This window comes from Vombatus ursinus, unplaced genomic scaffold (assembly GCF_900497805.2).
Source record: "Vombatus ursinus unplaced genomic scaffold, bare-nosed wombat genome assembly UNPS02014799.1, whole genome shotgun sequence".
NCBI lineage: Eukaryota > Metazoa > Chordata > Mammalia > Diprotodontia > Vombatidae > Vombatus > Vombatus ursinus.
Genome location: NW_020954577.1, coordinates 44,250,028 through 44,394,206, shown reverse-complemented (window position 1 = coordinate 44,394,206; position 144,179 = coordinate 44,250,028). Strand labels below are relative to the sequence as shown.

The 144,179-nt window shown below is 44.8% G+C and overlaps 2 protein-coding genes across 2 annotated transcripts in view; one reads left to right on the top strand and one right to left on the bottom strand.

The window, feature by feature from the left end:
* Positions 1-37,599, top strand: part of OSBPL10 (oxysterol binding protein like 10) — a 256,026-nt gene extending 218,427 nt beyond the window's left edge. The window contains exons 9-14 of the mRNA XM_027871943.1: positions 2,634-2,757; positions 12,879-13,347; positions 26,743-26,929; positions 33,369-33,551; positions 34,781-34,934; positions 37,539-37,599. Coding sequence (XP_027727744.1) covers positions 2,634-2,757; positions 12,879-13,347; positions 26,743-26,929; positions 33,369-33,551; positions 34,781-34,934; positions 37,539-37,583 — 1,162 coding nt within the window. The 3' untranslated portion in view covers positions 37,584-37,599. The remainder of the gene's footprint in view (positions 1-2,633; positions 2,758-12,878; positions 13,348-26,742; positions 26,930-33,368; positions 33,552-34,780; positions 34,935-37,538) is intronic.
* Positions 37,600-44,390: 6,791 nt separating this feature from the next.
* STT3B (STT3B, catalytic subunit of the oligosaccharyltransferase complex) lies at positions 44,391-138,862 on the bottom strand. The gene is made up of 16 exons (XM_027872256.1): positions 138,606-138,862; positions 100,532-100,640; positions 97,907-98,194; positions 86,474-86,539; positions 82,945-83,044; positions 67,431-67,529; positions 65,005-65,151; positions 59,055-59,103; positions 56,685-56,839; positions 54,589-54,800; positions 53,391-53,578; positions 53,041-53,212; positions 52,303-52,476; positions 50,911-51,024; positions 48,790-49,002; positions 44,391-45,886 (listed from the first exon to the last, which is right to left on the bottom strand). The coding sequence occupies exons 1-16, from the start codon at positions 138,860-138,862 to the stop codon at positions 45,806-45,808; spliced, it is 2,424 nt and encodes an 807-aa protein (XP_027728057.1). The 3' UTR covers positions 44,391-45,805.
* Positions 138,863-144,179: the final 5,317 nt, after the last annotated feature.

The following is a 144,179-nucleotide window of genomic DNA, read 5'->3' as shown; positions in this document are numbered from 1 at the left end:
TCTTATGCCGTGGCTTATCTCTTGTCTTGACTTCTCTTTTGCACCTAGTACATTCTCCCGGGATTTCTTCAAATCTAGCACATTCTAGATTGTATCAGAGTCATTTGTGTTTATATCTTATTCTCCTGCATCAGAGGTGTCAGACGCTTGGTGGTGGGCTAACTCCTTTCCCCCCCCCCCACCCCCAATACTTTCAAGCTGGGCAGAACCAGATTAAGGCGTAATTGGGAAATATTGAAATACAAAATAAATAAAAATATAATTTGTTGTTGTCATTTATTCATGTCTGACTCTTCATGACCCCATCTGGGGTTTTCTTGGCAGAGAGACTGGAGTGGTTGGCCATTTCCTTCTGCGGCTCATTTTACAGATGAGGAAACTGAGGCAAACAAGGTGGAATGACTTGGCCAGGGTTACACTAGTAAGTGTCTCAGGCCAGATTTGAACTCGGGTCTTCCTGACTCCAGACCCAACCGCTATCCACTGCACCACCTCACTGTCCACCAAAATATAATAGAACATAATGTTAGTATGTGGTTTTTTTAAGACAATATGAGGCCTGCAGGGATCCTTATGCATGATTTAGTGGCCTTGTTTCTATTTGAGTTCAACACTACGGCCCTACATGACTGTAAGCTTTTGAGGGCAAGTCCTATGACATGTTTCCCTTTGGATCCCCATCAGTGTAGTGTGCAGGTGATAGGTGGTAAGTATTTGTTGAGCTGACTAAAGAGTCACCTCCACGGACTGGTTGTAGATCATTGGAAATGATTAAAATTATTTCTTTGCTAAAATTATCTTGGGTCAGTACAGAGTGCTGAGTCTGAAGTCAGGAAGACCTGAGTTCAAATCCAGCCTCAGACACTTCCTAGCTGTGTGACCCTCACCAAGTCACTTAACCCTGTCTGCCTCGGTTTCCTCATCTGTAAAATAAGCTGGAGAAGGAAATGGCAAACCACTCCAGTCTCTCTTCCAAGAAAACCCCAAATGGGGTCGTGAAGAGTTGAACACAATTGAACAACAACAAAAACACTTACTTTGCTAAGAGGCAGGAATAGATCAATCAATACACATTTATTAAGCACCTACTAAGTGCCAGACATTGTGTGAGGATACAAAGAAAAAGTGAAATAAACCCTGCCCTCAGAGAGCTTACATTCTAGTGGGGGAGACAAGCACATTTATGTGTGTGTGTGTGTGTGTGTGTGTATTATGTGTATGAAGATGCATACACAGTTGATACAAAGCACATGGATTTGGAAGGGGCCTTGGAGTACACAAGTGACCCTGTAGGGATTTGAACCTGGGTCCTCTGACATGAAGTCCAGGGCTGTTTTCCACTGCTTGCAGTACCAGGGTCCATGCATGTGGTACGACTTGAGCTTCTGAACCCACAACACGGCGCAGTGTTGTCCTGGCTGTAGGCCCAACTCCTGGTGGTCTTCAGCTAGAGACTTCCTTGTCATGGCATTCTTGGCTTCATGTTTGCTCTGCCCATTGGTCTGCAAACTCAGTTTTCCCATCTTTTGAGCCACGACAACGAAGTGGGAGGCTTGCAACACAGAGAGTCCAGGAAAGCTGGGCTTGCTCGCTGGAATTCGCCCTGCCGTGACTGAAACACTTGGGTGTGATTTTTTCTCCTCTCCAATGTTGAAGCTCCTCCCTTAACCAAGAGAGCATCTCTGGGTTGATGAACTGTGAAGCAATGACCTTTTCCCATCACCGCCATGTTGCTGTAGACGGGTGTGCCTAGAGATGCTCCAGTCATTGGGAGGTCTCTTCGCCCCAGAGTGAGGGGTTGTGTCTGGTGCCTGTCCAGGACATCCAGCCGTACCCTGTGAATGCTTTGAAAGTGGCCCCTCATTTGAAGGGATCTTATCACTCACATGTGCTCTCTCTCAATGTTGTCCTGCTTACTGAATACCTGGTACTCAAGGTCATCCGAGGGGCTGGGATATTCCCTCCAGTGGCACAGAATCTCATTTAATTCACCCTGGGCAGCTCGGGGTGTCCTCCAGTAAGATTGTCACAAGGAGGTCCCCCATCATGTTAGGGGTGGGCTAAGAGTGGGACCTTGAGTGTCGAGTGAATACTCCTTAATGCCTAATTTTTTTTAAGTTTTAGGTCACATATATAACAGAATGTTCAAGATCATGAAAACTGACCATAAGTAGGTTTTTTTGTTTTCTCGGAGGAATAGATGAGGTGTTAATGGAGACAGCAAAGGGGAATTTAGACAGTGATGCTCTCATTATGTTTTTTTTTTTTAACATGTCATATACAGAGGACCATATGTCTAGAGGTGGAAGGGCCTTTAGTGGCCGCCTGCTCTAACCCCTCCTTTTTACAGAAGAGGAAGTTGAGTCCCACAGAGGGAAAGTGACTTTCCAAGGCCACCGGGATGGCAAAGCTGGGCCCCTCTGATTCCTGTCATCTTTGTGCTACGCTGTACTGACAGAAGAGCTTCATGCCCCAGGGGGACCCAGCTCTAGGCTCAGCCGGTGAGGAATGTGGTGTGTATCCCCACGTGGAACACCCTGCCCCTCTACCCACCATCTTGGTTCAGCCTTCTTGTCCTGGTGGTAGAATTTGTTGGTGTTTCTGTTCCAGGGAACAACTTTGCAAGAAATTAGGATAAATGAGGAGGAAACTGATAGTGATGAAAATGGGGAGGATATGCCAGGACAGCCGGAGGACCACCACAATGTCGTCATCCACCTGATCTCACAGCTCCGCTTTGGAATGGACCTCACCAAGGTACGTCGCCATCCCCAGTCTCCCGGAGCGGGCTTCCTTTCCGTGTGGGCCAGTCTGGGGGTGGAGGGTAGGTTTGGAGAGGGAGGCTGAAGAGGACCGGGCTTCACCCCTGAAAGGCTGAGTCCCCAAACAGAGGAGGTGCTCAGCGGGAGGCCGGAGTGTTCACTTCCAGGTGTAACTTCTCAGTTGCAAAGTTGGGAGGTGAGACTTGCCCATTCTCAGAAGCTCAGCCGAAGCATCGGGCCGATCATCTCCTCTCTTGGGGGTTCAGTTTTCTCATCAGTCCAATGGACGGGTAGGACAGGGCGATCGCTACGGCCCCTCCTTGCTCTGAACGCGAGGGATTCACGGCAGCACGCTGGCTCCTCCTGAGTCCTGTGTTCCAGCCCCGCAGGTCCCTAGTTCTCTGTGTCTCGGCTTCTGTTTCTCCTGCATGGAATGGCTTTCCCTCTCTAGAGCGCTCATCCTTCCAGTCCCATCTGGAGCATGACGCCGGCCCTCGGGCATCCCTCGTGCGCTGCCCGTCTCCTCCAGCCCTCTGTGGCTCACGCTCTCCCTCTCCTCCGTGCAGCATTTGACCTGTGTTACCTTGCATTGTTGATTGCTTTTTTCATTTGTCTGCTTTCTCCCGACTAGATTGTAAGTGCCTTAAGGGCAGGCACCATCCACACTCTATGTGTCTTTGGTATCCCCAGAGCGCAGCTCAGTGCCCTGTAATCATAAGTGCTCATGAGTCGACCTACAGCTCAAAGCCATCCTGGGCTTCCTGAGACTTGGAAGAGAAAGGGGGATGACCAGGCTTCAGCAGTCTAGTGGTAGCACGGTGTGGTGGAGGGGGGAAGGGCAGGGGAAGGGAAGGAGGATTGATGAAGTGCCTACTGTGGGCCAGGCACTGGGCTAAGTGCTTTTACAAATACTGTCTCCTTTCATCCTCACAGCAACCCCCGTGAGGTAGGTGCTGTCATCATTCCCATTTTACAGATGAGGAAACTGAGGAAGCATGTGGTGGTGATAGCTAACATTTATATAGCACTTGCTATGTGCCGGGCACTGTGCTTACTTTGCAATCATTATTTGATCCTCACAACAGCCCTGCAAAGGTTAGGTGCTGTTATAATTTGTTTTATAGTTGAGGAAACTGAGAACACACATGATGATGATAGCTAATGTTTATATAGCACCTACTATGTGTCAGGCACTGTGCTTACTGCTTTGCAGTTATTGTCTTATTCGATCCTCACAGCAACCCTTCGAGGTAGATGCCATTATTATTCCCATTTTACAGTTGAGGAAAACTGTATAAGATGCATAAGATCTTATTTTATCGGTGGAGATTAACATTCAGAGCTTCGAAGGGTTTGGGAGAAGAGAGATCTGCCATGGTCTGGCTCCCAGCCTTGAACCAGCACTGCCCCTTGGTCGGGGGGCCAAGCATTGAGAGGTCAGTCTGCACCGGACTCGAGCCCTGGTCACATTCCTATACATTGTAGACGTGTATATGTATGCCTGTGTATATGCCCCTTTGTCTGTCTTCTCTGAGTTTAAAGGGAAAAGGACAGAGGTCCTCCCTCCCACGGGTGTGTGGGACTGAATTCTCTAATTAGCGAAGGCTCAGGTGCTCAGTACCTGGCCGAGACGCCCCTGGAGAGTCGCATCTTGGTCAGAATCTCTGGTCTCTCGTGAGGGATGTTGTCGAGGATGAGTTTTAGGGACCTGTTGATTTATCAATCTGCTGCGTGAGTAGTGGCTCACATAGTGCGGTGTTATTTCCCGAAGCAAATACATTAAATCTATAGATTTTGGGGGGGGAGGCTGTTTTTTCCCCTTAATTTTTTGTTTTTCCCCTTTCCTTCTTGGGCCAGTCAATCTCTCGGCAGTTTGGTGGGGAGGCCCAGGGAGGAGGGATGCTAAGTAGGCTTCTCTCTGTGAAGCAGACCCCCTAGGCCTTGCCTTGCCCCCAGCCCAGGGCGTGGATGTGACTGGCAAGCTGGAGGAATGGTTTTCTCTGTGCCTACAATGAAGTATGCCTGGGATGAAGGTTGCCAGGCCTTCCATGCCCAGGGGGAGTCTATAAAGACCAGGGATGATGTGTCATTTTTAAAGCACCTACTGTGTGCTAAGTTGGGTCTGGGAGGGGGCAACCTAGGGAGATGCAAACTCACAGGTAAAGGCGGTCTTGGCCCTCAGGAAGCTTCTATCCAAACACAGGGAGACAACGGCTCTTGAGAGTTGTAGATGGACTGGAAATGGTTTGGAGATTTACAGAGTTGGTGACGGGAGCTGACTGAGAATCGATCAGCGTGCCCTTTCCAGGAATGGTGATGCCAGCTTAATTATGTTTAATTGGTTTAATTAATTAATGCACTGGAAAGAGGCAGGCAGGCGGGGCTCAGGGGGCGTGTGTGAGGGGAGTCCAGGTAGTGAAGGGAAGTGTGGTTACCTCCCAAGCCTAGATGTGATGGGCAACCGAGGCAGCCACCCGTGAAGACAGAGAGGCCCCAGGATGACCTGGGCATGAACAGGTGAAGTCTTCAGAGTTTGGCTAAACGCCTGCTGCGTGGATGCTGAACATGGTCCAAGCCCTTCATTTGGCGCACAAGGAAACCGAGGCCCGGGGTTGCCTAAGGCAAGGAGTGTCAGAGACAGAATTTGAACCTAGGACCTTCGACTCTTCTGGGTCTGGGGATGGCGTATTTTCCAGGAGACCCCATTGCCTCTGACCTGTTTGGTGTCTGAAGGTGGAACACAGACCAGTGAACGAGCTGCAGACACAGACCTTTCCGCCCTGTATGAGGAACTTTCTCCCAGTCACCGGGTCCCAGAAGGGACCTGGCTGCCTCCGAAGCTGGTGGCGGCCCTGCACGGGGTGAGCCCCCGGGGGGTGGGGGGGAGGCTGAACCAGAGAACCACCGTGGTCCCCTCCATCACAGCACGGGAGGGTGCTGGAAGGAGCTGGGGGTGCCGAGCCCGGAGAGGACTGGAGGAGGACATGAAATTGGTCTGGAGTGTTTGAAAGGCCTCCCCGTGAAGGAGGGATTAGCCTGGTCCCAGAGGACGAGGGACGAGTCGATGGGAGGAGGTGGCAGAGCGGCCCCTGAAAGCCTATGGAAAGAGTAACTTACCGAGTCAGAGCCCCAGGAAAGTGGATCGGACCCCCTTGTGTGGGGGGTCCCTCACTGGAGGCCTTCGAGCATGAGCTGGGGGAGCAGCTGCTCGGACCAGGCAAGGTGGCCCCCAGGTGCTTGTGACTCTGCAGTGGGAAGCCCCCTCCCCTCACTGCTATTCAGTAAACATTTATTAAGTGCCTGCTGTGTGCCAGGTACTGTGCCAAGTGCTTTGTCAATTGGGTAAGTTTGGATTTCCCAAACGGAGACAGCTGCATGGTACCCGTTTCATCAAAGGAGTGACACTGTGACATTCGGGCAGAGGAGGGATTTGTAGTATGGTGGCAAGAGTGCTAGATTTGGAGTCGGGAAGACCTCAGTTTGAACCCTGCCTCAGACACTTAAAAGATGTGTGACCCTGGACAAGTCACTTAACTGCCCTCAGCCTTAGCTTCTTCATCTTTAAAATAATAGTAACAATAATAAATCATGATGATGATAGCTAATGTTTGTATAGCACCTACTATGTGCCAGACACTCTGCTAAGTGCTTTACAAATATTATTTTATTTGATCCTCACAACCACCCGGGAAAGTTGATGTTGTTATTATTCCCACTGTACAGTTGAGGAAACTGAGGCACACGAGTTAAGGGACTTGTCCAGGGTCACACAGCTCAGTATCTGAGGCCAGATTTGACCTCCAGTCTTCCAGACTCCAGGACCAAAGCTCCATCCGTCACACCCTCTAGCCACCTTCTTACATGAAGCATCATAATGGTACCTGCCTCACAGGGCCGTGGTGACCATCAACTGAGATAATACAGAAAGTGTCTTGTGAACCTCAGAGCATTATGTTTAAAGCATTTGTTAAACACCTACTATGTACCAGGTGCTGTGCTAAGTCTTTACAAATACAATATCATTTGATCTTCATAACTTCGTATGAACGTTGGTCCTCATCCCCTCCAGAGCGATCGCTGCAGCTGCCTCCTGGCTCTCCCCCATCCCCTGTAATGTCTCTGGCCGGGCAGCCATCCCTCTCATGGCGCTGATCTTTGCCTACTGAGCCAGCGACCGTCCTGTTGATCGACGGGATTTAGGGTCGGTCTCTGGCAAAGGCCCCTCTCGTCTCCTCTGGAAAGGTTGAGGTTGGTTCTGTTAATTCTTTTAATGGGAGAAAAGGCCAGTGTTATTGATAGCCCAATAAAACTGATCTAGTGGTGTTGACCTGTGCTGACACCGTCCGTCTCAACAGCTGCCTTATTACTCATGCGCCAGGTCTCAGGCAGACAGTCCTATTGGTGCCTGCCCCTGCCCCAGGCCCCCCGCCCACTGGCCCTGGCGTTCCGGGCCCTGATGCCCAGGAAGCAGAGGATGAAGTGACTTAATACTTACAAAGCACTGGTAAAAGGAGTGATAATAAAGCCCAAGAAAACCTCAGAAGGGACCAGGAAGAGCCGTTTTGCAAAAATGAAATGGAAGAAAGGAAAGGAGAAAAGAAGAAAAAAAGAAAAAGGAAGAAAAAGCAAGAGAAAAAGGAAGAAAGAAAGAATGGGAAGGTAGGAAGGAAGAAAGAAAGAAAAAGGAAAGAGAGGAGGAAAGAAAGAAAAAAGGAAAAAAAGAAAGGAAGGAAGAAGAGGAGGAAGGAAGAAAAAGGAAGGGCCGAGTTAGCTCCTCTTGCCGTGGGATTTTACTTGCCTGAGGGACTTAGAGGCAGACACCCCCAGGATGTCTTCTGGGACCTGAAGGGCCCTCCGCGGAAGAAGGCTGAGACGTGTTCCGCCCGAGCTCTCTGTGATGGAGCTAGGAGAAGCGGGAGGACGCCGATCTTGGGTAATTGACGCTAGCTAACATTTCTAGCGGCTCTCAGAGTTGGGAAGCACCCATTCAAATGCAAACTCTCTGAAGCAGGTGCTGTAGTCATGATCCCATTTTACAGATGGAGGAGCTGAATACCAGGTAAGAGGAGGGGGTGGGCTGCCATCCCCACTCTTCCTCCCCCCAGATCCAGAGCTTGCTCTGTCACGTCCCACTTCCCCTCTGGCGAGTCCTCGGGGATCAGTCAGCTGGACGTTTTGTATCTGAATCCGGGGCACCTGGCCTAGCACCTGGGGCAGAGTAGATTTTAATAAGCATTCCTTGATTAGTAGATGAAAAGGGCCACTTGGCACTTTCTGTTGGCGACTTCCCCGCTCTCCCTGTCATCTGATCTCAAAGCACTTTGTCTTCTCATAAGCATTCATCCTATCCTCATTCGACAGGGTCAGGGTTAGGCTTAGCACAGAGCGCTGGGCCTGAAGTCAGGAAGGCCAGAGTTCAAATGCAGCCTCAGACATTTACTAGCTATGTGACCCTGGACAAGTCACTTTACCTCTATCTGCGTCAGTTTTGTCAACCATAAAATGGGGATAATAACAGCACTTACCTCCCAGAGTTGTGAGAATCCAATGAGATAAGATATACAGAGCGCTTCACAAACAAAGCACTGTAACCACTAGCAGTTATTATCATCATTATTGATCTGTGTTCTCATTCTCTGTACACATGTTAAATAGATTCGTCTCTCTTTTAGCACTTTGTAAATAGTTGTTATTTAACTTTTTGAAGGCATCAAGGCATTGGGGGGAGAGGTCTGGGCTGGAGATCTCTGAGGGTCCCCTTGGATTCTTTGAGCCTCTAAATAAATCAATGTGTGCCAAAGAATCGAGGTCAGACTGTTTCCCTGAAACAGAGAAAGTACCAGATTCTGTGAAGCCTGTCATAGTCAGGAGCATCAGTGAACTCCCCGAGATACTCACTATGGCAGGTCACAGGCTGCAAAGTCGTCGTAACGACGGTGATGATGAGAGCGACCATTCACATAGCACCAAGCACCGAGCGGGTCAGCGCGAGGTTGGCAAACCTAGTGATGACAAACGTTTGGCAGGTGGTGGGGACGCGGATGGGAAGAGTAGGCCCGGGGATGGTGACTGAGAGATCCATGATGGGCCATGGTGACAGGTGGCGAAAAGGCCAAAGCGAAGTGCGCAAGGGGGCCTCAGGTGCTCCCCCTGGCCTGATAAAGGCCCTGGGGCCAGTGCCGGCCGGTGCAGCCTCTTCAGTGAGTCACTGGCCACCCTCCAAGTTTTATAAATTATTGGCTACAAGAAAATTTGAAGCCGAAGGGACCTTTAGATTACCTAATCCAATCCCCTTACTTCAGAGATGAAAAAATTAATAAGTAGCCGGGCTGAGATTTGAACTAACATCCTCTGACTTCAAATCTAGTATTCTTTCACCTTTCCCCCACATGCTGAAAAATGAAGGAAAATCTGGGGCCAACCACTGATTAATAAGGATTTGTTAGAGATTTGTTACAATATGAAAGGGAGGTGATACTCTTTTATCTGAGCAATCATCTATAAAGCCTGGGATTTGACCTTATTTCCATCTCTGCACGATTATGGTATGTCTTCTAATTTTTTTTTTGGCTAGGCAGTGGGGTTAAGTGACTTGCCCAAGGTCACACAGCTAGTAAATATCAAGTGTCTGAGGCCAGATTTGAACTCAGGTCCTCCTGACTCCAGGGCTGGTGCTCTATCCACTGCACCACCTAGCTGCCCCTCTTATGTCTTCTAATTTTTAAAGAAAAAACCTTTTTTGTCATTCCAAGATAGGACTTAAGGAAATACAACAACAATAATAATTAGCATTTATATAGTGCCTGATGTGTGCCAAGCACTATACTAAATGCTTTAAAAAATATTATCTCATTTTATTCTCACCACAACCTTGGGAGATACGAGCTATTGTTATCCCCCATTTTCTGGTTGAGAAAACTGAGGCAAATAGAGATTTAAGTGACTTGCCCAAGGGTCACTGTGTTGGTAAGTATCTAAGTTAGTAAGTTACTAAGTGTCTGAGGCTGGATTTGAACTCAGATCTTCCTGTCTCCAGGCCCAGACTTCTCTCTCCTGTGCAACCCAGCTGCCCATAATGGAATTTGGTCATGAATACTAAGAAACATTGTGATTTTTACTAATTTCATGTGCCCCTAGAATAGTCATTTAGGGGTAAAGTAGTGCTATTTTGTTGGGGGCAGCTAGGTGGTACAGTGGAGAAAGTGCCTGGCCTGGAATCAGGAAGACCTGAATTCAAATTTGACTTCAGACACTTACTAGCTATGTGACCCTGGGCAAATCACCTAACCCTGTTTGCCTCAATTTCCTTATCTGGTAAAATGAGCTGGAGAAGGAAAGGGCAAACCACTCCAGTGTCTTTGCCAAGACCCAAATGGGGCCATGAAGGGTCAAATACAACTGAAAAACAACTAAACAACAAAGTACTGTTTTGTGACTGGGATTTTTCTTAAAATTTATTGGGGAGAGTTGATTGGTCTCTTCTACACATGTAGTTTCCCACCATTAAGTAGCAAATGCTCTTCTAAACGATGTTTTTGTGGTGAATGAGCAGTTACCCTAGGAAAGAAAGGATGATCCATGTACCTTATTCATTCATTCATTCATTCATTCATTTATTCATTCATTCATTTGGGGGAGGCAGTCAGGGTTAAGTGACTTGCCCAGGGTCATACAGCTAGTAAGTGTCAAGTGTCTGAGGCTTGATTTGAACTCAGGTCCTCCTGACTCTAGAGTCGGTGTGTCACCTAGCTGCCCCAAAATTTGCTTATTTTAAAGGGGTGTGTTGATGGACCCCTTTTTTTGTAGCTGGCTGAGGCCTTGGACGGGCTAGAGGAAGAGGTGGCAGGATACTGCCCCAGGCGGGTCCAAGGCCTCTCAGGTTGGACCTTCCCTCCTGAGGGGGCAGCTAACTGCCTTCAGAGTCACGTCAGCTTGTGTGGGTGGTGCACCAGAAGCGGCTTTCCAGGTTTCCCTTTTTCTACACGAAAGATCCTGTCTCTGCCCTGTGTTGGTGATGCTTCATTGTGGTTTTTTTTTTCCATTTTCAAGGTGGTTCTAGAGCAGTGATTGATGGCGAAACCAGGTGTTTGTTACCTGTGAGACCCGTGCCGTAGGATCTTTGAGCCTGTGTCTCCTAGCTTAGTAATGACCTTGAAATGTAGCCCCCAGAAGCCAGCGCCGTGTTCCAGATGTGGTCTGACCAGAGCCAAGACCACTGGCCCAGTGCCTCCTTAGTCCTGGCATTATCCCCTTCCCCGAGCAAAGAGACAAAGCTTGGAGCAAATAGAGGGGAAAAGGGTCTGACCCTCGCCGCGGCTGGTCTTGGGGATTTATTAGGCCCAGGCTCCCGGCCTGAGCTGGACTCTGTGACACATGAGTCTCTACAGTGCTGAGTCCAGGGACTGCTGTCCTCCCCCTCCTTCCCAGAGGAAGCCACAGCCCATTAGATGAGGGACCTCAAGACTCCAGAAATACGGCATTAGCAAAAGGAGAACAAAGACACCGCTGAGTTTGCTGATGGCCAGAATTTCTCCTTTAACTCTTGACGGTCCTGAGTCAGACTCCAGACTCAGAAGAATGCCAGTATAGATGAAGTCGGGTCAACGAGCATTTATTGAGCGCTGACTGTGTGTCATACGCTATGTTTAGTGGCGGGGAGAGAGAGAGTGCAGTTTGTGCCTTATGGAATAAATGTCATTCCTTACACTTTGGCGGATTGCCAGGAGTGCTGAGACGGATCAGCAGGCAGCTGCTGGGGGGATAGAAGCACCCTAAGATGGGAGAGAATTTTTTAAAGCAAGGTTGAGCTTGCCATGAGCGTTGCAACTACAAAGGAACCTTAATGGTATGAGAAGAGAGGCATCCGGTCCTTAAATGAGGAATCACAGTTCCTGCCCTGAAACACTGCGATTTCTCCATTATGACAAACGTTTAAGGTCGTGGTGATCAAACAGAGTATGACGTCCCTGACAAGCTAGGATCAGTGCCCGTTCATTCCTATGTTGTTTTCGTTCTTTGGGACCAGGTGGATGGGGTGGGGACCATGACATCATCTGACCTGATAAAGCAGATAAAATCCCAGCCTAGGGGGCTGGGAATGGGAACTCCCACAGGCAGGGACCATGCCATCGATAACCCTGGTGTTGAGCGCTTCTGAGATGTCACACATATATTGGCTGAATGGAATCGAGGGGCGTCCCTGCCCCCTGCACTACAGCACCTCTCCCCAGGGATGCTGTGACAGCTGGGGCTCCCCAGGTGTGAGCTCACGCTTCATTCTCTGGAGCCTCCTGAAGAAGATCAGGGTTTCTGGTGTTGGTGACACTTTGCGATCCATCAACTTGTAACTGATATTAGGAAAGAGGCAACAACTTGCTCCCTTTTGCTGGTTTTCCCCCCGTCTTCACGTCTATAAATAATAGAGGCTTGGGTCGGGGCAGGGGGCAAGAGAAGCTTGTGTGTTCAGAGAAATGACATTTGGGGGGAGAGAAGATTGTCTGGACAAGGGAAGGAAAGAAATAGAGGGAGAGACCGTGTGTGTGGAGTCGTAGAAAAAGCCCAGGAAGAGGTCAGAGGATCTGGGTTCAAATTCTGCCCCTGACCTTAGACAAGTAGCTTTCCTCCTCTGTAAGGTGGGGAGGTTGGGCTTACTGAGCTCTGAGGTTCCTTTTGGAGATAGGTCCATGATCTTGTAACTCAACAGGTTCTAGGTTTCCTTCCATTTCTCATTGCAGAGTTCTGTGATCTGCCCAGTGTTGGGCAAGATCTTGGAGCCTCAGTTTCCTCCTATGTCAGATGGGGAGGCTGGACTTTCCTTGGGAGTCACAGCACCCCTCTGCCTCAGTTTCCTCGTCTATAAGATGGGGAGGCTGGACTTTCCTTGGGAGTCACAGCACCCCTCTGCCTCAGTTTCCTCGTCTATAAGATGAGGAGGCTGGACTTTCCTTGGTAGTCACAGCACCCCTCTGCTTCAGTTTCCTCATCTGCAAAGTGGGGATAACGGTATGGGCAGTGCCATCGCTGAGTTGCTTCGAGGTTCAAGGGGGTCACATCTGTAGGTGCTTTGAGAGCCTGGCCAGGCTGCCTGTGCTAATTCCCTGTCTGCTTCTGACACAGGTTGCGCTCCCCACCTTCATCTTGGAGAAAAGGTCCCTCCTGGAGATGTTTGCCAACTTCATGGCCCACCCAGACATGCTGCTGTCCATCGGCTCCGGGGCCACCCCGGCCGACAGAGCCATCTCCTTCGTGGAGTACTACCTGACGTCTTTCCGCGAGGGCCGCAAGGGCGCGGTGGCCAAGAAGCCGTACAACCCCATCCTGGGCGAGACGTTTCACTGCTCCTGGGACATCCCCAAGGACCGCGTCAAGCCTTTGCCAAGAAAGCGGAAGGCCAAGGCCCAGGAGGCCAGTGAGCCCCGGTCGGGACGGTACAAACTGACCTTTGTGGCCGAGCAGGTGTCCCACCACCCACCGGTGTCGTGCTTTTACTGCGAGTGCAAGGAGAAGGGAATGTTTGTGAACACCTACGTGTGGACCAAGAGCAAATTCATGGGAATGTCCATAGGGGTGTCCTTGGTGGGGGAAGGTAAGAAACAGGGCTGGGGGAGGGGTGTGTAGAACCCAAGTGCAAAGGGTTTCATAGCCCACTGAAATCAGGGCCAAAAATGTGCATTTTTCCCCTTTCCTTTCCTTTTTAAAAAGGCTTTGTCTTTGAAATATACCTTATGGTAAGGAGAATGCAGGGTCAAGGAAAAGTGTCAGACTCAGTGTCAGGAGCATCCCCAATTGTCCATACTTTCTGGGTGATGATGAGCAAGACACTAAGACCATAGGATCGTCGTCAGTCTATGACTGAGGAAAAGGCAGCTGAGGAAACAGACGCCCAGAGAGTTAAGTGACTTGCCCAGGGTCGTATGGAGAGTAAATGTGAGAGGAAGATTTGAAACAGGTTCCTAAGTTGAAAGCAGGAAGGGGACCTTGGAGATTCTCTACTCTCACCCCCTCTTTTTACATATAAGGAAACTGAGGCCCAAGGAGATTGTCACTTGCCCAAAGTTACTGCCAGATCCCATGGCCTTTCCTCAGTCCTCATCCTTTGAGCCATCAGTAGGTCTTGGGGACCCCTGGTCCTCCTCCAGTCCTCCCCGCATCTGACTGCTCCTTCTGAACTGCCTCGGGGGGGATCCTCCTCCAGGGCCCTCCAGCCCCTGACCACAGGGCGCTGTCCAGCCCCCTTTCTCTACTTCTTCTCTCTGTGGATTCACGTATCATCTCTGCGCTCATGATTCGCAGGTGTGTTTATCCAGCCTCGACCTCTCTGCTGACCATCTCCAACTTTCAGAAATCTCCCCACTCCAAAACAGAACTTGTCCCCTTCCCCCCCCCCCAACCCTCCTTCCTTCCCTGCTGCTGGAGAGGGCCCTCTCCTCCGCCCTGTCTCCCAGGCTGGCAGCCTTGCTGACTTCCTCGGCTCTTCCTTCTCATACCCCAGACCCCAGGTGTTGCCAAGGCATGTTGATTTTTACCAGAGAGGTTAGGTAACTTCCCCAGGGTCACCCGGGTGGTGTTAGAGCTGGGATTTGAACCAGGGGCCTTGGGCTCGAGCCTGGGCCATCTTCCCTGCGACATGCTGCTCCTGTATACTAATCACCAACACCCTGGTTCTGTTCACCAGAGTTGGCTTTATGGAATTGAAGTCCAGACCAAATTCTCTCCCATTTCCAGCGTCTCTCCCACCAGTGTCCTCACACGCTCAATGTGGGACTGAACATCTTCCCATCATTCTCCTGTTTGTAACTGAAAGAGGAGGACAGAACAGTCCGGTATACCCCAGGTCAAAAATGCGGGCTGTGAGCGTTTGTCAGTGCTTGCTATGAGCCCGGCACAGTGCTAGGCACTGAGGATTCCTAGACACAGGTATAAAACGGCTTTCATTCTAGGGGGAGCAGATGAGCAAATGCAGGGCACATCCGGAATACGGGCATGGTGAATCAGCAAAGGCCAAATCAAAGTCAGACTCTGAGGGTTTCTGTGTTTCGAGAATCGAGATCACTATGTTGGCTCTTCTCTGGTCCTGCGGCGCATCTCTTCTGTGGCTCTGGAAGCAGGGATGTTTGCTCTTTCTAGAAATGGATTTGGCCACAGATAACAGACATTCCCTGACAAGGGCATGGACCCTGGATTGGTAAAGACCTCCAACGAGGCTCATTTCATGGTCGTGGAAAGCTGGAGTAAATCTTGCGTGCTGGGGATTATTGGCAGATAGAATGCAGGTGTGGAGTCAGGAGTGAATGAATGAAATCGTGATTGATAAGCATTTATGAAGCGCTTACTGTATGCCCAGCACATAGGGAGATCTGGGTCCGGTTTTGCCTGTGATGTCTAATGACCCCGTGGCAAGTCTAGAATTAGATTTAGAGACTGGAAGGGAACCCAAGGTCGTCTGGCCCAACCTCTTCCTTTTATCTCTGGGGAAACTGAGTCCCAGGGAGCTTAAGTCATTTGCCCAAGGTCACACACGACATACAGAAATGACCGAGTTGGGACTTAATCCAGGTACTCCAACTCTCATTCCGTTGTCCACTGCGCTGCCCCTCCCTGCCTCCTGCATTTATCCATGAAAATGTAGATAGATTTCACGCTGCTTTGGTGGAAGGCATTCCCATGCCAGAAGTTTCTAGCGCTGACATCACAGATGCTCTGTGTCTGTGTGCTTATTGATCTGGAGAAGGCTATCACAGTTATGGTTCGATGAGGTTTCAGGGGTGGGATTCCCGACCTGGTGGGAGGTCATCCCTGGGGTACACAGAACCCCGGAGAAGTCGTAGTGGAGCAATAATGTCCTGGTCCTTTTTCCTTTTCCTTGAAGCATTTAGGTTAAAAAACAAACAAACAAACAAACAAACAAACAATCCAGTCAGACAGGATAACGGCCCTCTTGGGAGGTCTGCTTGTGGTGTGGCTGACCCTGGACCCTCCAGGGCTCTGCAAACAGAGTGCAAGCTCAGAAGGCCTTCGAGGAAGACCTTGGTGATGGACTGACTGTATTTCCATTGTCTCAGGCCTAGCCTGGCTAAGTTTGGAGGCTCCTCCCCCAGTCGACCCCAGGGTGATATTTTTTTTATACACAGTCACTCATAAGGATTGTGTACTAATTTTTCTGCTGCAGGTTGACTGCCTGTCCCATTGCACCCATCTCTGAGATGCTCTGAAAAGGTCAGAGAACAGAATAAGTTGGTTTTCATCCCTCTGATCCCCAAAGCTTTGTGCTCCGGAGGACGACGGCCAGCTCATTCCACCCCCCTCCTGGATCTCCACAGTAAAGCTGAGCTATTCCTCAGAGTTAGGTTTCTCCAAATGTGGATAGCAAAGGCACCCAGCTCCTTCATGAGCATTCAAGGGAGCAATGCAAAACAAGTATAGGACAGCCTTTATTTCGTCCCATAGATCCAGTCCTTGGTGGTCCAAGGTAGACGTGTCAGATACATGGCTGGTGGGCCACATTGTGGCCTGCAACACTCCTGAGTGTACCCAAACCAGATTTAAATGTAATTGGGAAATAGTTAACGAAACAAATAAAAATTCAGTAGAACATAGGAATCCACATATTAACATTATCTAAGTCAGTATACGGCCTGCATGGATTCTTATGAGCACTTTAGTGGACCCCCTTTTCTAGCAGACCTTTGATCAGGGAAAGTTGGTCCCTCCCAGGCCCTACCTGTTGGGACTTCCAGTCTCTTTGTGGAGAATCCCAGTGATCCCAGACATAGATTTTATTTCAGGTATTCTGACAGTGGTGAACATTTGCTAGCAGCATGATTTTTCATCCCATCTTTTTAAGCAGATGAAAAAGGATTCACAGAGGCCCCGAGCCATTACAAAACCCATATAGAGTAATAACTGCGCCATTAACCTCCCAGACACTCTGTAAAGGCTTGGACTCCTGGGGAACGAAGCCCACTTTTTAGAGGGGCTAACTGGTAACAATCCTTTCCATCAGACCTTCGTGGTTTGAATAACCAATGTGATAGTGGAGTGAGGATGGCTGGTCTGTATTGCTTGTCCACTGTCCCTTTTTTCTCTCCAAGGTTAACAATCACCACCACAATAACAATAATAATAATAATAATAATAATAATAATCGTTGGTGTTTCCATAGTTCTTGAAGGTTTCCAATGCACTTTACCAATATTATCTCATTTGGTCTTCACAACAGCCCTGAGAGGGAGGCGCTGTTATTATCACCCCCATTTTACAAATGGGTAAATGGAGCTGGTAAATCTTAAAGCCAAGATTTTAACCCAAGGCTCCACGCTTCAGGTCTTGAACTCACTCATTCTTTTGTACCATACTGAGCTCAAAATGCATTATTCACAAGTACAAGGAGCTCTCCTGATCTGCCCTGATGTTGCATTTCATAACTCAGACCAGCAAATTAAACAGGTTTCATCTCTGTTCTTGGGTTCAGAGTAATCCTTGCTGATTAAGTCTTAACAGCGTGAGGGAGGTTCTTCTCCCATTGTGTTGGTGATATCTTGGCTCTGGTCCAAGACAGTCAGCAGATCCTGGCCTTTGCCTGCTCTGGGATGTGCTGGTGAGGCCCTGCCTCTCCATCCTAGCTGAGGGAGGGAAGAGAATAAGCATTTATTAAGCACCTGCTATGGGCCAGGCACTGTGCTAAGCGCTTCGCAAGTATCAGCTCATTGAAGTTGCTCAGGAGAATGCTTAGAACCGACAGCATCCCGGGCCGTCCCTTCTGCTCCCCGTGTCCAGGGGATCCTTGACCTGAAAGGTGGCCGATACCAGGTTCCTGCTCGTCGAGGGGGTTCCGTTCTCTTTGCTCCTGGTGACCTCGTGCACAGATGTTATTTCATTGCCTCTCCCAGGACTGGCCTGGGTAGGTGGACATCCATGATCTCACCCCGTATTTGATGATCTCATCCTTGGCAGGAGAAGACGGAGCAACGTATAAAATGGTCATTCTCAGTTCTGAGATATAAAAATATGTCACTTCATGGAAGCATCCGTGGTAGAAGGAGATGGCAGTTCCTTCTCGGGGTTCCAGAGTCGCTTGTATATTTGCTTACGTGATTGAGGCTGCTGTGAGCAGACCCTGCTGCGTGGTCCTCGGATGGACTGGCCAGCCCCGGCCGGGCCCCCTTTCTGGGATGTCGTCCCTCCCCGTCCCTGCCTCATCGGGTCTCTAGCTTCCTTCTGCTCGCGTGCCGTCTGTCCCGCTCTCTTATTCTGACCGGTTGCACCCCGAGGGCAGGGACCCTCCAGTTTTGTCTTTGAATCCCCAGTGCAGCAGAAGGTATTTGACACACGGTGAACACTAAATAGATGGGGTTTCATGCCGTCCTTCTCCTCGGAGCCGCACTTCCAGATCTCCAAGCTGGTCATCCCATGATCATGCAGGGCTACGTGTTTGTTTGGTCTCCCCCCAAGAGTCGACTGTAAGCTCGTTGAGGGTGGGGGCTGTTTTTCATTTTGTCTCTGTATCTATAGTGCCTTGGTAGTGCTTAATAAATGCTTGTGGGATTGGATTGGGCCAGGTAAAAGAGATCTGGCAGGAGCCCCAGGACAGAATGCTCTCCCCAACGACAGGCTGACTCATAAAAGTCTCATGTTATTTATTCATGACTGACTTCAAAGATAAACCAGTTGTGACCACCCCTTCAAGGCCTTTTCTAAACAAATAGTGTGTGTTTCCTGTATACAGATCAGGTGAGTTTTCAGGATTCGGATTCGTGTGGTTTTAAAGGCTGTATAAGTTGCATTTGTGCTTTTAAAATGTCTTTATGATAATGTTTCGAAGGTTTACACGTTGGTGGATTTGGCTTTTGGCACGTATGAATTCTCTGTTTCAGTTCAGTTCAAAAAATACGTGCTGCTTGCTGTGATGCTGAGCACTGGGGGAGATGTAAACTTTATTTAGATCAGAAGTTCTCTGTTTTTGTGGCAGGCAGTCTGGTGAAGTCTGTAGGCCGTTTCTAAGAAGAAAGTTCTTAAATGCGGATTGATTATAAAGGAAACCAATGTTGGTGAAAATAAAGATGTAGTTTTTTTCTCCATTCAAGGTCACAGTTCCCCTGAAATCTGTCCACAGACTGCAGAGGGCAGTTGGACATGTCGCTGGAGAGGCTTCTTGGACTTGTGCTGGGGACACTGGGCTTGGAGTCAGTAAAAATGGGAGTTCCATCCTGTGTGTATAACCACAGCAGAATCATTTCACCTCTGTGCCTCAGTTTCCTTACCTGTAAGGATTCCATGATATGATGTGTATGTACATATATACATGAGTATAGATAGTGCTTTACAAATCTTAAAGTACTCCATATATTGTCAGCTGTCTCGAGTTCAGAAGGTCAGGGATGAAGTAAAATTTGGGAATGAATTACATGGAGGTCAAGCCTCTGAGGTAGGTAAGATTGCTAAGGGGAAGACTAGAGTGATCCTAGAGAAGAGACTAGCACATAGTAGGTGCTTAATAAGTGCCTATTGATTAAGGTTGTATGAGTAAGTGATTAGCTAAAGGGTCCTGGAGGAGAGTGAGAGGTGGTGGTCAGAGAAATTGGAGGAGAACCAGGCGAGGGAAAGAGAGAATCTTCAGCCTTGTGTCAAAGCATCTTCAGATCATATCAGCTATTTGGGCTCTATGTCCTGCGCCTGGCTCAGGTGAAGCCCAAAGTCCGCTAGCATCCCCAGGGCCTTCTCATTTGATTTGCTTTCTGCCCGTATGTACCGTTTGTACAGTTGATTTTTTGGACCCAAGTGCAGACTTTACATTTGTCACAGCCGGCTTTGGAGCCGGCCGGGTCGTTAGCATTCTTCTGGTCCAGTCCCTTTGTTTTACTGATGGAGCAGTGGGGATGCAGAGGAAGTGAACTCACCCAATATCGGGCTGCTAGGGAAACAGCAGAGCTTGAATTCCAGCCTGAATTTCCTGGCTTCAAATCTGCTGTTATCTCTTATTAGCTTTTGCTGAAAAGCTTTGGCCTAGACCTTTGGGGATCCTGGTTCTGTCACCCACTTCTACCATCTGCTAGTGATGATGGTGACGACAGCCGACCATCATAGAGCTCTTTGCAGTGCACTTTACGCAGATAATTTTATTTGATTGTCACGATAACCTCGTGTGAAGTAGGTGATCCCAGAGATGAAGTAATTTGTCCTGGGTCAAAAGGGAACTTAGAGTTCCTTCAGTCCACCCCCTCATTCTTACAGAAGAGAAACTGAGGCCCAGAGAGGTTGTGACTTGCTCAAAGCCCTACAACTAGTGTCAAAGATGAGGGTTTCTAACCTTTTTTTTTTTGAGTTATGGACCCCTCTGGCAGTGTCTGGTGAAGCCCATGGACCCAATCATAATCGTGTTTTTAAATACATAAAACAAAGTAGGATTACAAAAGGAAACCAATTACAACAAAATGCAGTTTTTAAAACTTTTTTTTTAATTTAAGTTCACAGGTTCCAGGTCTGAGGCAAGATTTGAACTTAGCTCTTTCTGACTCCCAAGTCCCAGGTCTGCCTATTACACCAGGCTGCCTCTCTGAACAGCTTAACTACAGATATGTCCTGCCCCTGGGCACCTGCTGCCTCCCCCGCTCTGGTGCCTCTGACACCGAACAACGTGGCGGGTGGAGGGATGTGGGAGCAGGGCTGAATTTCTTTTTTGGTCTCCCTTCTGAAGCTAATCCTTGTTGGCTTCTTCACATATAGGCCTGGGTTGAACAAAGCAATAGGACATTCATTCTGTCCTGTTCCATTTTGGATTAAAATGCTGTTAGAAATTTCATTAGATTTGCCTTCACGCAGGACTGGCTTTGCCTACATGCCCTGAGCTTTGGAAGTGTGGGAGAGAGGGTAGTCAGGGGCTTTTATTGTCAGAAAATGCCTCAAGGCAAGACAGGAGGAGCTTGGAATGGCCAAAATTGAGAGAGACTTTGGGATGCCGGTTGGTGGGTTTGTGTTTGCATATGGCACTTTTAGGCTTGTCTGGGAAGCTGGATTATGAGCCACATTAATGTAATTAATTGTGATGAGTGGGGTTCTCTCTTCTTTTTTGAGATAAAATTACCTCGTATTCTAGATAAGGCAGAAGTTTAGGCAATTTCTCCCCACTTTAGGTTAGAGAATTAGGAATGCCAATGTAGCTGATTACTCCCATGTTTGAGGGGAGGGGGTTTTCCTGAAGGTTGCAGCAGCTCTCAGAAATGAAGCCTTTGGATATATTCTAGAAGGTAATGTTTTGTTGAATTTTTGGATCGGTCAGTTGGAAGGATTGCTAGCAAAGACAGACTTGGCATTCTGGGTTGGTCTGGCATTTTTACTGCCAAGGGCTACTCAATGTATCATCTTCCCTGGCTCTTTACATGTGAATATACTCAATCAGTAAATATTTATTAAGCACCTACTATGTGCCAGGCACTGTGATGAGAGCTGGTGGTACAACAGAAGGCAGAAGACAGTCTCTTATCCTCTGGGAGTGAGAAGTACCAGGAACAATAAAGCGTGACTCCCTCTATTAACGGGATTCTCCCAGTGCTTGAGAAAAATAGCGTAATTGGAGCTGTCCAAAACTGGGATGGCCTGCCTTGAGAGGTGCTGGACTTGGGCAGAAAATCATCATCGTATGGTTGGGAACCCTCTTGGTTTGGGTTAGATTAGATGAGACTCCTTCTACCTCCCAAATCCTGGGACCGGCTTGCGTGGTTCTGAGCACAAGGCACCCGTTGCTTCTCAAGAGCCGAGCACAGCTGTGAATTCATTTAAATGCTGTTCACCCTGTTCGACGTTCTGTGGTCCCTCGTTGAGCTTGCAGCCGACCAAGCATCCGAGTCTTTTTTCAGGGGCGATATTGCTGGGTCAGGTCTCTTCCGTCCTAAAGTGCAATTGATTTCTTGAATCTTCATCCAGTTCTTTACATTTCTTCAGGATACATTAAGGGATTGGTGGTTTTTATCATTGCTGCCTGCCATGAGAATGGTGTCCATCACAGTTCACTCACATCTCATCCTGTGGGATTCTCATCCATAATTCATCCAACAGTGGTGGCCTTCACACAGTGGGAGCTGGGAGGCACAGCAGATAGAACCTTGGGTCTGGAGTCGCTTAGCTGTGTGACCCTGGACAAGTCCCTTAACCTGTTTGCCTCACTTTCTTCATCTGTAAAATGGGAAAAATAAAAACACCTATCTCCTAGGGTTGTTGTGAGGATAAAATAAGATATATGTAAAGTGCTTTGCAAACCTTAAAGCGCTATATGAATGTTATTATTGTTAGTAATTATTTTCCTAGGACTTTCTGATTATTGTTGAATTGGGACCCTGAAGCGTTTGCGGGAATTTAATGGCGAATGCTACCACTTGTGGTATGTGCTCGCAGCCCTCAATAGATGATAAAACTCAGTTCTTCAGCGTGTTCAGCTCTGCCGACATCAGAGTCCACTCTCATGGACATAGTGATGGGTCGCCCTTTCCCCCAATGCGCCTATCACTAAGGGAGCTCCTTGTCACGTGACCTGGCCATCACCATACTGTTCTTCCATGGTCTCCGGGAAGTCCCCCCCGCAGACCTACGGCTCATGCCCTGCCTTCTGAATCTCTCCAACCTGAATTCCCATCAGTGAGGGAGTAAATGGCTCATCCTCTTAAATGATCCTGATCCTGTGTCTGGGGAACAGGAGGAATGGAATTCACCCCATGAAAAGGAAAAGGCCCCTTCAGTATCACCATCCCCTGGTCCATTCACCACTCATTTCCTAGGCATCTAACGTAGGTCAGGCGCTGGTGCTAGGACATTAGGACAAAAAAATCAAACAATTACTCTGGGGTTATGATCCATGTACCCCAGTACATGCATGTGCATGCAAAAATGCACACGCATGCACACACGTACATACATGCACGCATACACACATGCATGAAAGGCAATCTCAAGGGGGAGAGCACCGACACCAGGAAAAGCCCAGAGTGGAATGAGTCTTTTGGCAGCATAGATTTAGAGCCCAAAAGGACCAGAGAGGGCATCTCGTCCAGCTCCCTTGTTTTACAGAGGAGGAAACTGAGGTTTAGACAGGTGAATAGCTTGCCCAAGATAGCACAGCCAGGACTTGAACTCAGGTCTTCGGATGTCATGGAGGCGTGCCGCCCTCCAAGAAGAAGGTTCCTTTATCAGAGGAACTGAGCCGGAGGAAAGGATTAAACTCATTTTGTTTGGTCCCAGAGGGCTGGATTGGGAGCGAGGGGTTGCCAGTCTCAGAGAGGTGGGTTTGTCAGGGGAGAGGCAGGAGGATCTCCCCGGCACAAGCTGCAGAGCCACGAGGCTGGCTGGCCCGCCAACGAAGGGATTCTCGTTTGGGTGTGACTTGGGTAAGGGGACCTCTGAAGTACCATCTGCGCTGAGGTTCGGCATCTGAATTCCCTGATCCAGGATGGGTCACAGGAACCAGAACAGCTCTCCTTTAGGTCCTGTTTTAATTAAGGTTTTTGCTCACTGCCACCTGACGAGGGAATGACTGGTTACTGGATTCAGTATTTTCTCCGACTTAATGAGTTTGAATCTTTGAATGGCTGGCAATTTTGCTGACTGTGAAAGCAATTCGTGAAATGCCAAGGGCAGGCTCCCGGGACAATAGATGGGCATGATTGACTAATTGGTCTTCTTTCAGCTTCCTCAGAATGGGTGCCAGTTAAGACAGAGTGTTAATTTGCCGTTCTTTTGATGAATGTGATTTGAAATACGTTTTCTATATATGTTCCAGATGAGGACAGATTAAAAAAAAAACATAATGAAAAGGGGGTACGTAAGCACTAAGACTATTGCTGGGTGATTTAATGGTCAAATTCCTTTTGTAAAATCCTAGGGATTTTTTATCCCTTTTAATTTACAAAGGGCCCCAAAGGGATGCATCCTTCTCTTAAGTCACACTGACTCGGAGGGCAGGTCAAGTGTGGACATGCCAAAAGAAGCTCATTTCATAGCGGGGATGGAATTAAAAGGTCAAGAAGAGACTTTGACAGGTCATCGACAGTTGTCCTCCCTGCCCTGTTTCTCCTTTGTTACGGAAACACCAGAGTTTGGTGGGGATGACTTTTAAGTCATCTTAGGCAAAGAGGAATTGATCCTGCTTTAAAGACCTGTAGACGAGGATGTATCCGAGTAAAGACTCGCTGATTGATTGGTTGGTTGGTTGAAGTCTTTTCAGTGTCCAAGTTTTGCGGAACAAATCCTTTTATTAAGGGGATGTTTGGATTCAGTCAAAGGGGTGCGCTTGAGGACCCAGAGGGCCACCTGTGGCCTCGAGGCCGCTCGTTCCCCATCCCTGCTACCATTGAGGAATTCCTGGTGTGTGGTCTGAATCCCTCATTGTAATTTTATGGTCTCTTCTTATGGCCTTGAAGGAGTTGGAAGACGCTATGTCTTCTGCATAACTGTCTTTCTGGTCTTTAAATGGTAGCGCGTGAAATGATCCCTCCAGTTGCCAAACGCACCCAACGAACAATGTTTTGGAAGAAGAAAAGGTAAGGAGAGGAAAATGCAAATGAAACAAAACAGTAAAAACAATGACAACAACAACAAAAAATCCCCAAACGCCCAAATCCTTGGCACCTATAAAAAGAAAACAAAAACATCATCCTCTGCATCCCAGGCAAATTGGGTTGCTAGGACTGCTAGCTGTTCCCTAATCTTGTCTTGCCTTCACTCGCCTCAATGTATTTGCACAGGTTGCTTGGTTGCCAAGAATGGATGGATGGATGGATGGAAAGGACATTTATTGATTGATTTATTCCATGCACCTTGCTTGGAATATAAATATAAATATAATAAATAAACAGCCCCTGCCCTCAAGGAGCTTACATCTGAATCGGGAAGATGACACACATAAAAGGGAGGTTTGTGTGATATACCCCTTCCAGAAATGGTGGTAGGGTTGAAATGATTACCTTTCCAGAGGGAGAGGTGGGAAGATGGCCTGAGCAAAGGAGCCTGGTCTGGTCTCAGAGCCTGGGTTCAGTGACTTGGCAGGGTCTCCGAGGATCTGGTGCCGGGGCTGCCTTCCCTTCCCTTCCCATCTCAGCCTTCCAGAATCCACCTCTTACTCCAGGTGCCATCTTGGATACTTCACCCTTCATAAAGTCTTCCTGGAATCCTGCCCAGCTAAAAGCATTTTCTCCCCTTTAGTCACCTTCTGGCCCTGTCGTGTTCTACATGTTGTTTTTTTGCTTTCTTATTTTCCCATCATTCTCTGTTCTCCTCTCACCTCCTTCGTCCCTAGCCTATGGTAAGCACCTAGAGGGCAGGGTCTTCGGTCTTTCTATCTTTGTATCTCCAGTGATAATTAGCACATGTATCTGGTTGGTGCTTAATATTTGTCTGACTCAAGGGTGGGGAACCTCCTAGGTCCTTGGGTGAGGCCTTTTGACTGAGTCCCAGTTTTACAGAACAAATCTTTTTATTAAGGGGATTTGTTTTATGAAGTTTGGATTCAGTCAAAGGGCCGCACTTGAGGACCTAAAGGGCCACATGTAGCCTTGGGGCTGCAGGTTCCCCACCCCTGCTGCTTTCTCCTTGTGGTTTACCTTGACCTATCTGGGCCTCAGTTTCCTCATCTGTAAAATTGCAAACTGACTGCTTGAACTAGATGGTTTCTTCTAATTAAAGCCTCTTCCAGCTCCAAGACTATGATCTGGTAATGAATCACGTTGTTTAACGAAAGCCATTGGTGTTGGAGCCATGGGTGGGCTGGTTGGACAAACGTGAAATACATGGGTTAGGGCTACTTTTGCAGCCGATTGTGACCTCTGCTGACGTCAGATGTTCTTTCTGTCTCCTTCCTTGGGACATTTTTTCTTGACTTGGTGGAATCTGCTGGAGCTCTGCAGGCTTAGCTTTCGAAACCCCAGAGTGAACAGAGAGAACTCTGTACCATGATAAGGTCTAAAGAGGGGCAGCTAGGTGGCACAGTGGATAGAGCTCCAGCCTTGGAGTCAGGAGGACCTGAGTTCAAATCTGGCCTCAGACACATGCTACTCACTAGCGGTGTGACCCTGGGCAAGTTACTTAACCCCGATTGCCCAAAAAAAAAAAAAAAAAAGGAAAGAAAAGAAAGAAAAAGAAAAAGAAAAAGAAAGATAAGGCCTAAAGGGTTGGTTGTAGTGGGCAGAAAGCCCAGCGATGGGCTTTCCAACCTGTCTTCTTAAAACAAGCCTAGCTGAGTTCTGAGGGGCTCACCACCAAGCTGGCCACAGGGCTGGCCCTTTATCAGACATAGCAACTCTGAAAGACCACTTAGTATTTTTTATAGTTAGGTAGTGTAATGTGTGGAGTAGTAGACCTTGAGTTAGGAAGACCTGAGTTTGAATCCACCCTCAAACTGTTACTGGGTGACCCTGGGCAAGTCATTTAATCACTTTCAGCCTCAGTTTTCTCAACTGCAAAATGAGGTAAAAATAGCATCTACTTCATAGGTTGTTATGAGAAAATATAAAATGTTTTGTGAGCCTTAAAGCACTATATAAATGCTAGCTATATATTATTGTTATTATTAACATTATTATTATTACTACTACTATGTCATAAATGGGTTGCAATCTGCATGGATCAAGAGAATACCCACATGATGTAATTATAGCTCCCTGAAATAGCGAAAGAGTATTTCCTCAGATTCTCCATCCTTGAACAATTTTATTCTTTTTTTTGTTTTGTTTTGTTTTGTTTTTGGTGAGGCACTCAGGGTTAAGTGACTTGCCCAAGGTCACACAGCTCGTAAGTGTCAAGAGTTTGGTCTGAGGTCAGATTTGAACTCAGGTCCTCCTGACTTCAGGGCCGGTGCTATATCCACTGCGCCACCTAGCTGCCGCAGAATAATTTTATTCTTTAGAGAGCACTGACCATCCATGTGAATGGATGGGTCATAACAGTTCTGGGTCTTTTGGGGAGGCCACTTCTAACTCTTCTCAATGTTTTCACCCATGAGGCGTTCTGCGGCTTTTGGACTATGGGGAAGACTACGTATTCACGCTGCCTAGCGCATATGCCCGCTCGATTCTGACCATCCCATGGGTGGAGCTTGGCGGGAAAGTCACCATGGATTGCGCCAAGACTGGTTACACTGCGCTAGTCACCTTCCACACCAAGCCTTTCTACGGAGGCAAAATCCACAGGTAGGAGAACTAGAAGGGCCAGGCTCCAGCTCATTTCCCCAAGGCCCAGACATTGTTTTATCCTGTGTCCCCTCCCTCCCTGCCCATCCTTTCTTCCTCTGCTCCATTCAAGCTGGGATCCCAGTTGGCCTAGGAAAGAATTGCTTCTCATCCGTTTGCCAAATGCTGCTGAGTCCCTCAGAATGGAAATTGAGATCAGATTGTTTGCGGTAAGTATTCTGATGCGTGATCTCCTATTTAACTGGAGAAGATGAATCATCTTGTTAGCAGGGATTTCTGCCAGCCCCTTCATGAAAGGCCGTCTTTTTTTTTTCACCTTTCTCATATCCAAGTCTCTTTAGTTAACTGTGAGTCTTTTGGGATACCCTTTTCACATATTCATCAGCTGGCAAGAATCGAGGACACTGGCACTGATAGAAGTTATCCTGTTCTGTGGATTGTTGTGGAGGAGACTCCAGTCTTCTGAGGCCATCTTGTCCAGTGCTTTCATTTTAAAGATGAGGAAGTGGAGACCCAGTGCTCCTGGGGGAATGCTAGGATCAGAGACCAGACCTCAAGTTTCCTCACTTGTAAAACAAAAGGGACCAAATGATCGTTCTGGGTGGTTGTTTTTTTTCCCCCCAGTTTCTACATCCTATGACTCTAATATATATTCTCGATGGGAAGTTACCTGATTGTTAACTGCTTCCTGTCATACGTTTGGGCCTTTGGGCGAGGAGAGACCCTCTGCTCATGCAAATCAGCGCCTTGTGTTAGTGCACAGTCTTGGAGAAGGGCCTGGAACACTGTCCAGGGTGACACAGCAATAGATGTCTTGGGGGAGGTGGCGGCACTCGAACCCAGGGCTTCCTGAGGCCAGTCTTCCAGTCCCCGTCCACACTGCTGCCAGCACCTTTCCAGCCACGTTGGCCGGTCCATCCCTGTGGGAGAATTCAATGTTTTCTTTCAAACTGGAAATCAAATAAACTCTTTGGTGCTTTTTATGAGTTTATTCTATGGAAATGACATGAAAGTAAAGTTTTTTTTTCTTTGTCCATAATTTGTCTTATCTGAGACAATCCACCCAAGAAGTTAATTCTTTTGGATGAGAAAGCTTGGCGATTGGTGGTTACCAATTTTGAGGCCAGGCCCTTGTTTCATTCTGAGCAGTTCTCAGTTGATGGGGGCCACTAGATGGCGCCGTGGTGCAGAGAGCGTCAGGCTGGGTGTCCCAAAGACTCATCTTCGTCTTCATGAGTTCAGATCCAGCCTCAGACATTTACTAGTCATGTGACACCCTGGCTGTGTCACTTCACCCTGTTTGCCTCAGTTTCCTCTTCTGTAAAATGAACTGGAGAAGGAAATGGCAAACCGCCCCAGTGTCTTTGCCAAGAAAACTCCAAATGGGTTTCTAGAGAGTTGGGTGTGACTGAAATGATTGAACGAAACTCAGCTGGTGAAGGGAGGAAGGAAATAGGAAAGGGAGTAAGCATTTATTAAGTGCTTACTGTGTGCCAGGCACTGTGCTAAGCACTTTACAAGTATCTCATTCAATCTTCAGAACAAATCTGTGAGGTAGGCGCTGCCGTTATTATCCCCATTTTACATTTGAGGAAACTGAGGCAGGCAGAGGTCACACAGTTCGTAAATGTTGGAAGCTAGATTCGAACTCAGCTCTTCCTGACTCCAGGCCCAGCGCCCTATCCACTGAGCCGCCCAGCTTCCCAGAGTCCTTTCCATCGTAATTTGTGTGTGTGTGTGGTGGATTTAATAACCCCCTTTTCTTTTACTTAAATTAATGGCACGCGATTTGAGCTCGTGCCTTCTGGTGGGGGAGGGGGGACTTGGAGGCTCAGGAGTCATGCTGGGATCAGAGGATGGTCGAGCAGGAGGGAGCCTCAGAGACCTTACCTGGGGTCCGCAGACTCCCGAGGGCTCTGGGAACTTGGACGGGAAAAAAGGACATCTTCGTCTTTGGTTTCCTTTGTGGTGCTTTGCACTTTAAATGCACTTTTTGCATTTGAAAACCTCCTTCAGGGGCAGCTAGGTGGCACAGCGGATAGAGTTCTGGCCTTGGCATCAGGAGGACCTGAGTTCAAATCCAGCCTCAGATGCTTGACACTGACTAGCTGTGTGACCCTGGACAAGTCACTTAACCCTGCATGCCTATTAAAAAAAAAAAGAGACAGAGAGACACACAGAGAGAGATTGTCAGACCCCACAGGCTGTAGCAGACCTCTGCATGCATGCATACATACATACATACGTAGATGCCTGCTCCAACCTGTGGAAGTCTGATAAGGATTAGCTGTTTAACACTCCCAGGCAGCTGCATTCTATTCCAGTCTATGCAGGGTTCTCCACCAGCCTGAAGGCTCACCTGCTGAGATGCTGCAGGTGTGGGGGCTGTGTGTGTGCACACAGGCTTTCCGGGTCAGGTCATGGAGTCACTGAAATTAGAGCCCAGGTTCCCCTGTTTTCTGAGATGCCGCAGGGGCTGGCTGAAAGTGCATTGGAGCTAACACCAGAAGAGACCTGGGTTTGAATCCTGCCTTAAAGGCCTTTGGCTTTTAACACTTGGAAGCTCAGTGACCAAATAAGCCAGTGAAGTGCTTGGAGCCTCAATTTCCGCATCTGTCAAATAGGGCTAATGGTTCCCATAGTGCAATATCGTGGGGATGGAAGGAGAGGTTTTCTGGCAATGATGTCCTGCATTACATACCCATTAAATTGAATTGAATTGAATTAACCCCAAGGTCACTAGCATCTATCTGAATTATAAAAGATCAAGAACTGGTCAGGGGTTTTGAGACTCTGACCCTCTTATATGACAGATGAGGAAACTGAGTCCCAAACAGGTGAAGCGATTGACCAGACCAATTCTAGACCATCATTTGGTGAGAACTGATGGTCCTAATGAGGACCCTGAGGGACAGAGGGGCTCTTGCCATGATCTGGCCAAGCCTGTGGTTGGTTTTTCTCGTGGTCAGCTCTATGTCAAGGGAAAAGTGGGGCTATTTTTTTGGCAGGGATGGTGCAGCAAAGTTTAATGATAAAACATTGGTCTTTTCTAATGCAACCAATAAACATTGAAACTCCTACTGTGTGCCAGGCACTGTGCTAAATGCTAAGGAAGCAATAAAAAGAAAGACAGCTCCTGCCCTCCAGGAGCTTACAGTCTCATGACAGGAGAGAAGGCAGGAGAGGAGGGGGACCAGGGCCCCTGGCGTGGGGTCTTCTTGTTCCATGGAGCTGAAGCCAGGCGGGGCAGCCGGGGCAAGGTGGAGGGAGTCTCTGCCCTCTGTAAAGGAAGGCATTGGGAGGCTTTGGGTCCTTTTCTGAAGAACTTTTGGGGACAGAAGACAGTTGCAGGACACGTCCTCCCTAGCTTTGCCCCCGACTGGCCAAGTCCCATTTGCTCTTCAGATAGGGGAAATACACTTTCAATGGGTGGAGATGCGGTTTCGTAGGGGCTTTGGGTCGGTGCGTTTGCTCGTGAAGGTCGGAGACCTGAAGCCGCTCAGGGGAGCCAGGGATAGAGCGTTGAACTTGGAGTCAGGAAGGCCTGATAACTGTTTCGGATCCTCGTTCGCTGCGTGTCCTTGGGCAAGTCACATAACCTTTCTCAACCCCATTTTCCTCATCTGTAAAATGGGAATAATAATGGAACCCACATTTCAGGGTTGTTGTGAGGATCAAATTAGATAATACAGAGAGCACTTTGAGGTCTGTAAAGTACTGTGTAAATGCTGGCCATTGTTATTATCAATGTCATCCTCTTTGGGGCGCTTTCCTCCTGGTTTGGGAAAATTGCTCCCTTGTAAAATTATATGGAGCAGTTCTTTTTTTTTCTTTACGTGTTCCCGTTCAGCATAGACGAGAATAAAGCACTTAGCACAGTGTCTGGTACTTAGTAAGCTCTATATAAATGTTAGCTATTATTTTTATTATTATAATTATTATTACTTTCATTGTTATTATATCATTAGATTGTGAGCTCCTTGAAGGCAGGGACAGTCTTTTGCCTCTTTTTGTATCCTCAGAGCTTAGCAGAGTGCCTGGTACATAGTAGGTGCTTGATAAGTATTGATTGATTTGGAATCAAATGACATCGTGCTCGCATCCCTGTTCTGCTAAATCTGTAACCTTGGTCAATCCTTTACCTGTTTGGGACTCAGTTTCCTCAAAGAAGGAGGTCAGACTAGATGGCCTGGAAGCCCCTGACCAGTTCTCAATTTGTGTGACTCTTTTATAATTTACACGGACACGAGTGACCCTGTGGTTATTTCAGTTAAATTCAACTCCATCTAATGAGCACATATTTTGTGGCTAATGTGTGTCAGGGACAAGGCTAGGGGTGCTAGCTGGAGATGCAGTGACCAAACGGACCCATTCTAGCCCTCAGAGAAATTATGTTCTCCTGGAGGAAACGGCAGGTCTACAAATTAAGTAAGTTCATAATAGATACAAAACAAATACAAAGGAATTATTTCAGGGTGAATGGCAGCCCTAGGAACTAGTCACAGCTTGCGGGTCTTCATCGGCAAGTGTTTATTACGTTCCAGGCACTGGGCGTACAACGACAAATGTGAAATCATGCAAGCCTCCAGTGAGTGTACAGTGTGTTAAGGGAATGCAGCAAGACCTCTTGGGTGTAAACAATCACGTTTGCCAGGTGGCTACAGTATTTGTGATGGAAACCACTCTAGAAAAGAGAAATAGCTGTTTTTTTTTAGTTGTTGTTGCTGCTGAAGATTTCACGGGGAGCCGGGAGGGCTGGGGGCTTTCGTGTGTGACCCTTTCTAATGACCAGGAGGCTGGAAGTTAGGTGAAGAGCAGTATCTTTCCCTCTGTTTTAGGACCATGAGTGTAAAAAAATAAGTAAGTAAAAGACACAGAGAAATCTGCTACTGGGAGGGGGAGGAACCAAAGCTACTGTCTTTCTTTGCTCCCGTTATAAAAAGCTTCCTAGAAGCAAATCTATTTATATACGTGCATTTCCGCTTCTGCCCTTTGGATCGGAAAGGTATTTATTCGCTTTGTGTGGAGTTAAAGTGAACACGACTGTGCGGAGCCAGAAGCCAGTTAAGGCTCACATTGTGTTCCCGGAGAACTTGGTGGGGAGGGGGGACCTGTGTCCCTGCTTGGGGGTCAGCCCACCTCTGGGGCAATGGAGGGGGTCCTGGAGCTCAGTGAGAGTGCCAGGCATGAGTCACACAGCTCTTGATGGAATCTCAGGCAGCTGGTGGAAAGAGCCCGCCTCCCTCTTGCACGGGGCCACTTTGGAATGCCCTGGGTCCCCAGGGGATCTGAGAAGCATGAAAGGACCTTTGGGAATGGGTTTGTTTTAAATCTAGAGTTTCCTGCAGATGATGGGAGAGAGGCAGAAGAAGCGAAAGGTCAGAGAGGTCCCTAAGAGTCTTTAAAGACAGGTTTCATGTTCACATCCAGAGCGGCGGCTGAGACAGAAGAGGCATTGATCTGTGGCTGTGTGTTGAGGCCAAGGCGTGTGGACTGCATCTTTTCCCTCATTTTTCAATATGATCTTGGTCAGGAGCATAGAATCATAACTCTCGGGCTGGAAGGGAGACCATCTAACCCATCCCCCTCATTTTATTTTATTTTTTATTTTATCTTATTTTTTGGTGAGGCTGTTGGGGTTAAGTGACTTGTCTAGAGTCGCACAGCTAGTGAATGTTATGTGTCTGAGGCTGGATTTGAACTCAGGTCCTCCTGACTCCAGGGCTGGTGGTCTATCCACTGTGCCACCTAGCTGCCCTTATTTCCCTCATTTTAGAGAGGGAAATAGGCAGAGAAGTCATAGGATCAGAGACTTAGAACTGGTAGGGACCTTCGAGGCCGTGTAAGCCAACCCACTCCCTTTACTGAAAGGGAAACTGAGGCCCAGAGAGGTCATACGAACAGAGCCAGAAGGAACCTTAGGCCAAGAGAGATAAAAGGATTTGCTCCAGGTCACACTGATAACAAATAATCAATAGAGCCCATGTTTGACCCAAACTGTGAATTATTACTTTTTAATGAAAGGATCAGACTTCTCTTTCACCTTCTTTTTTGTTATTAAAATATAGCAGGTTCTTAGCTTGGAAAATGACATCAGGTTTTCAGTCGGTCTGGGTTCTCATCAAAGTAGGCAGTCCTTCCAGTGGTACAGATTACAACCTCTCCATATCTGCCCATTGGGTCCTACTGTAATCCTCATGGGGATCTCCACCCAAGATGGCGGAGCCTTGCTCCCAGTCTCCCGACATTGCATAAATACTGGTGGGGCGATCCTTGGGTCATCTATTCATGGGAGCTGCACGGCTGAGGGGGATGATTTGCAAGTGATAGAATCTGGAAAAAAATCCAGCATGGTTAGGTCCTGTGGTCTTTCTTCCTCGTGGCCCTTCCCATGGAGGGGGATGGAGGTGCATTGACTTTGGTGTCTGATCGAACGTAGAGTCACGGCGGAAGTGAAACACAAGCCCACCAACACCGTTGTGTGCAAGGCCCAGGGTGAATGGAACGGCATCTTAGAGTTTACGTACAGCAACGGAGAAACCAAATTGGTCAACACAGCCTCTTTGCCCGTCTACCCAAAGAAGGTCCGACCCCTTGAGAAACAAGGCTCCATGGAGTCCAGGTGGGTGAGAGGAGCAGACGCGCGCATGTGCCCGTGTGTGTGTGACTTGTGGGGCAGCTGGGGAGGCCTCCTCTGGGGTCGCTAGGGCCCCGGCCGGGCCGTCGAGGAGCCTGGGGAAGGGAGAAGGCCGTTCCATTCGCCTTGTTGTGCCTCATTGCTCACTCTATAACAACAGCAGCGACAATGATGATCAGTAATTAATCATCATGCATTTCTGTAGCGCGTGAACATTTGCAAAACATTCTCCGTTTATGAGTTCTTTTCATCCTTGCGATAATCCCGGACGGCTTCCTTTTGTTCTCCTCCTTTTATAGAGGAGTTCGCTGAGGCTCAGAGCAGTCGGATGACTTGCTTTGGGGGCAGGCGCACAGCTAGAATATGCCAGGGTCCGGATTTGAACTCGGATCTCCCTGGCCCCGAGGCCGGCTCCCTCTCCATACTGCGCATCACTCTCATACAATCCTTCACCTAGGCGTAGAAAGGACCCCAGACACCGCTGTGTCTGCACCCCGGCCATTTGCAGATGGGGTGACTGAGGCCCGGGTAACAGCGACGGTCAGTGCAGACCCGCGGAGCCTGCCTCTGACCCATGCTGGCCGGGTGACCCTGGGCGGGCCACCTCAGCTCTCAGTCGTTAAAGCGTGGAGAAGGTGGCGGGACATTCCCGTCCTCGTCTCACTCCCCGTTAAGGTGGAGAGCGTTTCTGTAAAACTTCACCGTTGGGATGGTCCGATCCTCACCCCCCACCGTGAAGTGGGTGGGAGGGGCTGTCCGAGGCCCCTGCCCCCCGGGTCACTTAGGATTCCAGGCAGGATGAGGCATCGTTCACACGGGAAGGGGCCTTCGGGATCACCGAGTCTGAGGCAGCCGGACTCGTCCGGCAGGGACTGGGCATCTGCCGTGGGCCGGGCGCCGTCCGAGCGGATGCCCGCCCCGGCGGCCGCCGGGACACCGGGCGGGTCTGTGGTCGGGCGCAGACGCCGCCCGGGCCGCGGCTGGTGCTCGGTACGCTGCGTGCGCGGGTCCGGTGGGTACAGGGCTGCGTGGCAGCCAGGACCCGAGGGGGCTGCCCTCCGAGGACCTCCGGGCCGCCTCCGTGACACTGGTCACTGAGTCTTAAGCCAAAGACCGACGGTCCCTGCCCTCAGGGCTCAAGGTGTGGTTTCGGGTTGGGGGGGACAGAGGTTGGCGGGTGGCCGGCCCGGCCTGACCACCCCGTGCGCCTGCAGGAACCTGTGGCGCCAAGTGACCGACGCCATCAAGCTGGGCGACATGAGCTCGGCCACGGAATTCAAGCAGCACCTGGAGGACCGGCAGCGCAAGGACGAGCAGCAGCGAGCTGCCGGCAGCCGGGAGTGGCAGCCAAAGTATTTTATCAAGCAGGTAACGCGGGGGAGGCGGCTCTGCTCGTTTCACGGAGCGGGAAACTGAGGCTCCCGCGGCTTGGCCACAGAGGGAGTGTGAAACCTGGAGGAGGGAAGGGGCAGGCCGGGGGGGGCCTTAGGATCCTCGAATTAGGCTCAGAGGGGATCTCGTCTGACCAGGAGCAGAGGCCCTTGGAGGTGAGGGACCCGCCCAAGCTCCCCTAGCTAGGCGGTGGCCAGAGTCAGGATTTGAACCCAGGACCTGTGACTCCAAATCCTTTTCTCTGCCATAGCACGATGAATTGGGGGTGGGGGAGGGTGTGTTCAGGTTTTTGGTAGGACTGTCAAGGGGAGGAGGGATTTTAGGAGGGCCTCCTTATTGGGTGAAGGGGCATTCTTGTTGGGTGTGGGGCCAAGGACACCCCATCTAGAGCTTGAAGGGCCGCCCGAGGCCATGTCGTCCACCCCCTCATTTTACACAGGGGTGGGGGGGGGTGAGGCCCAGCAGGCTGTGAGCATCAGAGGCAGGATTGGGCTTCAGAGGGTCTGTGGTGTCAGACTGGGTCAGAGGCCTGGTTTAGAGGCGGGGCCAGGACTTAGTGTCAGCATTGAGAGGAGAGCAGAGGAGACGCCCTGACCAGGTTCGAAATAGGACGGCAGCTTGACTTCATGTCAGTGTCACTGGATCCCAACGCCAGAGACCTGGGTTCCAATCCCAGCTCTGCTCCGCTTTCGAATGCCAGGCGGCCCTGGCCGATGATAGGAGATAATACCGCCTCTGGAGCTGTTGCACAGAAAACCTCCAGGTGCCCTGTCAAGTGAGACAGTGGTACGGGAAAGTCGGAGGACCTGGGCTCAAATCCGACCTCTCACATTTCCTGCCTTTGTGACCTTGGAGAAGTCCCTTCACCTGGGCCTCAGTTTCCTCACTTGCCAGATGAAGGAGTTGGACCCTTCTGGTTCTGTGGCCCTAGTGGTAGGATCTGGATCTAGCCGTCCCCCCCTGTGGAGCAGAATCTTAGCTGGGTCCCCAGGGTCCCCTCTGTTCCTCTCAGGCAACAGGCAGGCGGCCCTTGTCCTACCACAGGGACATGGGGTCATCCACACTGCCAGGAGTAGCACTCAGTGCCCTCAGCCCTCTTGCAGGGGAAGTGGCCCGGAGATCCAGTGCATGAATCTCAGGGTTTCCTCTTACACTCAGTCCATCAGCTATCAAGCATTTATTGAGCACCGGCTGTGTGCCAGGCACTCGGGAGTCAGTCACCAAAAAATGAAACCAACTTGTTCTCAGTCGAGACAGTAGAGTAGGCTGCATTGAGGAGTAGTGAGCTCCCCGTCCCTGGAAGTGTTCAAGCAGAGGCTTGTCAGGGACCTGATTGAAGGAATCCCTGTTCAGGTGTGGGTTGAACTGGATTCAGATTCTGTGACTCTTTGAAGGCAGCTGTGAAGGGATTCCCCAAAGCCTGGCATTCATGAGCAGCTTTGAGGGCTCACTGAGGCATGGGCTGAGCGTGTCTCCTCTGGAACCCAGAATCTGGGGGTGTTGGAGCACAGGGAGCTTGGAGGATATGTTTTGTGCATCACAGGGAGAAGCGCTTCCAGTGATCACAGGCTTCAGACCCATCCCCTTGCAAGGGAGGGACCTGAGACCCAGATGAGCTTGTAGGGACGCCTGTCCGTGAGGCCCCGCCCGCCCCAGCTGCTGGTGCCTCTGGCATGGGGCTTGTATGCATTCTCTGTCTACTTATAAAATGTAAGGTCCCTGAAGGCAGGGCTGTTTCATTTTCATCTCAGTCTCCTCAGGGCCTGGCACACAGTAGGTACTTAATAACTGCTTGTATCCTGGTTGACAATCAAATATGGCAGGGTCAAGAGTAGAAATCAGAAGACTCCTGAAGATGTATTTATAAAGCTCAGACAAAAAACAGAACAGTCCCTGCCTCAGAGAGGCTTACACTCTAACGGAAGTGATTGGGTTTCTCTATCCAGTCCTTAAAATGAAGGTAACCATTTGATTGACAGACATTTTACTAAAAACCCCATTAGTTGTTTACATGTGCTGCTAACCGTAGTGTTGTGGAAATAAAACTGTATTTGGAGTTAGGAGACCTGGGTTTGAGTTCTGGCTCTGCAACTTACTGCTTATGTGACCTTGGAAAAGTCAGTTCATTTCTTTGGGCCTCAGTTTCCTGATCTGTAAAATGGTTGTGGGGCTGGACTAGATATCTTCTAAGGTCCTCTATCTATGTTTTTTTGTTTTGTTTTGTTTTGGGCAATTGGGGTTAAGTGACTTGCCCAAGGTCACACAGCTAGTACGTGTCAAGTGTTTGGTCTGAGGCCAGATTTGAACTCAGGTCCTCCTGACTCCTCTCCACCGCGCCACCTAGCTGCCCCGAGGTCCTCCATCTATGACAGAAGCTCGCTGACCACTTGTCCTGGGATGGATTGGCCATTGAGATGCCTCCTCCCAGCTCTCCATTCCTCTGGTTTTGATCCTGTGACGTTAGTTCCTAGGTAGTCACTAGGACTGTCCCGTTTCACTTGTTCCCTGCCTCTCCCTTGCCTCCTCTAAGACCTCCTTTGGCCCGCATCTCTGTGTAACGTCTCCCTTGTTCTCTTCTAGGGTGAAGGTTGGATGTATGTGGAACCTCTGTTGAAAGTCCAGTGATGAGGATCAAATGCAGTGTTCTTCCAAAATAGACCTATCTTTTTATAGGCATTAAAAGGTGCCATATACGAGGTTCAGGTGGTTTTGGCTGAACTCTGTTGGGATATCCCAAGGGGGGAACCGTTTTTCTTTTGTTTCGTCTTGTTAGAATCTTTTTTTTTTTTAAGGAGAGAAAAGTCATACGCTGTAATGCCCCTCCAAACTAATACGCTGTTGGATGCCCAGGGGCTGTTAATGGGATATATGCGTGTATATTTAGAGTGAGAGTGTGTGTGTGTGTGTGTGTGTGTGTGTGTGTGATATCTGTGTGCATGGTTCATACTCACGTATGTACCATATGCAGATGTAGACTGGGTATTCTTATTACATGTGTAAATATGACATGTATGTACCACCAATAATTTGCTTGATAGTTAGGAGTACATTTTTATGAATGAAGGTCAAAGTTTTCTATTTTTCACTTTGCCTAAAACTTTTTGCACTTAAAACAGGAATTCCTTACTGGCAATCAACTCCATGTCAAAATGGCGGTGACTTGACTCTGTCTATCTGACCATGTTGCGTGCGTTTGGTCCATAGAGCTTCTCATCCTTTTGGGGGGGTGTCGGGGGTGGGTGGGAATTGGGGGGGGGGGCCATGGGCTCTGTGGTTTCTCTTGTATGTCCTAATTGCTTACATCCTGCCATGCCATGTTGAGTAAGCAACTCCATCCCCTGACCCTTACCCATCTTGGTCATTGAGTTCCTGGGATGGCCTTCCAAAGACGGGTTTCCATGTGGCATGGTCAGCTGTCAGCCCAGTGGATAGAGGGCCCTTGAGTAAGAAAGCTCTGTTTGTTAGGGCGGGATGGGGGGAGGGAGGGATGGAGGGATGTGCCTAGCCTTCCAGGCTGAGGGTCCGGTGGGGGTCTCCAGCCTGCTTTCTTTGCCGATGACTCACACTCTATACTGCTTATTTGAAGGCTGGTTTTCTGCCTGCCTCTCTTTTTTTTTTTGGCCATTTTTCACCTTTCTTAGACGCTGCTGTTTTCACAGTGGAAACTCAATCATTTGGAAACATCTATTTTTGTTTTTAAAAAAGGGCTTCAGAAGATGCACCCACCAGTGGTCATGGTTTTTTAAAGGATTTGGGAGTTTTTTTGGGGGGGGGTTAAGGGAGGAGGGGGAAAGAAGGGTGCTCGTGGGTGTTTTTTTAATGCACATTTCTAGTTTAAGCTGAACTCTGCAAGGAAACCGCTGAACACAAATAAAGGCAACCTGGAAACACATCAACATTATTCAGCTTTCATTGTATTTTAGTCCTTTCTCCCACGAGGCCGCTTTAAGTACAGAAAGACAGAAATGTAAAGTAAATAAAAACAGGGAGTATAGAACCAATTGCTGTTTGAGGCTTTATTTTTTACTGGACTTCTCTGATATTTATGAGTAGCGTGAACGCCTGCCTCCCCACAGGACTAACTTTGGGCCTTTTCATTTGCTCCCCTAATGCCAATTTGTCCTAATTTGTAGATATTGAAAAAATATATTTGGATTGAGAACTTTTATCTATCCTTGTTTAAGTATTTATTTTATTTTTAGTCCTTTGAAAAAACCAGTGGAGTCACCTGGGCACACACAGCCTTGTACTGAGGGACTGCTGCTTAACCTTCATTGGTTATATCTTCAAATGGGTGTTCCTCCCTTTCATACCACGCACTCCTGGGTACCACGTGGCACCAGGTCTGGGCTCAGGAAAGCATGAATTCAAATTTTGCCTCAGACTTAGTAGCCGGGCAAGGCACTTAACTTCCTTCTGACTCAGTTTCCTCAATTGTGAAATGGGCATCATGATAGCACCTTCCAGGGTTGTGGGTTTCAAGTGAGATAGTAATTATAAAGCATTTGGCATAGCGCCTGGTATACTGTGAGTGCTTAATAAATGCTGATTCTCTCCCTCTTTCCCTCTCCTTCCCTTGGTGCTTTTGTGTAGGCAGTTTTATCATGACGGTTCATTGGGTTGGCTGGGAAAATGGTATCCTTTTCCTTGCTCCTTGAAAAATGGTCTTATTTATATCACTGTAGGGTTTTTTTCCTAAAATGCTTTGTGGTACACTAGGAATCTGCAATCTCCTCATAAACAAAAAACATGTTCCGACAACAATGTACTTTTTGATTGACTTGTTCCGATAAATTAATAAGGCCAGGGTTGTGCGGAAGCCAGATCCTACAGGTTCCCCAGAGCCGCTTGTTAGATTTTTAGGGTATTTACACCCCAGCAATCTGGTGCATCTGTTAACACTTGGTCTATTGTTTTGTTTTCTGTTTAGGCTTAAGAAAGTGGTGGAGAAAATGTTAATAATGCAGATTAAAACCAAAAAGTGCACTGGATGTACTTTTCTTGGAGAGCTGCTTGTTAAACATTTACCGGCCTACCCCAACAGTAAGCCCTCTCCAAGTGGATAGCTTGTCCCAGTTTGATGTAACATTTGTTGTTTGCGCAGGTACCTGGAGACACAGACAGGAATGAGAGTCCCTGCCTTTGAGGAGCTTACATTCATCATGCTAGGAGTTTGCTTCCCAAAATCTTTGTTGTGGACTCAGATCTCCTTTGGTGCTGATTTGTGCAATATTCCCTCTCACCTCCTGAAAAGCCACGTCTCCCCTCTCAGTGCCTGGAACACTCTCCCTCTTCATCTGCTCCCTCTTAGGGCTTTGGGCACCACCAAGACAGATGAACGTTTCTCGTTATGTGTGTTTTATTCCCTTATCTGTATATCTGTCCTTGGTCCCTGAAGACTGTAGGATCTCTGAGGGCAGAGACGGTCTCATCTTTATTTTTATCTTCAATGTTAACAGTAGGTTGAGTGATGGGGGCAGCTAGGTGGAACACTGGGTATAGTTCTGACCTTGGAGTCAGTAACACCCGAGTTCAAATCCAGCCTCAGACGCTTGACACTTACTAGCTGTGTGACCCTGAGTGAGTCACTTAACCCTAACTGCCTCACCAAAAAGCAAAAAAAAAAAAAAAAAAAATAGGTTGAGTGAATTGAATGTTGTCATGAATACAGGGCTGGGCCTGGGTTCAAATCTTTCTTTAGGCTTTTACTTGCTAGGTGACCCTGCACCTCAGCTTCCTCATCTATAAAATGGGATGATAATTCATCTCACCCAGTCTCGTTTTGAAGCTCAGATGAGACTGTAAGATGATGTCTGATGTGCCAACCCCAGAGCACTTTGTAAATGTGAGCTGTTGTGGTTACTTAATAGGGGGTTAGGGAGACCCTGGCCAACTGGCTTTTCACTCCTCTGAGCGGTGAAAACACTGCCAAGCGGCCAAGGGCTCAGACCTTGGACGTCTTCCTGTGCCGAGGCCCCCTTGGTCCCGTGCTGTGGAGGGGCAGCGCGTCCTCCTTGAGTGTCTTCACCCACGGGGACGCCACTGGCCACGGGTATGCCTCCTGCAGGAAGGAGGGTGGGTGGCAGACAAGCTGACTTTGTAATACGCAGGATGTCTCATTCCAAATCTGTCCTACTTTTGTTTCGAGCCTCGAGGTGTTTCCATTCCTATTGCTTTCCTGGGGATATAGAGATGGTTGAATGCAGATGATGTTTGGGCTTACTGTGTGCTTGGAGGGGAAGGGGGCTAGATGGACTGACTCCCCAGGAACCCTCAGAAGCTGCACTGGTAAGGGGGCTGTGTGTCATCATCATTTTCACGCCTTTGGGCCCAAGTAGAATTTCCAGGTTTGCTGTCTGCACTCAGGAATCAGTGGTTCCCAGGATAAAGCACTGGAGACTCTTATGGGAGAAGCACCATGTTTGCTTCACCATCAAAGGGAAGCCAGGATACTTGCTGAAGTCAGCGGCCTCCGTTCCCCATTAGTTTTTGCTTCACATTTGGGGGAATTAGAAGTGACACAGCACAGCGGGACTCTGGTAATGACAAGAGCATCTCAGAGTGGGCACAAGGCCTTAGACTTCCTCCCGTGGAGTCAGTCAGTGGCCATTAACAACATGGATGGATTCGGGCATCAGTCAGTCCTGGGCTCCAGCCTTCCTGCCTCTCATGCTCCCCAAGGAAGACCTCTCAGTCACACCATACTGTGACTGACGCTCTGTGAAGGTCAGAGACTTCCCAAGATTGTGTGAGATTTGTCCCTCGTCCTTGCGTCTCTGAACATGGCACTTTCTTGGTCTCACATGTGGCAGAATGACTTGAAGGGTTGCTAGGACCTGGGGTCTAACCTAGGCTGATGACTCTCCTCAGGTCCCAGAAAACCATGCATCTGACAACCAGGGCGCTGTCACCCTGATCAGGTTCTGAATACTTCCTAATTGGCATCCACTGATACTTTTTTTTTTTGGTGGGGCACTCAGGGTTAAGTGACTTGCCCAGGGTCACACAGCTATTAAGTGTCAAGTGTTTGGTCTGAGGTCGGATTTGAACTCAGGTCCTCCTGACTCCGAGGCCAGAGCTCTACCCACTGTGCCCCCTAGCTGCCCCTCACTGATATTCTTAAAGCACACAACTGACCCCATCACTCATCACTCCCCCCAATGAGGACTTCCACTGGCGCTCACCACTGGGATTGGATGCAGAAGTATCTGGCAATGCAAGCCTTCACGTGCTGGTCCCAACCTGCCTTTCCGGCCTGACTCTCCTTCACACACTTGGAGCTGTCTTCACAGGTCAGTCTGGCTCTGTGGCCGTGCCTCGGCCATCTGCCGTTTTTGGAATTCGCTCCCTCCCCTCTGCCTCGTGGCATCCTCATGTTCCTTCAAGGTTCTGCCAAGGCACCCCCTCCTGTAACACAGAAGGACTTACCCGGGCCTCCCCTCCACTGCTGCCCTGGGTTTATTTGGTATAAATCCTATGTACATTGGCGTGCTTGTCACCCCCCGGTAGCATGTCAGCTCCGTGAGGGCAGGGGAGCCATTTCCTTGTCTTTAGTACAATGCCTGGTGAACGCCAGCTGATTGTGTGGTTCCTATAACTACAAAGCTAAGTTGTGTCTCTGTCTGCACAATGCCTTTTTCCTTTCATGAACACGGAAGCCCCTCCTTGTCATGTTGTGAAAGGACCTGTTATCATCTGCTTGGCACAAAGAAGGTAGCATGGATCTCTCTTGAACGTAGGTGAAATTGGTACTTACCAGTGGAGGATGGATGGGGGGGTGGGGGGGATCTTGACTTAGTCGTGACATGATAATGTGGAGATGAGAAAGCTTAGGCTGGGGCCTGAGTAGGTGGGTCTGGGTCTTCTGGGATAAGGGCAGGTCCTGAATGACACTGGCTGGCGTTTTCCCCCCGTCTTTCCCCTCATATCCATGTTTTTTGAAATAGGAGGCAAGTAAACATCTGCACAAGTATTCTTGCACTTTGCACAATCAAATGAAGGGAATGTTCTCTCATCCCTCCTCCATTGAATAAACACTGCTCGATTAACAACCTTAAACAGACTGTGATGGCACAGACATCCTGATTGTCTCTCATGTGCTTGGATGTTCCTGGGAGAATTTTAGAACTGGCATTGATTGCAATATGCATTCACAGAGATCAGAGTTGACATTTCTACCTCTTCATCTCTTAACTGACATCTCGGTTTCCCTCATTTCCTCTGGTCCTTAGTGGGAGAAGCTGGAAGCCTTGGGGCCATGGCTGAAGGAAGCATTTGACCTGGATATGGTTTCTCGCTCACGTTTTCAGTTGAAGGCAGGCTCAGCACCGCTCACTGCAGGCCGGCTTGCGCCATTCTCTTCATTTGAACTCATTATTGGCAGTAGTGTAGGGGTTCCCATTGCAGCACAAAGCCGCCCAAGATTTGAGATGTCTGATACATGACGAGGGACTACATGCTGCCCTTGCTTCTGGCCTGCTCAGCCTGAAGGTGGCTGTGTTTCCTCACTCCAATTAGACACTCTATGATTCCGACTCGGGAACCTGTCAGTTCAGCAGAGCTTCGCGCCTTTGGGTTACGGAGGCATTCCCATCTCTCTGCAACCAAAAGCTCCCATTTCTACTTGCACTGAAAGCCAGAAGTGTTCATCAGAGCAGCAGCTCACGAGGAGGACCTCACAACTCCTCAGCGGTACAGGGGGCGCACACCCTTGACCGGAGGGAGTGACCTGAAGAAATGATCCCAGGAAAACCCACTGAGGACATTTGCAGGTAGCAATGGGATTAGCCATGGCCCACCTCTGAATGCAGAGCAAGAACCGTGACAGTTTGGGCCCTTCATGAATGCTTCTAAGTCAGTTCAGGACAACACTTAGCCCACACACACTAATGATGGGTGGTTACGAAGGCAGAGTCAGAAACAACTGGGTGCAAAGCCTGCCTTGGATCCATACTGGCTGGAGGGTCCTGGCCAAGTCAATTAACCCCCAGTTGCCTCAGTTCACTCTCAAAGTCCCAGAGCTAAGAAGCAGTGGGTCAGCATTGGCAGAAGGAGCTTCCTACAACCGACAGACATCCTGGGCCAGGACACAAGATAACAAAAACAGCACAGGGCCTGGGGAGAGAACCCAAGCTTACCCAGGGAGGAGGGAGGTGGATGCCAACCTGAGACACCACAATGGGATTAAAGGACAGCTGGATGATTTCAGAACTGGCAAGCTAAAATGGTCCACTGAGCTTTACTTCCCCTTCCTCTCACAACAGAATTCTGAAAGTGACTTTACTTCCTTTCAAGGTTAAATTAAAGGAGCTACAGAAGAACATAGACACTTAACACAAAACTTGAATTAACTTTATTTCCCCTCTTCACAATGTGTCTGCATTAAACGAAGTAACCAAGTAAAACCAAATCTCCAAAGGACAAAACAACGTGTCAGAAATCCAGATCTATTTGTTTTTATTTTGTGAAAATGTTACAGTCATTTTTGTTGGTCTGTAAAAGAACCATCAGGGTCAAAAATGAGTTTTTATAAATCGAAAACAAAACCAAAAAAAAAACCCAAAAAAACCAAACATTCTACATTTTAGGAAGGAAAATCAGCAGTAACATTCTCACTGAAGGTTGTAAATTACATTTTTCTTCATAAAAGGTACATACTATTCCTCATGTTCCACCAAAAGCAGTGGTGTAAGTTATAATTTTTTTAATATAGATATGTATAAAACCCCCCAACTGGGACAGCTTGTGGTAGGAAGCACTTTCTTCCAAGGGCTGCAGAGAACTCCACATCTTCCTCCTCAAGCTGCCGGGAGCAGGTAAGGGCACGTGTCCCATACCCACTAGGTGTGAGCGTGTGTCTTGGACGGACCTGTCACAATTTTTAAATGAAGTAAGGAGCACCTCGCTAAAGTCAGAGTGTTTCATCAAATGTCGGAGCCTCTGAGGGAGGGATGTTCACCCTGGGCCAGTCGTGAGGTGGGAGTCACACATACACAAGGGATGTATGGACATCGGAAACTTTTAGAATAAGCCTTTTCCCCCTCTGTTTTCTTGTGTCAAGAGTTCAATAAGGTTCTTTTGCACAGCGTCCTCGGTGCAATTTCTAGAACTGCCAAACGATACCAATTTAGCCCTTGAGTGAACAGCATGCACAGTAGCTGCCCTGTTGGGACCCCAAGGAAGGCGCCACCGCCACCAATCGCCTTGACGTCGACGTAAAAAATGACGCGTGTGTGGTGGGAATGGCAGCAGCTTCTTTGTGGACAGAGCAAACCCTCAGAGAAACAGAAAAGTGTGCATTTGATGAAACATTCTTTACATCGAGAAACATGGAAATCAATATTATCCAAGGGCATCCCAGTTTCTAATAGCTGTTTTCAGATCTGTAACTCATTTCCTGATTGTGTAAAAAACTCATCCCAATTTACAATCTGCATTCTACATATTGCTGTTTAGGTGTCTCAGAGGAAGTGCAGGTCTTGTAAAAGAATTAAAAAAGAAGAAAAACGGACAAATTTGCATGTGCCAGGGACCAGATTCGAGGGTTCTTTGGTGCAGTTAAGTCCAAATTCTTGGCGTGGAAAGAGAGTATGTACCAATAAAAAAATCAAACCTGCTGCTAGACATTCACAGCAGTGCTCGGTCTTGCTTCACATTACAAATCTAAAACAGCTGTTCTCAATAAGCCAATAGTTTTAAATCAGACATTGCCTGAAAATTTAGTACATGAATCTGGACCAGTGATGGTTCTGTACCCTCATGTCGTTGTGAAACATGACTGGAGCTCAAGGCAAAGACTGGTTATCTCGAGGACAACTGCTCGCAATCAGCGCTCGCAACAGTCTCTTTTAAACAGTCTTCTTGGTGGGCCTCTTGCCTTTCTTTAAAAGTAGTTTATTTTTGATGTAGCCACGCTTCCTCTTGGTGGTCTGAAAAGCAACAACACGGGGAGTTAGTGTGGACCGCTCATGCTGCTGAAGGAACACATAGCTGCTGGGACCAGAACGGCCCCCGCACTCCCGGCACTTGTGACAATGCCTCTCCCTTTGCTGCTCCCAACTCTGACCTCAGGGGCTCGTCTAAGGCTGGCATCATGCAGCAGCCTGATCCAGAGCTCAGGCCACGCTGTGTGCCAGGAACTGCGCTAGGCTCTCCAGGAGATTAGATTCTATCGCCTTGGAATCCGATGATGCCTCAGCTCACCCTTTACTTGCCATGTGAGTCCGAGTAAGTAAGAATCATTCAGAGCTTTGGTTGTTCTTTCTGTAAAATGGGGGTACTCACAAAGCCAAATTAATTACTGAATGAATGTCCCAAGAAAAAGGGCTTCACGTACACCAAGTGTGATGGGGGCAGGGGCTGGCTTGGCTTGAAGACTCCAGGCTCCCCAGGGCACAGTCAGGAGGGCCACACATCACTGGAGTTTGCAGCATAAGAAAGTGCAAGCTGCCCAACCCTCCTCTGGGGGCCAGGACGGAGACATGCACTGTCAGACACAAGGCCCCCAGGAAACTCAAAAGGCACCTGCTGTGGCTGCCCTGACATCAGTGCTGTCTCCAGGTTTTGTAGATCGGCCTTTTCTCAGCCTAGAAGTCCACTAATCCCCAGAATCACTCTCTACAGCCATGCTCCAAGACGCCATTCTAAATACGCAAAAGCATCTTGTGCCCACCTGACAAGGCTGTGTCCTGGATGACCAGGAGCACATGGGCAATTCATTTCACAGGTCCCATAGTATAGTAGTGGTTGTTCCTTTACTCGTTACACTAATTACTCCAACGGACTTTATAGAATAAAGGGGCCATTCTGTTGGATTGTTCCTACTCTGTTCCCTTAACACTGGTAACAAACTATGTCGTGGGTGCCTGTGTAGATTCAGGTGTGATTTCAAAAGTTCCTTATCAGTGATGGGCTACCTGGCCCTTTTCTTGGGGCAGCAGTGCGGGGCACCTAGGGATACCAAACCTGAGGCATGTTATCTCAGTCCCTTTAGTGGGAGGGTGGGGTGAGAGCCTGGCCAGGAAAAAAGCTGGAAGGAAACCTTGCAACAGCTAAAGAAACACCTGAAAGTCATTAGTTCAAAATGGCTCCCCACCCTCACTGCCTTTTCCCTTTAACTAGTAGGAAGCACGAGGGAGGAGACCAGGAAGGGCCCTTTTAGATGTCAGTCCATCAACAATGCCAAGCCCCATTTGGAATCCTTTTCCATTTTATAAGTGATTTCTTAGTAAAACGGAACACACACACAATTTTTAAATAGGTGGGGCTTTGGATTATTGACTTTTTTATTAAACAAAGGTCATCTTTACAGATTCAGAATGGCACATCCAAAGCCCTCCTTCCCCACTGCTTCTCTCTTTTTGTAAAGGCAGATGAATGAGCTCGAGGGTGGGCATTGCATCTTGACACATCCCCCTAGGCCCAAGAGAGAAGCCATCAGCAGCTTTCCCTAATCCTCCTCTGTCACAGGCCTTCAAGTTGGAAGAGGTCCAAGGGCTCCCAGAAAGTAGGGGTTTATCATGTTGGTACTCACACCCCCAATGTCCAGCACCTGCAAGGTGTTTAATAAATGCTTGCTGATGCCCAGGGAGGGATAGTGATTTTCCCCAAATCCTCTGGGCACTAGTTAATACTAGGGACAGATGCAGGTGCAAACCCAGGTGCCAGCACACTGACCCTACTGCTCTTCCCACCACAACCCATCCACATCTTCTGACTGAACACATGGAAACTTTCAGGCCTGGAGTTAGGAAGACCCAAGTTCAGATTCAGCCTAGGACCCTTACTATCTATGCAACCCTGGGCAGGTCCCTTCAGCTGTTTGACTCTGTTTCCTCAGCCATAAAATCGAGATAGTAACAGCCCCTACCTCCCAGGCTTGTTTGAGGATCAAATGGACGATATTTGTGAGGTGCCTGGCACACCTATTATTAATTATTATCCTAAGGATTTGGAAGACCAGAGAATTTCTGTGTCCTCTCTCATAAGGGCTAGCATAAGTACCCGAAATCCCAAGATTTTTGGAAAAAACCCAATGCATGATTTTTAAAAATAAATAAGGCCCCAGAGGCCACTCATTAAAGAGTGTGGCAGATTTCCTTTTGATGGATTTAGAGCCGAAGTGCTCTCATACGAGGTGTGGGACCTGTTTGCCATTTCAGATCCCAGGGATCTCTGAGGCCGTCTACTCCACCCCCAACATTTTACACGTAAGGAAGGCCGGGCTGAGGGGGGTTCACGTGTTTAGGGGCAGGTCCTCAGACTCCCGATCCTACAGCTTCTCAGCACGTTTGCCCGCCGCCTCTCCCTTCAGATGGGCAATGATCTCCCCAAAAGGGGATTACAATAATCTTACTTTGATCATCTGACTGTTCACATCCCTCCCCATTGTAATGAGGCTTTCCAGTAATTATGATTCTAGACAAAGCTCCAGCCTCGTCTTCATGAGGGACAAGAGAGGAAGGCCGTGCCAAACAGAACGTGGAGTGCGTCACAAGGAAGTGAAGATGGAAGTTTATTTCACAATGGAGGGAGCAGCCCAACACCAAAAGAATACTCAGGTTTAATTCACTCTTTTATACAAAATGTCGCTGTTTCAGGCTTGGCATTTTAACTTTAAAACAGATTCTGCAAGAGGGATCCACAGGAAAACTAGGCAGCGCACCAGAGCTCCTGACACGAGGCTGCCCTCAGACAGGGTGGACGACATGAAGGTCACCGACAGGCAAGGGTGATACTAAACATGGACATTTGGCACGGAGAGATGAGTCATTTACCAGCGCCCAGACAAGCCGGACCCCACCTTTGTAGGATAATTGCCCTGGGAACCCACCTTCTTTGACAAATACTTCTGTTTGGACAAAATGTTGGTTACTCTAGGCTTGTGGTCCAGGGTCTCCCGGTTCTGCAGCTGCTTCACCTTGTATATCCTAACAAGCCAGTGCTCGGACGTAAAGGCTTCTTCCAAATGTTTGAATTTAATGTCCTTGTTGCCAATCTCAGCGTTACGTGTTCGGTCAAAACCCGGGGGCGTCCGAAAATCCAGCTACAAAATAAGGCATTCATGTCAGTGACCACAGTGGGAAAACAGTCAGGGTGGGAAAGGTACACTGCTCTTGCCTCAGTCAAAAACAAACATGTGCTCATTAACCCCAAAGACTAAACTTTCGATGAAAAGTCCACCTGGTGGTTTCTGATACTGGTTCAAAGTCTTGCAAAGACTGATTATGCTTTGGGAAAAGCAGAAGCAGTTCCAGAAACCTAAGAAGCCTTCCAGCCAGCTAAAAGCCCCAGCCCCACCCCAAGATGCTACCCTCCTTAGGGGCAGAGAAGCAATGACAGAACAAGATCCGGTCCAGGGGGTTTTAGTCTTTTGGGGTCAAAGACTCATTTGGCAGTCTGGGGAAACCAATCTTCTCCCCGTAGTAAACGCACAGCTAACAGATGTTTTTTTTTTTTTTTTTAAATACAGAAACTGATTTAGAGGAATTTAATAACAAATGTCCCAAAAATACTACCCCAAACCAAATGAATTCAAGCAGAATAAGAAGGCAGGTCTTCCGGCACCATGGGCTGGGACAAGCCACCCTGCTGGGCCGATTCAGTGACATGGACAGACCAAATGTGCCGTCATGGGCATCCTGGGGCTGGCTCAGGAAATTTAGAAACTCAAAGATAAAACTGATCAATATCTTTACCTAGTAGGGGGAACCCCAGGAGAAATGTCTAAGCACACCTGAAAAAGTATATAACCAAGTGCCTATCTGGCTTCCACCAGATTTTCAAAGCCAAAAGGAGGTGGAGAACAAAATGCAAACACACCTCAAGACCCAGGTGCGTTCTAATCTTATCCTAGTGACACCATTTTGAAAATGGATGGAATTGGGTTTCAAAGTAAATTAAGACATGCACTTTCAGACACAAGGCTCCCAGGAAACTCCTCAGGGTGTTAGGTTACTAGAATGCACTAGAAAAGGCAGTAAATTAAGGTCTGATGTGTCAGTTGCATCCCCTCAGTGAGGTGGATGGTTCTCCCGGTCTCAAGAGGAATCTCTTTAGTGACTTCTCACCTTGGCTCATTGAGACGTGCACCTGGGGGGGTGAGGAGTCCCTGAGAAAGTGTCTGCTCCCCATCTCTCACATGATGCCTGAAATGACCAGCTGTGGGCCCCAGGCAGGGACTGTCCAGGGTCTCAAAGAGAGTCCTCCACAGAGGCAGGCCTCAAATCCAGGTCGCATGTCCCCCCCCCCCCCCCCAACTTTGTCTCTGGCACAGCCGTCTCCAGGAACAAGTCAGCAAGGCTGACTTGGAGAATGGATTCTTTCCCAGGAAGGTATGGCTTCTCTTCCTAGTTTCAAGCAAACGACCCCCAGTCCAGCCCATTCTGGATTGTCCAGGACCCCCGGGGGATCAGAGATCAGACACATGAAGTCCTGAGGTGACCTGAGCCCCACCCCGCCATAGCCTTCTTCCCTAGCATGCCCAAGATCACCAAGCTTACTCCTGAGTGCTGCGTCCTAGGTCTCCGCTCCTTTCCACTGTCCTCTAAAAGCCAACACTGACAGGAAGATAAAATCATGAAGCCCCTGGACGATGGACATAGTTAAGTAACTGGCTGCCCAGGGAAATGTCCCACCATCTGGCAGTCAGCCTTCTCTGTTTCACTAAGATTGAGGGCTGTTAACATTTCAGAACTCAACTGCAGACCCAGCATTCTAGTGCTAATCTGGGGAGCATCTGCAGCCTAACAAGAGAACAAAGTTCCCCTAAATAGGAATCTCTGCCAGGACTCTACAGCAACAGGAAAAACATGGATTGATTTTTAGCAGCTGGATAGAGCTCACCTCACAAATGAGAAGCCTGACCAGGAACAGACTACTACACCAACATTCAGTTTTGAAAATGTCCTTCTCCACAACTACAGATCATAAAATAATGGGCAATCCCACTCACCTGCATTTCTCCAAATCTGTAATATGACATTTTATACATGAGGCAGTTCAGTAAGGTCGGAGACCCTGCCTTGTCTACCCGAAACTCTCCCTGTGGGGTGAAGTAGTCACTTTCCTGTAAGGGAGAATAAAGACATTTCTGTGTCAGCACAGCTCCACTCTGAGAACCACCCATAACTCCCTTTAAAATAATCTCTCTTCAAATACTCGGTCTGATCCAACAAGATAACGTGTGCAAGACTCTGGGGGGATACAGCAGGTCAGTCTGCACACGTGCACACACACACTCTCCCTCTCCCTCTGAGACAGAGCACAACTCCAGTGAACAGCTAGTAGGCTGGTTTGTTAGGATGTAGAAGGTTTGAAGGACAGAGATGGGCTTGGTATCACAATTCAAAAATCCGCACTTAAAATCTGGTACGTAATAAAGTCACGATGGTAAAACACCAATCAAGGCAATCCACACGTTAAACAATCCTTTAAAGTTGAGACAGTGAAAGAAGAATGAGATGGCCTCGAGCCCTGAATTTCCCTTTTTCTGTCAAGGCGCCTCCCCACCCCATTCTTATTCTCTCACCCCACTTATCCACCCTATTTCCCAATCTCATGGCTGCTTCCTTTACTCTATCTCCTGCACCCACCTCTTCCTGAGTTACGGCTCTCCCTCCCTCTAGTCCTGCCCTATTCTGGTCCTAGGCTGCAAGCTACCTTCCCGTCACACGCCAGTCCAACTGGCCACCTTGGCATTCCCCACATCTCTGGGCATCAGCCCTAGTGGCCATCCTTCATGCAAAATCTCACAGGCTTAAGCACCACCTTCTAGCCAGGCTCGTCTTCTCCCCACCAAGATCTTCATGCGTTTATTTTTAGGGTCAGTGAACTAGCCTTTATCAAGCACCTACCATGTGCTAGGCACTCTTTAGCTGCTTCTGTCTGTATGAGCCAGACCACAGGTGACACTGCAGTCTAAGGGCCAAACCCAGACCCTGCTGTTTATGTACAGTAAGACCTACAAACTAAAGAGTTTATTTTTACATTTTTAAATATAACCACATGCTTGCAATGAAATGGTCCAGGCTGGAGGTAAAATGAAGGCCCCACCCTGGTTGGTGGAAGGAGACAAGATGTGAGAGACTATGAAATACTCAGGACTCACAAACCACCTACGTGTGCTTGGGGGCCAGGGGCCAGAGAGGACTGAGGTTTCAAAGCCGGGTGACAGGAAAGCCCTCCCTCCTGACCAGGCCTCGTGTCTGTGCTGGGATCGCTCACACGCCGGCTGGGGCGGCTCCCTCATTTTGTCGCTTCGAGCCATGGCAGGTGCCCAATAAACACTTGTTGACTGATTCACCAGTAATTCCTCAATCTCACATATTTCTAATTGGTTTCTTACCCGAATGTCTTTCGGATGCTCCCCTTCAGCTATTCTGACCATCCAGAGAAACTTATTGATATCATCACCAGAATAACCAATGACTCCTCCAAAAATAATCAAAACATAATCTACATCCAGGCTCCTCATGATTTTATAAGCAGCTGTTTCATTTGAAGACATGGCTTTCCCGACCTAGACCATATGTTTTAAAAAAAAAAGTCATTTAGGTTGGCTCTGGGGGGTTCAAAATCATTTTTATTTTATTGTCCAAACCCTTCACATCTTAAGTCTTAGAAAGTCTGACAGAAACTGAGTTCTAGGCTGAGGAACAATTCACCTAGATTAAGACTTAGGTTGTCATTTGCACACACGCACTTGGGGAACCCTCCTGCATATCCTCCCTCTGCCCAGCCCGAGTGGACCCTGGGTCTGGGAGATGGGCTTATCCCTAAGCCCACCATACTGGGTGCTTGTCCATTGGTTTGCAGCACGAGTGTAATGGCAAGTTTCTTTGCTACAGTATATGGTGAGAACACAATTTCCAGACTCAGGATTTATTAACACACAAATAATTTTCAAAGCTCATCACCCAAAGAAAGCTATCAATGGCACTTCCAACATGCATGTTCTACCCGCTCTTGCCCACACTGACAGGAGTCAGGGCAATGCCCAGCCCTCCCCTCCACGTAAATGGGCAGAATCAGGGAAACTCGGGGGCCTGTCACCCAGGACTCCCGTGTCACAGAAAACCCTTACCAGTGCAATGTGGCTATTATTCCATGTGTTGTTGTCGACCAGCGTCGTCCTGTTGGCCATGCCGGCGATCTGGTAGCCATAATCCCACCAAGACATCACTCGAGCGTGTTCGTCGGTGTTCTGCCTTAACCAATAATACGCTTCTCGGAAATCGTCCAGTATGTTCCTGGTGCTGAAAGGAAACGGCCACGTGCTTTCAAAGCGATCAGGATGGGACGAGCACAAAACCGACCCACCAAAGACTTGGGAGCTGAGGGGCTCGTCACAAGGCCCTTCCCAGGACCGCTGGGGCCCTTCTCCAGGGACACCCCCCCCCCCGTCCCCGCCCAGTGGAGGCCCTATAGCCTTACCCGTCATGGTTGTAAGAGGCCAGCACTATGCTGGGGCTGGAGTAAGCGTTGCTCGTTACCCACGTACAGTGAACGGCAAACATCATTAACAGCATCAGCATCAGCATGGTGACGATGCTTTTGATGTTGGGCCCCAAGCCTTCTTCGGTTTTCTCCTGCTCAGATACGTGTTTCCTCACTTTTCCTGCCTGAGGATACACAAAATTATTTCTACGAACTTATTTTGCCTTCTTGGTTTGTTAAGATGCCGCCCTTATTTCTATTTATCAGAAATTTATGTCAAAACAAGGCAGCGTAACCCCTCATCTTCCCCCAAATATTTTACTCCCCCCATCACTTTAACAGAAGCTCTGAAGTAGCTTTAAGGCAAGAAGCCCTGTCCCCTTGCCCCCCTCCCACAGAAAAGCAGCAGCCCCAAAGCAGATTCCATCCCACGCCATCTCCACACCTGTGTGCAGGCACCTCATGGGGGACTTGTTTCAGTAACAGAAGCTTCAATGCCCCTTTGCAAGAGCACGGCACACTTCATCCTCTTGAGGAAAAAGGCAGTTGCTTACCATTAACTATACGCCCCCAGCTCTACACACCCAATCCAAACCAACACGTGGACTTGGCCTTTATGGGGGTCACGTACCAAGGAGACGAGGAGCCTGGACTTACAGGCTCAATGTGAAATGTAAACTACCAAGAGGAGCAGACAACGTTCCTGTCCCACCCCTCCCACTTGATACCGATGTTCTAGTGGGAGGGAAGACGCTAACTTAGCAGCAGCAGAAGTTCACCCCAGTCAACAGAAAGCTGTGCTCTACGTACACCCCCCCAGACAAGCTCCCATACATTAGGGAATCCTTCCCTTTACAAAGATAAAACTCACCTGCCGCCCAGGAGACGATGTGGGTTAGGCTTCAGTTACATTACAATTGACAACTGTCTTGTTGATACATTGGACTAAAACCAAATATCAACAATTTTTAATAAAACTTCACTCGAGACATTTTATCACCTATCAAACCTGAGTAAGATCTTTCAAATATGATCTTAAAACAAACACTGACTATAACCCTTGGGAACCAGCATTTGGTCAAATGCCCTTAAAATGGTTCCCTGTGTCAATCTGAGCGAATGAAAAGCCATCCCCGGTATTATCCCCACTTTCTGGGCGTGTCCATAAGAATCAGTTTCACTTGAGATCTCCTACCTTGTCATATAAGTTTCCTGGGTTTCTTTTGTCGTCTTCGTCACTGCTGTCTTCCACGGGTGGGTTTTCCCTTTTCAGGTCATCCCCCAGATAGTGCTCGAAGACATTGGAGAAGGCGATCGCAGAGAGCATGCAGACCACCGGGGTCAAAGTCAACATCAGGCGTACCATCACCCCAGCAAAATAGACGGCGCTGATTGCATATAGAGCCACTGGGATGAGACAGGTTTATTTTTAATCATTAGAAAGTATGAAACAGCTTTTAGACAGTAATTAAAAGACCAAAAATTCCTCCAAAGAATTGTTTCTTCTTTAATCGCCAATACTGGCCAATAATGAACAACCACTGCCATAAGCCATAACTTGTTAGGGACTTCAGTCATTAACAGGCCGATGCCAGGCAAAGATTTCAGTGCTGTTACCTGGGAGATGGGGATCCCTTCATTCACATTTGTCAGCAGTGATGGATTTTCTAAGACTGTGATGCTTTTACAGGAAAATGCACTTATGTAAGACATCACAAGGCCCAGTCAGTAAGTGCCCAATCCCCTGCAAATCCTCCATGGAGTAAAGCTTATGCTAAGAGCAATAAACAAAGTGGAAATGATGCCATTTGTTAAGTGAAATCTGCAGTGCCTCCAAGGCACTAGTGAGAGACCTGGAGGTTTTAAACACATTCTGGCAGGGCGCAAACACCTGGACACCACATGAAATCACAGAAAAGTGACTTTTATGGGCTAAGGCTGACGTTCCAGGTCTGTGATACCATCTTCTCTTGAGCCACGAGTGGAGCCCACTAGGGCACTTTCCATCCCTTGTTGTAGACTTGGGTAGGATCACAAACTGGAGCTACAAGAGCTCTGAGAAGCCACACAAGTCCTAGCCCCACTCCTTCCACCAGTCCCCCTTAACTAAGGCTCGGAACTAGGGTTTTTCCCATCACCTGTCCCCCTCCCCCCTCCTAGCCAAGGCTAGGCCCAGCGTTCTCTAGCTCGGCTCTTCCCATCAGGTGTCCTCCAGTCTTGCTGCCTTTCGGGGGAAGCTCCGTACACCCTGACCAAAGACCTCAGGCAGGCGAAGGCTAAGGCTGAGGCTGACCCCCAGGGTCCTCAGACGCCATGACAGGTGTGCTTCCCTTAGAAGGGGCTGCCTGGACACCAACACCTGGATTGGGAACGATGCCCAACATTCCAGGCTATAACTTGTGACTCTCGTTAGCTAAAAATGCCCACGGTCTTGCTGCCTCATTTTATGATCCCGTGCCCAAGAGAGCACTCTGCTTAAAAGCAGACCTCATTCAGTTTGACACAAATATTTTCTCCAACAAGACATTCGAGGTATGTGCTGTAGCCTTGTTTTACAAACTGCTTGGTGTAGCTGTCATGGATCTTATTTAGGTGGGTATATTCCAAGTTGTAGACAAAGTTCTGGAAATTTAAGCCAGAACTTTACAATCTTAGACACAGACCACAGAGCAAACTGCTCAAATTTCTAACATTATTATGTAAACAAAATGAAAATGTTGTGAGGCAAAAATGAAATAATGCAAAAAACAAGGCAATTGAGACAATGTTAGAAAAATGGTTGATAAATATGTAAAGCATATGCTGGTAAACCACAGCCATTATCAGTACTGAAGCCATCTTGGTCAAAAGCAGCGAAACTACTTTTAAATCACATTAAAATCATTCTCAACTTCAGATCATCTGAAATTGCCTTGATTTTTATTATTGAGATGGAAGCAACCTGGTCACATTATGCTTTTAGTACTCACAGATAGTAATAAATTATTAAGTGGTACCATTTGTTCAAATATTATAGAATTTACTTCCTGCTCTCAAGTAAGGGCTGAGCTATTATATTAACTTCTATATACCAATTCAGTGCTTAGTAATATAAACAGAATTATAAAAATACAACTACTTTTAACATTGGATTTTTAATCTCAAGTACCAAAAATTTAAACCATATAACAAGGGAGAATTTTGCCTAACTGCAGAAGATTGGATTTACGAATACAAACTTCATCAAGGAAAAAAAAACAACAAACCCAGGCAATTATTTCAAATCAAAGTATTTCTAAACATTTCTCTTACCAAACACTCTTTCATCGTTGATATTTTTGATACAAAACCAGAGGCCTGCGGGGAAGGTGCACACGAGAATGTGGAGATCAAAGAAGAAGGATACCCATGTTGTAGGCTGGTGTTCAGATACTGAGGCAATGATTGGAATGTGTATTTTTGCATACCTAGTTTAAAAAAAAAAAAAGGCAGCATGATTTTGAAATGCCCCAAATGGCTTTCCTCCTAGATCAAAGCATTTCTTTTCCTAGTCTTAGCTCGCTGCTGAAGCAATGCTCACTACAGTGTAAAGAGCGGGCTTCTAAGCAAGGCCGGCTGGCTAAAGACCGGCCCTCTTACTGTCCCCAGAGACTCTACTACTTTGTGTGCTCAGGAGCTGACATGACTTGGTAGATGAATGTGTGCCTCTACGGGAGCTTCTACTCCTGACGTCACAGGTTCTCCTCCCATTACAGACTAGTCAGGGGCCTCGTTACACAGATGGCCCGGTGAGCTCAGTCCAAACTGAGGAAAACCATGGAATGCCATTCAGGAGCACCCACAGGGACCAGTCGGGGAGGGGCTCTGATTTCCAATGAACTGGACAAATACAATCTCGCCCAAATACAAGTTCTGCTCCCTCTGTCTGCCTATGAAATAAAAGCTCTGCACCTTATTAAGTGCCTTCCAACGGGCTTCAATGACCTTTCTGTACTTTTTACAAGCAGATGTTAAAAGGGATGTTACATAGCCATGGAGTAAAAAAGATTACGTAAATAAGGACTGAAATTTATAGCACTACCCCAAAAAGACAGCAACATGAACTGGACATGAAATGAATTAGAATAATTCCTCTATAAAAGCACAAAACCATGACCTGATATGTTGTAGGTCACTACACAAACATCAAGTCAACAAGCCTGAGAGCAGAGTCTGGTGGAAGAGGCGCTGGACGTGGCCTCTAAGAACTGTGTTTCTTGTCTTGTCTCTTGTCACCTTGTCCCAAGGTGTGTCCCCTGCCTCTGGGCCTCAATTTCCTCATCTGTAGAATGAGGTTGATCCTAAGGTCCCCGCCAGCAAGAGACCATATGAATCACCAAAGAGTCCTCCAACAGCTACTCGTCGTCCGTCTGTTTTCCAAGAGGACCAATTACATCATGGGTGATGTCTCGACTCGCTCATGAACTGGATTTTAAGTGAGGCAAAAGCTGCACAAAGTCATCAGCCTCATTCTCTCTTCCAGAGACGTCAAAGTCCAGTAGCAAGGTGAAAGTCAAAATGATTGGTGATGGCCCAGGATGCAGTGCCTGCTGCAGCCTCTTTCACACCACTGGAACAAATTGTTCTCATCTGCCCATTCCACCAGGGGACATCTTCACATGCTTGGGGCAGACAAGCCCCTAGCTCACTGAAGGGTTTCAGGCCCATCGGTTACTCTCAACCTGATTTAGCCCATTTGCCGAGACGGTTTTACTGGGGTGCGACTGCTACGCAGGCTACGGCCTCCTGGAGCCACAAGCTCGGCAAGCCCTCACGCCGGAGGTGCTACTCCGTAACCCCATACACAAGGGGTACTTAGGGACTCCAGGTACTGTCTGAACAGTATCAATAATCCATGTCTCCTATTTAATTTAAACCAGGCACTGTCCAGCAGCACTGCAGAGGCGAGCAGAAAAGGCTGGAGTTGTTCTACAAGCTCTTTTGTTGAAATTGATATTGTCTAGATCACAAGAGTTGAGGGACTATTGGTCTACAAGATCACCACTGTACCTGAACCTGGCAGAATGTGCGTGCAGTTAAGGGGACATGTTATCCACACTGATGAATTAAGCCAAAAAAAGGTCTGCTCAACAAAAACTAGTCATTGCAAAGCCCTGCTACTACTACTTACTGTCGTCTGATAGAATTTACTTTGTTTTACAATCCACTCAAAGAAAAATGGCAGAGATATGGTTTAAGAATTGAAAAAGGTCAAGGAATAAGTTTACACGGAAAAGCAAAGAAACTAAAAGCAGGTGTCCTAAATGGAATTTTATTTATCCTCTTCTTAACTGTCCACAAAAGTTTTAACTACAGTGGAATTTTTTTAAGAGTCTCAGGAACTGCACAAACATTCCCCAAGTTGGTTGGTCAGTAACACTACACGTGCTGGGTGCACATATCAGGGAGGCAGGCTGGCAGCTCTTTAGCGCACAGCTGTTGCCCCACACCTTCCCCCAATTACTCAAGGACAACACTCTATAGAAAAGCCAGCTGCCGACCTACCTGGAGGTGGTGAGTATAGCTAAGATATGTTTTCAGTCTCTCCTTCTCTTGAGAGAGTTATAACCTTTTTATATTTCTTTGTAAATTCAATACTTTAAAATAAATATCATGACATCATTTCACCTCATCTTTACTTACCCAGTGTCCCACAGTGAATAAAATCTGCCACTCCATGGTGCAATATAACCTAGAAAAGTAAAAAAAAAAAGAAAAAAGAAAAAAGAAAAAAAAAATGAGTTAAAAACAAAAACATCGGTGGTTTTAAAAACTTAATTATTAATAAAGTTACTTTATTTTATTTCTGGAGGGACACACCTATGGTCCTAAGTTATATGGCTGGCACTAGAGCAAAATAAGGTCTATGGCTAAGTGATACCATGTGTGGAAAAATGGAGAAACCAAGAAGCACACGTCACAATGCCGAGACTTCAGAGCATTCAGTCCCTCCACTGATGAAGACCGTGATTCTCCCACACTCAGGAAGAATCTCAGTTTACTACCTGGTGGGGGGTCTCCTTTCTCGATGGGGACCTGGCAGAGGAGCGCTCAGATGTGCTGGAGGAGAACTGGGAGAGAGAGAGAGAGGGAAGAGACTTTGAAGGAGGAGGGGGAATCATCCGTGTCCATGGCTGCAGAGAGGTCAGGGAGGAGGAGGAAGAGAAGAGGTCACTGGACTAGGCAGCTGAGAGCCATTCTGGTGCAATGGTAATGCTGAGAGGGCTAAGAAGAGAGGGAAAGGAGAAGGAAGACGCCTCTTGGGAGCAGAAGAGATACAGGGCGACAGGTGCCGGGGATGGAAAGGTGCAGTGGGGGGTTCTCTGCATGGGGGAGACTGACCGTAAGTGGGAGAGTGGGGGGATCTTCTCCTAGTCCCCATGATGTTTCAGAGATGACTGAGAATCACTCAGCGGTCACGCCTTCTCGTCCTCTCAGGGCCTTCACAGCCCCGTCCCCCCACTGAACTGCATAGCCTTGGTCCCCGTGTCTTCCTTGCTTCTCGTTCCTCCGTTCTGCTTCATCTCCCTCCCACCCCCTTTCCTTTGCACTAGCTGTGCCCCACGCCTGGAATACTCTCACTCCTCAACTTTATACACAAAGATATTCCCGCTCGCCCTAGATATCTGTATCCTCTTTCCAGGAAAAAAAGAATACATGTTGAATCCACAGGGCACATATTTTGTACGTCCCCATCCTCTTCCTGAACAGGTGAGCTTCTTGAGGTTTCAGGGGCTGGCCAACATAGTCGGCACGGCCTGACTCAAGGACCCTTTCCTGTTTCTCTTGAAGTTCGATTCCTGGAAGCCAGCTGTCCTCCTCTCTTCTCTTCTGGCAGGGCACAAGACTCTGTTTTCTCCCTATGTCCTTCCATGTCCCAGAGAAAGAAGCCTCACCCCTCCTGACACGCCTCTTGGCTCCAGCTTTCTCAGTCCAAGCTCTGCCCTCCCTTGAGCGTGTCACACCTGGGCTCTCCCTCCCTCCACTACCTGCCCTTCCTCCTCTTTAGGCTCAGGGCAACACCTACGCGTGCGGCGCTTCGGACAGCTCTCTTTACCCTTCCCCAGGAATGGTTTTGTTAGAATTTCATTCTTGAGGGGAGCTGACCCCCCTCCCCCAATCTCACATCTTAGATTCTGCTCCTAACTTTTCTCTGCTTTCTGAAAATGTAGGGCACAGATCTAACAGGCTTTCCACTCCTATCACCAATTTTCAATTTTCAAATGTATCCGGAATTTCCCTCCAATCATTTCCACCCCACCAACCAGTTAATTCTTTATTATAAGAAATCAGATTCCAGAATAAGATGTCCCATTGTAAGCTTCTTTATCTTTAGAAAAATGAAATGACTACAGCAAGTAAAGAAATCATAGCTAACTACACTCACAAAAAGTAACAATGAAATTAGGATAAGAAAGAAACTCCTTTTGAATCAACTATCTCTGATGACAGGCTGAGTGGCAACATGGCAGTAGGCAGAGAACTTGGCCTTGGAGCCATGAGGCCTGGGCTCAAGTCTTGCCTCTGACCCATCCACGCCAACACTCTTAAGACCAGAAGCTGAAGGCAAGGTGTCACCCTGGACTGGCTGAGAGTTTCTTCATCTGAGCGATCCGTTACCAGTGAAACGACAAGTCCAGGCCCTGGCCCTGTCCTCAGCGTGATGATCAAAATGCACAAACAAGGAAGGCAAAGGCTTTAGGCCAAGAGCCATTCCCCAACAGATAATCAAATGGCCTAGAGCTCCCTCATAACTGTAGCCTATTGACATTTAGATGGAAGATGATGCAGATCAATAATGAGCAATGCAAATCACAACATGGCAAACCCAGCAAACTGGCAAAGATGACGTAAGATAGAAACGGTCATGTTGGCAGAAACGTGGGAAACTAACACACTAGTTACGGAGCTGTAAACTGGTCCAACCATTCTGAAAAGCAATTGAGTATTACAGTGAGAAAACGACTGAAATGTCCGTACCACATAACCCAGTGACTCCATGGATAGTCACACATACCCTCAAGCAGATCAAAGGCCAAAAAACCAAAATATTAATTGTAATACTTCTGTGGTAGCAAAGAAATGAAAACAAAGTAGATGCTTATCAACTGCGAGTGGAAAAACAAATCATGGTACAAGAATATAAGGGAATATTACGGCACCAAAGAAATGACAACTATGAGGAATTCAGAAGCAGGGGAAGAGACATGTTTTTTCTAAAAGAAGGAAAGGTTCATTGGGTGGAAGGGAAATATATTAGGAAATGAAGATGGAAAAACAGAAGGCAACAATTTTTAAGATGCTTAGCTGATTTAGCAGATCAAATCCCCACTACTATGACTGGCTTGTGACGTGTGTGTGTTTTTTTTTAAGTTTCCTTTTCTGTCTACATGGTCTGTTAAATACTCATTATTTCTGCTCCTGCCTCTAAATACTGCCCACCGTGGCTCCCTGATACAGTCGGAGTTAAACTATGGAAGGCTGAGAACACCAGGCTCCAGTGTCCATACTTTAATTGGTAGGTAACAGTAAGGCACTAAAAATTTAGAAGAGGGATATAAGAAGGTCAGAGCTGCATTCTAAGAAGATTACGATGCATGATAGTAAAGACTGAACTGGAAATGGGGGAGACCAAAGTCAAGATGTTACTATAATAGTTATTCTGTCTAAGAAGTGAAGAAGGCTTTAAGGTGGTCACAGTGATTGTGCAAAGAAGGGAAGAGATTTGAACTGCTGTTGAAATGAAAAGGGCAGGACTTAGCAACTAGACTGGGGGTTGCAGGGGCAAGGGAAGAAGGGAGAGGGAAGTGTCAGGGTAATGCCAACACCGCAAGCCTGGGGGAACAATTTCAGTGGAGCGGTGGCGACAGAAACTAGGCTGTAGAGGGAGTGGGCAGTTTCACAATTTCCTCTTTTGGGGACTGGGTAGTTAAGGGAAGGTTTTTTTTTTACAGGCTAGGGAAGGCATGGGCATGTCTAGGTACACTGAGGAGTCAACACTCACAGGAAAGGAGCCAGTCTGGGAGACAACAGATAAAGAAAATCATTGAAGGTCTGAGGCTGCCAAGGAGAGAACAGGGGATGAGATGTGACTGAGGACCGCAATGGCTCAGGAATAACAGATGACGCTTCTAGTATTTTAAGGTTTTCAAAGCACTTGGTATTCACGTTATCTCATTTTGTTCTCACTGTTACATTAAAAATAACTCCATTTTGCCTTCACCCACCATTCTGGGAAGCTAAGTTGCAGGTACTTGTGAGTCACCTGATTTTGGAGAAGTCACAAGATGACTCCCCTCCCCAAGGTCACCCAACTTCAGGAATGTCACCCAACTACCCCTTTCCTTCTCATCTCAGTGTTTCCCCATACCCTCGGTCCAGTAATCCTATTTTTCACTCCCTCCAAACCATATATTAATTGTGTAGAAACCAAGCTCTGGGGTTCCTGACCATCAAAAGCCCGCACTCAGATGCGTTGCTAAATAAATTGTTTGTCTGGATGAAACGCCGTTTCTTCCCCATACCGCCCCCCCCCCCCCAAGGCCATGAACGCAGCTCTGCAGGTATCACCGCTGCCTTACAGATGAGGACCCCAGAAGTTCAGAGAGATTCAAAGACTGGTCCACTGTCACCAGGTTCTCCACAGTTCAAATCTATTGTTCACCTGACTATTCCAAGAAGACTTCAACAAGTTCTGCATTAACCTTAGCAAAGAGGAGGCGGGGGGAGGATGGAGGATGACAGAGAGGTTTTGAACAGTAGAAGAAATTCATGTAAATCTTTTCAATGAATTAAGGATCAAAGTGACATGCTGAGAACCAAGTGAGAGTCTTGAAAAGAGAAGTTCTGGAATACCAATCGTAGAAAACGAGATTGATTAAGAAGTAAATTATGAGATTACTGCTGCAGCAGTGAAGGAGGAGAAGGGGATGGGAGGAATGATTTAAGATTAATGGGGAAGAGTGGAGTCCCAGGTGCAGTCACTGATGGAGAGGCAGGGAAACAAGGTGTGGGCACAAATGATGGGCTGGGGTAAATGGCAGAAAACTGAGCAGCCTAAAGGAACGAGGAGGCAAAGTCCAGCCACTGCAAGAGTCCTGACCAGAAGCCTCCGAATTGAGGGGACTGGAGAAAGAAAAAGCTCCCAAAGGAAGTGCTTCCAGTGGAGAGGTCACAAAGTCACTGAAGAACGTAAGTGTCTGTGGGCAGAAGACCCAGCCAGTCTGGAAAAGGTCATCGTCTGCTAAGGAGTGACTCAAATTCAATGAGACTTTGGATCTGACTCCAATTGGATCCTAGAGATTTCTTCTCCCCTTTAATAGAGATAACCTCTGATTGTGAAGGAGGACCAGAGAAGCCACAGAGGAGTGCTCCTGGGCAAGAAAATCTGAAGAGCAGACAGACGACACAAGCTCCGACTGGGAGCAGGGCTGCATTCCCAACATGGCCTCTGCAGACGGCCGGCACCAAACACATATGTGAAGGGAGGGAGAGCCAGCCTGGGGGATCTGGAACCTCGACATGAGAAGGCAGGAGGGGACATACGGCACCCCAACTTCTGCTGGATCTGCAGGGAGGCTGACAGATTAACCCTCTGCACAGCCTGAAAGGGGGAAATGGATTGGCATCCAAGAGGGCCAGGAGCCCGGCCGTGCTTGCCCTCACTCTCGGGGCCCTCCCCGCCTTTCCTTCTTTGCTGTCCTGACTCCTCTTCTTCATCGGTGACTCCCTCCCTAGGACCACCATCTTAGGAAGCAACCAGACACACTTTGTGCCCCACTCTCTCCAGACTCTACCTCCTCCCTACTTGCAGACTGCTCCCTTCCCACACCCCACCCCCAGACTTGCTTTCCAGCATCCCTGGGTGTGTTGTCCTCCCCCACTGAACTATAAGCTCCCCGAGGGTAGGACTGCCTTGGTTGCTCTGTTGGTGTGAACAGTGCCTGACGCTCAGCAAGTATCCAATATTTCACTGAGCTCTCTTCCACTTCTCTAGAGACTAAGGAGTATCCCAGGCCTGTCCCTGTCCTGGTACTGTGACGCATGTGGACTCTACAGCTCCCCAAGGGTAGTGGGGCCCAGCACTGGGGGGAGGGGCAAGGACACTCTTCCAGATTAGGAAAGGTCTTGGCCATGAGCAAGACTTTTCTTGTGTTAAATAAAATCTTTTCTACTACCTCCCAGTCCCTCAAAACAAAAACTTCTAGGAATAAAGAGGGGCTAGTGTCCCTGAGAAGTGGTCCGCCCAGGTTGTTTAGTTCTGGGAGCCACATTTTAGAAGGCCACCAAGCGCAGAAGGCCTTCCAGTTTATAGCGTACAGCAGATCACTTGGGACATGACAGCTATCTTCCAGCATCTGAAGGGACTGTCACCTGAAAGATGCATTAGAAGTGTTCTATTTTAGGAATAATGAATGGGTGCAATTTCAAAGACTCCAAGTGAGGTTTCATGCCGGCTGTCCACAAGAGGACAGAGGTGGCTGAGCTGAGGCTGTGAGAGCATCTATTGAGCGTGTCATAGACGGGATTCTTCTCCAAGGAAAGGTACGACCACACGGTCCATGAGATCACTTCCAGCCCTGATGCCACTCACCGGTGTAAGTCAAGTAGATCACGCTCAGGAACACAGCCCCTGCAGCGAGGGACACTCCCAGGAAGAAAAGGGTCTGAAACTCCTGCTTTGTCAGTCTGTCTCTGAGATACTGGAGGAAGGCATATGCCTGGATCAGTGCAAAGACACCTAAAGAAAAGAGAAAATGTGTTTATGTGCCGGTACCACTCGAAGGTGAAGGAGTCAGTTTCCTAAAGTACTTTCTAATAAACCCATTTAAAAACACCTTTCCACAGGCTCTATCTAGGGTTTTAAAAAAAAATGTATCAAAAACTTATTTTGACCAAAATTAAGACTGCCTTTGGAATCTGTTAACAACTCCAGCTCTACCAGCAAAGAGAAGGAGAGTCTCATCTACCCATTCTGATGCTGCTCTCCAGAAAATCCTGTAAGAGCCAGGCAGATTCCTTTTGCTCCTAAAATTAATCTCTGACTCCTCTGTGGATGTATACAGGTTAACATCCATTGAAAACCAGGCAAGATAAATCATGCTTTGAATGCAACAATCCCATTCCCCACATTAAATGCTTCCCCTCTACAACCTTCAGTGAGATGGTAGTTAAGAAAATGTACATCAGAAAACAAAGCCCCTTAGATTCGCTTTGTTTTAGTAGAAAAGAAGATGGATCTTTGACAATCTGGAGAACCCTAAAGAATTGATAAATGGTTAACATTCATAGAACAAGGGGATAGCATATTTGGATTGATTATTTTTTTTTAACTGGAAATACCTGCTCTGGAAGCTAAAGTAATAAACAAAGTTGACTAGAATGATTTAAAATAAAGGGGCAGAGCAATAAAAAATAGATATATAAATTCTTTTAAAGAATCAATACCTCAAATTGCATAAAATAAGAGCTGGAATTAAAGAATCTCACTGAATAAAAAATGAGTGTTATTCCCCTATTTATTTTGTATATTTTGTAAAATCTAGGTTGTCAAAGATCTAGATAAAGGGAAAATTAGGACCAAAGTAAATGTGGCTATGATCACACACAAACAACACTGGTTTTACTTGCAGTTCTATTTGTAGATAAACAAAAAAAATTTGTCACAAAATGATTATGTGGCCAATTGATTTGAAGTTATTCTTCCCACCAAGTTGGTAGTGACAGTCCAGTTGAATATTAGTAAATTACGACTGAGGGGGGTGGTACTTAACATATTCTTTACAAGATCACTTAATACTGACAGAATTCTTCTTTTAATGAGAAGAACAAAACTTAAATTACAATTAAATGCTGTAGCCAAACCCATCAAAAGTGGAAATGTTTATCGAACAATTAATAAACAGGCTACACTGTACTGAATATGTTTGTGGCCATGAAGCCAATGCTGGGTGTACACTAGGCCAACATCGAGGGAGGCTTCTTGCTATGCCGTCTTTTTTTTTTTTTTAAGGTGGTATATTGATTATTGATCAAGGATCCAAAATGCAACTGGACTTAAGGTACAAGAGAACAACAATCAATGATAAAGGTAACTTAGCACTCGTTTTAAAAGAAATCGTAGCTCTCTATGACAGACAAAATTCTCTTATGTTTCAAAGTAATGTTTTTAAGAGAGGAGAGGTATTTTTTTCGTCCTTCTAGTGTTTTTGAAAACGGCACAAGAGCTCCTGACCACATGTGGGCATGTTTTAAAAATCTGCACAACAGTAAGGTTTAGAATTTTGTAAGTGGGAAAGTGTGTTTGCTTAAGATGGTGGGAATGATACAATGAGAAGGGCTTCACTCTACTCTGGGTGAAGACACTCCCTTGCTTTGGGCCCAAGTAAAAAAAACCATTGACATGAGCTTATCACAGTGTTGCAGAGAGTGGAGGAGCCCTAACTTTGAGAGTGGCCAGAAAATGCCCTAAGACTCTTTCTTCTAACTCAAGGGTTGTCCTAGATCCAATCATTTCATAGTAGCAACCAACTTGAGCCACAACTGAAAATCAGATAGTCAAAACAAGCAAAAAGCGGATCACTGGAATCCCCAACTCCCAGCCAACAGTCTTGGGAAATATTTTTGTTACAGTCACTATACACCAACAACTGCCCCAAAGAACTCTGTTTTTGTTAAACCAACAGAGATTTATGCCTGTTTGTTATACAGGATAGGCATACAATTTTACACGAATACACACACACACATGCACGCGCGCACACACACGTATGTATCATGTCAAATTTAAGAAATAAGGGTTGGTGCGTCTGGGCTGCTGGTGAGTACGTGCCAACTGTAGTTCACAGAGAGCTACAAGGTAGAAAGGTGCCTTGTATATAGGAGCCTACTTGTTGTAGAAGCTTTTCCTTTACAAATTAGCCACAATGATGAAAGGTGTCAGGTAATTTCCCCATTGACCAATCTTACTCCTCTTCCCCCCACCCCAACGAAGAGGAAAAACGAATCTCCTCTGTGTACCTGCGGCGGCCATGTGTTCACTTGTCCTGATTGGCTGGAATCCCACAAAAGGAATTTGCATGGACAGTATGAGACCCACGATGTAGAAAGTGCTATATGCTACAAAGACAAAATGGGAAGCAAATTAAATTATACCCGAGAAGCACCACCAGACTTTATGCAGACATACTGTTCCACTTTTGTCTTGAAATTCTGCATTGACAGTTTGTTCACAGGACTTTTTTAGGACATTATTTTATGTGACTGAAAGTTGCTAAATGGTTATTAAAAGACACTGGCAGAGTTTCTCTGCCTGTACCAATGAAGTTACAGGTCTGGGAAGGAAAAAAATTCTCCTTGACCAATACTTTGCCTTCTTCCCAGCATATTCCTTTAGGTCCGAACTCTTGAGGTACTGCTCGTTGTCCTGTGAGGTCGGGAGGCCCAACTTCCCTCTCTGCTGGGCTACTAAGCAACTGCCTGACCTCTCTCTACCTCAACAGGCTAGAGCCCTACCACAGGAAGAAACAGGCATCATTCAAGTCACCGACATCTCAGACGCTGAGGGGTCTGCAGCTACAGAGCACTGTATCTGAGGGGGCACATTATGCTTGTCCTTTAGGAGCTTTATCAATCCTAACTATGCATGTTTTACACCAACTTCTCACCAACAGGAGCATCAATACGAAGCATCAATATGCTTGATTCCAAAAATCTCAGGATACTTTCTGTCACTTTAAACAACTAGTTATTAGCACAGTATCATTTCTGAGTAGAAGAATGTCAACAAGGGGTTTAATATTTTTAAGACAAAAGTCACTGCAGGACATGCATCGATGGCTAGACAGGCAGCTCCAGTCAGCACCTTCATTTCTGCACTTTTAAAAACATCTAATGGGGGGCAGGGGAGAGGGAGGGAGGAAAGAATGAAGAGAATTTGTAGCTTAAAAAATTTTAAAAACAAATGTTAAAAATTGTGTTTGACAGGTAATTTGGTAGAAAAACAAAATATTAATTTTTTTTAAAAAAAAAATCCAATATGGCACTGAGTACATATGTGTCCTATATTAATAAAAGAAGAGCTTACAAAATAATTACATCTGGGAAAATAATAAAGGGTTCTTGACTTGACCCCCAGGTTACTAAGCAGCTGTTATTACAACAGTCTGGAGGTGCCACCAATTTCAGGTTCATCTGCAATGAAGATGAAGCATCTCTGAAATTAAAATGCTTTAAAAGGAAAACAAGGATTCAATTCTATTTCTACAGGTGCTTGGATTTTTATGCACACCAAACATATCAGGCCAGGTATACCAGCACCATCAAGCGCTTGGCAAATAAATTCATCTCCATATTTAAAATATGGAGCGAATTATCCTGAACAGCGTCAGAAGCTACTAGACGACAGAGTAACTGAGTTCTCATTTTAGCCAAACTGCACAGGAAAGAATATGTTTCTTGGGAAAAACAAACAAACAAACAAACAAACAAAAAAACAAACAAAAAAACAACAAACCATTGGCAATAGTAGATATAGACTATGAACCGAGACATCAATAAAGACTCCAATATCAAGATTAAGAAATGACTGAAGCATCCATGTATCCTCTCTGTTTCTTAATTTTCTCATCCGCAAAATGAGCGTTTAGATTTGACCATTTCTCATAGGACCAAATCTATGGTCATGAGCCTAGAAAGATGGGCAGGAATTGCCTAGGATTTAAATTCATAAAAATCCACAAACCACATAAGGGATTAGCCGTAGACAGGCAGCTATTCCAGAAATGATACATTCAGCTTGTTCGAACATTTATTGAATGCCTCCCTCCACCACCAGAGCTGATGAACTGTGGGACATAAAGAAAAAGAACCTCAATCCCACCAATGCCACGTCTCAAGAAGCTGATACTCCAGGAGGGAAAAGAGGACATGTCCATCCACAAGCAACTGTACTACCAGGTGCAATAAGGAGAATAAAGAACATAAAAGCCCACGTTTGTCATCACCCCCTGAAATTTACAAAGCATTTTCTTCAAAGCCCAGTGACAAAGTACAAAGACGATCATCTCATTTTACAACCGGGAAACTAAAGGCTAATTCAGAGAAGGTTGAGATTATTTTCAGCTGGATCAAGAAAGGTTCTATGTCACTGAGAATCAGCCAATACATCAAGTTCAATCGATTTGAAATAGTAACGTGACAGCATGTTGAAGTTAGAAAGGACTTCCTAGTGACAAGTTCAAACAGAAGGGTGGGGAAGGGGTCATGGTGGAGTCTAGAGACCAAGGTTGGAGCAAAGTCAGCCCCTGTCCCAGAAAGAAAGAGCTGCAGTCTTGGCCAGAGAGGCCTCTGTGCAAATGGGGAAACTGGGCAAACACCACCACCCTTGATGCTCCATGGGACACACACACAAAAAAACCATGCAAAATCCCAACCCTCCAAGAGCTCAGGAGGCAGGAAAGAAGTTTCTGTGGCTCAACTGTAGGTAGACACCAAGGAACATTCTCAAGAATTAATGAGGCTTCTTGGGCACCAACTTCCTAATGCCTGGAAGAGGTACCTGGATGGCTCCAAATGAAAAGCAGAAGATTCCCAACCACCTCAAGAAATGCATACTTGGCAGGTGCCTTGTCTCCAGCAGACACTGAGCACATCTGCTGAGCTGAACAACTAAGGTGGTTTGTTGTCTAGATGGCAGAAACGAGGTGACTTCTAGTATGAGTATAGTGTGCAATCAGAAGGGGACACTGCCACTGTCTGCTGCTGAGGGCAGGGTGCAGTACTGACGTGGTTACTTCCATCCCTTTCCACTTTAAAATCCTCTGACTGTATAGACTTGTCTACTGCCAAACCCTGGTGGATCCAGATTTCTGAAAGGGACAGATCAAATTTGGAGGTGTCCCGAAGGGTTCAGTCCTGGGGCCCTCTTCTCTCCTCCCTCTATACTACCTCATTTGGAGATCTCATCAGCTCCCATGGATTGAATTACCATCTCTGTGTGGATGGTTCTCAAATCTACCTTTCCTACCCCAATCTCTCTGCTCACCTCTAATCTCATTCTAACTGCCTCTCAAACAACTTGTATTAGATGTCTAGTAGATCTTAAACTCATTATGTTCAAAACAAAATTCATTATCTTTCCCCCTAAATCCTCCCCACTTCTTACCTTTCCTAACCTCCCAGTCTCTCAAATTAGGAGTCATTCTGGACACATTCTGGTCACTTATCAGCCCCCCGCCCTGGCCTACTCCATATTCAATACATTGCCAAGACCTGCTGATGTCACCTTTGCAGTATCACATCCTGTGACCTATTCCTCTATCCCACCTCAACTACATATAGAGACGGTCATACCTTCCCAAAAAAACAAAACTCTGAAATCCCTCTATCTGATTGTGATCTGTTGTCATTCCACGTCTCTCTCTACCTTGCAGCCTCCCATAGCCTGGCCTTCACCTTCACTGTGACCTCCAACCCCTCTATCACTTTGTAGTGTTCCCAGGATATCCCTTTGCACTGGTTATCCTCTCCTCCCTTCCTCATCTTGATCCTTTTTGTAATTCAACTAGAGTTGTTGTGATCTAGTTCCCGTCTCTTGCATCCTTGACCCTCCTTCCTAAAAATTCGAAATTGAACCCCCCTCTCCCATTCAATCAACTCCCCTAGCTTCCTATGGCCTCCGAGGTCAAACAGGAAATCCTCTGGGCTTTTAGAGCCTCCATAATCTAGCCCCTTCCCATCTTTCTCCCTATTTTTATCATGGCATATGCCATCTAAAAAGTATTAATGTCCATTGTATCGAACCATTTCTTTAGGACCTCCCAGCTTTCCTAAGCTCGGTATATCCCATTGAGTCAACCTATATATACTGAATGCCTTGTATGTGGTGGGTAAAGTGAGGAATGCTGAGGTGCTGAACCAGCCCCAGACCCGCCAAGGACAGAAGCCATGCGTATAAATAACCCTGATAGGCAGCATGTGCTAAGTGCCACAAGTGAGTAGAACAAACTGCTATAGGAGCTCCCAAGGACATATCACTTTCCCTTCTTCACACATGCACCCAACAGCAAGTGTATACTACAACTCTCTATCTTGTTGCAAAGGGCCTAACCCAACAGCAGTCCATCCAGATTCCTTGCCATCAGCACTCCTTGGCTGGGCTCCTTTTCACTGAGAGCCTTTGGAGACCCTGAGGAAGCTGCTCATGATGCTGGGCTATCTCTTCTCATTGTTCAAATCAAGGTCAAAGGGGCTTGCTACGAAAGTTGTAAACTTTAAGAAAATACACTATGACTGTTGTAAATCATTCATTATATCATGAAAATGTTACAACACTGCCATCCTGTGGAACTAGAGTAATTGGCATTCATCACAGCATTTCTATTTAGTATTTACTGAATGCATTCTACAGAAAGCACCACAAGGAAGATGCCTGGGAGTCACATGCTAGGCTTAGGTTTTGTCTAATTCTTAAATACCATTTCTCTAGTTGAGAACAACTCTATATATGTTTGTGAGGAAATTACCCTGAATATATGTAGACACAAATAATAAAAATGATTAAAAATACCCCCCCATATACCAACCCAATTCCCCCCCCCCAAATCCCTTTATTCCTTATCAGGAGAATAAAGGAAGGGAAAGGGGAAAAAACCAGCTAGATAGGGCTATGGTGGAACTACACATTTAGAGCTGCGAGGGAGCTTAAAGGTCACCTATTCTGGGAAGGAAGGAGGAGGGATAGAGGTACACAGAAGAAAAGGGAAAAGGGCACAGGGAAAATACAAAAGAAAGGAAGAGAGAGAGGGAAAAGAAGAGGGAAGGAGGGCCAGTGTATAAAAGTAATACAATGGCCCCTTCATCAAAGAAGGAAAGGAGGAAGAGCTCAGAAGCAGCAGCTAATCCAAGTCAAATTTTGTACTCTTGGTAGCAGAGAAAATAAAAAGTCTGACAAGAATTTGAAGCTTTTGGTTAAAATTATTTCCTGGGACAACACCTGGACATTATTGGCCTCTAGTCCATGAACACAGCTGATTTAAGAACTCCACATCGTGGAAGCCTGGGGCAGAGACCACCTTCCATCAAGCCTGAGAAGGCCCTCCTGGTCCTTTAGGTGCTGGCTCGGTCTCTCTCTTATACATTTCAAAATCACAGACAAATCAATTATTTGGTAAAATGAAGAGGTTAACTTTAATAAAATAAACTGATTTAAGTAAAATAAACGGATTAAAAATATTGATCAAATGGCTTGCTACATGTGAGAGGACTGTACTATTGTGACGTATATAAAAATGTTAAGAGCTCACAGCTCCCCAAGGGATGAGAAACTCAATATAAAGCAGTGAGAGTCAAATGAATGGTGCAAAAAATAAACCCTCTGGACATTCCAAGGAGACAGAGGGGGTAGCACAGAGCTGGGCAGCAAGGGGAGGATTCTAACAGCCCAAATCAACCCAAGGGGAGCCCCTTAGGGGAGCAATTGGGAAGCTGAAGCCACTGCAGAAGGGCTCAAATATCAGCCTGAAGAGCACGAATTTGAGCCTGGGAGCAGAGGAAGACAGGAGCTTTTAGAGCAGAAGGTAACGCGATCCAAGCAATGTTTTAGGCAGATTAATCTGCCAGTGGCATGCAGGCTTACCAAGGGCATGGGGTGGCGGGAGAGAGGAAGGGAAGAAGAGAGGGGGAGGAGGGGAAGAGGAAGAGAGAGAGACACAGAGAGAGAGAAAGGGCTAGAGAGTGAGAGACAGAGAGAGGGAGAGACAGAGGAGGCGCAGAGAGGAGAGGACTTAACCAGCTAGAGCAGCTCATCTGCACAAAGTCGCACAGCTGCAGCCCAACTCTCCGATGAGTCTTTTCTTCCCCAATGACAGTGTGAGGTTTTTGAGAGCGGGGACAGCCTTCTTATTCTAGTTGCTATTATTATTTGTATCCACAACACCGAGCAGAGTGTTTGGCATACAGAAAACACTGAATAAATGCTTTTTCATTCATTCATCATTAATAACGCATAGGACTACACGTTATAGGAGGCGGTTAGTTGGCTCAGTGGATACAGCACTGGGCCTGGAGTTAGGAAGACCTGAATTCAAATCCAGCTATATTCACTTACTAGTTGTGTGACCCTAAGCAAGCCCCGTAACCTCTGTTTGGAGCAGGAAATGGCAAACCACTCCAGTATCTTTGCCAAGAAAACCCCATGGGTAGCACTGGCATGCTACGGTCCACGAGGACACAAAGCGATGGACATAACTGAATGACTGAACAAGCAGTAGCAGAGAAATACATACGACTTCACCCCCAGATAAAACAAACAAAAATTTTACGAGATGAGCAAGTAAGAAAAAAAAGTCCTGAAAAAAATTCTGCTATGATGGAGTCGTGTCATACTTAACAGCCAACAAGCTAGCTCCCAGACTGCCTTTCTACATCAGCCTCTCAGATTCAGCCTTCCAATTCCTGTAAACACTTCAGTGTTTGTTTAAGCACAACACTACTGAAGCCAGAGAACACTGATTTTTAAAAATCACCTTTAAGGAATCATTCTGAATGAAACCATTATGCATCGAGTGGAGGAGGGACAATTCAGATCTCTTAATCTCCATTTAAAAAAGCATATGATTTTATCGATTGTATTTGTAGAACAATTAAGCACCCAGCTATGCTGGAAGTAACAAAACCACCTGAGGCCCCTAATATGCATTTGAGGGCTTGCTGTGATGCTCTCACCAGAAGTGGAAGAAATTCCAAATGCAGCCCCTCTGCAAAGCATCAGGCTACAAAGAGAGTCTGCCCCTCCATGAAAACTCCTCACAGTCTGAAAAGAAAGAAGAGAGGAGTGGAATCCTACAATTTGTCTCGGTAAATGTCATTACAACAATAATATTGACATAATTAAAGACTGGACTGTTTCTTGGGGTTCTGACCCATATGAGAATGACCCAAGGTCTTCCATATTATTTATTTCCTTAGTTTTCCTATTGCATCCACTGCAGTTTGCTCTGTGAATTTTTTCCCCCAATGCAAAAATCACTTGTTTTGAAGTTCCTTAAGTACTTGAGGTCAGACTGAAGCTTCTTGGGAGTTATTCCGGTTAAAAGGATCCCCTACTTGCTGGGTAAGTACCCCTTTGCTTTAGCTCCTAATATTTGCTTTAAGGTGAACGCTTTCCATGTGCGCAGCAGTCTGCGGTGAATTAACAGGGGGCTTTCCCCTCCACTGTTTCCTTTGATGTGGCAACCCTGTAAGAAGGACAAGAGACACTCTCCGAGAACGAGGGGAGCCTGGCCAAGAGAGACACGAAGATACGAAGGGGATCGCCAGGAGAAAGGATCCCGGACAAGAGAAGCAAAGGAACAGGGGGAGTGGGACTGGGGCTGGAGACCGCAGGGAGAAAATGGAGGCGTTTGCCTTTAAGTTTTATGGACCCACAAAATACCTGCTGGACTTAAGGTCGACCTGCAAGATTTTCTCATTCTATTATTCCCACTAGACAAAAGAGGAAACAAATTCAAAGCACTCTGTTATCTGCCAAGATCACACAGATGGTGAAGGGAGTATCAAACACATCTGACCAGGCTATGATCTCATTTTCAGAAAACTCAAAATTCTGAATATCCATTAAAACAATACTAAGAAAAAACACTGGGTCTGAATCTTATTATTGAATGTCTGATATTTTCTAAAGAACTCACCAAAATAACAACTGGTTTCAGTTTTCAGTGTAAAATGATGGCTATAATGCTGGCTTGGCATTAAGACCTGAGTTCAAATTCTGTCTCAGACACTTATTAGCTGCATCAAATGAGATAACACATGTGAAGCACTCTTCAAACCTGAGAGGGCTACATGAATGCTGGCTGTGATTCTCGCCTACGACAGAACTAGAAAGCAACAGGGATTTAAAGATTGTACAGGAAAAGCACTTTGGAAATAAGGGCTAAGCTAATTCCAGGTAAAGACAAAGCTTCTCTCTCACAAGATAAAAGGGGTGGAGCTACTGCTAATCCTAGACTTATCTCTGACCAAAGTGGAAAAAACCCATGGCAATTTGGAAATGACAGCTTGGAAGAAAATGACCATGTCCTATAAAAACAATATTGAAGAAAGGAAATACGAGGCACGTCATACGTGGCTACACCTTGAAAAGTTGGTTTCAAAAAACCAACTAGGAAAGAGGTTGTTATTGTAAGGTGAAAGATTCCAATGGAGTATGACTCATAGTCAATAGGAAAGTCTACAAAGGGAAGCTGCCACGGTTGTTTACTATCTGCTGAGCACCTGTAGTATACTGCTCAGCACAGCAAATAATACAGGTGCCAGGGGCCTGCGCTGGGAATTTAGCTTTAATTGTGCACACTCATTTCAACTTCTGCAGTAAGAATAGTGACATGTCAGGGAAGTGAAATCTTTAGTCTGACGTTTCAGCTCTATAACAGACCAAATGGTCAATAAAACTTATTAAGCCCTTGCTAAGATGAGACTGGAGGCAGTCACCCAGCAAGGCCCTGCAGAAGCAATCTGCGCAGTGGGTTACGAGCTCTGGCCAGCCTCCACCCAGCAGTTTACACCAACTTATATGGAGGATAGGAAAGTCTCCATTCTTCATTTTAATTCTACAAAGACTAAAATTTTAGTGTGCGGCTAATAAAAAAAAATTAAAATACTTAAAAACCCAGGGTCCAACAACTTTCTGCCTATAAGAAAGAAACTCTATTTAGGGATGATATTCTGTCATGACCCTTTCAAACACTCCTCAAATCTAACTTCTATTCAGGTTGGGTGAGACGCTAAGGCTGTCTATGAAATAAGATTAACAATACCCACAAAATAATAATCAATTAACTAATTATCTATCTAATTACCTATTGAAAGATACTGAATCTCTACGCTAATAATGGCAAACAAAAGAGCTAAAAGAATTTCATCTTTACAATTTTAACTGCTGCAAAACACAAACTGCACCGAAATTCATCAAAAGAGGGTTATGTTGGTGACATGTAAAAAATCTTGTTATCACGATGGTATCATTCCACAAGAGAAGTGGCCAAAGGATGTGAACAAGTTCTAAGAAAAACTGCAAGCTATAAACAACTTTGTGAAAGAATGCTCCAAATAGGTAACATGTGGAATGCACATCAAAATCCTGAAGTTTCACCTCACAGCCTGCAACTACTTATCAAAAATAACAAAAGATGGGAAAGGCCAGTGTTGGAGGGGTTGTGGGCAATGGGCACCTGGGCCTCGCTGATGGATCTGTGAACTGGTAAAACCATTTGGGAAGCAATCTGGAATTAGGCAAATCAAGTGACTAAACTATCCTTCTCCTCTGAGTCAGAGATTCCATTAGTACGCTTATGCTCTAAAGGGCCGTTAATAAGAAAGTCCTCACACACACCAAAATAGTTATAGCTGCACTTTTTGGACAGCAAAGTTAGCCCACCCATCGAGGAAATGGCTAAACACACTGTGGCTCATGAATTCGAGCAAAACGTTCCCGTACTGTGAGAAATGGTGAGTGGGATGAGGGCAGAGAAGCCTGGACATAGATGTGAACTGACACAGAACCACACGGTGACGACCACCCGGACAGGCAGCTCACACGCATTACAAGTGAAAGCTACAGAATCATAAAGCATAAGCGAGGCTGGAAACGACTCTCACCTACTGCTGGCATTGGTGGGGGGTCTCTTTCTATACACTGATCACTTAAGTGGATTTTTTTTTTGTCCTTTTGTCACATTTTGCTATGTGATGGCTATGGGAGGGGGAGGGATATTGGGGAAAATGATGGTGATATAAAAACAAAAGCTGTTTTATAAAATAAAAACTTTTTCTGGGTGTGAGGGCAGAGGGCCTGGAATTTCCTAAAATCTTTTTTTTTTTTTTTTCCGGCTGAAATTCAGGACAACGGCTGCAGATAATGCAGAGTAATTTCTTTCATAATCCCTTTACAAACTTAGAATAGCTGGAAAGAACAACTGATGTGAAGTCAAAGAGACCTGGGTCCAAGTCAGTATGATTCCTTACAGAAAAGGCCCATTCCACATAGATGACCCAGTGTGCCCAAAGACTGCTCTGAGGGTTCATCGGCCAAACCCTCAACAGCTTCATTACAAACACATTTTGTACCTGCCTTTCTCCTACATAATGGTTTTCTTACAGTAATCACCAGTCAACATTACCTACAATTCTTAAACAACAAAAATATGTACTAGCTTACACTACCAGAAGCCTAAGTGGCTCTATGGAGAGAGTGCTCTCCACAGGAGTCAGGAAGACCTGAGTTCAAATTCAGCCTCAAAAACTTACTAGCTGTGTGATCCTGGGCAAGTCATTCTTAACTTCTGTTTGCTTTAATCTACCAGAGGAGGAAATGACAAACTACTCCAGTACCTTTGCCAAGAAAACCCCAAGGACATTATGGTCCACAGGGTCACAAAGAGAATCACGTAACTGAACAACAACAACAACAAAAAAAACTGACTAGGTCCCCAGCTCCTAGCCTCGTGGCTTAGACATACTGGGTACTTAATGTTTAGTGAATGGATTACAAACTGGTGAACTCCTCTTTATTCTAACATGTGTGGGATCATGAATACAGCCAGCCCACTTTTGGGGGGCTTCCAATACAGGTTGCTAGAGCAATCTTCCTAAAACATCACTGCTGTTTTTCTTTCAACCAATAAAATTACATTTTCCCCAATTCTCAAAATGGGGACTGCCAGTGAAATGAAGAGCTCCTCCGGACTTGGCCTCCCACGGCGCCACATGCAGAGGCACGTCCTGGAGGGCGGGCCCCTCTGCAGGGCTCAGAGTCGACAAAGCCTCCACACTGTAGAAGAACTGATATACAAATGCAAGGTAAGTAAGGGGATGGCAAGACAGCACCTGCATCATCTGGTCCTGATGGTCACAAATGGGAAGCAGGTCAAGCAGGTGAGGGATGGCTGGAGAACACGCCGGACAAAGAGGCCGGCGACTGCAAAGGGTGGCAATGCTTGGCTGGGTCAGGGGGCGGTGGCAGAAAATGTGGTGAAAGCTTGTTCTCTCAGCCTCCAATGACTGGGATGCGTTTTTACTGCTCCCAGTCATTCCTGAGCTAGACAGAGCCTACCCAGTCCGACATGCAGCTGTTTTTCCAGAGGAATACACGGTGCTCAGCATTCCTATGATTCACTGTGCAGAATGTTCAGAGATATACTCATTTTCCCTTTGTTGTTGCTTTAGTCCAATGATTTTATTAAGCATAGGGAATTGGGCAGACATCCCTTGCACTGATGAGCAAATTGTCTGTAATTTATAGCATTAAAAAACTTGCCAGAGGCACCAAGAAATCAAGAGCCCTGTTCATGGCTACAGGACTCATACATAAAGTTTCTCATGCTGAGGCGGGCCGGCCTACTGCCTACTACACCACACCACCCCTCTTATTAATTACCGTCAGCCCCCAGAGACCAGAAATCACATCGTATACTCCTCTGTATCTTCCCCAAAGGGCCTGACATACTGCCATGTCCATAGTGAATGTCCAACAAACACTTGTTCAATATGTAAAAAAATCAAATTAAGTAGGAAAACTGTGATTACACCAGGAAAGGGGGGAGGAGGACACTGGTCAAGGAAGAGCAAGCAGAAACAAATTGAATTTAGCACATTGGATCCTTGTAATACTAAAACCTGACCAAACCAAAAGTTACTAGAGCCTCAGGTCTTAGAAGGACCACAATCTAAAAACATCAACTCTCTCTAGAACCAAAGAATGTTGGGCTGAACATTCAGCTTAGGTTATCGTGCTACATTTCTTCCTGTAAGCAAACTCTGATTTTACACGGATTCAAAACCTATGTGTGACTTTGTATTCCCTGATTTTCTGTCTTAGGCAAAAATGTTGCTCCATCTATAATGTGTCAGATTCCTCTCTAGTCTCTTACAAGATGCTTTGCAGTTATCTTATTTCACGACCATTCGGCTTAGTAGAAACAAGAGACAATATGCTGGAAATAAAACCCCCAAATATGGAGTCAGGGTTGGAATGGCAGGGTGGGAAAGGAGGGGGGAGAACCCCAGCCCTGGGTTCACATTCTGCCTCTGACCTATTTTGATGCACGACCCTGTGCAAGTCCCTCAACCTCTAGTCCAAGACTAGAAGAAGCAGGGCAGTTGTTAGCATCACAGGCAAACATGACCTCTGAATTCCTGACTTGACTTTCCTATTCACTCACTAAGGAACTTTTTATATGCAGTATATCCCAACAAATGTAATTGTGAAGCATTAGGATGGAGTAAAGGATTGCTGTGCTCTGTTCATCATAATGATGGTCCCCAATTAATAATGATGATGATGACCTGATATAGCGTTTACTGTTTGTAAAGCACTAAGTACTTTACAAATATTACCTCATTTGAGCCTCATATCAACCCTAAGAAGTAAATGATGTTATTATCCTCACTTTACAGATGACGAAAATGAGACAGAGCTTAAGTGACTTGCCCAGGGTCACACCCCTAGGAAGTGTTTGAGGCTGGATTTGAACACAGGTCTTCTTGATTCCTGGCCCAGAGCTCTATCCGCTGTGCTACCTAGCTACCCCATTAGGAAATGTCATTCTAGACAACAAATGGGATTTATACTGTAGGGATCTCACTATTAAAAAATTAGTTGCTGCTAGCCTATTTCTCAGTACTATTTCAAGGTACTGGAGACAGATGAAATGAGCCTCCAACATAGGGAGGAGGAGGGGCATCCCACACATAGACTGGGCTTGGCTCCTGGTACGCTGGCATTCCATGGGGACAGGATGGTAAAGGGCTGCTATTTTATCCAGTAGCATAGGAGGTGGTGATCAAGAGGCCTCCAAACCGGTCCCTGAGAGGGGGCCCTTCCAGACTCAGGGCGTGTCTGAGGGAACTTGTAGATAACAGACTCGGGGGCAGGTACAGCGTGTAAACAAAGGCCCCCCAATGGAACCAGCACAGACTCTGCAGACAGAGTATGCGGGTTCTCACTGCCTCTGAAGCTACTTGGATGGACGGCCACGGGCACGCCACTTCATCTCCTCCCCGTGCTTCACTTTCCCCATCTGAAAAATGCCTTAGAGACCTCTTTCTAGCTTAATATCCACCTCCACCAGGATCCCGACACTTGGGATAATGTGGAGCTAAGGCCCCGATGGACTCGGGAAGTGGGGCAGCTATTCCTTCCATTGGAGGTAGCAGGCTCCTGAGTGGGGATGACAGGAGGAACAGGCAGGATGATAGGGGACGCCCCCAATCGGAGAGTTTGCTGCTGAACAAGTCTGGGGATCGTCTGCCTTCTCTGCAGTCAACGCTGTTCTTTTACAGATTTCCCAGGATGACAGCTTCTTTAAAGAAGCCAGGCTGGAGCTGCCCTGATCTTCTCCAGGGGCGAAGATTGTGGCCTCTGACGTGACCGCAAAAACAGGAGCTTGGGACACTTCTTGTCAAGAAAGTCCATTTCACTTCCTTCTAGTTCATTCAGTGTGTGTCACATCCAGCACCTTTCGAGCTTCTTCAAGTAACGAGCTTTTGGATCCTGGCCTGATCTACGCGGGCACTAAAGATAATGCAGAGTGAAGGAGCCCAGGAAATCCTAGCCCAGTCGTCACTGGATGTTGCCTTAGTTTGGAGAACTTGACTGGTTTTGTCATGGGATTTTCTCCACTACATTTCTGCCCCATCTTCGTGGTGGTTATTTGCTAAGGCACCTCAATACTACAAGCTGAGCTAATGAAGTGACCCATGAAATTCTTTATTGTCACTGGGGTACAATAAAACCAACCCTCCTAACAGACACTGAGAAAAGAGAGCCTGGGAGCTGTCTGTCCAGTTAACCACCATCTCTTTATGTTTCCCAGCTTCATTTACAAGGAGAATGTCAATATGGAGGAGCTTTCATTTCTCCAGTAGTATTCCAGTAGTATTTATTAGACAAAAATGGGATGTCATACTAGTAATAAGTAAATCAATGTTCACAAACCATTTAAGAACTGCTAGTAAAGCATTTCTTAAAATTTAATTTAATTTTTTAAAAATTTCCCTGAAACCCAATAGCCAGACACATTCTGAGGATTGGGTTTCGTGGCCTGGCTGCGGGATGTGGGAAAGAAGGCTTTGCTAACTAATTCTAAGTCAGATGTTCCGTTTTTTCAGGAAGCAGTGCTCTGAGGAGCAGGCCTAAATTCAAACAATGGAAAACCTGTATGGACGAATGCAGAATAAAGCAGAACCAAGAAAACAATACAAAGAGCAATAATGATGTAAACTTAAAAACTAAAACGAAGCCAAAGGCCAGGTCGTTCTAAGGACCTATTTCAGTCCTGGAGATGAAGAGATTCCCTGTCCTGGAGCGTCTGTGCTCATAGACTGCTCCTGTCAAACATGGGTACTACACTGGGTTTGTTCTGCTCACCTGTGACAAAGAAGGCTTCCCTCACCCCCCCGGCTCGGGGTGAGGAGCAGAAAAATCTAGAAATGACTGAGCCAAATGAATACAAAAGTCAAAAACTAAAATGGAAAGAAAGACATGGCGTTTTTCTGCCATGGGGTGACAAACTTCACAGAATACTGCCCCCTCCCCAAAGGAAATAGAATATACTTCTCAAAAGCCAAAGTTTTGCTCAGGCAGGTGAGGGATGTTTGTGACACTGTTTCCAAACATGATTAGAAACTCGACTGAAGTTCATAGTAAGACTGTGGATTTAGAGCGCAAGTTTTCTTTTATAGCTAACTAGCCAAAGACCCATCTGTGTTGTAAAAGACAATCTCAAAGGGTGAATCAGCTCTCATTAATCATTCAGTTCAGTTACCACATTATGAAAACGATCTCTTGGAAAAAACTCTTCTTCACACTATACTGTAGCAAGATTCTGTAGGATGAGCCAAGGCTCAAGATACGTCACCAAGGTGGAGCTTTTCAAAGCACCAGAGTCTGCTTCAGTTTTGAAAATCATCATTGTGTAAAACGAATCACCCCCGCCCCCCAAATAGCTGCAGCCAAAATGTACAGAATGTTTTCAAGATTACAAAGTGCTTTCTGTGAAGTAGTGCTATAGAGAGTTTCTCTATTTGACAGGTAAAGAAACTGAGGTTCTGAGAAATCCCATGCCTTACCTGTGACCACATGGCTAAAAGTATGTGTGTGGGGGTGGGGGGGAACGAGCCATTACTTGAACTAAGGTTAGCATTATCACACTACTTCATTTAAATAAGTAGAGAAAATTATGCACAATTTGAAAGATCTTCATGATTTTTATACTACATATTCTTTTCAAGGAATAAGAGAAATTTAATAGGACAGACTTCAAGATTCAAAGCCCAACTCCTTTGAAAACAAATTTAATAGTTTTTAAAAAAAAAAAAACACTTACTAATTAAGAGGGTTTCTATATGATTGCCTGAACTTTTTCCTTAATTCAAGAGGTGTAATGAATCGCCTGTGAGAAGCTCACTTTAAAGGACCTCAGTAAAAAGCACACATGACTTAGTTCTTAGCTGCCAAAGGCAGGTGGTCACTCACCTATGTAGACCCTCTTGCTGTATCTCTGCATCAGCAATAACACAAAGACATGCAGTGGAATAAGATTTATAATAAACACATAGCCGCCCCATGCAGAGACCTGGGAAGAAAAACAGGTTAAAATGAGATGATTGCATAGTTCATCAAAACACTGGAAAATTCTTGGTCAATTCCCTGATGCTCTAACCAAGTAATAGATTATTATGAAATACTTGAAATTTGAATATTTCGCTGGGAAAAAGGTTAAACAGTTTTTAATAATCTATAAGTTTTGTTGAAGGCTTATATAGTCACCCGGTACACAAACCCAAGGTATTTTTCTTTAGTCATTAGAGAACTCAGATTATGATTCACAGGTAATTTGCTTACAAGTACATACTCGAAGGGATAAAAAGAACTGGGAAACAAACAAAAAAAAAAGATGGCAATTATTTTCACTTAAGATGAAAGCATGTGAGTTGCATTAAAAAAAAACAACTCACAAAAAACTTGATTTGTCTTTCATTTCATGGCAAATTATTGTCAAGAACACAACAGTGTTTCCAAATGCTGTGATGTGTCAACCGCTTGGTCACAAGAGGATTGTGAGAGCTGCAAACTGAGCCAAGACCAGCATAATTGACTGTTATTCTAGGAGGTGTTTCTCCACCGCCCAGAAAAACAACTGAAGGCAAGAGCCTAGTCTGAGACTGGTCTTCTACACTATTTCCAACCTGACTGCTGGGGAGACAGACCAGTGTAATGGAAGCCCATGTGCACTTTCAAATAAACAATTTTACTACATTCTTATAGGTACAAGAAAAGGAGCAACTTGTAGCCAAGTAGGGGTCCATCCCTTTAATGAAGAGATAAGAATAACTTGTAACCATCTGAATGACAACCAAGTGGAATTATTTTAAGTAGGCCAAGCACTCCCCTCAAAATCTTAATTTCACAAATTATGTAGTTAACAAATTCTTTGTTTACAGACAGAATGGTCAACTTTAATCAAGCGGTCACACTCCCAATACTCTAAATGTATAGTTACAAGTTTAATACACATACCACAGGATGTAAGTACCTCATTATTAGCAAACTGATAATGCATCAAACTTTTTAAAAGTCACAATTAAAATCCCTAAAAACCAAGACAAGGTAGAACTATAGAAAACACGAGTCTGATTTGATCAGCAGGCAAGCATCTTTGTGTCCTGGAAGCTTTTGGTCTTCAGAACGATCACCTTGATACCGGACAACCCACAAGGATTTGTCCTTTCCTCCTCACTCAGCCACCACTAGAGTTAGAACACTCCCTGCCTTCGGCATGGACAACTGTAATCGCTTCCTAACTGGCTTCCCAGGCTGCCTGTCCCTCCCTCTCCAAACCATCCTCCTCAGAGCTGCCCAGTGGAGATTCTGTCTAGCTCTCCTGCTCGAGGCTCTACTGGTCCTTCTTGCCTCTAGGACAAAATACGAAGGTCCCCTCTTTGTCTTTACAGCCCTTCACAATTGAGCTCTACCTCTCCAGGGGTCACACTTCTGCATGCTCTAGCCAAAGGGCCCACATGCTGGCCCCATGAATGGCCTGTGCACGAGGTAACATCTCCTCCTCCCCTCCCCCAAGTCAGATCAAGAGGATCCTTAAAGACTTTAGCTCAAATGCCACCAGCCATGTGGGACCTAGCCTGCTGCTCCTGGTCACTACTGTCCTCTCCCCTTACTCTGTATGGACTTCGTACGGATTTTTTCTTGTATACATAACGCACTCTCAAGCTAGACACGAGCACCTTGAGGACAGGGGCTATTGTTACTTCTGTCTAGCGATGAATACTTACTGATTTTGCTGAGGGTTGAGCTTAGCAAGCATGCCATAAATGAATGAATAAATATATATAAATAAATAAGGGAGTAAATAAATGAATGAATAAATAAATATTTGAATATTTAAATAAATGTTAGAACAGCACAGGGCCAAGAATAGAACCTGAAAACAAATCTTGTAACTTCTCTTTGTTTTCTCTTCCGTAAAATAAGTGGGCTGGACCAGAGGCTCTCTAAAGTCCCTTCTACACCTCGGCAGTTCACTTTACTTGTTGCCCCTAATTTCTGCCGTTCTATATAGCTACCTGGCTAGTATCTAGAGTGGTAGGTATTTCTGGCATTTTTCTATCCCCTTCCCCTTACATTTTAAAAGTCTTTTTTGGTCAGATTTTCAAGACTCCAGGTAAGTATGACATAATATGATACAATAAGAACTTTACTAGCTCTAATTACATGAACTTCATTTCTGTTTCTAATAAGTTACGGTTCAATAATCCAAATAAGACAAAAAGATATCTTCAAAACAAGTAATTCATTTCCCCAAACTGCCTTTGTCTTCTGAAATCCTTGCTTTTGGATGGCAGCTATGATTAAAAAACAAAACCAAAAATACACTGTCTCTGCTCCATCTTCTGTTTATTTTCTAAGACCTGATAACTCTTAGGAGAGCTAGCTCCATTCTTCTGGAGGTATCATTTGCCAGGATGTTACACAGCCAAAGGGAAGCAGCACCTGCTGGGTTGGACATGCCTTGGGAAGGCCTCCATCACTTCTAGCCTCATGCTCCGCTAAGATCAAAGACACCCCTCTTTTCCACTTCCGGTTGACAGCTAACAGGGTGTTGTCATGCACTGCTCCCACCTCCTTCCTCTGACCAGTGCCTGAGAGCACTGGGGGAGCCTCACTGATGATCGCCCCAAGAACACAAGCAGCAGCAGCATTCTCCTAACAAGGACCCAGGGTCCCCTCTCATAGCTACTCTGGGCGCCAGAGTTCCGGGATCTTCCTGTCCTTTCCCACCTCTGCCACATTCTTAATCTCCTGCTACAGCTTAGAATTCCCTTAGGCCTCTTCAGACTCTTGGCACCCTAATTTAACCACTGAAAATAAGGGACTCCTTGACAACCTGAGGAGTGCTGGGACATGGGCCTTCATCCCCTTTCACATCTCTTCTAGGAGTTTACATTTCTGCTGTTATGGTCAATTACCTGTTACTTTATATTCAAAAATTCCCCATCTCTGCAGTGAGTTCCCAACAAAGCAATCCCTGCACTTTGTCATACTGGCTAGAAAGAGGGCTGCCTCAAGTCTTCTTGCCAGAGGTCCTTGGGGCAAAGGTCCCACTCGTTCACCATCAACACTTGGTATTTGCTTTCTTTATGTGTTTGTGGATACATGGAAACCTTTCTTTCTTGGTGCCCCTATGCTGAGCACTGCATTGCCCATAGCCCATAGGCCATAATCAATGCTCAATGATTAAGGAACACCAAGTACTCAGTCGCCTAAATATGCTGAGAACAAAAACTTTCTCCTTACAGCCTATTTGGGAGAAAATTTCACGTGAATTAAAAGAGCAGATCTAAGAATAAAAAAAAAATTCCCCCTTAATTCTTTCCAAAAAAGTCCAAGTCACCAGCAAAATGTCACAAATTCTCCATTTAAGAAGAATATGCCTGTTTCATTTGCTAAAGAGATTAGACTCCATATTTAAATTCAAATAATGTCTTACCATATAGAAGTAGGATAAGCAGCAGCATATTGTCCAAGAAACTGATCCGGTTTTTACAGATTTCACCTAAAACAAACAAATAACAGTTAATTCAAACTAGAAGACAAGGAGAGAGGAAGAAATTGATAACATTTATGAAGGGCCTACTAAAACGCAAGGCACTGAAGACAAAAATGCAGAAAATGAAACAATTTCTACATTCAGGCAAAGCAGGGAATAGAAAAAGTGGGAAAAAGTGCCAACCTTTCACTGTAGAAAAGACATGGGTTACCTAACACAGTAATGCCACTAATGCCCTGTGAACACCACAGAGGTCACGCACTGGAAGGTGTGGACCAATGCAGCAGGCTCATCCAATTTTCAAAAAAACACAGAGCAATTTTCTTCAAGACACTTTGACATATTGATTTTGATATTTCAAAAAAGCCTTTTTTCCCCTTTTAGGATTTCATTTTAACAGTTACTGTTATAAATCGTTTTGAGAATTATAAATGAATGTCAGATGAAGTACAAACCTGGAAAGTCAATCAAGAAACTTGATTTTCCTCTTTCCACCCCTCAAATATACCACATACCACATCACACATCATGCATATTAATAAATGTCTGTCCAATGAATATCGAACAACAAGCATTTACTACGTACATACTAAGAAGTAGGCAATGTGCTGGGACAAAGCAATCCCTACTTTCAGGGACCTTTTCTATTGTCGCTGCTTGTTGTCATTCAGTTGTTTGACGCTGTGACCCCATCTGGGGTTTTCTTGGCAAAGATACTGGAGTGGTTTGCCGTTTCCTTCTCCAGCTCATTTTGCAGAGGAGGAAATCAAGGCAAACAGGGTGAAGTGACTTGCCCAGCTGTAAATGTCTGAGGCCAGATTTGAATTCAGGTCCCCCTGACTCCAGACCTCACGTTCTATTCGGTGGGCTGCCTTGTTACCCCTCAAGGACCCCGTATTACAACATTTTACACAGACACAGTCTGGAGAGCCAATGCCATTCTTCAGTCACACAAAAGATTATTTCCTATGTTTCAGGATCAACTCTGTTACAGAAGTGACTATACCACCAGAAGACAATGAACTTTTTAGAGAAAGTAGAACCTGTGCCTATACAGTTGACAATTCTGAGTGTGGTAATGCTTCTACATTGATGCCAGCTATAAGCAATAACAGTTTTTTCACACTCATGATGGAATTTCCGTTAAAATTTTTTTCTCATCAAAACACCTCTCTCCCTCCAATCCAAGTAATTACATAAAAGTGAACTGCGCTGCCCTGGGAAACAGTGTGTTCCCTTCTCACTAGAGGTCTTCTCCAAAAGGCCAAGTGACCACTTGGGATGCTGAAGAGGATCGTCAATCAGACGGACCTCCATGGTATGTGACTATGGTATACTAGGAGGCGCCAGAGTGTCATGCCTGGAGTCCAGGAGACCTGTGTGCAAATCTAGCCTCAAATGCTCACTAATTGTGTGACCCTGGACAAGTCACTCAACCTCTGTCTGCCTCCATTTCCTCATCTGTAAAATGGAGATAATAATAGCACTTACCTCCCAGGGTTGTTGTGAGGATCAAATGAGATATCTATTACTTAGCACAAGGCCCGGCACATAGGCGCCACATAAATGCTTATTTCCTCCTCCCCTAAGGTCCATTCACTCAACTTCTCCGACTGTTTCCTCTTCTATAAAATGAGGGAGTTGGACTAGATGGCCCCCAATGTCCCTTCCAGCTCACCATCTATAATCCTGTGGCCTCCTTTTCTTCCCTTATTGTATCCTAAGAATTTATTTCTATTTGAATTGGAGCCACCAAGCATCTCTTGTCTTGCACCAAAGGTCCCAGCTCTTCAAGCTCTGCAACAGTCACTGATGATAAAGGCTGCCATTAATTTTTCAGGCTGGTACTGGTGCAAACACACGTGAGAACGCTCCTGAGACAGCCAGCTGCCCGTCACTGCTCTCCCCCGAGTGTGAGCGACCAGGCCGCACTTCGCGCAGGCACACGACTTCTGAAAAATTCTACTTTAACTACTGTCCTGATCGTGCTTACTTTACTCCCACCACCAAACCATGCAAGTCTTTCCCCATGTTCAGAATTTATTACAGAATTCAATTTCTAGGAATGGGCTCACTACAACAGCATTTTACATCAATCTAACTTAGAGGATTTTACCTGTATGGAGTCTATAAATAAAACTTCAGCTAACAGGAAACTATAATGAATAATTACTTTAATAAAATTGCTTGAAGCACAACTTAAATGATGGGAAGCAGAATGAAAAATCTTGCTCCAATATGTGACAAAGACCATTATGACTAGGCATTGAAATACCATTTACAAACAGTACAACTTTAGCAAATGGTGGGGATTGACCCACTGAAATTCAAATCAGAAAGAGAAAGCCAAAAGTTCCTGGGAAGTCTAAGAACAAGGGCTGTCACGCATCCCACTGACCTATAATCAGACAGTTTCTGCGGCTCTAAAGGGAGCTGTGAGAGATAACGCAGGCAGCAGGGACGAAGAGGAAACGTTTCAAGATGAAATGCCAGAAGTGACTAGGACCAGGAGAAGAAAAGGCTGCCCAAGCTGCCATCTGCCCAGAGGCCTTCTCCAGTCATTCCCAATCCTCTCCTAATCTAGTACTAATTTCCATTTTCATGTTCCACAGGGTCAGTTTCGGGGGGAAGGGAGGTTTGGAGGAAGGCTTCACCTGTTCAGTTGTGCTTAGTTTGGGGCACACTGGGAACCCCAGAATATCAGGATTTTATTACAAATGAGATTTGGATGCAATTAAGGTTAAAAGTGGCTCCTTTAGCAAAGTTCTGGTAAAGGTAAAATACACAAAATGCTACAAATCAAGAGCATTATAAAATAAAATAGACCACAAGCCTGCCAAGTATTCACTATATCCAATTCAACCTCAGGAACACAACAAAAATTTTGTATAACTGGTTATCACTCCAAAAAATATGCAATAATGTAGCTTTAGCCATATTTTGTAGTCTAGGAAAAATATATGTAAGACAGTAAATATTTTTACTATTTCTTTGAAATCCAGTCTAAATTCATAGTTTTAGCCAGAACTGAGAGAAATCAATGGAAAGTAGTGGAAAACTTCTGCGTAATGAACATTGATACAGTAAAGAGGAAAAGCTAGAGCAATGAATCTGAAAAATGAAGCAATCTAAAAATTATTGAATTAAAAAGGGTTAGAAAAATGACACGTTAAGAAGTGTTCCTCTGAGTTTAAAATATAACATTATTACTGAGAGTTTAGCGCCCATGAATTTTCTCAGGAAGCTTCAATTCAAATTTAATTGGAGTTTTGAGAAAAGAGTGATACAATTTTCTAATTTCTAACAGACACATGAAGTACTAAAATGAAAGTTGGAATTACAGGCAGTTATATCACTTTAAACTCATTTTATTCCTTTTGCATTCATCATCCATTCTGACTTAGTGATCTTTACTACTACATATTATATATTTAAATTGCTAGACTTTGTCAATTAATGGAGTTGCAAAAATTCCACTTGTTTCATGTGTCTGGAGTATTATAATTTGGAGAAAGGTAAACTAATAAGGAAAGACCCAGCTACCTTCCACTAGGCCATTTCAAGCCAACTAGGACATTCCCTGTGCCATTATATCCTATAACTTCTAGTCTATTTGGAAAAGTCTTATCTAACAGCATTTCAAAGAGATGTTTTCATCAGAAAAACTCATCTTAATACCCTGTCATTAATATGTGAAAAACAGAAATATCTTAAATCCTTACTCCTAAAAAAAGTTCATCTTCCCTAGAAATCTAACAAACCTAACATTTGCATACTGGGCTGTATGTAAATGCTAACAGCAGTATAAATGACCAAAACAGAAAAGGATTAAAGAGGAATTTAGTTTATTTTTATCTATTCCAGTTTAAATATAAGCTATATTTATTCATGCATGCTGCCCTTCCTTTCCCCTCCCTGTAAATACAACCTTTATTTGGGGCACCCTCCTGCCAGAAGTGGTTGCTCTAAGTAGAATTTAATTTGTCCTTGCAATGCAGACAAGGCATTTAAATGATAAAATATTATTAGATGCCATTCAGAAATGTGAATAATAAGATAATAATAATAAGAAGAAGAAAAAATACTGGAAATATAAACATTGGCAAAGAGACAAAATGACTTTTACTTGAATATAACATGATGGTGTGCTTAGAAAACCCCAGCAAATCAGCAAAGAAACTGCATAAAATGATCAATAATAAAATAGCTTGATGTGCAATAAATTTGAAGAACATGTATATACAATACTAGCAAAAACCACCATTAATTAAAAGGAAAGAATTATGTGGCTGTTAGCCTACCATGAATGAATGCATTATTTGTTTGAATACATTCTATACAAAAATAAAGCAAGAATTAGCCACTACTTGTGACTGGGCCATGCCAACATAAAAAGTACTAACTAAATTTTCAGATCTAGTGTTATGCCAATGAGATTACCAAGGGCATATCTCATTAAATTACGTTTTTAAAGAAAAAAAAAAGTCTATGGTCTCAAGGGAAGCAATGAGAAAAATACTAAATACAGCTTCTCTTTGTGACAGCCATGTCAGGTCTGGCCACTGCCTTGAGTTGGTTTCACCACCATTAATACAGGATACTGTGCCATATGCATATGTTTCAATGCTCTCTTGTTGTGTTTTCAATTCTGTGGTTCTGAAGAATGGATATTACTCCTAGGAAACATGCAGAAGTTACGGCTCTTAAAAAGTCCATTTCAGTGACTGTGAAAGACTGCAGTGGCTGTCAGTGAGGGGCAGTCAAGTGTTTTCGGGATCATTCAAAAATCCATGATGAAAGAGGATGAACCATATCAAAGTCTGGGGTTAAATAGGATGGAAAACAGTGAACAAGAACAAGAACAGACAGACTCCTTCAGGAAAGCTGTCTAATGAAGTACTTAGAAAACAAGAAGAATGGGGTAGCTGGGTGGTGCACTGGACAGAGCACCAGCTCTGGAGTCAGGAGGACCTGAGTTCAAATCCAGCCTCAGACATTTGACACTTACTAGCTGTGTGACCCTGGCCAAGTCACTTAATCCCACTGCCTCACCAAAAAAAGAAAAAAAAAAAAGAAAGAAAATGAGAAGAAGCCTTCAGAGGGATCCTGAACCTGGAGGGGTTGTTACTGAATATTCTAGCGTGTATTTGTAAGCTTCAAATTGCAGGAAAATGGGTAAGACCAGTTAAAAAAAAAAAAAAGCTGCTAACAGTTCCAATGAAGAAAAAATTCTTATCATGGGCAAGACAATACAAAGCCTAGAGAACTGAAGGTTGGAAAAAGGTTAATTTTTAATGATGAAATTCGCATTTTCCATTTAAGACTATACTAAAACCATAAGATTGTGGCATCTTGAAAAGGTAAAGCACCCCTTTCCCCAAAAATGTTTTAGGGATCTTTCACTTCTAGTGAGTCAGAAGTCTCACTACCAATGACAAACTGTGAAAAATGCATTAATACTGATATACTAAGAAGCACAATTGTCTAGAATTAGAAGGGAAAGGAATAAGCATTTACATATAACCTACTATATGCCAGGCACCATTCTAAGAACTTCCAAATATTATTTCATTTGAACCTCACAATATCCCTGGGAGGTAGGCACTGTTATTATCCTCAGTTTATAATTGAGGAAACTGAGGCAGATAGCAGTTACATGACTTGTCCAGGGTTACACAGGTAGTAAATGTCTAAGGACAGATTTAAACTCAGGTCTTCCTGACTTGAGGCCCAGTGCTGTATCTACTGCACCAACGGCCTCCAGCAGAATTACAGAAATTCCCAAATTGAGATGCAATACTGCAACAATCTCACATTATTCCATAGATCACAAAAGGCTAAGAAATGTATCCAAAAGATTAATAATGCTTTGATGGCCTGGGAATTCACTTAATTTGAAGCCTATGGAAAACTTATGGCCTAAATCAAGGAAAATCTTGGGAAAATGGATTCTTTGGCACAAATGTGATAAAAGTCTAGCTTCATGATGTAAAATTAAGAAATGTGTCAAAATCTCGTGAACTCACTGCTAAATCATGAAAAATGATTATAGCAAAAGTAGTAAATATTGCAAATTAAAAGTTGTTAAAGATGTAAAAAGGTATAAAGTTTATTAAGTCAATAAATTTAACCATTTGCTTTACCTCAAGTAATCTGCAAAAACACTGTAGAGAAGCAAGAAATGAGAGCAAGTAAAAACTGGTAGTCCAGTGTTTGATGACACAAATCACTACATACTGGCAGTGGGACTTTTTCTTTTTTTTACAAGAACTGGTGGGAAAATGGGAAAGCAGTTTGGCACAATTCAGGTTTAGACCAGTACCTTCTACCACTCACTCACTCCCAGAAAACCCAAATGGATGAGTGATCAAAAATCAAAGCTCACATAGAAAAGCCACTACAATGAGGAGACCCAAAAGGGTCACTGTTCACAGTTATCACTGGGCAGGAGGCTTTGGCTGAGTCCAATCTAAGAATAAAGTTGGAAAGCTTCCAAAAAGGACTTAAGGTGGGTCTTGATGGAGGGGTAAGACGTGGTGAGGCCATGAGAAGATTATGGACAAAAGCCTGAGGAAACGAAAGACTGTCTATACTGGGCAACACTGGTTCAATCCATCTGATACAAATGGAGAGCTCATGTAAGGCAACAGCTGAAAAGTTGGGTCATCGAGCATCCTGAATGCCAAGTCAAGGAGCTTCAATTCCTTGGAAGGGGCTGTGAAGGATTTCTGAGCTGGGAAGTAATGTGACCAAAGTGATCTTTTACCAAGATTAAAACTCAGTACTGTGCATGATGGAATGGATTAGAAGCTACATAGAAAAGGAAACCAGGTAGGATACTCTCACAATCAGACGTGACACAAGGGTTGGAATTAGCTTGGGTGGTAAGGCTAAAAGAAAAAAAAAAGTCAATGTAAGTGACACTGCAAAAAGGAAAGCTATGGGACACAGTAAAATGACTAAATGTGAATAGTAACAGAGGCATTAGTCAAGGATGATTCCTGAGTGGGGATACTATAAAGAGAAGGAAAATCAGGAGTAGTTACTGGCTTTGGCTCTGAAGATGAATTAGGATTTCATTTGTTGAGTTTCAAGGAGGAAATCTTAGTAGCCAATGAGATGTGCAAAACTGGCCCTTGGGAGAAAGATCAAAGCTACTTCAGAACTGGTATCTCCAAAGAAGGGACAGCTGAAGCCATTAAGAGTGGATAGTAACATAAAAAGAGAAAAGGGAGATGGATGAGACAACTGTAGACTCAAAAATGTCCAAGTACATAGTTCTGGAGGAGTTAAGAGTAAACGGATCCAGTACCAAAAGAAACATGAATTTCAGAAAGGGGATGGTTTATAGCAGTGGTTCTCAAACTTTTTAGTCTAAAAACAATCTTCTACCCTCTTCAAAAGTCAAGAATCCCAAAGAGCTTTTGTTTATGCGAGTTACGTCACTGATATTTATCATATTAGAAATATCTCAATATTTGTCCAAATATTGGACAAATAGTTTTGACCTCTCAGATCTCCTTAAAGGAATCTCATGGATTTACAGGGATCCTTGGACCACACTTTAGAACATTCATCTACAGAATCAAAAGTGGAAAAGAAATCAAGGAGTATGAGGATCAAGTCTTTGGCCATTATGGGGCTACTGGTGTACTTAGAGAAGGTACAATTTGAAATACCAGTTAGAAGTGGTGAAGAAATAGAGAAAGCCAATCTGGAGGAAAAAATGTAAGAGAGGACAGTAGGACAACCTGCAGGTTCTATTCAATAATATCTATGCATGTTTACAGGCAGAAGAGCAAGAGCCAATAGATACAAAGATCACAGAGGTGCTTGGAGAACTGAGATTGAGAACGAAAGAGAAAACTGAGAGATCAAAATGGTGACTAAGGGCACTAGAATAGTCAACCTCTTCTAAACATAGCTCTTAACTAAATACAAGAAGGGACATGCTTTCCAGCAAGTAGAATCTATCTCCTTGGCTGTAAGATAACAAAGTCCAATAGAACAAAGTCACGTATGACTTTGTGTTTGTTTTAATTTCTTTCCTCCTCATTGAACAGACATGGTATAACGCCATCACAGAGACTACTGCAAAGACAAGCTGGACAAGTCAGTTTAAATTATTTGGTTAGTACCGATGCCACCATAATTGAATACTGAGATTATATATACATTTAAGAGAACCCAAAGAACTTTTACATACAACAAAGGAGGTGGTGATCAGACACTGAAATACCATTTGGAAGCCGAAATAATTTCCATGTCACTGCACTTAAACACAAAGCCCTAAACTTTGGCCATACAAATTTGTTACTTGCATTAACTGGTTAGTACTTTTCTCTAGAAAAGACATGACGACAAGACAGTAGAACTTACACCACAAACAAACATCAATGGCTGCAGATCTGTCCTTCTGAGCATACATTTTAAAAATAAAAAACAACTAGTACTTAAAAACACCCAAGTAAAAACCTGATTGTTATGATTTGAACATCTAAGCTATCACCATTTGACCAAGAAATTTCTAGCAGTGGTTTTTTTTTTTTTTTTGGTGAGACAACTGGGGTTAAGTGACTTACCCAGAGTCACACAACTAGTGAGTGAGTGTTGTGTGTCTCAGCTGGATTTGAACTCAGGTCCTCCTGACTCCAGGGCTGGTGCTCTATTTACTGTACCACCTAGCTGCCTCCAATGTGCTCAGTTCTTATTCAAATACATGTACTACATTTTCTTCAAGAAGCCAGTTTTCCCCAATTTTTTCCCACTGTCTGAAGCAGTAGCTAAAGGCTGCCTGCCAGAACGGGAAGAGCAGGCCTGAGGCTGGGTCTGCCACCAAGCAGCTGGCTGCTTCAATGAACTCATCTTCTAATCGCCAGCTTCTGGGAAGGCTGAGGCAGGGGTCACTTGAGCTCAGGCCTTCTGAGCTCCTCTGAGGCTAAAGACAATCAGGCCATTAGGTTGCCCAAGGGAACAATGGCCCAGGTGGGAAAAATGGAGTAGCCAGTGCACTTCCAGAGTGGGCTGGGTAAGGAGACACAGTCTCAATTAATGAATTAATCCCGGCCCTTTTTTTTCTTCTAATTTCAAAAATATTTCTAATTGTTTCTTATTTGCTCCACCCAGAATGTACCTTCTAGTACACACACCAACTAGTGTTTCAGGTGTTCAGCCACAAGGACGAGGGTGCCAAATTGCCACCCCTGGGATCTGTCAGGAATTTATGGACTAACCCTCAAAGGGGGGGCAGAACTCCTATAAATTTTACCATGTCCAGTTTGAAAGAAGAACAAGTTTTACCACTCTAGAAAGTCCTAGAGAAGTGGGGGACAATGACACCTGGCTATCTGAAGCTGACTCTTAGGAGTAACTAATCCAGTCACTGCCAGGTGTGAGTGAATGTAGTGTTCACACTCATATAATGCACACCAAAATAGTGCAACTACATGTGAGCCCCTAGGTCTAAAATCTGAAGCCAAGCTCAAGTTCTGAGGGGAAGTATCCAACTCCAGAAGATCCCCTCCCATAGAGGATGCCCTGCCCACCAGCCTTGGTGTGACTGGGGCCATTTTTCCCTAGCAGTGACCAAGGAACAGTGACCAAGGAACAGAAGGATTCATTGTCCCTTACAGCCCCCTAACAGACAAGTTTCTCAAACAAACTCCCAAGCTCTATGAGTATTCAACACATCACTTCTGAATACCATAACTGATACCTCTTGCAATTACTTCAGAACTGACTAAAAAAACTCCCAGAATCACCTAGGCATGGATAAAGACTACATCTAATGACCTAGGCAATCTATATTACAGGCAATGTATATATGACAGGCAATCTATATTACTAAGAAATGTGTGACAACAAAGATGTTGCGACCGAAAAGAACTACCAGGTTATCCCTAAAGACAAGCACTTTTAACCACCAAATCACTCTCACCAGAAAAGTACTGCTCTTGAACACCTATTAAGAAAAATTTAATTCCAATTTCAATACTGCTAAGCCGGGGTGGGGAACCTGCAGCCTCAAGGCCACATGTGGCCCTCTAGGTCCTCACTTGTGACCCTTTGACTGAATCCAAACTTCACAGAATAAATGCCCTTAATAAAAGGATTTGTTCTGTAAAACCTGGACTCAGTTAAAAGGCCACATCCAGGGACCTAGAAGGCCACATGTGTCCTTAAGGCTGCAGGTTCTCCACCCCTGGATGACAGTATCAGTTGGCAACAGCAAAACCAGCATTTCTGGGTCAACAGGGAGGGGAATATTAACTCTATGTCTACCCAACATGTGTAAAATATAAGAAGCCAACAATGTGAATAAACTGAAAAATATTTTCTGTGATATCCTTGAACAGTATTCCTCTTCCACATCTAGATTCAGAAAATGTCTACTATCACCATCATGTTCTCTCTGGTAATAACTGTGGAACCTTCAAAGACATAATGCAAATAGCCATAACATAACATTCTAAACTGAAAACTACTCTGTGTGTGTGTGTGTTGGGGGGGGGGTGCTTATTCATTTAACACCTAAAAGTTTTGTTTTACTCTCACAAAATTTGCGGAAGTGTTGAACAGAAATTACAGAGCTCTGTGATAACTCCAGACTTCTGATGCATTACCACCAAGTTTTGATTAATGACCTATGTGAGAGGTACTGAGCTACTGTGTCAATACAAAAGCCAAACCCTGCCTGCCCTCAATGAGTTTACATGGAAAGCAACACGTCTACACGGCATGCTTGAGGCACATGCACAGCAGAGGGGGTAAGGAAAGGCTTCCTGATGAAGGCAGCCCTCAGGTGAGGAGAGGGAACATTCCTAGCATAGGGAATAGCCAGTGCCAAGGCTGCGGATGACCAGGAGACTGGTCATCTTTCATTGTTAACTAGGGAAATATTTTAGTGCAGGTACACAAGTGTTGAAACCAAGAACTACAAGTCTTTTACAAAGACTTCTATTTCTGAAAAGGATTTTATGCAGATCACTTTATGTAAAGAATCTATAGAGGAAAGTTAAATAAATGCCACGGAGAGCGACTACTAAATAATCCTGACAAGCAGCACTGCTCATAGCGCTAGAAAACCTAAGAGACCACCTTCTCTTCAATAACCGTTCGAGGCTAAAAGCAAAACCAGCAGTGCTGGTTTCAAGAAGACGATCTGGAATTGGTATCCCGAGTCCCAGGTTCAAAGCAGCGCCCACCGAATTCCAGACACTTCCTCGTGGACTTTTACCAGGTAAGACAACAGTGCAGGTGGAGCCCAACGGCACCAACACGGCCACTTCTCCCCCGGGCATTCATCAATAACTAGGTTGACAGAAAAAGGAGATAGGGCTTGTGGGCAAAAACAAAGCATCAGCGACTACTTACCCATAAGTAGTATGTGAACTGCAGAGCAAAAATGGCTATGCCTTCATTATCAAAGGATCCAGCTACTGAACGAGAGATGTAGCCTGGCACAATTGCAATGAAGCAGGCCGCTAAAAGCCCTGCTCCTTGGTTCCACAGTTCTCTGGTGAGCAGGAAAGTAGAAATAGATGTAAGGCCGCTAAAAATTGGTGCTAGGAACACACACACATCTCTTATGTGAACAGTTATATTCAGCATATTTAAAATCCAATGTATAAGGCCAGCTGTCACCATCAACCCTGGGTAGACCTAGGAAGGAAAAAAGTCCAATTAAGTCAATATTTAAGTAATAAAACTGCTTTAAAAAAGTGAATAGTAAAAAACAAAAATACTAAACTACATACAAATGTATTCCTTTCCTATTATTGTATTTTTATTTTATTGTTTTGAATTTTAAGAAAGTATTTTCATATACACAGCAAAACACAAAGAGGATTGTGTATGAATCACAAACCTCCATTCTATACAAGATGGTTTTTAAAATTAGTAATAGTTAACATTTCTATAATGCTTTAAGGTTTATACAACACTTCACAATTATTATCTCATTTTATCTTCACAAAAAGTCAGGGAAGTAGTACTATTATTATCTCAATTTTAGAGCTAAGGAAACTGAGGGCAACAGAGGTTAAGTGAATTTGCCCAGGGTCAAACAGCTAGAAAGTGCATGACGCTGGATTTGAGCTCAGGTCTTCCTGACTCCAGGTCCAGCTTGTGTTACCTCAGAGTTTTTTGGTTTTGTTTTTAATTTTTTAAAATATGTCAAATTACACAAATTCTTTTTCAAAGTTGTCATGCTTATCAATGCTTCCTTCTGAACCTCTCCTGTTAATGCTAGGGCAACATGCCTACTGGTAACCCTTCCATTTCTATCCAAAACAAAACACCCTAGTAATGAAGCAGCAAAGCCAAGCAAAATGAATTTGCACAGGGGCTACTAAGCCCAAAAAGTCTGTGCCCCTCTGTCAGGAGGAAGGCAGCACGCTCCACCAGAGGTGCTCCGGAGACATGACTAGCCCAGTCATTCATCTTTACATTGTGGCTGTCCCAGCATAAATACTCCCCAGGATTCTCTGAACTTGGCTTTGGTTACTTCTAATGGTGTAAGACTCTGCATGACGCTTACAGACCACAGTCTGTTCAGCTGTTCCCCAGGCGTCCCCAGGAGACAACTTAAGGTATCCCCTCACTCCCCAGCGCTCCCTTCATCTTCCCTTCATGATCAGGAAGGGGTTTTATTTTGCTCTTCATCCACTCTGGCCTCACTTACTTACCTGTTGAGTTCCATGTATTCTACCCCAATGGCTTATGGGGTTCACCCTCCTCCAACCACTTCGAATCGCATCCATCCAATGCCCACTCTCTCTACACAACTGTTTCTTCATGTGTGTACACTCTTTACTTGAACCTCAATAGTGAGACACAGTGATGCCCACTCTCTTCTTTCTTTCTACATCAGTGTATTCCTTTTACCTTCACTTCTCTTTCTGTTCCTTGAAACTCTCCAAACAGAACCAGCCCATCTCCTGGCAGTTCTATTTTTCTCATTAACCTCCCCATTACCCTTTGGAGACAAAAAAGTTCTGCAGAGATGTCTGTTTCTTTTCACCCCATTAAAATGTTAGTAAGTACCACTATATAATCACACATCCCCTTCCAAATCTACTTTTCTAGGTTTTTTTTCAACTTTGGTGCTCTTATTTCAAAGCTCCTATCCAGCTCTGGTCCTTTCATTAAAAAAGGCTTGAAAGTCCCAGGTCTTCTGACACCACTGGTATGGTTTCCCTCCTCCCAGTCTCAGCTAGTTAGCCTCACACTGCACTGCTCCAAACTCTGGCCAGCCACTTTCCTAATGGGTAGAACTGGGCTTCCTAGAACCCTTCTATCTCTTTCTGAACTCGCTCCTGCCAGTCAGTTCTCCCCTTTCTCTAGCAGCGAATGCTGAACCAGGCCAGCCTGCTGGGGAAGGGCTCATTTGAGTCCTCTTAGGCACCACCCCCAGATGGCTGATGGTGCACTTGCAGCCCACAGCCCTCTTCAGACGTTGCTGCAGGGCCACATGTTATCACACCTCTCCAGTGTTTCCCCAAGAAGAACATGAAACACTTGACTCTGCTAAAAGATCAGTTAAAATCTAGGTAAACTGGAGCTACAACATTTCCCTTCCTACTCTTACATACTAACTCTGAATAACAGACAACTGATCTTGAGTGGTCCATTCTCAATTACAGTAATAAAGAACAAAAATTTTAAAATGTCACATCTGCTTCCTTCCAATTAGTTGTTCAGGAAAGCTGCTATCCAGTAAGACACAGACATATACCAATTCCCACTATATGTATCTTCTTCAACTATATCATACTAGAAATATTAGGAAGTAACACAAAAACCCAAAAGAAGGCAAGAGAAGCAAATCAAAACACAGGAATATAAGGCTAATACAATCAACAAATTATATCATTTAAAAAAATCAATATTTACGATGCAAACAACCCTCAAGTATCCATACTCTCCCAAAAGACAGATTTAACAAAATAATTAATTACTAATTTATAAAATTAACACAAATTTATCTTATATACTTACAGTCCCACCTACTATTCTTCCTAGTGGATACCATGCTCTTTCATCAAACCAATTTAAAAATTCATAGAACCCATGGGATGCAAGATGATGTGTTGATCTATAGTTAAACCTAGAGAAAGAAGGGAAAAAGGCACATTATTTTCTTTTCATCAAAGTATCAAACAGCTGAACACAAGAGCACCAATCTTTATGCTCAATGAAGGTGGAAAATGCATCTATCTAATCAGGAGTTCTTAATCTGGGGTCCATGAACTTGTGTTGTTTCTTTTTTTAAAAATAACTATTTTATTATAATTGGTTTCCTTTGTAATCCTATGTTTTATTTTATGCATTTAAAAACCATGTTCTCAGAAGGGGTCCATAGTCTTTATCAGACTGACAGCACTAAAGGGGTCCAGGACATAAAAAGAGTCAAGAACCCTGTTAGTCTCCAGCTCTTGGGGGTGGGGGAATGGGATAGCAAACCTATTCATTTATCTCAGTTTATTAACAGGGAAATTCCATGAGAACCAGCCAATAATTTTTTTCATTTCACAAGACTACATTAAATTTTGCACTTTAAGACAGATCTGCGAATGAGTCTGCAGCCAAGACACATAATAATTTTATAAAATTCTTCCAGTGAGTATTTTCCTTTCAAAAGGTTTGTATTGTATCTTAAAAATGAAAAATCCTCAGACTTATTTACCATAACCTTGTAAGAAAGACTAGCATTTATTTTGCTCTATCCTATACTTGTATAGTAGATAACAGAGATAATAGAGTAGGTAACTCTTTGGCAAGTTACAGATGGCTGAGAAAGTTACCTGGCTGATATGTCAGATAAGAATCAAAGAATTTCAGCACTAAAAAAGATTCTAGATCACTTAGTACTCCCACTCCATCATTTTACAGGTAAAGAAACTGAAGCAAAGAGGAAAAATGTAAGCTCTCTCCTTTTTAAGGTGATTTTCTTCATCTTTAATGAGCGCCATTCATTCAACAAAAAATACCAGATAGTTTTGTTCTGAATGGGTCTGGGCATGGGGCTGAGACCAGAGAGTGACACAAATACCAGTACACTCAAGAAGTTAACAATCTTAGAGATTTATTTACTAAAGCAAAACAAGATTAAATAATCAAATCCTCATACTCTATATATCACCAAAAAAATCCATACAGAATAGCAATTTAGACCTTGAAAAAAGCATCTGATCATAGCTCCTTGCCCTTCCTAAAGAGGAGAAAAAATGTAGCCTGGAGAGGTGCAGAGAACTTCAGAGTTGAAAGGTCCTGTCCAGGATCTGGTCCTGTTCAGACAGCTCCTCACTTCCCGCTGGCTGGCTCCTCCACCGTCCTCCTATCTGCCCCCTTTCAGCTCCCTTTTTGGTGTTCTCTTTCCCCATCGGACTGTAAGCTCCTTGAGGCCAGGGAATGCGTTTCTTTTTCATATTTTTATCCTCAGCCTTAGCATGGTACCTGGCACACACCAGGCTCTTAATAAAGGCTTATTGACTACTGTTGGGATACTAAAAATTAGAAAACAATCTCGGCTTCTCTAGACTTTTCTTCTGATTAATCAGTTCACCAATGTTTAAGAAGCATCCACGTTCCAGGATCAAGAGAGGCTATGGCTAGATACACAGACCTACAAGTTATCTGCACAGATACTTCAATCCGTGGGATCTGATGAGTTTCTCATGTGGGAGAGCAGCCAGGCGAAAAGGGCAATGGACGAAGCCTTAGTTAAAGGATGGATAGAGATGATAGCCCAGCAAAGCTGCCCCATGTCAAATACCTGTAGAAAATCACTGAAGTTACCAAGGGAATAGCAGAGCTGAGGAGTCTCCTCCTAATGCCCTTTAGAGGGCAGTGTCAGCAGTGACAGTGATGGCGCTAATGAGTTAGTGGATAAGGAAGAAATGCAGAGAGACATGGATATCTTGAACTCACTAAGTACAAACTTGACTTCTAACCCTAACCACCCCCCTCCCTGCCCTTCCCCTATTCCTGTAGGGAGCACCACCAACCTAGGGCTCATCCTGGACTCCTCCCTCTCTCCAGGCTGTTGCCTCTGCATTACCTCTGGCAGCTTGTACCTCTGTAACATCTGTCCAATAGGCCCTCTTCCCTCCTCTGACACTGTCCTGCCCTGGTCTAGGCCCTTATCACCTCATCTGGGGAGGAAGGTGGGGGCAGGTAGGGTCTGCTTGCCCTAAATCTTTCCCCATTTCAGTCTCCTCCATTCAGTCACTAAAGTGATTTTCCTGAAGTGCGGGTCTGGTCATGCCATTCCTCCCCCACCCCAAACTCCAGAAAATGCTCTATTTGGCATTCAAAGTCCTTCATAGCCTTGTGTCAGTCCCCCTCCCTCCCCCCCACCCCTACCTAGACCTGACATACTCTCTTCAATCAAGTGACACTAACCTCCCACAAGATATTCCATCTTCCGACTGCTGGCATTTTTCCTAGCTTTCTCCTTCGGATTAGAATTCTCTTTCTCATCTCCACCCCTGGCTTCCCCAGACTTCCAGTTAAAATCTCATTTTCTACAAGAAGCTTTTCCTGACCCTCCTTAACAGGCCAGTATCTTCCTTGTGTTCATTAGGTCCAATTTATTGTTTGTACCAAGGTGTTTTCATGGTATCTCTTTCATTAGACTGGGAACTCCCCTGAGGACAGGGGCCCTCTTGGTGGGTGGAGGTGGGGGGCTTTCTTTGTATCTCCAGCACTCAGCACAGTGCCTGGCACGTCACAGGCACTTAATAAATGTTTATTGACCAACTACATTCAGATGTTAAATAGTAAAGGGGAGGAGAGAAACAGAAACAATAATGCAAAGAGATAAGCAGAATCTAGGGAGGTGTTTTAGGAATAAGAAGCCCCAGCCTGTTAGTTTAGCCAAGAAGCCAGAAAAGATTTAAAAGGCCTCTTAGAAAAGAAATTATGGGTAGAGTATGATCCTGAAGAAGGCCAAGTGAGATTAGTCTGGGAAAGAACATAGGACACTTTTCTCTAAACTTTGTATAGTGAGTGCTTGGGGCCTAGCCAAGTGATCTGTCCACAAAAGACAAGGGTTGTTGGAAGTAATACTGGGATAAAAAGAGATTGTGAAATGAGAAGATGGTCCTGTGAGGGAGGCTCGAGGAATATAGTACCCAAGTAAAGGGCAAGGTATTTTACAAAGACCAAAGGAGGCTGGGAACCAGGGTTGGGAGCTGGGAAGTAATGAGAAGACAACCATCATGGAAAGAAAATGGAATGCTAAATACAACTCCCCGAGAAGACAACAATGTGCCATGGGAAAGGCAGACTAATCCATACCCACACAGTACAGTGACGAGCTAAACCATAAACCTCTCCAGTAATGAAGCCTTCACAATTGCATGGATGCAAGATGCAAACTAGACTGCACTAATTTCATAGCAGAAACACCTATGAAAGATTCTGTCAGCAAGACTGCAAACCTTACAAGAAAAAAATAGCACATGCAGAAAACTGGAAAGAGATCTGAAAACTGCCAAAGAGGTGGACAATCCTGGGTCACTGACCCCCTTCTTGCTTAGCTGGGCTCAGTGTTAAAGCTGTGGAACGGCATCCAGAATGTCCTTACCTAAACTAAACCAAGACCATTCTCTGTGTTAAGAAGCTTTCATTCTAAAGATATCTGCGCCCCATCTCTGACTCAATACATTCTACTGCGGAGATTTCAACGAATAAATGCATTTGCCAGGGTTGGCTGTAAATGGGATGTAGTGTGACGGAGTGGGCAGAAGGCTGGGGCTTCATGTCAGAGGACTTGGCCTCAATCCTACACTTTAGCCCCTACCCAGACTACAGAAAAATATCCCCAAAATTCAGTTTCCTAATGGGGATAATATTACTAACCACACAAGGTTGTAAGCAAAGCAATTTTGCAAACTTCAAATGGTTAAAGAAATTCAAGTTATCTACCTCCCACAGGTTTGAGTAGAATGAGACTGAGTTGGCTTTCTGAATACTACAAATGGATTTTTAAACACACACACACACACACACACACCCTACACCCCTTTGGCAATTGGAAAATATTCTAGAATTTTCAAAAATATCACACATTTCCATGTTGTTTATGAAGCACAAGCTAATACAAGGACAAAGAAATGCTGTCTAACTGGTTCTGTCACTTCAAGGAAAGGTCTTTTTCAGAACTGTTTTCCTAATCTAAGCAGCTGGAAAGCAGTAAAAAACTCTTCTACTGGTGGACAATTACAGAACTCATCCAGCAACTACCTCCCCACTGAGATACTGCCCAGAATATGAAATGTTATTAGAAAAGGGACATTTCATAATTTTTTTGTTGAATGAAGGGCCAAATCCGTACCACCCATCACGTTCAGTGTTTGGGGAAGTACTAATATAAATATGGCATGATCCTAGCTCTTAAAAGACTTTAAGGTCTGACATTAGCAATTTCTAATTTCTAGCTATCCAAGGTCTAGTTTTTAAGTGTTGCTTGTATCTAGAATTATGCTCAAAATAAACATTAAGGGGGGGAAGGAACTGCACCCTGGCCCCCTTCTCTTCTCCCTCCCTCCAGGGGAACAGAGTCCTTATATCATGGTAAAGGGTTATCTTCTCTTGATGAAGAACTTGGTAAACTTTGGATTAAATATTCCCCTTTCAATGTTCCCTCAAACACCCGGTTACAGGTCTTAGGAATTGGCTGGGGAAAGCTCCTTCATACCCCATGAACAAAAGTACGAGTGGGCTAGAAGGATGGGTTTAACCTTACGAGAAAATATTTGTGGTCCGTTGTGAAATTATAAAGAAAAATTAGAGTGTTAACAGACAGAGGAGTTTGATAGTGCTTACAAATCACAGCACAGCAACAGTGAAAATTATTTCCTTGAAGCCCAGAATACCACTTGAAAATAGGCTATAGAATTTTTTAATAAATATATTTGGAGAAATGATCCTGCCCCGATAATGCTTCATTCTCCTTTTCTAAGAAAGGGCAGCAAAAGACAAAAAAAGCACCCTCTCACCCTGTTTTCACTCAAAAAAGCAAGTGCTGGGCTTCAGGATCAGGAAGCCACATTAGAGCCTGAAGGGACCTTAGAAACCATGGAGTCTAACGCCTCAGTTCACGAATGAATGAGCTGAGGCCCAAGGAGGTGCAATGATGGCAGAAAGTTGCACAGGTGCTCACCAGCACATGAAGAATCCAGTTATACCATTCCTAACTGGAACTACAGTTACTTCAATACAAGTCTAATTCCCCAAGATTAAGTATTGCTTTATGTACCTTTCAAGAAAGCAGAGAGTGAAGTACATATGGAAAGATTTTCTTTTAAAAAGTTACATTAAAAGGCTTTTTGCCAATTAAAGTGTTAATCTTCAGCAAGCTGGAAAGCTTAGCTCTCCACAACGATTCATTCCCCAAAGCTTTTAAATAGCTAACATTTTAATGTATTATATGCCTGCAAGAATTCGGTTTATTTAGCAGACCCCAAAATGAAAATGACCATAGGAAACTTAGTAAAAAGTTCACAGAACCTCAAATCAAGAGATCTCAAATGAAGAAAGAGAACTTTAGGCCATGTCAGCCCACCCCCTCAGTTCACAGATGAGGCCAAGCACTATCCACTGAGCCACCAGCCACCTCTAACCAGAAAACAGATTCAGGTTAGTTCTCTCTTAGCTTTCAACTGCTCCCATTTAGCACCATTTCTAAATAGGTTGATTTCTGAAGGCACGGAACCTGAGGGCCTCCAAGTATTTTCTCTTCTCTTTTCCTCTGCCCCTGAACTTCTGATCTAGGTCAGTCCAGTCTATTAAATACTGACTAGTCTGCTTCTCTGGGAGGGTCCAAAAGGTGCTTCCAAGCGGAATTAAAACAAACCAAAAACTAACAAACTAACAACAGATTTCCTAAAAAACCCCAGCTGGCACTTTCAAAACAAATGTTCTCCTGCTTTGACAAATGTGCTACTGATCCATATATTCTTATCTAGAAAATCTCTACAGTCAGGCAAATGAATTGGAATCTGAACCCCAAATCCCTGGAAATATTTCCTATTTTCTAAAAGAGCAAAGTTTCAAACAAAGCAGATTTACAAAAAAGACACAGAGACTGGTTCTTCACAAAATGAAACATCTCAGGAATCTTCTACATGGGAAGTTCCCATTGTGCATTTAAAATGATATTCATTTACATACACCTTTTAATGGTGACATCTGAGTAAAGTACAACCAGTAAACCTACAGAATGAGATTATGTTTGAAGTGTTCTAGTTCTTATTAACAATGTCATTCACTACCATTCAGCCTCCTCTACTCTGGTTTCATTAATCCTTATTTGCACTTATCAGAAACATTCAGCATAACAAGCAACCAGTTAGTATTAATAAAGCAACAACTGCATGCCAGGTGCTGTGCTAAGCATTGGGAATATAAGTATAACCAAAAAAATCTCTAAGCTCACATTCTTATGAAGAAGACAAGAGATGTTAAATAGAAAGATGCTAGAATTAGCATACAGGTATATCCTGTATCCACAGAGTATGGTACTCGGTGTGTGAGGGCCAGTTTGGCTGGATCTCAGAAGCCAAGCTGTAGAGTTTAACTGAGAAGCTGGGGACACATGAAGAATGACAGCAAGCAGGAATGGAACTGTCAGGTGAGGGTCTTTCAAAGAGAGAGGAGACATGGGCATATCTGCAGGCATCAGGGAATGAGCAAGTTAATGATGAAAGATGTAAGATTTGAGAATGGGGATGACAGTGGGGGCAATCTGCTGGAGAAGACAGAAGGTGATAGGATCGAGGATGCACAGAGTGGGGTTTGTTTAGCAAGGAGAAGGGCTACCTCTTTATCAAAGACAGGAGTGAAGTACAGAATGATAAAAGATGTCTAAGTGAGAATGAAGAGTGGAGAAGAGGGAACTCCAGGTAAACAAGCTTAATTTTTGGTGAATTATGAGCTGTAGGATGGGGGAAAGTGGCCCAGGATGTTGGGAAGGATTATAAGAACTATCGAGGTGAGTGAGATGGTGGATTAATTAGGTAGAAGCATAAGAATTTCCTTGCTGCAGTGAGGGCTCATTTGAATTTACATAACAAATTTGTAGTGGAAATATTCAAAAAAGTTTGGTGATTTTCTCCAGCTCTGTTCTCATCAAGCATTCTATAGATTTGCTCTTCCTTACATGTGTCTAGCTCTTTGATGAGGTAATAATGCTGACAATAATCTTCCACTCTTCTGCACAAGCTTTTAAAAAGAGTGAGTCTTCTGGCCTCCTCATTATGGCAAATGATTCACATCAGTTAAATTTCTGTATGAAATTGTTATAATTGGCATTAGCACCTTCTATCCATTCCCTATTTTTCAGCATCAATTTCTTATTTTCGGTAGGTCAGGACAAAGGTGTTTAAAATGCACACCATTTTTTTTTTAGTCTTTTATTCCTTCTTCTAGAAGTTTTGTATCAATTCTGATCTTTATTCTAGCAAGGTGGTGGTATGCCTGAAGAAAGATGGATAGTTCAAAAAATGAGTCCCAGGGGCAGCTAGGTGGTGCAGTGGATAGAGCACCAGCCCTGAAGTCAGGAGGACCTGAGTTCAAATCCGACCTCAGACCAAACACTTGACACTTACTAGCTGTGTGACCTTGGGCAAGTCACTTAACCCCAATTGCCTTAAAAACAAAAACAAAAAATGAGTCCCACAATCAAGCTTAAATCCTTCTTTGAAATGTTATCAATTTCATTTTCTGGAATGTTATTGGGCACTCACCATATCCACAACCTTCTGCTTCTTTTCCTGAAGAAAGGATTTATGAGGCATAGGAGCAGAGTAGTAGGAAGGTCCCTGGGTAATGTGTTCAAGTCACTGATCTCTCCTCCTGAACCATCTTTACCAACATAGATTTGGCTATCCTCAGCTATTCCCACATTTGCATGTAAGTCACTAAGTATCAAAGTCTATGTTAATTTAATCTGATAGGTCTTTGAGTTCAAGGAATTTTTCTACTTCATCATCTTCTTAAACACATGTTGGCACAGAAAATACAATTATTGTCATAGTGGATTTAAAAAAACCAACAACTTATCCTGAGCACTGCAGTATGATGTGACCAACCGTCCAAGAAATTTATGGTGCTTGTTGCCTTTGCTTATGCAATTAAAAACTGCCTACTCCTTTACTTACTTGTCCAATGAGAACCCATAAGCCATCCTTCCACTCAGCTGCAACAAGAATATCAAAATTGACACAGCTCAGTTCTTCAAACAGTATAGCCATTAACCAGTAAGTGGCCAGAGATCTCACCCCGAAAAGTATTAACGATTAAGAACGTTTATAAACTATGTAAGACTGTGAGTCTTAGGCCTCAACTTCCTTTCCCACAACTTGGTCACCAGGCACTGCTGAAGAAAGATACCACGTAGGACTAAGGACCATTTTTTACTTTTCTGTTTCCTGGGATGCTATGACAAAAGAATTCATCACAATTAGGTATGAGAGTAAGGTTCTATTAAAAGTATTTGTCATAAGGTATTTTAACTACATAAAATATTTTACATTCCCCTAAGCAAGGCATCTTTATTCTGAGTTGTTCTTAAATCTTTAAAACCCTCCTCAATTTTAAAATGGTAACTGTGCCAAAACAAAAAACAAAACAAAATCCCAAGAACCATGGACTATGAAAGTAACCAGGCTGAGGTGCCTTTTTAAAAATGTTCTAACATGGATAAGCTTAAATGTTAGAAAACTAAAGTTTAGGAGTCTAAAAGCCAATTAGAGTGACTCATTACCCAAAGATCAAGCTATGTGTCCTATTTTGAGCCAACAATTCACCATAATAAGGATGAAAAAAGAACACTGTATACAGTAACAGCAACATTGTTTTTAAGAACAACTTTGAGCAAGTTAGTCATTTTGACTATTATAAATACCCAAATTAACTACAAAGGACATATAAAGGAAGATCTTCTCTGCGTCCAGGGAAAGAACTCATAAAGAGAAATACGTATAGAATGATTTTACATATATATATATATATTTGTGTCTAATGGTAGACATCTATGGGGGCGGAGGGAAAGAAAAAAAGAAAAATTACATGATAACTTTATTATATATTTAAAAGCAATGGCAAATTATACATGATAGATTTGCAGTTTCATATGTAGTCATCTTTTTTTTAAAAATTATGTTATGGAAATGCATGTCTTATTCCATTTTTTAAAAAAAAGGATAAGACAAACTGAAACTGGAAGAAAAAAAAGTTGAATTATTCTCAAACTTAGACAATGCCATTGATAAAATGGATTTTAAAAAACATGGCAGGGTAACAATTTCATTTTCTCTTTCAATCTATCTACTCCCCCCTTTCCTGGTATTTCCCAGTGCCTGTCATTTACCTAACACCACCATCCCCTCCCCTGCCTTTCACAGCCAATCTCTTAGAAAAGAATCTGAGCATTATTGCCTCTGCTTCTCCACATCTCACTCCTCAACTCCTCCCAGTCTGGCTTTGGAACCCACTCCCCCCTTCACTGACACTGCCTTCAAGAAAACCTGCGTCTCTCTATTGCTAAACTTTTCTGTTTCCCAACTTCTATTCTTGTCAAGTCAGCAAGCATTTATTAAGCACTTAACTATATGTCAGGCACTGCTTTTTAGGAATTAGGATTTAGGAAACACAGCACAAGCAAAGCTAGTTCTTGACTTCAAGGACATTCTAATAGGGGAATACATAGAAGGAAGCTGAAAAGTATGGGGCTGGCGGGGGCACAAAGGAGAGAATGTAGGAGGAAAAGGGGGTCTGATGGAGGAAAATAACAGGAAGGTCAGGAATGAAAAGGTGAATGACGGGTGCACTAATTTTCTTAAAATGATGGTTCCAAGAGGCACTGACCAATCAGAGGAAAAAGGGATGAATAATCTTTTTAGGGTGGGTGAAAAGGCTGCTGGTTTTTGTTGAAGAAATAAGTCTAGAGAGGGGTAGAATGATGAGCGTACAAATTGACTGGGCCCAGATTTCTTTTCCATCATGAACTCCAGGAGGAATTGGTTACTTCACTCCAGAGAGTTTATAGAATTGACCCCAACCACCAATTCCTCCTTGTTTGTGAGATCAGATCAAATCTGTTGTAATAACACTGGTAGAATTCTTTAAACTAAAATACTCTAAATAAAAGTATATCTGGTATTAAGGGTGGCTTTTAAAGGGAGGGGAGATGGACATAGCTATATGCAAAACAATGTAATTTGGGAAGTGTATTTCCTATGACTTTATTTGGGGCAAAAGGTTTCCTCAAAGACACCCATCAAAATATACCCAAAGAATCTCTTATGAATTTCACAACTCTGATGGGGCTGTTTCACTTTCTGATTTGAGTTCTAATAAATAGAGGATTCATGCAGTATAGTACAGTACAGTACAACATCTGATAGCAAATTGTGACTGGTTGCCGTACTGCCCACCTTACTTAACGGACTGAGACACGCATTTGAAAACTTCCTCCTATGTAATCACAAGGAAAGTGATTGGTTGTTGAACAAGTCTAGTGTTTGTGATTTCGGTTACAATTGTGGAACCAGGCCCTTGATTTGGCACACAAACCTCTGACACACCACTTCTGTGGGAAAATGAAGTTTTGACCTCTGTCAGATTTCTGCTTTGCACTTCACTGTGTATGACAGCCGCTCAGGGCACTTTCCCTTTCTGCTTCCGTCTCCTCATCTGTAAAGGAGGATATCACCTCGCTAGTTCAGTGCTGTTATGAAGCTCAAATGAGGTCAATTCTCTATGGCACTTTGCAGACCTTACAAAAGCTATTTAGTGGTTAAAAGTATTATTAAAAGCAATAAAAGAATGGCAGAATAATCTAATGTTTAAAATTGAAGATGAAAAAATCAGTTCAAAAAAAGTTCCAAGATAAAAAGATTACAGCTATTCCTAAAGACTATTTTGGTGACAATCACATAGAAGGATATAATAACCATCTGAATAAACATCTGAGATTGAATTGGTGCTATGAAACAAGGACTTTATTTTAAAAATTCCTAACAGGTACACATTCACTGCTCATAGAAACAACAACTGTTAAGTTATTTTGGTCAAAATATAATTAGTCAAAAATGTAAAAACCTAACATGGAATCAGACAGTAAAACATCTCTCTAACACAGGTAACAGTGGCGTGTGAACTGTGTTTCTGTCTAAGCATTTTCTCCTAAAACCAAAAGCTTCTAAGAATTGATTATCACATTGTTCAGAACTACTGAAGCAGGGGAACTGAGGCACCTGTGGGAATTCCTTTAGAAAAGCAAAACTGGATTTCTAACTTGGGGATTTCTTAAGTTTTCTTAGAGCTAGAAACATTTTCATTAACTTAGAAACAAACTGACAAGATTAATCAACAGTATGATTTTATATTTTAAACCAGCAGCGCCAAACTCCAGCAGAGACAGAGGCCCCCAAGCAGTACATCTGTGATCCCCACGAGGCTCACACGGGCTTAGAAAACCATCTATCACCATTACCTCTGGTTTGCCAATCACATTCTGATCCAGTCTGGGCCCATTTCGGAGTACTGTGAGCTGTGTGTTTGACACTTCTGCTTTCAACTATTCCTTTTCATTTACCAATTAAGAAAATGCAAGATATTTTTAAAAGAGGGTTTGAGTGCCTACTACATGCAAGGCAAGGTAGTTATGAGGCAGAGTAAGCAATGTATAAAATGATGCTTGTAAACAACACAGAAACAATGGCAGAAAAGGATGAGAAAGAGCAGGTAAAGAAAGACGAGTGAAAAAACCCCAGCAAGTACACAGATGAAAGTGATAACTCTGGTGCCATAAGCTGAGGCCCCCTCCCTTCGCTTTCATTATGTGTCTCCAGGGGATCGGGGGACCACTGGCAGAAGGACTAAATCACAACTGTGGCAGAATCTCTCAAAGATATCTTGCACTTGGAGCTGTGGCTGAAATGGTACTGAGAGAAACACAATTGACACTGGCTAAATTACTGATCACTGAAGTCTAGGAGACAATTGCATTTGCTTAAACAGACACACGAGGTTTCAGCAGTGGACAGAACAGAGCAAGTATTTGGGAAAGGGTGGGGCCAAGAAGGAAGGAGGCAAGTTGTGGAAGGTCATTGGATTGGGCGATTGGGAAATTGCAGGTGACTTTGAAGAGGGAGGTTGCAGTGAGAACTCGAAAGCCTGGAAGGATAATGATGCCCTTGGCAGAAATGGGCAAGTCTGGAGGAAGAAAACAAAATATGCCCAATGGAAAGAGAGTTGAATTAAAAACCCGAGGCCCTGTGTTCCAAGTCCATCTCTGCGGCTGGTCCCTTCCTGATTGAATTCTGTGCTCCTCTAAGGTCTGGGCCCAGAACACAGCCCATCCAAGCCTTCTTACTCTTCCCCCAATCCCCCAGGGTTCGGAGCCTAACCCTGGGGCACCTGCCACAGATCATAGGTGAAATGGGAAGGACAGGAAAGGTTTAGGCTGGGGGCAGAGACGCTTTGCCTGGGCTGCCAGAAGGGGAACTTCATACCAGTGTCAAATACTGACATTGGGCACAGAAGTTGGGGGCTTGCACAGACACCGAAAGCCAACTGTGGGAGGGGGCAGAGGCTATCTGTACCTATGGGAGTGCCATAAGCCACTCCAGAAGTGCTGCTTATTAATGAGAAAAGGGAATGGTGTGGATGGACAGGAATTAAGCCCTACAACTGGCTATCCAGATAGTGATGGCTGCCCTTCTTGCCCTCAGTCTGGTTAGTTATCCCACCCACTGGAGAGCCAGAGACCCTACTTTGGAGGTCACCGCTATAAACGTTTTTCTTTTTCTCTATTAGAATGTTTAATTTTTTAAGAAATACTTTCTTTTCAGTTCCAAATTCCTCCTCCCCCACTCACTGAGAAAGAAAAACAAAACCGACACAAATATTGTAGTGAGCAAGGCAAATCCCCACATTTATAGTTCCCCTCCAAAAAGCTTCACCCTACCCTCTGAGCCCCTCACTCCTCTATCTGGAGGTGGGCACAATGCTTCACTGAGTCTTCTGGAGCTGGCCTCGCTTCCACTGAATTGGTCAGTGTTCCTAAGTCTTTCAAGGCCGCTTGTCTTTACAATATTGTTTAACTGTAAAAACTGTTTACCGAGCTCTGCTCACTTCACAGAAGTCTCCTCAGGTTCTTTTGAAACCATTCCCTTCATCATTTCTTACCGTATGATAACTTTCCATCACATACATATATCCTGACTTGTTTAACCACACCCCAATTGATGGGCATCATTCAGTTTCCAATTTTTTTGCCACCAGGAAAAGAACTGTTTTAAGTATTTTTGTATTTTACTCATGAGTCCTTTTCCTTTGATCTCTTTGGGGTTTAGACCCAGTATTAGTATCACTGGGTTAAAGGGTATGCACAGTTTAATAACTTTGTGGGTCCAATTCCACATTGTTTTTCAGATGAGCCGGACCAATTTCCTCACAGTCCTTCTGGCATGTATCATTTTTCTTCTTTTGTCAACAGTAACAATCTAATGGGTGTAAAACAGTGTTGTTTTAATTTGTATTTATTAATGATTTAGAACAATTTTTCATATAGCTATTGATCTCTTGGATTTCTTCCTCTGAAAACTCTATTCATATCCTTTGACCATTTATCAATTGGGAAATTGAATTAGTTTCCAACATATTTTAAAAATGAGACACTTGTCAAAGAAACTTGTTACTAAGACCTCTCCCCCCATTCTCTCCTCTTCTAGTTTTAGCTGCATTGGTTTTGTATGTGCAAAACCTTTTTAATTTTATGTGACCAAAATTACCCATTTTACCTCCTAAGAACACTTTGCTTTCTTGTTTGGCCAAGAACTCTTTCCCTATCTGATCTGAAAGGTAGTTTCTTCCTGGCTCCTCTGATTTGCTTATGTCCTAAGCAGTGTTTTTCAGATTGTTGGGCTGGCACTGGAAAGAGCAAAGTGGTCAGATACTGGGCACGCCCAAAAGCACTCGCTCCTCACTATGCCTCTTAGATGTAGCCTTAGTTTCCTTTAACTTTTAAAAATCTTTGTTTACTTCTGTGTAAAACAGAAATAAGCTGTATGGGGCTCACAGTTAATGAGCAGGCACTATGGGAACCCCACCCCCAGTCCCTCAGGGCAATCCAAGCATCATACTTAACCCCTAACTCTGTAAATATTAGTAAACCTTAACTAAAAAAAAAATTCTAACCAGCATCTCTAACACCGACCATAGCCCATTCTTGTCACAGCCTGTCAATCAGCAGCATCTGACTTACTGTAAACAAATGCTGGGGGCTAAGGCACAAGGATTTTCCTGTTGGCGGGTGAGAAGCACAAGGTGTGTGGGACAGCATCCCATCTGCTCTAAGAATTCAAGATATTACAATTCTAGGCTAGAAAGGAGTAAATGGAATGAGGATCTTAATTTATTTCAACTGCGGTCTGAAAGAGAGAGAGGCAGGTAGATACTGCCAGGCCCAGGATCCCCGCACCTCCCCCTACTACCTCGGTGCTCCCCTAACTGAAAGCCTTCCTGTCCAGTCACTCTGCAAGCTTCTGTATGTATCTGTTAACAGTCCAAATCCCAAACTTTTCTTTGGTCACAGCTTTGAAGGATCATTTTTCACTTGGTCTACACGATCCTGTCTTTCTTAGATTTGGGTTCGTCAGATATCTGAGCTGTTCGTCTTACCTTTCTCTTTTATAGAAGCATCTAAATTTAGAAGCAGATCTAATTCTTTATCCATATGGTCCACAGCTAGCTGCAATGGGAAGGCAATGTTCTGGGCCTAAGAATGGGACCTAAGCCCCTCTTTACCTGTGGGCATGGGATTAAAAACGATCCATAAGGTACAATCTGTCATATAAATATGTGCAGAGAAAAGTGACCATTTGGCAAATCGCACAAAATTGTAAGTCACTGAATTACCCCACATAGGTGAGGGTTATTTTACAGGCCCAAATCTCATTGATGTTACCAAGGACAAAGTGAAGACCTCTGCACCTCTAGCCCCTCTACCCTCAATGCCATTTCTGATTACATACTTTCCATAAAACTGACTGAACAGAAATTGTGATTAACAACTCTACAACCTTTAGAAACTTTATTAAGTAAATACATCACCTGTGGCTAGGCAATGATCCAGACACAACCCCTTGTCCTCTTGAGTGTACAATATGGGTGAGGAATACATATTTGGGTATGTCCTGTAATAACACACATATACGTACCAGATGTATAGCACAGACTCTTAAAAGTATAAGACAAAAATTATGAGTAAAGGTTGGAGAAGGAAAGATCATTTTTAAAGGGAGTTAATCAGAGAAGACATCATGGAAGGGCTCAGACTTGAAGGATACATATCCTGACCACCAGCAGGGTGAGGTGAAAGAAGATTGCAATGAAAGCAAGAGTGACTCGGGGCAGGTAGGTGGTGCAGTGGATAGAGCACCAGCCCTGGATTCAGGAGGACCTAAGTTCCAATCCTGCCTCAGACACATAACACTTAACTAGCTGTGTGACCCTGGGCAGGTCACTTAACCCTGTTGCCTAGCAAAAAAAAAAAAAAAGAAAAAAAAAAAAGAAAGCAAGAGTGACCAAGGCATTGAGAATGCCCAAGATCGTGAGGGCAATGTCCTCTCCCCAAGATACGCCATGTAGTCTAGCAGGATGGGATGGGCCACCCTGACTGCTGATGGGTGCGTAACAGATACAATCAGCAAGATCTCTAGAGGGAAAGCAGTATTTCCGGAGTACTTTGTTACGGCAATGAAGCTAAGAAGGACTAGAATTTAAAAGACCTCAAAGTACCAAGCTTCATCTACTGACACAGGGTAGTTTTTTTTTTAATTCATAAAGAAAATGAATATTTTTATTTCAAAGTAAAAATTATGGTGTCAATTAATGTACCCGGCCTTTATGTACCTTCTGGCATATAATTGGAGAAATGACTGACAAGATAATTAGAACTCTATATTTCTACCATTACATATCTATATGCTTATGTTTATGTAAATTCTTCACTTATGTAAATCCATTCATTTACAAGAACTATTTTAAAGTTCTAACTATAGGGATGACCTCGTGATAATGTTATTTTCAGAGTCTCCGCTTAAATCAGAAGCTGTCCCTATAGGTGAGATACCCTTATGATTTCCTGTAACTGATGCTCTCTTGGACAAGGCTTAGTTCACTATATAGCAGGATCATCACTGTAAGGCTAATGTATAATAATATTTGTTAAACTGGGGGGAAAAAAAGAAGCCAATAAATTTCATGACAAAACACTAGGGAAATCTTCAGGCTCCATTACTGTAAACTGGTGTGATGTGCTAAGCTGGTTTGAAAAACAAAACAAAACAAAACAAAACAAAAAAACAGAAGGGGAATTAAAACAGGAATTATAGGAGCAGAGATTAAAGCTGGCAGGACTTGGAGGCCTTCCCCAGCCCATGCCAGAAACGGCAAGTGCCCACACCTATTCACTCACTGAGGTGGGACTTAAACCGGGAGCTTCCTTTATCCACCGGCCCACCCATCATGCCTTCTATTCCCACTCCATTGCCCTCCCTTCTCATCGCTTGCCACAAATAAAAAGCCAGAAGACAGAGTCCCTCAAAAGCAGTCTCTGCAACCACAACTAAGCTGTTGCACTTTTTTCTTCCCAATCCCCATCTACCAATTCTAATATTCCCTAGGAGTAGTACAGATTAAAATGTATACAGATGCTATTATAGATTTATATACAATTAAATATAACTAAAAACACACTCTCAGTAACTATTCCTTTCAATTAATATTAAATTGGTGACAAAAAACAAAATCCATTACATTATTAATATCTTTAAATACTCTTAACCTGGCTCACATTTACAAGATCTATCTCTAAATAACTACACAATCCTCATTGCTTTAACAATTCAATAAGTGAAGGCTGAAAAGTTTGAAGGCAAAAACCTGCATTCTACCTCCAGAGATAAAAATGATACAATATTCTGAATTTTAAAAAATCTTTAGCTTCCTAACAAATACTGCTGTAAGTGAAGCGAACATGGAATTATTTTAGAAACAGAAAAACCTAGAGTAAATACAATCAACTTGACTGTCCCTAATATAGTCTACCAGGGCTGGGGAACCTGCAACCTCGAGGCCACATGTGGCCTTCCAGGTCCTTGGGTGCAGCTTTTTGATCGAGTCCAAGTTTTACAGAACAAATCCTTTTATTAAGGGGATTTGTTCTGTGGATTTTGGATTCAGTCACAGGGCCACACTTGAAGACCTAGAGGGCCACATGTGGCCTTGAGGACACAGGTTCCCCACTCCTGGATACTGCTTCGTTAAGTTTAAAGATTTAATGACATGAACTCTGTCATCAAGTCTTCAGTTTTTACAAAATGACAAAGGTTAAGAATGACTAGAAAGTAAAATGACTCATGAAACACTTTCATTATTCCCAGTATTACCACAAATGTAATGCAAACTAAAGTGAATGCATATACCACTTGAATTTTTACTTTTCCAGAGAGATGAATGAATGGCAAAACTATTTGGAAGGTTCAGAGTTAAGCCATACTTAACTGTTCTTAGAGTGCCAGGCCTGAAGTCAGGAAGACTAGAGTTCAAATGCAGCCTCAGACTAGCTGTGATTCCATGGGAAAATTACTTAATCTGTGCCTGCCTTCATTTCCTCAACTATCAAATGTGGATAATCACAGCACCTACTCCCAGGTTGTGGTGAGGACCCAAGGAAATCACATTTGTAAAGCGCTTAGCTTACTACTACCTGGCACCCAGTCAGGGCTACAACATAAATGTTAGTTATTTTTACTGTTAGTTCTACTCCTTTCATTTTACAGGTGAGAAACTGGGGTCTGGATTGATTATGAGGTGACTTGTCCAAGGTCCCACAGGGAGTGCCAGAGGTGGGATACGAACCCAAGTTCTGGGTTTCCTGGACAAGCAAGGACTGAATTCTGGGCACTGGTGCATGTCTGGGGCTTTAAGAGAACTGTTTTCAAAGACTTCAGAAAAAGGACCATCAGGATCCCACAACTGGAATAAGCTAGTACTAGTAGGAAGCTCTAAAGAAATAAATACTATTGGGGCAGCTAGGTGGCACAGTGGATAGAGCTCCAGCTTGGAGTTTGGAAGACCTGAGTTCAAATCTGGCCTCAGACACTTAGCACTTACTAGCTGTGCCACCTTGGCCAAGTCACTTAATCCCAACTGCCTCACTAAAATAAAACAAATAAATATACTATTGAAACAAATTAGTCTAATATGAAAAAAAAGGATGCTGTCTAAAGATACCAATGTATAGATGACTCATTGACAAATTCAGTTTATAAAGACATGGAGCAGACAGAAGCAGAAATGGGCAAGTAACAGAGAACAAAGGCTTTCTAAACACTGTCCCAGAGCGGCTGAGGCCAGAACACCCCAAATGTTATCATGATGAAAGCTGACAGGACGAGTAGGTCAATCAGGAGAATGCCAGACTTCCCACACGCTTGGATGGCAGCAAAAACATGTTAAGAGTTTCTGGTCCTTGCCTTATGCAAAATACTGCAAGCAACGGGCTAGAGAATTAGCTGTTGGGTAGACATGGAACTGGCTGAATGAACCCCAAGAGTAGTTAATGCTAAGCAATACAAACTTGGTTCCTATGAGGGCGCCCTCTGCCCCATTCTATTCAACCTTAGGTAGAGGCATGAGTAACTTAGCAACTTTGTACATGATACAAAACTGGGAAAGAGAACTTTACACCAGAAAATAACCAGAATCCAAATGAGGAAACACAATGGAAAAACCACCTAACTCCATTTAAGAATTAAATCTATTTCCTAGGAATCTCAAGGCCTACTTCGGTGTTCCAAAAAGTCAACTCCATAAATTCAGATGGGGAAAGTATGGCTAGACAATAGTTTCACATGAAAAATGTGAAGTGACAAGTTAAAAAAAAAAAAAATCTCACCCAATCTTAGGTTACATGAAGAGATATGGTATCAAGAGCAAGGTGGTAAGACTCGACCATGCACCATGTCTGAAGGACGCCAGCAAGCTTGAAGGGGAGAGATCCAGAAGGGCAACCAGTCACGAAACCATTGGAGGCGACAAAGACCTTACGGAGATCAATGTATGGAAGTGAGGACGTGATCAAGAGAAGGCAAGGGCTGGTACGGTCCAGGAAAGGTGGCTTCCTTTGTTCTATTCTGGTCCCCAGGGAGCAGAATTAGCAATAAAATCACCAAGCAGCACATTCAGAATTGTTTTAAGAAGAATGTCTTGACCACGAGGGCCATCTCAGAGTGGGGGCAGCCTCAGGACGTCTCCAAGCAGGGAAGATTCCTGTGTCTGTGCAGGTAGGGCCAGTGGGTCTCTGAGGTTCCTCCTAACTCTGGATTGAGGTGGCTTTGGGTTGGAGACAAGAGATAGGGGAACAAAATGAAATAAAAAATAGCACCAAGGCAACAGTGTCGGACTGGAAGGCAAGCAGGCCTGGGTCACATCGTGACTCTACTAGTTAATACTTCCCCTTTCCTGTCCTCAGTTTCCTCATCTACAAAATGAAGGGAATGGACGAGATGGCCTCTAAGGTTCCTCTCAGCTCTAAGCCAACAACCCCACGAGAACACCTGATGGAGCTCAAAGCATCCAAGGGGCGGGAATCTCAGAGGAGTCAAAGGGCTCGGGAAGTGCTGACAGCCTAAGAAACTACACACTGGAGAGCCTGGCACGAATTCCTGACGAGATCCTGAAAAACCCTTGTGAAAGAGAACTGGTGAGCACGTGGAGAGGGCACGTGCCACGACAGCCTCCCTCGCTTCTCTGCTTGGCGAATCTGGAAAACGCTGCCGACACAGCCCCTGTGAATTCCAGCAAGATCCGAGGCACGGTCTTCTCATGACGTCCTTAAGGACGGCACAACGCTGCACGCAAGGCACATGCGGGCAGAGTCAGCTGATAGCTGGAGGCAGGTCAATGCTCCCCTGCAGGGAAGCTCTGTCCTCCACCACCGAGTTCCAAGTGTTGATCAGATCCTTAGAGATGACAGTCTTACCCAGTTTGCAGGTGACAAGATTAAAAACACCTAAGATACCAATGACAGGATTAGGATCTAAGAACCTCCTGACAAACTAGAATGACACACCAAATCCAGGAAGATATTTGCTTCTGTTCTGATGCAGCTGGTATGAAACAGAAGAGCTCTGGCCCTGGAGCCAGGAAGTTCTGAGTTCAAATTCAGCCCCAGATACTTACAGGCTATTAGTATTAGCTCATTTAACCCGTTTGCCTCAGGTTCCTCTACTGTAAAATGGGGATGACAGCACCTATCTCTCAGAGTTGTTGTGAAGATCAAATGAGATAACATTTGTTCACACACACAAAAAAGTGCTTAGCACAGGGCTTGGCACATCTTCAGTGCTTCTTCTCCTCCCCGTTAAATCTCAGGTCCTTTATAGAATTCCTTCCCCTTCCCAAAAATCAACTGCAAATCTAGGACAAAGAATACACAGCAAGTAACTATTTCACTTCAAGTCAACATGCATTTATTAAGTGCCTACTATATGCTCAGCAATGGGAAATACAAAAAAAAAAAAAAAAAAAAAAAAAAAAAGGGAAAAAAACCCAGTTCCCGATCTCTAGGGCCTCTGACTTAGACCAACAGGGCAGCCAAAGACTACCTGGAGTTTTTCCTAGATTCCAAAAGCACCAAATAGCCTGGTCTTTGGGCCCACTAACACAGCTGTCCTGAATGAAAGAGGTCCCACTGTTACGCTAGGTGCTGCTTGGGGTCCATCTGAAGCACTGTGAGAAGTCCAGGGTGTCACATTTTGAGGAAGTCTAGCAACAAGCTATATTTGTCGAGAATGTATTGAGAAAGGACAGTGACAGGCCTTAACCGATGCTTTAAAGGGACTGACTGAAGAAACTTGGAATTTTTAGCCTGGAAGGATGGATGAGTTGGAGAGAGAAAAAGTAGGAGGCACAATTATCAAGTACCGTGTCTGTCTGTCAGTCTGTCGCTGATTCAGGAAGAAACATTCGACTTCTTGCTTGGCCCTAGGGAAATATGATAGAACTATCTATCGCCTAATTTCAGACAAGCTTAATGAGAAGTTATTTTATTCATGGTAAAGTTTTCCATGGACAAAACATTTTAGCCAAGGCATTCCCCACCAGAGCACCTCCCTGGACTCATATTCTAATAAAATCTTTTTACTGCTCCCTTGCCCCCATTAATATACCCAACTTTGTTCCTTCCCCCAAACCAACTCCCATGGATAGTTTAGTATCTGCAAAGCAGTAGGGAAGAAGGTCAATGTCACCCTTTAAAAAATCTTCCCCCATCACACCACATGTTTACTTTTGGATAACTGTTTGTAGAGGACCAATACAGGCCCAGGCAGGTCGAGGATTACTCTTCTTCCTTCACCCAATCACCAAATAACCACCATCATTTCTCAAGGCTGTCTGAGAAGTCAATGGCTCCTCGAAGGAAAGTGATTTGGGACCACATCAGCCTATTTCACTTTTTGGCCTGCTGTAACTGACAGAATGAGGATCAGTGGAAAGAGGCAACAAAATCAAGATTTCAGCTCAACATAAAGAAAAAATTCCCATCAATTAGAGCTATTTAAAGGAAAGGAACTGGCTGCCTAGGGAAGCCAAGATAACTGTGTGTTGGGATTCTATTAATGAGGAGTTCTGATTCAAGTGCAATATCCCAGCAGACCACTGACATCCCTCCTCACTTGAAGAGTCTATGAAATTATGACTGCCTCGTCTCAGTGTTTCTCAGTCTGGTTCACCTAAAATCGCCAACTCCAGGGCCTGCAAGTATAAGGAGGAGGAAGGCCACCTTCCTTCTACGGTCAACAAGCCTAATGTGACTTTCCTGCGCTACGCTGGCAGCTAGCCTCCACAAGCACATCTCTACAAATCTGCAGCTGGGCTGTAACCATTACAGTGGGCAGAGGGAGAGGAAGGCAGAGAATGCAGAGGGTTGCAACTGAGGAAGGGCTGGAGGCAGAGCTAGAGCACCAATGTGGGAAGAGACCTGCATTTCAGGGAAAGGCTTCTGAACGTCTGTCCCAGTGAGTAACAGGTAGCAAGGGGTATTTTTGGGCAGGCCAGCAACATAACCACATCTCTGCATAAGAATGACTACTCTGGCAGTGGCATTAAAAATGGGAGCTGTGTTAGGGGGCTACTAGAATTACTTCTGGGTTATGTAACCAACAAGATAGAGGAGGAGACATTTTCTTTGGCCTCCATGAACTGGCAACAACCCCCCCCCAAAACCCAAGGGTAATCACGCACCACAGGTAGTACAACTACAATTGTTTCCACAAGACAAGAAACCAGGAAGCCCAATGAATTAAGAGTGGAGAAAGCTAATCTCCTAAACCTTCTCAGGATCCCTCCCTGTCCACCAGTCCAACTCTGCTTCGAGACCCACTCAGGGATTTCCTTCCTGTTGAAGAGACTCTCCTGGGGCACCCCACCCTTGCTCTTTCCCATCATTCTGTTTCAACAAGCAGCTGATAGACTTTGTCAAGCCAGAAAAGAGGATGACTAGGAGGAGAAATGGAGCTCTCTTCTGCCTGGTTAGGGAACCCCCAAGGCTTTAAAGGCTCCTCCTGTACCATCCATCCTTCATTTCTCCAACCCTACAAAAAAAGAAGTCAATGCGGCCCAGTCAGGGAACTAAAAAAGAGGGAGACCAGAGCCAGCATACAAGACTAAGTCTGGCCTGAAAGAGAGGGGACTAGAATCCAGCTGGGGCCAGTCCTGTGCGACGAAAAGCTACTGGGGACAGAATAGAAAGTGAGCAACAGGAAAATATAAGGCAAAAAAAGTGAAATGCACCAAACATTTCCATGAGAAAAAAATTCAATTAAATCTAAAGCACAACCAGATAAATCAACAGATGATACTAAAATCTGAAGTGAAAGTGAAGAACAAATCATACAAGAGATTAAAAACCTTTCTAAATAAATAGGAAAGAGCAAAGAGATGCCCGATGCAGCACAGAACATTTCGAACTCCCAAGCGAATATGGAACCCTCCTTTTAGGATGATCCTGAATGGATCAAGAGAGAAATCAGAATCTTGAGAGAAACTTAAAAGGAACAAACGGCAGGATTTATGGCCTGCGCCGCAGAAATTATGAGCAGAAGAGAAAAGCCTGACTCCACCACTCGGCAAAAAAGTGAAGACCCACAGACTGGGAATACAAAGAGACTGAAGGGAAGGACAATCTGGAAGAGAAGCATAAAGAAACACATTTAAAACAGACGGATGATTTCCAGACAATGAAAAGCCACTGATATCAAAGATGGGATACAGAAGAGGCATGCCAGGCATTCCCAGAAACATAGGGCAAGTTAAAAAAAAAATCTTAACATGATTCATGACATTAAAAAAAAAATTGACCAGAATTTCCAAAGATAGAAAATAAAGCACAAACTTTAAAACCCACAGAATATTGACACAAAATCACACCATGCTTTAACTCCAAGACGCAGCAGTGGGATTAAATAATTCCAATGACAAATAACAAATTCTACAAGGACCAGGAGAAAAATCTTCAAATACAAAGTACAGGAATCTGAAGTAACATAAAACTATCTCCTACCCTACCAGAAACCACAAAAAAATGTGGAGTATTATAAAAAGCAAAGGACCTCAAGATGTAATTCGAGATGACATATCCTGCTTACTTGAGCCTAATCATTCATAAAAAAGATGGACTGAGATCTATTTTTGGACATGGTCAACAGCCAGATTAAGGCAGCTAGGTGGCACAGTGGATAGAGCTTTAGGTTTGGCATCAGGAAGACTCAAATCTTCATGAGTTCAAATCCAGTCTCAGACTTGTACTAGCTGTGTGACCACTGGCACACTCCGTTTGTCTGTTTCCTCATCGGTAAGATGATCTGGAGAAGGAAACAGCAAATCATTCCAGTATCTTTGCCACAAAAACTGCAAATGGACGTTATGAAGAGTCGGACAAGACTAAATCAACTGAACAACAATGTCTAGATTTGATTCTGCATATGTATTTTGGGTTTTTTAATTCTAATGGGAAAGGAAGAGGGAAGGTAGGAAAGAGAAAATAAATGCTTGTTAATTTAAAAAAACAAACACAAAAAAGGCATTTAAAGCATTCCTGTGTAAAGAAGGAAAAATAGGAACAAATTATTTACCTTGCAAATACTCCCAAACAATAAAAGCACAAGAAAGGTAATGAAATAAGTTACCCCATCCTCTAGATAGCATTTTTTATAAAGAGGGAGGGGAACCCAGGAAGACACCTATTGACTTCAAACCCACCACATGAGAGGGATCATTAAGAGGTTTCTTTTTGAAGGTACACAATGAGGGAAAGATGAAATCAGAATTTAAAGAAATAGGAGAAGTAATGTTGAAGGAGCAGGCCTGAAACACCACAGACTAAAGGTGACAATCACTCCTACAAATGAATCGATGTATTATTGGAAGATAAAACTGAATAGAAGAGGAGAAAGAGGGAAGGTAGGGAAGAGCGGAATTTTTAATGTATCTTAATCAAGTCCACAGGTAAACAATGAAGGGAAGATAACTCATACAGTCTCTCAGAAAAAAAAAAGGGACCATAGGAAAAAGGAAGAGGTGGCAAAGGGAAGGAAACAAACAGGTAAAAAGTGGGATGTCTTTACCCAACGGGAGACAGGATGCACCCCCCCAGGGGAAGATGAAGACCTCACAAATGGGCCTAAAGTACCAAGAAGTGGCGCTGAGGGAGTCCATTTCCTCTGAGAGTTGTCTCTGTGGCCAACATCCTGCCTCAGGAGGAGGCAAATCTGAGCACCCAGCTGGGCAGGAACGGACCCAGAGAGGAGCCTGACTGCCGGGCAAGTGGAAAAGCCATCCCAGGGAGGGAGGATGGCACAACAGGACCACACAAAACTGACCACATGGGGGCCAATACTTCTTTCCTCATTATTTCCCTGATGAATTGTTATTTCCGAGTGTGAAGAAAAAGAGAAAAAAAGCATGGAGGGGGCAAGATCTACAAGGCAATAACAAAACTGCCTCAACAGGGAATTCAAACTTGGAACTCTAGAACCTTTAATTCAATAAGGAACAAAAAGAGGCTAACAATAAATCATGGAGACTACAAATCAAAGAATATAAGGTCAGAACGGGGAGAAAATAAAAAGTTGGAGGGGTGGAATGATTTTTTTTAATTAATCATTTACCTGAGAGGTGGGTAAAAAATGAGAAAGGTTAAATAACTAAGTGAAAGAAAGAAAAACTTGAGAAAGAGTTAGATTAACCAAAACTAATCATTATAGGGACAAAGTACTGACTTAAATGAGGGTGGGAAACAAAAAAAATTAATTCAGAAAAAAAATACTAAAGACACAAATGGAAGAACACAAATTCTCAAAACTCTGACTAGGAATTGATTAAACAATCCAATAAAAGAAAGTGACAGATTTAATAAGAAAGCAAAACTCTATAATCTGTTTCTTACAAGAAACACTGCTAAGAAGTAAAGATTAAAAATGAGAGGGTGCAACAAAATCTACTATGCATCAGGTGAATCCAGAAAAGCAGGATTTGTAATGGTGCTCTCAGACAAAGGAAAAATAAGAATTGACAATATCAACAGAAATAAAAAAGTGACATTAAGTTCAAAGGAAATGGAGAAAAACCAATGTTGATTTAAAAACCTAATATGCTGCAAACACCATAGCACCTAAGTACTGAAAGAAAAAAATTAATGAACTGCCAAAAAAATACTGATTGACACAACATGAGCCTTTAAACTGCATTTCTCAGAACTGGGCAAATTAGACAAAGATAAAAACAAAAGGAAAATACGGAACTGAACAAATTGCTGGAGTAAACAGAGCTAAAAGATCTATGGCATCTTCTGATGGGAACCACCAAAGAATAAGCATATTTCTCAGCACCACATGAAAAAAGCCACCTCACACTAGGACAAAGATGATTGGCATATCATCCACTATGTTCTACCCCTCTTCCCCTACGTATCCAGCCATAGGCCAAGCCTTGCAATTTCTCCTTCTGTGACATCTCTCTCATCCACTTCCTTCCTCACTACTGATACAGCCTGCAGCTTCCACACTCTATTCATCCTCAGCTGCAAAAGTGACTTTCCTTAAACACAGTAATTTCCCTACTCAATCGCTTCCAACTGGTTTTCTACATTTCTTTACTTCTTTTATTACGTTCAATAAAAGGCCTCTGAAGAAAAGATCAAATATTAATTGGAAGTCTTCTGGTGAAGACAGGTGCTTGAATAAGAGACAGACCATCTAGCTCCCTTATACCTACTACAGCAAAATCCTGAAATTCACACCAGATCAAGATACCCCGTAAGAATCTACAGCGCTGACCTCTTCCAAACCAGAACTAAAGAGTTCAGACAGAAGCTCAAAATCAATCAACAGGCAAGAGGGCTCTGCCAGCACAGACCATCCTCCTAACATGACCTAGCAATGCCAGGGACACAAGAGCAGAGGGCTCCTGGAGAAGGCCCCACGTGGTCAGGACGCAGGGACCTGTGTAAGGACGCAGGGAGTGGCAGTGGGCCAGCCCAGGTGTGGCCCCAGGGGCCTTGTCTTGAGACACCAGAAGAAGCTCTGAAGAGAAGCTTGGTCCTGGTGCAGAGTCCCAAATCAGGAACTGGAGAGATTAGCGAGTATAAAAAAAGTACTGCAAACCTAAGGAATCAAAACAAAACAAAACAAAAAAACACACACACACACAATCCATGACAAAAGACGTTCCAGCAAAGACTATATGAAGTCCTAGAAGAGATGAAGCAAGAAAGAAAAAATTAAATTAAAAACTCTGGAGGGAAGAACTGAGAGGAAAGTGGTAAACCTTACCAAGAAATGGAATCTCTGATAATAAAAATAAATGACTTCATGAGCACAAAATCAAAATATTGGAAAGAGAAAGAATGAAATGGAAGCCATCTGTGATCAAAAACCAATGAACTGGAAAACAGGTCCAGGAAATACCAGTCAAAGTCAACGGACTTCCTGAAAATCATGATTTAAAGAAAGCCTGAATGAAAACCACCCTGATTTAGTGGAAACAGGGCAGAGCTGGCCACGAGACATTCATCAGGGGCCTGGCATTGGGCTACACACTGGGGAAGCAAACAAGGGCAGAAGGCACTAGTATCCTGGAGAAGCTCCCAGTCCAATGGGGGAGACGAGGTCCAAATGAGCTCCTAGACAGGCAAATGGGGAAGTAATCAGCAGAGACAAGGCACTAGAGAGGACTGGGAAGGCTTCCTGTGGAAGGGGCGATTTTAGCTGGGGCTTGAGGGAAGCCAGGGAAGCAAGGAGAAGATGAAGAGGAAGAGCATCCCAGGCGTGAAGGACAGTAAGGAAAAATGCCACAAGGTAGAAGACAGAATGTCTGTTTGAGGAACAGCAAGGTCACCAAGTATGGGGGTGAGGTGCTAACAAGATGTGGCAGTGTAGGTGAGCCTTGAATACCAAAGAGAGGATTTTATATTTGATCCTAGGGATGATAGGGTGCCCTAGTTTATTGGGGGGAAAGAAGGAAGCACATACATGGTTGGAACTATGCTTCAGGAAAACCACTTAGACAGCCAAGTGGTGAGAGCGGTGTGCCAGACTGACCAACCAGGAGTTTACTGCCAATAGTCCAGGAGTGAGATGACAAGGGCCTGAAGCAGGCTGGGAGCAATATCAGAGAAGAGAAGGGGTATATGTTACGAAGGCAAAATCGACATGCCTTGGTAACTAATTAGATATGGAGGGAAAGAGGGAGAGTGAGGAGTTAGGATTTCCTCTAGGTTTCAAAGCTGAAGGGATGGTGGTACTTTCAACAGAAATACAAAAGTGTGGAAGGAGGAGGGTTTAAAGGGAAATATAATTAACTTTGGACATACTGAGTGTCAGACTGGGGTGGGTGGGGAACCTGCAGCCTCGAGGCTACATTTGGTCCTCAAGGTACTCAAGTGCGGCCCTTTGACTGAATCCAAATCCAGAACAAATCCCCTTAATAAAAGGATTTGTTCTGTAAAACTGCTGGGACTCAGTCAAACGGTACACCCAAGGACTTAGAGGGCCACATGTGGCCTTGCGATTGTAGGTTCCCCACCCCTGGTTTAAGACATCTATGGTAAAGGCAGCTTGGTGGAACAGTGAATATAACACTGGCCCTGGAGTCAGGAGGATCTGAGTTCAAATCCAGCCTCAGACACTTGACACTTACTAGCTGTGTGACCCTGGGCAAGATGTCCAATCAGTTGGAGATGCCACACGGGAGGTCAGCAGGGAGGTTAGGGTCAGATAAGAGGATCTGAGAACCATCCACACAGGGATGATAAATGAATCCATGGGAGCCAATGAAGATCACCAAGTGAAATAATAAAGACGGAGAAGAGAAGAGGGCCCAGGATAGAGGCCTTTGGGACACTCATGGAGAATGAGGAGTGGTCAGACAGGTAGAAGGAGAACCAAGAGGGTACTTATCAATAGATTAAAAAAATTCAATGAATTTGCCATGCAATTTAAAAAACTTGGAAAGCTACAAATAAAAATAGGGAAAAATAAATATCAAGACAGAAATTCTGAAGAAACAAAATTGAAAACAAAAAATTAAATAAGCTAAGAGTTTAAAAAAAAAACAGCTAAGAAGTCTGATTAAAAGGAAAACCAAATTGTTTCTATCAAAAATGAATCAAGGAGAATTCACAATTGAAAATAAAGGAAACAATCAAAAACTAATTTCCTCAATTACATTCCAACAGAACTGCTAACTTAGATTAAATGGATTAAAGTGGACAGGAGCACTGTTCCAATATCCACTCCCCACCCCACCCCCAAAACATCAACAAAAGAAATAAAATATTTAAATAACCCAATATCAGAAAAAGAAACTGAACAGGGCAAACTCTCCTCCAAAAGCCAGGTACATTTTTAAGTAGATTATATTCAACATTCAAAAAAAAAAAATAAAAAATCAGAAATGAAAGGAAACCTCCAAACTTTTTCAATGATACAAATATTGTATTGATACTTATACTAGGGAGAAACAAAATTATAGACCAAATAACCCTAATGAATATAAACAAGAGGTTAACAAAAAGGCAACATCAACATATTAAAATTATAAGCTATGCCCGGGTTGGATATATACTAGTAACGCAGGGCTGGATCAATAAGAAAAATTATTAACATGATGGACTATGACAAAACTATAAGTCACATTTTATATGCACATACTTTAATTAAATGTGTGTATGTGTATATATGTACCGTATATATATTCACATAATGAAAACTTTTTTAAAACAAAATTTAGTATGTGTTTCTGCTTAAAACACTAGAAAGCTCAGGAATAAATGGATGTGGTCAGTAGTATCCATCAAAAAGCAAGAGCCAACATTATAAGACACTTTTCTAATAAGATCAGGGTTAAAGCAAGGGTGTCCACTGTTACCGCTATTATTTGACTCATAGGTAGAAATAAACACAGAAAAGAACAAAGGTATGCCTGTCTTTCTCCAACTGGTGAGCTCCTCCTGGAGCCTCCTAGGCTTGGGGAGGGCTTAGGCTAGTCTGTCTTCATTCCCTACCAAGTGGTGTTCCTGACTTTTTAGACTAAGAACTCATGCCCATACTGGCTACCTCCATCCCCTGTCCTCCTTGTTTCAGCTGCCTTCCCCCAATTCAATGTAAGCTCCTCAGTGGCAAATTGTACTGCCAGCACTTAGCATGATGCCTGGCACTTAAGTGCTATCATAAATGCACGTGTATTTCAAAAGGCAATAAAAAATTTAATTAAAACAATCACGTCAGCCATGTTGAAGGATATAAAATCCACAATCACCAGCATGTCTATATATTACAAACAAAATCTAACAGGAAAAGATAAAGATATTTCATTCAAAATAAAGAATGTATAAAGTATTTGGAAGTTTATGTATCAAGATACACACAAGAACTCTAAGACACAAAACATGTTACAAAAATCAAGGCAGATCTAAATAACTGGAGAATTATTGTTCAGGTTAGGTCATAGCGACATAATAAAAACGACAGTACTATCAAACTTAATTTATTCAGTGCCATACCAATCAAACTACCAAAAGATTACTTAAGAGAATTAGAAAAAATTAAAATTTTTATTTGTAGGAACAAAAGGCCAAAAATCTCAAGGGAAATAACTGGAAGGGGAGGGAGGGGGAGGAGGTCCACGGTACCTGCGTGGAGACACAGAAGCAAGCCTAGCAATACCAGATCTCAGACTATACTATACAAAAAATAGGAATCATAAAAGCTATCTGATACTGGTTAATAAATAGAGGTCAATCAATGGAGTAGGGGTTAGGGACACAACACAAAAAAACAAATTAATAGAGTAAAATAGTCTTTGATAATCCCAAAGCTTCCAGCTACTGGGATACTGGTCACATTATTTGTCAAAAGCTGCTCAAAAAACTGGAGAGCAATATGGCAGAAATTAGATACAGACCAATACCTCACAACATAGGATAAGCTCTCTCTCTTTCCCTCCATCTATCTGAAGATATGAAATAAAAGATTATTACACAGAGATCATAAGAGATAAAAGGTAAGCAAATTAATTAAAGAAGGAAATACTTTTCATATAATTTATGGATAGAAGAACCTATGACCAAAGAACAGAGAGGATCCACAGAAGATAAAATAGATAATTTTGATTATATAAAATCTTATTTTAAACAAATAAAAGCAATACAGCTAAAATTATAAGGGCAATGGGGGGAAATCTTTGCAAGTTTTTCTGCCAAGTTTCATATCTAAGGAACTGGTTCAAAATTTCTAAGCTGTTCCTCAATGGATAAATGGTCAAGGATACGAATAGCCAAGTTCTAAAAGCAAGAAATTCAACTTAATAATACTTAAAGAAGTAACAAATCACTAGTAATCAGAAAAATGCAAATACGAGCAACTTAGAGGTTCCATCTTACAATCATCAATTGGCTTAGGAAAATTAGAAATTCTTAGAGGAGCCATGGGAAAACAAGTGCCCTAATATAATGCTGGTAAAGCTGTGAGTTGGTTTGCCATTCTGGAAATCAATTTGGAGCTATAACAACTCATTCAATTGTGTACGCCCTATAATCCAGAGAAGCTACAAGGCCTACGCCCCAAAGATATCCAAAAAAAGAGGGTAAGGACTCATATTTGCAACAACAACAAAAAAAAAACTATAGCAATTCTTTTTGTCAGCAAATAACTGAAAATTGAGAGGGTGTCCATCAACTGTTGGACAGCTGAATAAATTACAGTATATGAATGCTACTGTGATACAAGGAATGAAGCAAAGGAACAGTTTCAGAAAAACTGGGATAAAGCAGGGAATAAAGTAAGCAGAACTAAGTTTATATAATAACAGTATTATTAATAAAAATACTTTGAAATACTTAATTCCTCTCAATCCTATGACCAACTGGATTCCAGAGGATTCCTGAGGAAGCACGCTCCCTTCCTCCTGAGAGGTGATGGACTCAAGATGCAGATTATTTTACATTTTCAAATACAACCAATGTCAGAATTAGTCTTGTTCCTAGTTGTTCTAAGGACCCTGGACGTTTGTTTTAGTTTTTTTCTACTGAGAGGATGAGCAAGATGGGGGACAAAAATGTGGGTCGGGGGAGTCGAGATAGAGTAGCAGATAAGGAAACATAAGGAAAATAGATGGTTAAAAGATTTTTTAAATGCACAACAGAAAACGAGCCAGAAAGAATCAGACAAGCAGACAGTTTTTGAAAGCTACATATTTTAGAAAGTAAACTATACACAAGACGAAATCTCCAGTTTCATGTGGAAATGAGCATTTATTTGGTTAAGTTTAGAATACAACAAAAGAATTTTTTAAAAACAGTTTACACCAAGTAAAGAGAACCCACAGAAAGGATAGAGAAAGGGTCTTGTGGAAGGGATAGATTAATCTTTCTAAAAGATAAAATAAAATAAAATAAAATAATCCAAGAGAGGCAGTATGATTTAGTGGGCAAAGAACTGGGTTCAAGTCCTAATCTGACTTGTACAAGCCATGTAACCCTGAGCAAGCCACTTCAATGTCTTAGGGCCCTAAACAATTCACTGTAAAGACTATACGGTCTCTGTAAGATTGTAAACTAAAGGGGCAGCTAGGTGGCGCAGTGGATAGAGCACCGGCCCTGGATTCAGGAGGACCTAAGTTCCAATCCTGCCTCAGACACATAACACTTAACTAGCTGTGTGACCCTGGGCAAGTTCACTTAACCCCACTGCTTAGCCCCCCCCCCCCAAAAAGACTGTAAACTAAAATCTGCAGTAGGAAATGACACCTCCTGACCAAGAGCTCAACAGTAATGAAGTTAAAAAGTGTAGACAAAAAAAAATGATCCATAGCATTAACTTCTCTAGTTGGATAAACAGCTGAAACAGGTGAGTACCCATCGAGGCCCGGTGTTGTTAAGAATATATATTTTAACGGAAAACTGTATGGCACAAACTAGGCATAGACCAACATTTTACACCGTCTACCAAGATAAGGTCAAAATGGGTATGTGATTTAGACATAAAGGGTGATAACACAAGCAAATCAGAGGAGCATGGAATAGTTTACCTGTCAGATTTATGGATAAGGGAAGAATTCAGGGCCAAACGAGATAGAGACCATTATGAAATGTAAAACGGATAATTTTGATTATATTAAATTTTAAAATTTTTGCACAAAGAAAAACCAATGCAGAAAACTGGGGAAAACTTTTTTTTTTTTTTACAGCATCTCTGATAAAGGCCTCATTTCTTAAACATATAGAGAACTGAGCCAAATTTATAAGAATACAATTCATTCCCCAATTGATAAATGGTCAAAGGATATGGACGGGCAGTTTTCAGATGAAAAAAGTCAAAGCTATTGGTCATATGAAAAAATGCTCTAAATCACTACTGATTAGAGAAATGCAAATCAAAACAACTCTGAGGTACCACCTCACACTTGTCAGATTGGCTAATATAACAGAAAAGGAAAGTGATAAATGTTGGAGATGTGGGAAAATTGGAACACTAATGCATTGTTGGTGGAGTTGTGAACTGAGCCAATCATTCTGGAGAGCAATGTGGAATTATGCCCAAAGGGTTATAAAACTGTGCGTACCCTTTGACCCAGCAGTACCACAACTATATCTGTATCCCAAAGCGATTTTTAAAAAGGAGGGGAAAGGATCTGTTTGTACAGGGGTATTTATAGCAGTTCTTTTTGTGGTGGCAAAGAATTGAAAACTGAAGGAATGCCCATTACTTGGGGAATGGCTGAACAAGCTGTGGTACATGAATGTAATGGAATACTATTGTGCTATAAGAAACGATGAGCAGAATGATTTTGGAAAGACTTATGTGAACTAACGCAGAGTGAGGTGAGCAGAACCAGGAGAACATGGTACACAGTAACAGCAACATTGTGTGATGACCACCTGTGAATGACTTAGCTCTTCTCAGCAATACAATGATCCAAGACAATCCCAAAGGCCTCATGATGAAAAGTGCTATCCACCTCCAGAAAAAGAACTGATGGAGTCTGAATGAAGACTGAATACTATTTTTCACTTCTGGTTTTTTTTTGGTTTGAGTTTTCTTCCACAAAATGACTATTATAGAAATATGTTTTACTACATGTATACTTCACATGTATAACCTATACCAAATTGTATACTGTCTCAGGGAGGGGAAGAGAAGGGGGGAAAGAAATTGGAACTCAAAATTAAAAAAACAAAACAAAACAACAAATGCTAAAAATGGTTTTTACATGTAATTGGGGAAAAATATTATTAACAAAAATAAACCCTACAAATGTACAAAAAATACATGTTTTACTACCCCCAATGGAAGTCATAGCTCTTTGTCATTTGTGAAATTTTCCATCACCTGGCCCCTTCCTGCTTTCCCAGACTTCTTGCTGGCCATTTCTATCATCCAGCTCCCCTGGCCCAGTTGCTGTTCCTCCAACACTACACTCCCTGCCATGTCCCAGCTTTTGCTCTCATTCCTGGAAGGTATTCCTGGTCTTCCCTGCTCCCTCTCACACCTTTCAGAATCCTTGGCTTTCTTCAAAACTCAGCTCAAATGCCATCTTCTGTTGGAGGCCTCTCCTAGGGCATTCCAGCAGCTGAGGCCTTTCCCTCAGAGATCATTGAACTGCTTTGTATACATCCTGCACATAACCGGTTACGTACATGTTTGTCTCCCCCCTCCATGAACATCTTGAGGGCAGGAGTGTTTCTGCTCTTGTAAAATAACTGCTTGCTGACTAACTGTCTCAAACCCATTTCTGCTCTCCTACAAACATGAACCACTAGAAAGTCCTAAGTGCAATGGCCTGAAAGCCAGGAAGCCCAAGGTCTAGCCCCCGGTCAGACTGCCATCCATTTCCAGCGAGATCCTTAACCGGTCAATCAGGCCCCATCGAGGCTCAATGGACCTTAGTTTCTGCATCTGTAAAAGGAAGTGGTTTGTCTGAGGTCTCCATGATGCCTTCTAAAAGAAAAATGTGAGCTAATTAAGAAAATATCAATATTTTGTGTAGGGGGAGGGGGATATAGGCTAATCAACAGGCTTTTAATATAATCCAATGCTTCAGAGTATTTCCAGTTTTATAATTCATAATTATAAATTCATGGGTATTTGTAGAATCATAATCTGATTTTCTATATTTCAAAAAAAAAATGAGTTTTGTCTTTTAAATTACAAACTAAACTGCTCTAACTTTTTTTTTGGTAACTGACTCAACATAACACAGCAAACAGCAAGTCACACTCACTTTCAAGAGAAAGCTTAATCTCTCTGGGGAAATGAGATTCCTAAGCAGCCTAACTGAAAAGGCAGTAGTCTCCCAGTATGGTAGAGCAAGGTGCTTCATAACTGAAGCTGGCCATGTTGCTTTCTTTACCCAAAACCCTGCGTTGTTAAACAAACCATTTGAAGTGACTTCATGGACGCAAAGATAAAACTTTCCCTATCACTGGACATACCAAAGTAGATTCTCTTTCCTCTGACTTCTCTGGATTTTAAGTTTCCTTCCAGGATCAGCTTCGGCAGCCACTGCTGCCACCAGCTCCTCCTGAAGCGAGCCCTGCCTCAGGCCCAGAGTGCCTAACATGCTCTCTGTATCTCCCAGCAGAACATAAACTGTTTTTCAGTTTCTTTTTGTGTCATCAGAACCGAGAGTCTTGCACACAGTAGGCACTTAATGCTTACTAAGAATACTGAGAAAGAACTACAAAGGGGTATAATTTATCCAATTAGTTACAACATCTTAATATTTAGCTATTTCTATATGCTATGACTATGAAGGAGATTTTAACATGTGCTCAAATTCCAGGAGACTGACCACACATTGACATATTCTCTCCTGTATGAGGGGTGAGTTCAGATAACTGCACCACTCCATCAAAGCACCAGGATAAAGAAAGAAAGAAAGAAAGAAGCAAGGACTATCTTCCCCATAGAGGAGTTCCAGGACCATCTAAAACAGAGGATATTTACCTTTGGGGTGTCATACACACCCCCTTTGGTAGTCTTGGTGAAGCCAGAATACTATTCTTAAATGTAAAACACATGCAGGATTACAATAAAAACCAGCATTGAGTTGTCGATATGTAAAAAATAAAACAGCCCAGTTCCTGGACCCTGATTCTAGAACTTCACTGAGGCTGTTATAGGACCGACAGGAAACATACTCCCAACACCCACATCCACCTCTATGTTCCCAGCCCATGCTAACTCTGGAAATCTGGCATTTTCCCAGGATGCCCTGGGAGTTCCTTGGTACTCTGGTAGCAGACAAGTAACAGTAGTGAATTGGGCCCCCTGACACCATCCCCCTCACTGAAGAGCTCTCTAGCTAAAAGGAGTTGGGTATAATTCCAGGCCCCTTCGGTTTTAGTGCTCCCCACTGGAAAATCTGTTCCAGCCGTGTTTTCAGGGTTAGTGACCTCAGTCCCCAATTCCTCTTGCAGCTGTTGATAGAATAATCTATAAACTCCAAGGGACTCGAGTTCCAATTCTTCTTCTTCTCAGTTCAGGGTGCCGAGAAGCTGGCCAGTGGCAGCCGGGGCTTCATCTATAAGAGGAAGCTCCCAATGGGTTTCTAAATTTTCCTTCTTGTGTCAAGAAATCTGATTTCATATTCCCACAGAAATAAATGTTCTATCTTGTGATTAGGCTGTTGGGATAAATACAAAAACCCTCCAAGAACATGGAGTGTGGCCCCCGAACAGCTGAGGGATCTTGGAAGAATTCTACTCCCTCTGTAACCTACAGGACGTTGAGCATCAATAACTCAGAGAAAATCATTAACTACTATCACCTTCAGGAGAAGGTGATAATGGGGTGTAGCATGTCACAGCCTTCACAGAGTTGGACTTGGAATAAGGAAGACCGGGGTTCAAATCCTGCCTCAAACACTAGGCAAATACCTAAACTTCTCTCAACCTGCAAAGTGGGGGTGGCTAATAATAGCAAATACTTGAGAGTCACAGTGCAGCTTTAATGAAATAAACATTACAAAGTCTTATGCAAAAATCAAATTATTGTATAAATGCAAGTGAATTTTTATCCACAATCATCTCAAAATAAGTAAAAAGAATTTTCCCACATAAAAATCAATGTAAAGGAGTGCTGTTAAACTGGTTGGGCGATGAAATGTAAACGTTTAGCAAGTACTGAAAATATTTTCTCCACAAGCTACTTTTCTGTCACTATCAATAATTGAAAACCACAACTCTAAGTCAAATAAAGGAACGGAAAAACAATATTGCACGCTGCATTTAGAATCTATAAACACACGCATTCAACATCAAATGCACTAGACACAACCCTTGTCTGCGCTGGCAAGAAAGCAACGTACAAAACGAGCATTTTGACATTAAAAAAACAACCAGAAAATTGTAGCAATGAATGTGTGCTCATTTAATACTTCCAAAATTTTAAGACCTACATCTTTGTCTAAAATCTAAAGAGAAATGTAAAAACACGCGAGGACAAAGGAGACAAATCAACTCCAAAAATACTCCCAACGGTAAACTTATTCTGGCGAGGGGAGAGCGGGCAAGGAGGGAGCAGCCCGGCAGCGCAGCTCAGAGCGTCCAGAATCCAGTCCGGACCCGCGGGGTCTCCGACTGTTTGAGGGTGCCCGCCGGGGCCGGGGAGAGGCCCACGAGGGTCGCTGTGAAGGCAGCCCCCTCGCAAATGTCAACGGATCGTCTGCCCCGAAGGGGGCCGGCCGTGGGGCGGGCAGGAGGGTTCCTTCCTCCCCCGAAGACCACCCCCCAACACTCGCGGGGGGCGGCAACAGGTGCGCCCCCCGCCCGGGCCACAGCGGCTGGACAGCCCGGCTGCCGGGGCACCCGCGGGGCCCGGGAGCGGGGCGTCCGAGCCTCACGCTGCCCCTCGGCCGGTCCGGCCCCCCGACTTCGGGAAGCGCCCGGGCGGGGGACGCACCGCTTCCCGGCCCGAGGGGCACGGGGCCCGGAGCCTCCCCTCGCCCCGGGCGCAGAGCTGGTGCGGACCGGCTCTGGGGAAGGGTCTCGGCCCGGCCGTGCAGCAGCGACCCCGCGTCCGCGGGGGGTCCCGCTGCCAGCCCACCCCCCCAACGCCGCTCTGGCGTCTGGGGGGGACAGCTCGGCCCGTGCCCCCCCCCAGCGCTCCGCACCCCTCCGAGCAAAGGAAAGTGGGCTGGTCACTTTCAGGGTCCTCACTTCACCACCTCCCCTGCAAACAGGGTCCCCGGCCAAGTGGGGACAGCACGGCCGGAGGCCCCCTCGAGCTGCCCCCCGCCCCCGGACCCCCCCCTCCTCCGCCCCCGCGGGAGGGCAGGCAAAGTTCGCGGCGGGGGAGGGGCGGGGGGCCGGGGCTCGCGGGGACTTCTCGGAGCCTCGGGGTCGTCCTCCTCTGCGGCAGGCCCGGGAGGGGGGGTGGCGGCCGCCCCACGCGCGCCCTCGCCCCCGCCCCACGCGCGGCCGCCCGCTCACCAGGGGTCGAACTCGTGGATGATGCTCTCGAAGCGGATGACGGCGAAGAGGCGCGAGCTGAAGCCGGCCAGCCAGGCCAGGAAGAGGATGGTGAAGGAGAGCAGCGACTGCCAGCCGGCCGGCTGCGACAGCCCGCCCGCCAGCGGCGCGGGGCCCGGCCCCGGCCCGCCCGCCTTGGAGCCGGCCCGCCCGCCGCCGCCGCCGCCGCCGCCCGCCGACGCCTTGGGCTTGCTCTCCAGCGCCGAGGGCTCCGCCATGTTGTCGCCCGGCGGCGGGTCTCGCTCGCAGCCGCCGCCGCCGGAGCCGCCGCCGCCTGGTGTGTGGGGCGCTCGCTGGGCGGGGCCGCCCGGGAGGAAGGGGAAGGCCGGCAGCGAGGCCGAGGGGGCGGAGCTTCGCCGCGGGGGCGCGCGCGCGGCCCCGGGATGCTCCGGACTGCCGAGCCGAGCCGAGCTGGAGCCGGAGCGGGAGCGAGCGCGGCCGCGCCGCCGGGGCCGGGACGAGAAAGTGGAGGCGCGCGTTCGGCAGCAAGGACCACCCCCTCTCCCTTCACACGCACGCGCCAACCCCTCCCTCCGGGGTGGGGGCGGAGCGCGGGCAGCCCAAGCCCCGCCCCACGTCCCGACAGGAACTCGCCACCTCGACCTGTCAGAGAGCGACAGGTCCGTCACGGGGCGGGCACTAGCCCGCCGCCGTAGCCAATGGGGAAAGGGATCCCGCCGAGGAGGCGGGGGGCGGGGCCGCAGGTCGCTCCCACCGCCTCAGTCGTCCCGGACTGCGCGGTTACGCTCTCATTGTCACTGGAAAGACGCAGCTTCGCACGTGGGTCAGCCTGGGAAGGCGGAAGCGCTTTCGGCCAGCGCTCTGCCGCTGCCCAAGCCGGGAGCGAATGCCAGGGGGCGCGGGAGCGCGGAGCCTCCGCAGTAGGAAGGCACGGGGGAAGGGCCAAACGCGCAAGGCGGCGTGACATTTAACCCACTTCGTGCGGCCCGCCTTCGGCACCACGCGATGGAGAGGGGAGGGGGAGCGAGGGGAAGGTGCGCAGGCGTGGAGCGCTCGCCGGTAGGGAGCGCGTGGGTCCTGCTAACCGTGGCTTCCCCTGCCCACGTGCCGAGGGGGGCGGGGCAGCTCCCGGCGGCGCGCGCATCTTGCCCTTCCCCCCGCCGCGAGCGCGCGCTGCTCCCGATGGTTGCGGAGCCCGGAGACCCGTAGTGGCCCTGGCGCTCTCGCTCACCCCGGGATCGCGGAGGGGAGTCCAGGCCGGCTCTGACCCTGCACTGAACGCTCTGCCCCCCCCTCCCTGCCCTAAATCTTTAGGGCTCCGTTTTCCTTGTCTGTGAAAAGAATCAAAGGTCGCCCGTGGGCGCCCCGCTCGTGCTAGCGCTGGTTAGAGCCCAGGAAGGCCCCTCCCAGCCGGCATTTATGTGGCTCTTAAGGTCTGCAGATATTTGGCGCATGTTATTCGTCTAGCCCACTCCCTACCCATTTTACAGAGGGGAGAAACTGAGGCCCGGAGGGGTGACTACACCTAAAAGGGTCAAGTTTGGAACCCAGGCCCACTTCCAAAGCTACCCCGCTTTCCAGCTACTCCAACCCCCTCGTTTTACGGTTGGGGAAACCAAGTCTGAGTTAAGTGATGGGAGCTAAAAGGCTTGGAAGGGAGCCTCGGACCTCCCGGTGGACTGGTATTTTGTAGACGAGCAAGCGTGGAGCCCGGGGGTGGGAGGTTCGGGAGCCGAGGCAGCAGGGGTAGCCCATGGTGCCCCACACCAGGCCCACGGAAGCCAGAGGGTAGGGGCTGGCCGGTTTTGCACTCAGTTCTTACCGACACTGCCAGTGCTGCACCAGCCATCCATCCCCTGCCTGGTCATCACCAAGCTGGGAGGGCACTGCCCTAGCTACCTTCCCCTGGGTGCAGTGCCTGCCGCTGGAGGTCATCTCCCAGCCCTCATTTGTACAGAGGAGGAAACTGAGGCCCAGAGAGGGCAGTGACTGACATCTAGGACTGCATGGTCTTTGTAATCCCATCAAACACCTAGCCCAGGCTGGCAGACTAGTTGGAACTTAATAATTGAATTGAGTCGCGGTGAGCCCTTCACACTTAGCTGTTGGCTGGCTTGGGGGACAAGGTTTTGAGTCCGTTCAATTCAGATTAGAGTTTAAGGGGCCTCGAAGATCTTCAGGTCCACCCCATTGGCCCAGAAGAGCAAAGTCTGGTTTTCTTTCTTTAAATTAGTTGGGATTTTAAAATTGATTTTTTATCTTTGCTATTTTTTGTCTGGCTCCTCTTAAAATGAATATCTATTTTTGCAACCTTTTTGGTGCCTGTTCTCCCTAGTCCTATTTGCATGTTCTATACATTTAGTGAGAATAGGCTCTGAAACACCCTACTCCCGTGTGCTGATATAGGGGGAAAGCAGAGAAAAGAAGCGAGAGAGGACCCCACCCCCTCCTTCCAGGCTTGCTCTCTGGTTTGCATGTGGGACTAGGTGGCCACTTAGCTCTGCAACTTTGGTCATTTGCTTAACCTTTAAGAGCCGCAGTTTCTGCATCTGCAAAAAGGTGATGGTAATTCTGGAACTATCTTCCATACAAGACCTGAGAAAGAAAGCTCTTTACAAATCTCAAGAGCTACAGTATATAAATGTGAATTGTTACTGCTTCCTTTATACCTAAACGCAAATTAGGTCGTTAGCGGTTTATATTGTGTGTTCTTATTATTCATGCCTGATAATAAACATAGACCTTGCTAGCAAATTGCAAGTCCAAGGAACCTGAGGTCTCTTCTGTGAGTTCTTCAACTATCTCTCCATAGTTTCTGGAGTGCTACATTCTCCTGGTCCTCTGACTGCTGTTCTCCTTGCCCCACCCCAACTCTTTTCATTCACCTCTTGCAAATTATTCCTAAGGATCGATCCTGGACCCTCTTATCTCATTCACTCAGGCCCCCCCCCCCCCAACTATCAACACCTTGGGGATGTTTCCAAAGCCTTAACCTCTTTGGAAGTCCATCTCCACATTGCCAGCCATTGAATTCTGTCTCTCTGTCCCTGGTCATCCCACAAGCACCTCTGTGTCAGTATGTCCAAAACACAAACTTAATATCTCCCACCAAACCTGCTCCTCTTGTCTAATGTTTAAAAAATTTGTCAGTGTCATGGTCATGCTCCAGACCCAGTTGTCATCTTTAACTTTTTCCTCATCCTCACCCCTCAAAGACAATGGCCGAGTCCTACCCATGTTCCCTTTTCTTTGATTATCCCTCTGTCTGTCTATGAGTCTGTCCATCCCTTCCCCCCTTCCACTGCCCCAACCCCAATCCAAAGCTTCATTATCTCTTCAGGCAGGTGCCTCGCCTCCTAAAGAGCTCTTTCTCGACTCTCTCGCCTCCAATTCATGCTTCACACTCCTGCCAAACTGATCTTTATGCTAGAGCTGATCATATCACTCTCAGCTCAGAACCAGTGAGTCACTATTGCCTATTAACTCAGGTTCAGACTCATTAGTCAACTATATGAGAGCCTTCCTACTTTTCCAGCCTTAAGCCTCCTGCATGCTCTTTTCCCACCTCCATGCTGTTTTGTGCATTATGCCCAATTCCTAGAATGCCTTTCTCTGTAACCTAAGCCCCTCCCTAATGAAGCCTATGCATCCTCTAAAACTTAATTCCACATGCATGAACCTCTGGGAAGCCTTGTGGATTGCCCAGTCAGTAATGGTCTCCGCTCAGGCCTCCCATAGAACTCTGCTTGCACCAGGTGTTGTTTCAGTTGGTAGTTTTATGTGCATATGTCTGAGCCCTCATTAAACTAAACTCTGTGAAGGCAGGAATTATTCCTTATCTAAATTTTGTGTTTTCCCCCACCTTCTGCTTAGCACCTTCAGGTGCTGTAGACAGTAGGGGCTTAATGAATGTTTGTTCAATTGTCTTCTCTTCTGCTCAAACTCTTCTTCCGTAAGCTTCCCAGGATTCAGTTATTTCCAAGAATAGTAGGTTATAATGGGCCACTTTCTGTACCTTGAGTATGGTACAAGTATTACCTCTCCCTTTTCGCAACATTCTTAATTATTTCTGTGAAAATATGAAGTCAGTGAAACAATGTTGTAAGTGATCTCTTCCTGAGCAGCTGAAAGTCAGTCTAGAAACCTTTAAATTTGGTGTTGACATCCATAATTATGTCAACATTATTATTGTGGTGCTTACTTAGCCCTTCCCCTGCTGCAGACAGCCAAAAGTGTTTCTTACTTGACAACTGGAGCAAGGGGAAGTCTATCCCTATGCAAGGTGGGGAGAGGGCTTGGTCTATGGTCTCTTCATAATTTCTTACCTTGTTTCTGACTGGCTCCCCCACCTATGTCCACAGATGTCCCTCGGTGCTATGTTCTGGGCCATCTTGTCCCTGTATTCTCTTTTGATCAGTTCCTATGAGCTGTCACCTCCATACATGTGACTCCCAAATCTCTGTCTCCCGCCCTAGTTTCTTTCCTCAATTCCAGTCCCACTTTGCCAGTTGCCAGCTGCTCAGCATCTCTACCAGGCTATCTCCCCATCAACACTTAACATCTCCTAGTAGAACTTTCCCCTCATCCTCCATATCTCTTCTATACTTTGCTGTTTCTTTTGAGGGCACCACCATCCAGTCACCCAGGTTGGTAACTTCAAAGTCACCCTTGATTCCTTCCTCTTTATCCCCCAAATCCAATAATTTACCAAATCTTGTCAATTTAACCACATCCATCCTCTCCTTTCCCTAGTTCAGGCCCTCATCACCTCTCACTTGCAAAAGCCTCCTCACTTGAATCCCTACATCTCATTTCTCCCCTTTCCCAGCCATCCTCCTCCACAAAGCTGCCAAATTAATATTCCTAAGACAGGTTTCACCATGTCACTTCCCCTATCAAAATGTTCAAGGGTTCTCTGTTACTGTTGAGTTGTTTCAATCGTGTCCAACTCTGTGATCTCATTTGGGGTTTTCTTGGCAGAGACACTGGAGTGGTTGGCCATTTCCTTCTCCAGCTCATTTTACAGATGTGGAACTGAGGCAAACAGGGTTAAATGATTTGCCCAGTGTCACAGCTAGTAAGTATCTCTAGGATAAATATCTCTCCTGGCATTTAAAACCCATAAATATCAGCCTGGCATTTAAAGCCTTCACAGCCTGGCTCCCACTTACCCATCAAGAAATTTTATAATGTTTGTCATCAGCCAACTTTATTCCAACTTACCTGGCATGTTAGCTCTTTCTTAGACTCAACATTCCATTTCTTGTTCCTATACCTTTGCCTAGGCCATCTTCCCTTTCTGCAATGCATTGTTGCCATACTTTTGTCTCTTTGAGTCCCTAACTTCCCAGTTCAGGTACTGAGTCCGAAGTAAAGTCCTTCCTCTTCCCCCTCCACACCCCCCAGTAATTAGTTTATATTACCTAGTTGTCTACGTGTTATATCTCCCAGTAGAATGCCAACTTCTTGAGTACAGAGGTTGCTTTGTTACTGATTTTGCATCCCCAGTGCCTCTCACGATGCCTAGGGATAGGTACTGAATGAATGTTCATTGAGGTGAATCCTGAGTTAGAG

What these genes read in the sequence shown, in the direction of transcription:
- STT3B (XM_027872256.1), bottom strand. Translation starts at nt 138,862, where the DNA reads ATGGCGGAGCCCTCGGCGCTGGAGAGCAAGCCCAAGGCGTCGGCGGGC. An exon ending in GAAGAATAGTAGGTGGGACT is followed by an intron (nt 98,195 to 100,531) that starts GTAAGTATATAA and finishes TTTCCTTCCTAG; the next exon opens with GTCTACCCAGGGTTGATGGT. An exon ending in ATAATAGCCACATTGCACTG is followed by an intron (nt 52,477 to 53,040) that starts GTAAGGGTTTTC and finishes CATATGGTCTAG; the next exon opens with GTCGGGAAAGCCATGTCTTC.